This window comes from Lissotriton helveticus, chromosome 3_1 (assembly GCF_964261635.1).
Source record: "Lissotriton helveticus chromosome 3_1, aLisHel1.1, whole genome shotgun sequence".
Taxonomy (NCBI): domain Eukaryota; kingdom Metazoa; phylum Chordata; class Amphibia; order Caudata; family Salamandridae; genus Lissotriton; species Lissotriton helveticus.
Genome location: NC_136061.1, coordinates 1,355,544,461 through 1,355,688,639, shown reverse-complemented (window position 1 = coordinate 1,355,688,639; position 144,179 = coordinate 1,355,544,461).

Below are 144,179 nucleotides of genomic sequence, written 5' to 3'. Positions count from 1 at the left end.
AAATGACTCTAAACACACTTATTTTAGTTCCAAAAGTGATCATTCACATTTAATAATTGTTTACAGTCAAAAGAGAAAACATTAAAAAATGACAATTTCTGACCATCTGGAGAAAGTTCGACGTTCCGGGGTCATCGTTTTTCATCAAAAAAAATATTTTTTCAAATGTTGAAAAAATGATGCAAAATGTCAAAAGGATTGTGCCTGAAGTTGAATAACCACTTTTGAAAGCCCCACAGTGACCAAAATTGCCATTTTTACAGACTTTTCCTCCTACTCAGAAGCTTCTATTTTGACCAATTTTTGCAAGAAAAATGACTCCAAACACACTCATTTTAGATCCAAAAGTGATAATTCACATTTAAGAGACATTTACAGGCAAAAAAGAAATCATTAAAAAATGACCATTTCTGACCATCTGGAGAAAGTTTGACAGTTCCGGGGTCATCGTTTTTCATCAAAAAAATATTTTTTCAAATGTATAAAAAATGATGCAAAATGTCAAAAGTATTGTTCCTGAAGTTGAATAACCACTTTTTAACCCCTTCCACGCTAATGACAAAGCCAGCTCATCACAGGCGTTACCTGCGCTGCGCTCATGACGAGCTGGCTTTGTCATGTAAAGTGTGATTTATGAACATTCAGCGCACAGCAGGAAAACCCGCTAGCGCTGTAGTGGTTAAAGCCCCACAGTGACCAAAATTGCAATTTTTACAGACTTTTCCTCCTACTCAGAAGCTTCTATTTTGACCAATTTCTGGCAGAAAAATGACTCCAAACACACTCATTTTAGATCCAAAAGTGATAATTCACATTTAATAGTCATTTACAGGCAAAAGAGAAAACATAAAAAAATGACCATTTCTGACCATCTGGAGAAAGTTTGACAGTTCCGGGGTCATCGTTTTTCATCAAAAAAAATATTTTTTCAAATGTTGAAAAAATGATTCAAAATGTCAAATGGATAGTGCCTGATGTTGAATAACCACTTTTTAAAGCCCCACAGTGACCAAAATTGTCATTTTTACAGACATTTCCTCCTACTCAGAACCTTCTATTTTGACCAATTTCTGGCAGAAAAATGACTTTAAACACACTTATTTTAGTTCTAAAAGTGAACATTCACATTTAATATTTGTTTACAGTCAAAAGAGAAAACATTAAAAAATGACCATTTCTGACCATCTGGAGAAAGTTCGACGTTCCGGGGTCATCGTTATTCATAAAAAAATATTTTTTCAAATGTTGAAAAAATGATGCAAAATGTCAAAAGGATTGTGCCTGAAGTTGAATAACCACTTTGTAAAGCCCCACAGTGACCAAAATTGCCATTTTTACAGACTTTTCCTCCTACTCAGAAGCTTCTATTTGACCAATTTCTGGCCGAAAAATGGCTCTAAACACACTCATTTTAGATCCAAAAGTGATCATTCACATTTAATAATTGTTTACAGTCAAAAGAGAAAACATTCAAAATGGCCATTTCTGACCATCTGGAGAAAGTTTTACAGGTCCGGGGTCATCGTTTTTCATTAAAAAAAATATTTTTTCAAATGTTGAAAAAATGATTCAAAATGTCAAATGGATTGTGCCTGATGTTGAATAACCACTTTTTAAAGCCCCACAGTGACCAAAATTGCCATTTTTACAGACATTTCCTCCTACTCAGAAGCTTCTATTTGACCAATTTCTGGCAGAAAAATGACTCTAAACACACTTATTTTAGTTCCAAAAATGAACATTCACATTTAATAATTGTTTACAGTCAAAAGAGAAAACATTAAAAAATGACCATTTCTGACCATCTGGAGAAAGTTCGACAGTTCCGGGGTCATCGTTTTTCATCAAAAAAAATATTTTTTCAAATGTTGAAAAAGTGATGCAAAATGTCAAAAGGATTGGGCCTCCTGTTGAATAACCACTTTTGCCCCACAGTGACCAAAATTGCCATTTTTACAGACTTTTCCTCCTACTCAGAAGCTTCTATTTGACCAATTTCTGGCAGAAAAATGACTCTAAACACACTTATTTTAGTTCCAAAAGTGATCATTCACATTTAATAATTGTTTACAGTCAAAAGAGAAAACATTAAAAAATGACAATTTCTGACCATCTGGAGAAAGTTCGACGTTCCGGGGTCATCGTTTTTCTTCAAAAAAAATATTTTTTCAAATGTTGAAAAAAAGATGCAAAATGTCAAAAGGATTGTGCCTGAAGTTGAATAACCACTTTTTAAAGCCCCACAGTGACCAAAATTGCAATTTGTACAGACTTTTCCTCCTACTCAGAAGCTTCTATCTTGACCAATTTCTGGCAGAAAAATGGCTCTAAACACACTTATTTTAGTTCCAAAAGTGATCATTCACATTTAATATTTGTTTACAGTCAAAAGAGATAACATTAAAAAAGGACTATTTCTGACTATCTGGAGAAAGTTCGACAGTTCCGGGGTCATCGTTTTTCATCAAAAAAAATATTTTTTCAAATGTTGAAAAAGTGATGCAAAATGTCAAAAGGATTGGGCCTCCTGTTGAATAACCACTTTTGCCCCACAGTGACCAAAATTGCCATTTTTACAGACTTTTCCTCCTACTCAGAAGCTTCTATTTGACCAATTTCTGGCAGAAAAATGACTCTAAACACACTTATTTTAGTTCCAAAAGTGATCATTCACATTTAATAATTGTTTACAGTCAAAAGAGAAAACATTAAAAAATGACAATTTCTGACCATCTGGAGAAAGTTCGACGTTCCGGGGTCATCGTTTTTCTTCAAAAAAAATATTTTTTCAAATGTTGAAAAAAAGATGCAAAATGTCAAAAGGATTGTGCCTGAAGTTGAATAACCACTTTTGAAAGCCCCACAGTGACCAAAATTGCCATTTTTACAGACTTTTCCTCCTACTCAGAAGCTTCTATTTTGACCAATTTCTGCAAGAAAAATGACTCCAAACACACTCATTTTAGATCCAAAAGTGATCATTCACATTTAGTATTTGTTTACAGTCAAAAGAGATAACATTAAAAAAGGACTATTTCTGACCATCTGGAGAAAGTTCGACAGTTCCGGGGTCATCGTTTTTCATCAAAAAAAATATTTTTTCAAATGTTGAAAAAATTATGCAAAATGTCAAAAGGATTGGGCCTCCTGTTGAATAACTACTTTTTAAGCCCTACAGTGACCAAAATTGCCATTTTTGCAGACATTTCCTCCTACTCAGAAGCATCTATTTGACCAATTTCTGGCAGAAAAATGACTCCAAACACACTTATTTTAGTTCCAAAAGTGATCATTCACATTTAATTATTGTTTACAGTCAAAAGAGAAAAAATTAAAAAAAATGGCCATTTCTGACCATCTGGAGAAAGTTTGACAGGTCCGGGGTCATCGTTTTTCATCAAAAAAAAATATTTTTTCAAATGTTGAAAAAATGATTCAAAATGTCAAATGGATTGTGCCTGATGTTGAATAACAACTTTTTAAAGCCCCACAGTGACCAAAATTGCCATTTTTACAGACATTTCCTCCTACTCAGAAGCTTCTATTTGACCAATTTCTGGCAGAAAAATGACTCTAAACACACTTATTTTAGTTCCAAAAGTGATCATTCACATTTAATAATTGTTTACAGTCAAAAGAGAAAACATTAAAAAATGACCATTTCTGACCATCTGGAGAAAGTTCGACGTTCCGGGGTCATCGTTTTTCATCAAAAAAAATATTTTTTCAAATGTTGAAAAAATGATGCAAAATGTCAAAAGGATTGTGCCTGAAGTTGAATAACCACTTTTGAAAGCCCCACAGTGACCAAAATTGCCATTTTTACAGACTTTTCCTCCTACTCAGAAGATTCTATTTTGACCAATTTCTGCAAGAAAAATGACTCCAAACACACTCATTTTAGATCCAAAAGTGATAATTCACATTTAAGAGTCATTTACAGGCAAAAAAGAAATCATTAAAAAATGACCATTTCTGACCATCTGGAGAAAGTTTGACAGTTCCGGGGTCATCGTTTTTCATCAAAAAAATATTTTTTCAAATGTATAAAAAATGATGCAAAATGTCAAAAGGATTGTGCCTGAAGTTGAATAACCACTTTTTAAAGCCCCACAGTGACCAAAATTGCCATTTTTACAGATATTTCCTCCTACTCAAAAGCTTCTATTTGACCAATTTCTGGCAGAAAAATGGCTCTAAACACACTTATTTTAGTTCCAAAAGTGATCATTCACATTTAATAATTGTTTACAGTCAAAAGAGAAAACATTAAAAAATGACAATTTCTGACCACCTGGAGAAAGTTCGACGTTCCGGGGTCATCGTTTTTCTTCAAAAAAAATATTTTTTCAAATGTTGAAAAAATGATGCAAAATGTCAAAAGGATTGTGCCTGAAGTTGAATAACCACTTTTTAAAGCCCCACAGTGACCAAAATTGCAATTTGTACAGACTTTTCCTCCTACTCAGAAGCTTCTATCTTGACCAATTTCTGGCAGAAAAATGGCTCTAAACACACTTATTTTAGTTCCAAAAGTGATCATTCACATTTAATATTTGTTTACAGTCAAAAGAGATAACATTAAAAAAGGACTATTTCTGACCATCTGGAGAAAGTTCGACAGTTCCGGGGTCATCGTTTTTCATCAAAAAAAATATTTTTTCAAATGTTGAAAAAATGATACAAAATGTCAAAAGGATTGGGCCTCCTGTTGAATAACTACTTTTTAAGCCCTACAGTGACCAAAATTGCCATTTTTGCAGACATTTCCTCCTACTCAGAAGCATCTATTTGACCAATTTCTGGCAGAAAAATGACTCTAAACACACTTATTTTAGTTCCAAAAGTGATCATTCACATTTAATTATTGTTTACAGTCAAAAGAGAAAAAATTTAAAAAATGGCCATTTCTGACCATCTGGAGAAAGTTTGACAGGTCCAGGGTCATCGTTTTTTATCAAAAAAAATATTTTTTCAAATGTTGAAAAAATGATTCAAAATGTCAAATGGATTGTGCCTGATGTTGAATAACAACTTTTTAAAGCCCCACAGTGACCAAAATTGCCATTTTTACAGACATTTCCTCCTACTCAGAAGCTTCTATTTGACCAATTTCTGGCAGAAAAATGACTCTAAACACACTTATTTTAGTTCCAAAAGTGATCATTCACATTTAATAATTGTTTACAGTCAAAATAGAAAACATTAAAAAAATGACCATTTCTGACCATCTGGAGAAAGTTCGACGTTCCGGTGTCATCGTTTTTCATCAAAAAAAATATTTTTTCAAATGTTGAAAAAATGATGCTAAATGTCAAAAGGATTGTGCCTGAAGTTGAATAACCACTTTTGAAAGCCCCACAGTGACCAAAATTGCCATTTTTACAGACTTTTCCTCCTACTCAGAAGCTTCTATTTTGACCAATTTCTGCAAGAAAAATGACTCCAAACACACTCATTTTAGATCCAAAAGTGATAATTCACATTTAAGAGTCATTTACAGGCAAAAAAGAAATCATTAAAAAATGACCATTTCTGACCATCTGGAGAAAGTTTGACAGTTCCGGGGTCATCGTTTTTCATCAAAAAAATATTTTTTCAAATATATAAAAAATGATGCAAAATGTCAAAAGTATTGTTCCTGAAGTTGAATAACCACTTTTTAACCCCTTCCACGCTAATGACAAAGCCAGCTCGTCACAGGCGTTACCTGCGCTGCGCTCATGACGAGCTGGCTTTGTCATGTAAATTGTGATTTATGAACATTCAGCGCACAGCAGGAAAACCCGCTAGCGCTGTAGTGGTTAAAGCCCCACAGTGACCAAAATTGCAATTTTTACAGACTTTTCCTCCTACTCAGAAGCTTCTATTTTGACCAATTTCTGGCAGAAAAATGACTCCAAACACACTCATTTTAGATCCAAAAGTGATAATTCACATTTAATAGTCATTTACAGGCAAAAGAGAAAACATAAAAAAATGACCATTTCTGACCATCTGGAGAAAGTTTGACAGTTCCGGGGTCATCGTTTTTCATCAAAAAAATATTTTTTCAAATGTATAAAAAATGATGCAAAATGTCAAAAGTATTGTTCCTGAAGTTGAATAACCACTTTTTAACCCCTTCCACGCTAATGACAAAGCCAGCTCGTCACAGGCGTTACCTGCGCTGGGCTCATGACGAGCTGGCTTTGTCATGTAAATAATTGTTTACAGTCAAAAGAGAAAACATTAAATGGCCATTTCTGACCATCTGGAGAAAGTTCGACAGTTCCGGGGTCATCGTTTTTCATAAAAAAAAATATTTTTTCAAATGTTAAAAAAATGATTCAAAATGTCAAATGGATAGTGCCTGATGTTGAATAACCACTTTTTAAAGCCCCACAGTGACCAAAATTGTCATTTTTACAGACATTTCCTCCTACTCAGAACCTTCTATTTTGACCAATTTCTGGCAGAAAAATGACTTTAAACACACTTATTTTAGTTCCAAAAGTGAACATTCACATTTAATAATTGCTCCTACTCAGAAGCTTCTATTTGACCAATTTCTGGCAGAACAATGACTCTAAACACACTTATTTTAGTTCCAAAAGTGAACATTCACATTTAATAATTGTTTACAGTCAAAAGAGAAAACATTAAAAAATGACCATTTCTGACCATCTGGAGAAAGTTCGACAGTTCCGGGGTCATCGTTTTTCATTAAAAAAAATATTTTTTCAAATGTTAAAAAAATGATGCAAAATGTCAAATGGATGTGCCTGATGTTGAATAACCACTTTTTAAAGCCCCATAGTGAACAAAATTGCCATTTTTACAGACATTTCCTCCTACTCAGAAGCTTCTATTTGACCAATTTCTGGCAGAAAAATGACTCTAAACACACTTATTTTAGTTCCAAAAGTGATCATTCACATTTAATAATTGTTTACAGTCAAAAGAGAAAACATTAAAAAATGACTATTTCTGACCATCTGGAGAAAGTTCGACGTTCCGGGGTCATCGTTTTTCTTCAAAAAAAATATTTTTTCAAATGTTGAAAAAATGATGCAAAATGTCAAAAGGATTGTGCCTGAAGTTGAATAACCACTTTTTAAAGCCCCACAGTGACCAAAATTGCAATTTGTACAGACTTTTCCTCCTACTCAGAAGCTTCTATCTTGACCAATTTCTGGCAGAAAAATGGCTCTAAACACACTTATTTTAGTTCCAAAAGTGATCATTCACATTTAATATTTGTTTACAGTCAAAAGAGATAACATTAAAAAAGGACTATTTCTGACCATCCGGAGAAAGTTCGACGTTCCGGGGTCATCGTTTTTCATCAAAAAAAATATTTTTTCAAATGTTGAAAAAATGATGCAAAATGTCAAAAGGATTGGGCCTCCTGTTGAATAACTACTTTTTAAGCCCTACAGTGACCAAAATTGCCATTTTTGCAGACATTTCCTCCTACTCAGAAGCATCTATTGACCAATTTCTGGCAGAAAAATGACTCTAAACACACTTATTTTAGTTCCAAAAGTGATCATTCACATTTAATTATTGTTTACAGTCAAAAGAGAATTTTTTTTAAAAATGGCCATTTCTGACCATCTGGAGAAAGTTTGACAGTTCCGGGGTCATCGTTTTTCATCAAAAAAAATATTTTTTCAAATGTTGAAAAAATGATTCAAAATGTCAAATGGATTGTGCCTGATGTTGAATAACAACTTTTTAAAGCCCCACAGTGACCAAAATTGCCATTTTTACAGACATTTCCTCCTACTCAGAAGCTTCTATTTGACCAATTTCTGGCAGAAAAATTACTCTAAACACACTTATTTTAGTTCCAAAAGTGATCATTCACATTTAATAATTGTTTACAGTCAAAAGAGAAAACATTAAAAAATGACCATTTCTGACCATCTGGAGAAAGTTCGACGTTCCGAGGTCATCGTTTTTCATCAAAAAATTTTTTTTTTCAAATGTTGAAAAAATGATGCAAAATGTCAAAAGGATTGTGCCTGAAGTTGAATAACCACTTTTGAAAGCCCCACAGTGACCAAAATTGCCATTTTTACAGACTTTTCCTCCTACTCAGAAGATTCTATTTTAACCAATTTCTGCAAGAAAAATGACTCCAAACACACTCATTTTAGATCCAAAAGTGATAATTCACATTTAAGAGTCATTTACAGGCAAAAAAGAAATCATTAAAAAATGACCATTTCTGACCATCTGGAGAAAGTTTGACAGTTCCGGGGTCATCGTTTTTCATCAAAAAAATATTTTTTCAAATGTATAAAAAATGATGCAAAATGTCAAAAGTATTGTTCCTGAAGTTGAATAACCACTTTTTAACCCCTTCCACGCTAATGACAAAGCCAGCTCGTCACAGGCGTTACCTGCGCAGCGCTCATGACGAGCTGGCTTTGTCATGTAAAGTGTGATTTATGAACATTCAGCGCACAGCAGGAAAACCCGCTAGCGCTGTAGTGGTTAAAGCCCCACAGTGACCAAAATTGCAATTTTTACAGACTTTTCCTCCTACTCAGAAGCTTCTATTTTGACCAATTTCTGGCAGAAAAATGACTCCAAACACACTCATTTTAGATCCAAAAGTGATAATTCACATTTAATAGTCATTTACAGGCAAAAGAGAAAACATAAAAAAATGACCATTTCTGACCATCTGGAGAAAGTTTGACAGTTCCGGGGTCATCGTTATTCATAAAAAAAATATTTTTTCAAATGTTGAAAAAATATGCAAAATGTCAAATGGATTGTGCCTGATGTTGAATAACCACTTTTTAAAGCCCCACAGTGACCAAAATTGCCATTTTAACAGACATTTCCTCCTACTCAGAAGCTTCTATTTGACCAATTTCTGGCAGAAAAATGACTCTAAACACGCTTATTTTAGTTGCAAAAGTGATCATTCACATTTAATAATTGTTTACAGTCAAAAGAGAAAACATTAAAAAATGACCATTTCTGACCATCTGGAGAAAGTTCGACGTTCCGGGGTCATCGTTTTTCATGAAAAAAATTATTTTTTCAAATGTTAAAAAAATGATGCAAAATGTCAAATGGATTGTGCCTGATGTTGAATAACCACTTTTTAAAGCCCCACAGTGACCAAAATTGCCATTTTTACAGACTTTTCCTCCTACTCAGAAGCTTCTTTTTGACCAATTTCTGGCAGAAAAATGGCTTAAACACACTCATTTTAGATCCAAAAGTGATCATTCACATTTAATAATTGTTTACAGTCAAAAGAGAAAACATTCAAAATGACCATTTCTGACCATCTGGAGAAAGTTCGACGTTCCGGGGTCATCGTTTTTCATCAAAAAAAATATTTTTTCAAATGTTGAAAAAATGATTCAAAATGTCAAAAGGATTGTGCCTGAAGTTGAATAACCACTTTGTAAAGCCCCACAGTGACCAAAATTGCCATTTTTACAGACTTTTCCTCCTACTCAGAAGCTTCTATTTGACCAATTTCTGGCCGAAAAATGGCTCTAAACACACTCATTTTAGATCCAAAAGTGATCATTCACATTTAATAATTGTTTACAGTCAAAAGAGAAAACATTAAATGGCCATTTCTGACCATCTGGAGAAAGTTCGACAGTTCCGGGGTCATCGTTTTTCATAAAAAAAAATATTTTTTCAAATGTTAAAAAAATGATGCAAAATGTCAAATGGATTGTGCCTGATGTTGAATAACCACTTTTTAAAGCCCCACATTGACCAAAATTGCCATTTTTACAGACTTTTCCTCCTACTCAGAAGCTTCTTTTTGACCAATTTCTGGCAGAAAAATGGCTCTAAACACACTCATTTTAGATCCAAAAGTGATCATTCACATTTAATAATTGTTTACAGTCAAAAGAGAAAACATTCAAAATGGCCATTTCTGACCATCTGGAGAAAGTTTTACAGGTCCGGGGTCATCGTTTTTCATTAAAAAAATTTTTTTTTCAAATGTTGAAAAAATGATTCAAAATGTCAAATGGATTGTGCCTGATGTTGAATAACCACTTTTTAAAGCCCCACAGTGACCAAAATTGCCATTTTTACAGACATTTCCTCCTACTCAGAAGCTTCTATTTGACCAATTTCTGGCAGAAAAATGACTCTAAACACACTTATTTTAGTTCCAAAAGTGAACATTCACATTTAATAATTGTTTACAGTCAAAAGAGAAAACATTAAAAAATGACCATTTCTGACCATCTGGAGAAAGTTCGACAGTTCCGGGGTCATCGTTTTTCATCAAAAAAATATTTTTTCAAATGTTGAAAAAGTGATGCAAAATGTCAAAAGGATTGGGCCTCCTGTTGAATAACCACTTTTGCCCCACAGTGACCAAAATTGCCATTTTTACAGACTTTTCCTCCTACTCAGAAGCTTCTATTTGACCAATTTCTGGCAGAAAAATGACTCTAAACACACTTATTTTAGTTCCAAAAGTGAACATTCACATTTAATAATTGTTTACAGTCAAAAGAGAAAACATTAAAAAATGACCATTTCTGACCATCTGGAGAAAGTTCGACAGTTCCGGGGTCATCGTTATTCATAAAAAAAATATTTTTTCAAATGTTGAAAAAATATGCAAAATGTCAAATGGATTGTGCCTGATGTTGAATAACCACTTTTTAAAGCCCCACAGTGACCAAAATTGCCATTTTAACAGACATTTCCTCCTACTCAGAAGCTTCTATTTGACCAATTTCTGGCAGAAAAATGACTCTAAACACGCTTACTTTAGTTCCAAAAGTGATCATTCACATTTAATAATTGTTTACAGTCAAAAGAGAAAACATTAAAAAATGACCATTTCTGACCATCTGGAGAAAGTTCGACGTTCCGGGGTCATCGTTTTTCATCAAAAAAATTATTTTTTCAAATGTTAAAAAAATGATGCAAAATGTCAAATGGATTGTGCCTGATGTTGAATAACCACTTTTTAAAGCCCCACAGTGACCAAAATTGCCATTTTTACAGACTTTTCCTCCTACTCAGAAGCTTCTTTTTGACCAATTTCTGGCAGAAAAAGTGGCTCTAAACACACTCATTTTAGATCCAAAAGTGATCATTCACATTTAATAATTGTTTACAGTCAAAAGAGAAAACATTCAAAATGGCCATTTCTGACCATCTGGAGAAAGTTTTACAGGTCCGGGGTCATCGTTTTTCATTAAAAAATATATTTTTTCAAATGTTGAAAAAATGATTCAAAATGTCAAATGGATTGTGCCTGATGTTGAATAACCACTTTTTAAAGCCCCACAGTGACCAAAATTGCCATTTTTACAGACATTTCCTCCTACTCAGAAGCTTCTATTTGACCAATTTCTGGCAGAAAAATGACTCTAAACACACTTATTTTAGTTCCAAAAGTGAACATTCACATTTAATAATTGTTTACAGTCAAAAGAGAAAACATTAAAAAATGACCATTTCTGACCATCTGGAGAAAGTTCGACAGTTCCGGGGTCATCGTTTTTCATCAAAAAAAATATTTTTTCAAACGTTGAAAAAGTGATGCAAAATGTCAAAAGGATTGGGCCTCCTGTTGAATAACCACTTTTGCCCCACAGTGACCAAAATTGCCATTTTTACAGACTTTTCCTCCTACTCAGAAGCTTCTATTTGACCAATTTCTGGCAGAAAAATGACTCTAAACACACTTATTTTAGTTCCAAAAGTGAACATTCACATTTAATAATTGTTTACAGTCAAAAGAGAAAACATAAAAAAATGACCATTTCTGACCATCTGGAGAAAGTTCGACAGTTCCGGGGTCATCGTTTTTCATTAAAAAAAAATATTTTTTCAAATGTTAAAAAAATGATGCAAAATGTCAAATGGATGTGCCTGATGTTGAATAACCACTTTTTAAAGCCCCACAGTGAACAAAATTGCCATTTTTACAGACATTTCCTCCTACTCAGAAGCTTCTATTTGACCAATTTCTGGCAGAAAAATGACTCTAAACACACTTATTTTAGTTCCAAAAGTGATCATTCACATTTAATAATTGTTTACAGTCAAAAGAGAAAACATTAAAAAATGACAATTTCTGACCATCTGGAGAAAGTTCGACGTTCCGGGGTCATCGTTTTTCTTCAAAAAAAATATTTTTTCAAATGTTGAAAAAATGATGCAAAATGTCAAAAGGATTGTGCCTGAAGTTGAATAACCACTTTTTAAAGCCCCACAGTGACCAAAATTGCAATTTGTACAGACTTTTCCTCCTACTCAGAAGCTTCTATCTTGACCAATTTCTGGCAGAAAAATGGCTCTAAACACACTTATTTTAGTTCCAAAAGTGATCATTCACATTTAATATTTGTTTACAGTCAAAAGAGATAACATTAAAAAAGGACTATTTCTGACCATCTGGAGAAAGTTCGACAGTTCCGGGGTCATCGTTTTTCATCAAAAAAATTTTTTTTTCAAATGTTGAAAAAATGATGCAAAATGTCAAAAGGATTGGGCCTCCTGTTGAATAACTACTTTTTAAGCCCTACAGTGACCAAAATTGCCATTTTTGCAGACATTTCCTCCTACTCAGAAGCATCTATTTGACCAATTTCTGGCAGAAAAATGACTCTAAACACACTTATTTTAGTTCCAAAAGTGATCATTCACATTTAATTATTGTTTACAGTCAAAAGAGAAAAAATTTAAAAAATGGCCATTTCTGACCATCTGGAGAAAGTTTGACAGGTCCGGGGTCATCGTTTTTCATCAAAAAAAATGTTTTTTCAAATGTTGAAAAAATGATTCAAAATGTCAAATGGATTGTGCCTGATGTTGAATAACAACTTTTTAAAGCCCCACAGTGACCAAAATTGCCATTTTTACAGACATTTCCTCCTACTCAGAAGCTTCTATTTGACCAATTTCTGGCAGAAAAATGACTCTAAACACACTTATTTTAGTTCCAAAAGTGATCATTCACATTTAATAATTGTTTACAGTCAAAAGAGAAAACATTAAAAAATGACCATTTCTGACCATCTGGAGAAAGTTCGACGTTCCGGGGTCATCGTTTTTCATCAAAAAAAATATTTTTTCAAATTTTGAAAAAATGATGCAAAATGTCAAAAGGATTGTGCCTGAAGTTGAATAACCACTTTTGAAAGCCCCACAGTGACCAAAATTGCCATTTTTACAGACTTTTCCTCCTACTCAGAAGATTCTATTTTGACCAATTTCTGCAAGAAAAATGACTCCAAACACACTCATTTTAGATCCAAAAGTGATAATTCACATTTAAGAGTCATTTACAGGCAAAAAAGAAATCATTAAAAAATGACCATTTCTGACCATCTGGAGAAAGTTTGACAGTTCCGGGGTCATCGTTTTTCATCAAAAAAATATTTTTTCAAATGTATAAAAAATGATGCAAAATGTCAAAAGTATTGTTCCTGAAGTTGAATAACCACTTTTTAACCCCTTCCACGCTAATGACAAAGCCAGCTCGTCACAGGCGTTACCTGCGCTGCGCTCATGACGAGCTGGCTTTGTCATGTAAAGTGTGATTTATGAACATTCAGCGCACAGCAGGAAAACCCGCTAGCGCTGTAGTGGTTAAAGCCCCACAGTGACCAAAATTGCAATTTTTACAGACTTTTCCTCCTACTCAGAAGCTTCTATTTTGACCAATTTCTGGCAGAAAAATGACTCCAAACACACTCATTTTAGATCCAAAAGTGATAATTCACATTTAATAGTCATTTACAGGCAAAAGAGAAAACATAAAAAATGACCATTTCTGACCATCTGGAGAAAGTTTGACAGTTCCGGGGTCATCGTTTTTCATCAAAAAAAATATTTTTTCAAATGTTGAAAAAATGATTCAAAATGTCAAATGGATAGTGCCTGATGTTGAATAACCACTTTTTAAAGCCCCACAGTGACCAAAATTGTCATTTTTACAGACATTTCCTCCTACTCAGAACCTTCTATTTTGACCAATTTCTGGCAGAAAAATGACTTTAAACACACTTATTTTAGTTCCAAAAGTGAACATTCACATTTAATAATTGCTCCTACTCAGAAGCTTCTATTTGACCAATTTCTGGCAGAACAATGACTCTAAACACACTTATTTTAGTTCCAAAAGTGAACATTCACATTTAATAATTGTTTACAGTCAAAAGAGAAAACATTAAAAAATGACCATTTCTGACCATCTGGAGAAAGTTCGACAGTTCCGGGGTCATCGTTTTTCATCAAAAAAAATATTTTTTCAAACGTTGAAAAAGTGATGCAAAATGTCAAAAGGATTGGGCCTCCTGTTGAATAACCACTTTTGCCCCACAGTGACCAAAATTGCCATTTTTACAGACTTTTCCTCCTACTCAGAAGCTTCTATTTGACCAATTTCTGGCAGAAAAATGACTCTAAACACACTTATTTTAGTTCCAAAAGTGAACATTCACATTTAATAATTGTTTACAGTCAAAAGAGAAAACATAAAAAAAGGACCATTTCTGACCATCTGGAGAAAGTTCGACAGTTCCGGGGTCATCGTTTTTCATAAAAAAAAAATATTTTTTCAAATGTTAAAAAAATGATGCAAAATGTCAAATGGATGTGCCTGATGTTGAATAACCACTTTTTAAAGCCCCACAGTGAACAAAATTGCCATTTTTACAGACATTTCCTCCTACTCAGAAGCTTCTATTTGACCAATTTCTGGCAGAAAAATGACTCTAAACACACTTATTTTAGTTCCAAAAGTGATCATTCACATTTAATAATTGTTTACAGTCAAAAGAGAAAACATTAAAAAATGACAATTTCTGACCATCTGGAGAAAGTTCGACGTTCCGGGGTCATCGTTTTTCTTCAAAAAAAATATTTTTTCAAATGTTGAAAAAATGATGCAAAATGTCAAAAGGATTGTGCCTGAAGTTGAATAACCACTTTTTAAAGCCCCACAGTGACCAAAATTGCAATTTGTACAGACTTTTCCTCCTACTCAGAAGCTTCTATCTTGACCAATTTCTGGCAGAAAAATGGCTCTAAACACACTTATTTTAGTTCCAAAAGTGATCATTCACATTTAATATTTGTTTACAGTCAAAAGAGATAACATTAAAAAAGGACTATTTCTGACCATCTGGAGAAAGTTCGACAGTTCCGGGGTCATCGTTTTTCATCAAAAAAAATATTTTTTCAAATGTTGAAAAAATGATGCAAAATGTCAAAAGGATTGGGCCTCCTGTTGAATAACTACTTTTTAAGCCCTACAGTGACCAAAATTGCCATTTTTGCAGACATTTCCTCCTACTCAGAAGCATCTATTTGACCAATTTCTGGCAGAAAAATGACTCTAAACACACTTATTTTAGTTCCAAAAGTGATCATTCACATTTAATTATTGTTTACAGTCAAAAGAGAAAAAATTTAAAAAATGGCCATTTCTGACCATCTGGAGAAAGTTTGACAGGTCCGGGGTCATCGTTTTTCATCAAAAAAAATATTTTTTCAAATGTTGAAAAAATGATTCAAAATGTCAAATGGATTGTGCCTGATGTTGAATAACAACTTTTTAAAGCCCCACAGTGACCAAAATTGCCATTTTTACAGACATTTCCTCCTACTCAGAAGCTTCTATTTGACCAATTTCTGGCAGAAAAATGACTCTAAACACACTTATTTTAGTTCCAAAAGTGATCATTCACATTTAATAATTGTTTACAGTCAAAAGAGAAAACATTAAAAAATGACCATTTCTGACCATCTGGAGAAAGTTCGACGTTCCGGGGTCATCGTTTTTCATCAAAAAAAATATTTTTTCAAATTTTGAAAAAATTATGCAAAATGTCAAAAGGATTGTGCCTGAAGTTGAATAACCACTTTTGAAAGCCCCACAGTGACCAAAATTGCCATTTTTACAGACTTTTCCTCCTACTCAGAAGATTCTATTTTGACCAATTTCTGCAAGAAAAATGACTCCAAACACACTCATTTTAGATCCAAAAGTGATAATTCACATTTAAGAGTCATTTACAGGCAAAAAAGAAATCATTAAAAAATGACCATTTCTGACCATCTGGAGAAAGTTTGACAGTTCCGGGGTCATCGTTTTTCATCAAAAAAATATTTTTTCAAATGTATAAAAAATGATGCAAAATGTCAAAAGTATTGTTCCTGAAGTTGAATAACCACTTTTTAACCCCTTCCACGCTAATGTCAAAGCCAGCTCGTCACAGGCGTTACCTGCGCTGCGCTCATGACGAGCTGGCTTTGTCATGTAAAGTGTGATTTATGAACATTCAGCGCACAGCAGGAAAACCCGCTAGCGCTGTAGTGGTTAAAGCCCCACAGTGACCAAAATTGCAATTTTTACAGACTTTTCCTCCTACTCAGAAGCTTCTATTTTGACCAATTTCTGGCAGAAAAATGACTCCAAACACACTCATTTTAGATCCAAAAGTGATAATTCACATTTAATAGTCATTTACAGGCAAAAGAGAAAACATAAAAAATGACCATTTCTGACCATCTGGAGAAAGTTTGACAGTTCCGGGGTCATCGTTTTTCATCAAAAAAAATATTTTTTCAAATGTTGAAAAAATGATTCAAAATGTCAAATGGATAGTGCCTGATGTTGAATAACCACTTTTTAAAGCCCCACAGTGACCAAAATTGCAATTTTTACAGACTTTTCCTCCTACTCAGAAGCTTCTATTTTGACCAATTTCTGGCAGAAAAATGACTCCAAACACACTCATTTTAGATCCAAAAGTGATAATTCACATTTAATAGTCATTTACAGGCAAAAGAGAAAACATAAAAAATGACCATTTCTGACCATCTGGAGAAAGTTTGACAGTTCCGGGGTCATCGTTTTTCATCAAAAAAAATATTTTTTCAAATGTTGAAAAAATGATTCAAAATGTCAAATGGATAGTGCCTGATGTTGAATAACCACTTTTTAAAGCCCCACAGTGACCAAAATTGTCATTTTTACAGACATTTCCTCCTACTCAGAACCTTCTATTTTGACCAATTTCTGGCAGAAAAATGACTTTAAACACACTTATTTTAGTTCCAAAAGTGAACATTCACATTTAATAATTGCTCCTACTCAGAAGCTTCTATTTGACCAATTTCTGGCAGAACAATGACTCTAAACACACTTATTTTAGTTCCAAAAGTGAACATTCACATTTAATAATTGTTTACAGTCAAAAGAGAAAACATTAAAAAATGACCATTTCTGACCATCTGGAGAAAGTTCGACAGTTCCGGGGTCATCGTTTTTCATTAAAAAAAATATTTTTTCAAATGTTAAAAAAATGATGCAAAATGTCAAATGGATGTGCCTGATGTTGAATAACCACTTTTTAAAGCCCCACAGTGAACAAAATTGCCATTTTTACAGACATTTCCTCCTACTCAGAAGCTTCTATTTGACCAATTTCTGGCAGAAAAATGACTCTAAACACACTTATTTTAGTTCCAAAAGTGATCATTCACATTTAATAATTGTTTGCAGTCAAAAGAGAAAACATTAAAAAATGACTATTTCTGACCATCTGGAGAAAGTTCGACGTTCCGGGGTCATCGTTTTTCTTCAAAAAAAAATTTTTTTCAAATGTTGAAAAAATGATGCAAAATGTCAAAAGGATTGTGCCTGAAGTTGAATAACCACTTTTTAAAGCCCCACAGTGACCAAAATTGCAATTTGTACAGACTTTTCCTCCTACTCAGAAGCTTCTATCTTGACCAATTTCTGGCAGAAAAATGGCTCTAAACACACTTATTTTAGTTCCAAAAGTGATCATTCACATTTAATATTTGTTTACAGTCAAAAGAGATAACATTAAAAAAGGACTATTTCTGACCATCTGGAGAAAGTTCGACAGTTCCGGGGTCATCGTTTTTCATCAAAAAAAATATTTTTTCAAATGTTGAAAAAATGATGCAAAATGTCAAAAGGATTGGGCCTCCTGTTGAATAACTACTTTTTAAGCCCTACAGTGACCAAAATTGCCATTTTTGCAGACATTTCCTCCTACTCAGAAGCATCTATTTGACCAATTTCTGGCAGAAAAATGACTCTAAACACACTTATTTTAGTTCCAAAAGTGATCATTCACATTTAATTATTGTATACAGTCAAAAGAGAATTATTTTTTAAAAATGGCCATTTCTGACCATCTGGAGAAAGTTTGACAGTTCCGGGGTCATCGTTTTTCATCAAAAAAAATATTTTTTCAAATGTTGAAAAAATGATTCAAAATGTCAAATGGATTGTGCCTGATGTTGAATAACAACTTTTTAAAGCCCCACAGTGACCAAAATTGCCATTTTTACAGACATTTCCTCCTCCTCAGAAGCTTCTATTTGACCAATTTCTGGCAGAAAAATTACTCTAAACACACTTATTTTAGTTCCAAAAGTGAACATTCACATTTAATAATTGTTTACAGTCAAAAGAGAAAACATTAAAAAATGACCATTTCTGACCATCTGGAGAAAGTTCGACAGTTCCGGGGTCATCATTTTTCATCAAAAAAAATATTTTTTCAAATGTTGAAAAAGTGATGCAAAATGTCAAAAGGATTGGGCCTCCTGTTGAATAACCACTTTTGCCCCACAGTGACCAAAATTGCCATTTGTACAGACTTTTCCTCCTACTCAGAAGCTTCTATCTTGACCAATTTCTGGCAGAAAAATGGCTCTAAACACACTTATTTTAGTTCCACAAGTGATCATTCACATTTAATATTTGTTTACAGTCAAAAGAGATAACATTAAAAAAGGACTATTTCTGACCATCTGGAGAAAGTTCGACAGTTCCGGGGTCATCGTTTTTCATCAAAAAAATATTTTTTCAAATGTTGAAAAAATGAAACAAAATGTCAAAAGGATTGGGCCTCCTGTTGAATAACTACTTTTTAAGCCCTACAGTGACCAAAATTGCCATTTTTGCAGACATTTCCTTCTACTCAGAAGCATCTATTTGACCAATTTCTGGCAGAAAAATGACTCTAAACACACTTATTTTAGTTCCAAAAGTGATCATTCACATTTAATTATTGTTTACAGTCAAAAGAGAAAAAATTTAAAAAATGGCCATTACTGACCATCTGGAGAAAGTTTGACAGGTCCGGGGTCATCGTTTTTCATCAAAAAAAATATTTTTTCAAATGTTGAAAAAATGATTCAAAATGTCAAATGGATTGTGCCTGATGTTGAATAACAACTTTTTAAAGCCCCACAGTGACCAAAATTGCCATTTTTACAGACATTTCCTCCTACTCAGAAGCTTCTATTTGACCAATTTCTGGCAGAAAAATGACTCTAAACACACTTATTTTAGTTCCAAAAGTGATCATTCACATTTAATAATTGTTTACAGTCAAAAGAGAAAACATTAAAAAATGACCATTTCTGACCATCTGGAGAAAGTTCGACGTTCCGGGGTCATCGTTTTTCATCAAAAAAAATATTTTTTCAAATGTTGAAAAAATGATGCAAAATGTCAAAAGGATTGTGCCTGAAGTTGAATAACCACTTTTGAAAGCCCCACAGTGACCAAAATTGCCATTTTTACAGACTTTTCCTCCTACTCAGAAGCTTCTATTTTGACCAATTTTTGCAAGAAAAATGACTCCAAACACACTCATTTTAGATCCAAAAGTGATAATTCACATTTAAGAGTCATTTACAGGCAAAAAAGAAATCATTACAAAAATGACCATTTCTGACCATCTGGAGAAAGTTTGACAGTTCCGGGGTTATCGTTTTTCATCAAAAAAATATTTTTTCAAATGTATAAAAAATGATGCAAAATGTCAAAAGTATTGTTCCTGAAGTTGAATAACCACTTTTTAACCCCTTCCACGCTAATGACAAAGCCAGCTCGTCACAGGCGTTACCTGCGCTGCGCTCATGACGAGCTGGCTTTGTCATGTAAAGTGTGATTTATGAACATTCAGCGCACAGCAGGAAAACCCGCTAGCGCTGTAGTGGTTAAAGCCCCACAGTGACCAAAATTGCAATTTTTACAGACTTTTCCTCCTACTCAGAAGCTTCTATTTTGACCAATTTCTGGCAGAAAAATGACTCCAAACACACTCATTTTAGATCCAAAAGTGATAATTCACATTTAATAGTCATTTACAGGCAAAAGAGAAAACATAAAAAAATGACCATTTCTGACCATCTGGAGAAAGTTTGACAGTTCCGGGGTCATCGTTTTTCATCAAAAAAAATATTTTTTCAAATGTTGAAAAAATGATTCAAAATGTCAAATGGATAGTGCCTGATGTTGAATAACCACTTTTTAAAGCCCCACAGTGACCAAAATTGTCATTTTTACAGACATTTCCTCCTACTCAGAACCTTCTATTTTGACCAATTTCTGGCAGAAAAATGACTTTAAACACACTTATTTTAGTTCCAAAAGTGAACATTCACATTTAATAATTGTTTACAGTCAAAAGAGAAAACATTAAAAAATGACAATTTCTGACCATCTGGAGAAAGTTCGACAGTTCCGGGGTCATCGTTATTCATAAAAAAAATATTTTTTCAAATGTTGAAAAAATATGCAAAATGTCAAATGGATTGTGCCTGATGTTGAATCACCACTTTTTAAAGCCCCACAGTGACCAAAATTGCCATTTTAACAGACATTTCCTCCTACTCAGAAGCTTCTATTTGACCAATTTCTGGCAGAAAAATGACTCTAAACACGCTTATTTTAGTTCCAAAAGTGATCATTCACATTTAATAATTGTTTACAGTCAAAAGAGAAAACATTAAAAAATGACCATTTCTGACCATCTGGAGAAAGTTCGACGTTCCGGGGTCATCGTTTTTCATCAAAAAATTTTTTTTTTCAAATGTTAAAAAAATGATGCAAAATGTCAAATGGATTGTGCCTGATGTTGAATAACCACTTTTTAAAGCCCCACAGTGACCAAAATTGCCATTTTTACAGACTTTTCCTCCTACTCAGAAGCTTCTTTTTGACCAATTTCTGGCAGAAAAATGGCTCTAAACACACTCATTTTAGATCCAAAAGTGATCATTCACATTTAATAATTGTTTACAGTCAAAAGAGAAAACATTAAATGGCCATTTCTGACCATCTGGAGAAAGTTCGACAGTTCCGGGGTCATCGTTTTTCATAAAAAAAATTATTTTTTCAAATGTTGAAAAAATGATTCAAAATGTCAAATGGATTGTGCCTGATGTTGAATAACCACTTTTTAAAGCCCCACAGTGACCAAAATTGCAATTTTTACAGACATTTCCTCCTACTCAGAAGCTTCTATTTGACCAATTTCTGGCAGAAAAATGACTCTAAACACACTTATTTTAGTTCCAAAAGTGAACATTCACATTTAATAATTGTTTACAGTCAAAAGAGAAAACATTAAAAAATGACCATTTCTGACCATCTGGAGAAAGTTCGACAGTTCCGGGGTCATCATTTTTCATCAAAAAAAATATTTTTTCAAATGTTGAAAAAGTGATGCAAAATGTCAAAAGGATTGGGCCTCCTGTTGAATAACCACTTTTGCCCCACAGTGACCAAAATTGCCATTTGTACAGACTTTTCCTCCTACTCAGAAGCTTCTATCTTGACCAATTTCTGGCAGAAAAATGGCTCTAAACACACTTATTTTAGTTCCAAAAGTGATCATTCACATTTAATATTTGTTTACAGTCAAAAGAGATAACATTAAAAAAGGACTATTTCTGACCATCTGGAGAAAGTTCGACAGTTCCGGGGTCATCGTTTTTCATCAAAAAAATATTTTTTCAAATGTTGAAAAAATGATACAAAATGTCAAAAGGATTGGGCCTCCTGTTGAATAACTACTTTTTAAGCCCTACAGTGACCAAAATTGCCATTTTTGCAGACATTTCCTTCTACTCAGAAGCATCTATTTGACCAATTTCTGGCAGAAAAATGACTCTAAACACACTTATTTTAGTTCCAAAAGTGATCATTCACATTTAATTATTGTTTACAGTCAAAAGAGAAAAAATTTAAAAAATGGCCATTTCTGACCATCTGGAGAAAGTTTGACAGGTCAGGGGTCATCGTTTTTCATCAAAAAAAATATTTTTTCAAATGTTGAAAAAATGATTCAAAATGTCAAATGGATTGTGCCTGATGTTGAATAACAACTTTTTAAAGCCCCACAGTGACCAAAATTGCCATTTTTACAGACATTTCCTCCTACTCAGAAGCTTCTATTTGACCAATTTCTGGCAGAAAAATGACTCTAAACACACTTATTTTAGTTCCAAAAGTGATCATTCACATTTAATAATTGTTTACAGTCAAAAGAGAAAACATTAAAAAATGACAATTTCTGACCATCTGGAGAAAGTTCGACGTTCCGGGGTCATCGTTTTTCATCAAAAAAAATATTTTTTCAAATGTTGAAAAAATGATGCAAAATGTCAAAAGGATTGTGCCTGAAGTTGAATAACCACTTTTGAAAGCCCCACAGTGACCAAAATTGCCATTTTTACAGACTTTTCCTCCTACTCAGAAGCTTCTATTTTGACCAATTTTTGCAAGAAAAATGACTCCAAACACACTCATTTTAGATCCAAAAGTGATAATTCACATTTAAGAGACATTTACAGGCAAAAAAGAAATCATTAAAAAATGACCATTTCTGACCATCTGGAGAAAGTTTGACAGTTCCGGGGTCATCGTTTTTCATCAAAAAAATATTTTTTCAAATGTATAAAAAATGATGCAAAATGTCAAAAGTATTGTTCCTGAAGTTGAATAACCACTTTTTAACCCCTTCCACGCTAATGACAAAGCCAGCTCATCACAGGCGTTACCTGCGCTGCGCTCATGACGAGCTGGCTTTGTCATGTAAAGTGTGATTTATGAACATTCAGCGCACAGCAGGAAAACCCGCTAGCGCTGTAGTGGTTAAAGCCCCACAGTGACCAAAATTGCAATTTTTACAGACTTTTCCTCCTACTCAGAAGCTTCTATTTTGACCAATTTCTGGCAGAAAAATGACTCCAAACACACTCATTTTAGATCCAAAAGTGATAATTCACATTTAATAGTCATTTACAGGCAAAAGAGAAAACATAAAAAAATGACCATTTCTGACCATCTGGAGAAAGTTTGACAGTTCCGGGGTCATCGTTTTTCATCAAAAAAAATATTTTTTCAAATGTTGAAAAAATGATTCAAAATGTCAAATGGATAGTGCCTGATGTTGAATAACCACTTTTTAAAGCCCCACAGTGACCAAAATTGTCATTTTTACAGACATTTCCTCCTACTCAGAACCTTCTATTTTGACCAATTTCTGGCAGAAAAATGACTTTAAACACACTTATTTTAGTTCTAAAAGTGAACATTCACATTTAATATTTGTTTACAGTCAAAAGAGAAAACATTAAAAAATGACCATTTCTGACCATCTGGAGAAAGTTCGACGTTCCGGGGTCATCGTTATTCATAAAAAAATATTTTTTCAAATGTTGAAAAAATGATGCAAAATGTCAAAAGGATTGTGCCTGAAGTTGAATAACCACTTTGTAAAGCCCCACAGTGACCAAAATTGCCATTTTTACAGACTTTTCCTCCTACTCAGAAGCTTCTATTTGACCAATTTCTGGCCGAAAAATGGCTCTAAACACACTCATTTTAGATCCAAAAGTGATCATTCACATTTAATAATTGTTTACAGTCAAAAGAGAAAACATTCAAAATGGCCATTTCTGACCATCTGGAGAAAGTTTTACAGGTCCGGGGTCATCGTTTTTCATTAAAAAAAATATTTTTTCAAATGTTGAAAAAATGATTCAAAATGTCAAATGGATTGTGCCTGATGTTGAATAACCACTTTTTAAAGCCCCACAGTGACCAAAATTGCCATTTTTACAGACATTTCCTCCTACTCAGAAGCTTCTATTTGACCAATTTCTGGCAGAAAAATGACTCTAAACACACTTATTTTAGTTCCAAAAATGAACATTCACATTTAATAATTGTTTACAGTCAAAAGAGAAAACATTAAAAAATGACCATTTCTGACCATCTGGAGAAAGTTCGACAGTTCCGGGGTCATCGTTTTTCATCAAAAAAAATATTTTTTCAAATGTTGAAAAAGTGATGCAAAATGTCAAAAGGATTGGGCCTCCTGTTGAATAACCACTTTTGCCCCACAGTGACCAAAATTGCCATTTTTACAGACTTTTCCTCCTACTCAGAAGCTTCTATTTGACCAATTTCTGGCAGAAAAATGACTCTAAACACACTTATTTTAGTTCCAAAAGTGATCATTCACATTTAATAATTGTTTACAGTCAAAAGAGAAAACATTAAAAAATGACAATTTCTGACCATCTGGAGAAAGTTCGACGTTCCGGGGTCATCGTTTTTCTTCAAAAAAAATATTTTTTCAAATGTTGAAAAAAAGATGCAAAATGTCAAAAGGATTGTGCCTGAAGTTGAATAACCACTTTTTAAAGCCCCACAGTGACCAAAATTGCAATTTGTACAGACTTTTCCTCCTACTCAGAAGCTTCTATCTTGACCAATTTCTGGCAGAAAAATGGCTCTAAACACACTTATTTTAGTTCCAAAAGTGATCATTCACATTTAATATTTGTTTACAGTCAAAAGAGATAACATTAAAAAAGGACTATTTCTGACTATCTGGAGAAAGTTCGACAGTTCCGGGGTCATCGTTTTTCATCAAAAAAAATATTTTTTCAAATGTTGAAAAAGTGATGCAAAATGTCAAAAGGATTGGGCCTCCTGTTGAATAACCACTTTTGCCCCACAGTGACCAAAATTGCCATTTTTACAGACTTTTCCTCCTACTCAGAAGCTTCTATTTGACCAATTTCTGGCAGAAAAATGACTCTAAACACACTTATTTTAGTTCCAAAAGTGATCATTCACATTTAATAATTGTTTACAGTCAAAAGAGAAAACATTAAAAAATGACAATTTCTGACCATCTGGAGAAAGTTCGACGTTCCGGGGTCATCGTTTTTCTTCAAAAAAAATATTTTTTCAAATGTTGAAAAAAAGATGCAAAATGTCAAAAGGATTGTGCCTGAAGTTGAATAACCACTTTTGAAAGCCCCACAGTGACCAAAATTGCCATTTTTACAGACTTTTCCTCCTACTCAGAAGCTTCTATTTTGACCAATTTCTGCAAGAAAAATGACTCCAAACACACTCATTTTAGATCCAAAAGTGATCATTCACATTTAGTATTTGTTTACAGTCAAAAGAGATAACATTAAAAAAGGACTATTTCTGACCATCTGGAGAAAGTTCGACAGTTCCGGGGTCATCGTTTTTCATCAAAAAAAATATTTTTTCAAATGTTGAAAAAATTATGCAAAATGTCAAAAGGATTGGGCCTCCTGTTGAATAACTACTTTTTAAGCCCTACAGTGACCAAAATTGCCATTTTTGCAGACATTTCCTCCTACTCAGAAGCATCTATTTGACCAATTTCTGGCAGAAAAATGACTCCAAACACACTTATTTTAGTTCCAAAAGTGATCATTCACATTTAATTATTGTTTACAGTCAAAAGAGAAAAAATTAAAAAAAATGGCCATTTCTGACCATCTGGAGAAAGTTTGACAGGTCCGGGGTCATCGTTTTTCATCAAAAAAAAATATTTTTTCAAATGTTGAAAAAATGATTCAAAATGTCAAATGGATTGTGCCTGATGTTGAATAACAACTTTTTAAAGCCCCACAGTGACCAAAATTGCCATTTTTACAGACATTTCCTCCTACTCAGAAGCTTCTATTTGACCAATTTCTGGCAGAAAAATGACTCTAAACACACTTATTTTAGTTCCAAAAGTGATCATTCACATTTAATAATTGTTTACAGTCAAAAGAGAAAACATTAAAAAATGACCATTTCTGACCATCTGGAGAAAGTTCGACGTTCCGGGGTCATCGTTTTTCATCAAAAAAAATATTTTTTCAAATGTTGAAAAAATGATGCAAAATGTCAAAAGGATTGTGCCTGAAGTTGAATAACCACTTTTGAAAGCCCCACAGTGACCAAAATTGCCATTTTTACAGACTTTTCCTCCTACTCAGAAGATTCTATTTTGACCAATTTCTGCAAGAAAAATGACTCCAAACACACTCATTTTAGATCCAAAAGTGATAATTCACATTTAAGAGTCATTTACAGGCAAAAAAGAAATCATTAAAAAATGACCATTTCTGACCATCTGGAGAAAGTTTGACAGTTCCGGGGTCATCGTTTTTCATCAAAAAAATATTTTTTCAAATGTATAAAAAATGATGCAAAATGTCAAAAGGATTGTGCCTGAAGTTGAATAACCACTTTTTAAAGCCCCACAGTGACCAAAATTGCCATTTTTACAGATATTTCCTCCTACTCAAAAGCTTCTATTTGACCAATTTCTGGCAGAAAAATGGCTCTAAACACACTTATTTTAGTTCCAAAAGTGATCATTCACATTTAATAATTGTTTACAGTCAAAAGAGAAAACATTAAAAAATGACAATTTCTGACCACCTGGAGAAAGTTCGACGTTCCGGGGTCATCGTTTTTCTTCAAAAAAAATATTTTTTCAAATGTTGAAAAAATGATGCAAAATGTCAAAAGGATTGTGCCTGAAGTTGAATAACCACTTTTTAAAGCCCCACAGTGACCAAAATTGCAATTTGTACAGACTTTTCCTCCTACTCAGAAGCTTCTATCTTGACCAATTTCTGGCAGAAAAATGGCTCTAAACACACTTATTTTAGTTCCAAAAGTGATCATTCACATTTAATATTTGTTTACAGTCAAAAGAGATAACATTAAAAAAGGACTATTTCTGACCATCTGGAGAAAGTTCGACAGTTCCGGGGTCATCGTTTTTCATCAAAAAAAATATTTTTTCAAATGTTGAAAAAATGATACAAAATGTCAAAAGGATTGGGCCTCCTGTTGAATAACTACTTTTTAAGCCCTACAGTGACCAAAATTGCCATTTTTGCAGACATTTCCTCCTACTCAGAAGCATCTATTTGACCAATTCTGGCAGAAAAATGACTCTAAACACACTTATTTTAGTTCCAAAAGTGATCATTCACATTTAATTATTGTTTACAGTCAAAAGAGAAAAAATTTAAAAAATGGCCATTTCTGACCATCTGGAGAAAGTTTGACAGGTCCAGGGTCATCGTTTTTTATCAAAAAAAATATTTTTTCAAATGTTGAAAAAATGATTCAAAATGTCAAATGGATTGTGCCTGATGTTGAATAACAACTTTTTAAAGCCCCACAGTGACCAAAATTGCCATTTTTACAGACATTTCCTCCTACTCAGAAGCTTCTATTTGACCAATTTCTGGCAGAAAAATGACTCTAAACACACTTATTTTAGTTCCAAAAGTGATCATTCACATTTAATAATTGTTTACAGTCAAAATAGAAAACATTAAAAAAATGACCATTTCTGACCATCTGGAGAAAGTTCGACGTTCCGGTGTCATCGTTTTTCATCAAAAAAAATATTTTTTCAAATGTTGAAAAAATGATGCTAAATGTCAAAAGGATTGTGCCTGAAGTTGAATAACCACTTTTGAAAGCCCCACAGTGACCAAAATTGCCATTTTTACAGACTTTTCCTCCTACTCAGAAGCTTCTATTTTGACCAATTTCTGCAAGAAAAATGACTCCAAACACACTCATTTTAGATCCAAAAGTGATAATTCACATTTAAGAGTCATTTACAGGCAAAAAAGAAATCATTAAAAAATGACCATTTCTGACCATCTGGAGAAAGTTTGACAGTTCCGGGGTCATCGTTTTTCATCAAAAAAATATTTTTTCAAATATATAAAAAATGATGCAAAATGTCAAAAGTATTGTTCCTGAAGTTGAATAACCACTTTTTAACCCCTTCCACGCTAATGACAAAGCCAGCTCGTCACAGGCGTTACCTGCGCTGCGCTCATGACGAGCTGGCTTTGTCATGTAAATTGTGATTTATGAACATTCAGCGCACAGCAGGAAAACCCGCTAGCGCTGTAGTGGTTAAAGCCCCACAGTGACCAAAATTGCAATTTTTACAGACTTTTCCTCCTACTCAGAAGCTTCTATTTTGACCAATTTCTGGCAGAAAAATGACTCCAAACACACTCATTTTAGATCCAAAAGTGATAATTCACATTTAATAGTCATTTACAGGCAAAAGAGAAAACATAAAAAAATGACCATTTCTGACCATCTGGAGAAAGTTTGACAGTTCCGGGGTCATCGTTTTTCATCAAAAAAATATTTTTTCAAATGTATAAAAAATGATGCAAAATGTCAAAAGTATTGTTCCTGAAGTTGAATAACCACTTTTTAACCCCTTCCACGCTAATGACAAAGCCAGCTCGTCACAGGCGTTACCTGCGCTGGGCTCATGACGAGCTGGCTTTGTCATGTAAATAATTGTTTACAGTCAAAAGAGAAAACATTAAATGGCCATTTCTGACCATCTGGAGAAAGTTCGACAGTTCCGGGGTCATCGTTTTTCATAAAAAAAAATATTTTTTCAAATGTTAAAAAAATGATTCAAAATGTCAAATGGATAGTGCCTGATGTTGAATAACCACTTTTTAAAGCCCCACAGTGACCAAAATTGTCATTTTTACAGACATTTCCTCCTACTCAGAACCTTCTATTTTGACCAATTTCTGGCAGAAAAATGACTTTAAACACACTTATTTTAGTTCCAAAAGTGAACATTCACATTTAATAATTGCTCCTACTCAGAAGCTTCTATTTGACCAATTTCTGGCAGAACAATGACTCTAAACACACTTATTTTAGTTCCAAAAGTGAACATTCACATTTAATAATTGTTTACAGTCAAAAGAGAAAACATTAAAAAATGACCATTTCTGACCATCTGGAGAAAGTTCGACAGTTCCGGGGTCATCGTTTTTCATTAAAAAAAATATTTTTTCAAATGTTAAAAAAATGATGCAAAATGTCAAATGGATGTGCCTGATGTTGAATAACCACTTTTTAAAGCCCCATAGTGAACAAAATTGCCATTTTTACAGACATTTCCTCCTACTCAGAAGCTTCTATTTGACCAATTTCTGGCAGAAAAATGACTCTAAACACACTTATTTTAGTTCCAAAAGTGATCATTCACATTTAATAATTGTTTACAGTCAAAAGAGAAAACATTAAAAAATGACTATTTCTGACCATCTGGAGAAAGTTCGACGTTCCGGGGTCATCGTTTTTCTTCAAAAAAAATATTTTTTCAAATGTTGAAAAAATGATGCAAAATGTCAAAAGGATTGTGCCTGAAGTTGAATAACCACTTTTTAAAGCCCCACAGTGACCAAAATTGCAATTTGTACAGACTTTTCCTCCTACTCAGAAGCTTCTATCTTGACCAATTTCTGGCAGAAAAATGGCTCTAAACACACTTATTTTAGTTCCAAAAGTGATCATTCACATTTAATATTTGTTTACAGTCAAAAGAGATAACATTAAAAAAGGACTATTTCTGACCATCCGGAGAAAGTTCGACGTTCCGGGGTCATCGTTTTTCATCAAAAAAAATATTTTTTCAAATGTTGAAAAAATGATGCAAAATGTCAAAAGGATTGGGCCTCCTGTTGAATAACTACTTTTTAAGCCCTACAGTGACCAAAATTGCCATTTTTGCAGACATTTCCTCCTACTCAGAAGCATCTATTTGACCAATTTCTGGCAGAAAAATGACTCTAAACACACTTATTTTAGTTCCAAAAGTGATCATTCACATTTAATTATTGTTTACAGTCAAAAGAGAATTTTTTTTAAAAATGGCCATTTCTGACCATCTGGAGAAAGTTTGACAGTTCCGGGGTCATCGTTTTTCATCAAAAAAAATATTTTTTCAAATGTTGAAAAAATGATTCAAAATGTCAAATGGATTGTGCCTGATGTTGAATAACAACTTTTTAAAGCCCCACAGTGACCAAAATTGCCATTTTTACAGACATTTCCTCCTACTCAGAAGCTTCTATTTGACCAATTTCTGGCAGAAAAATTACTCTAAACACACTTATTTTAGTTCCAAAAGTGATCATTCACATTTAATAATTGTTTACAGTCAAAAGAGAAAACATTAAAAAATGACCATTTCTGACCATCTGGAGAAAGTTCGACGTTCCGAGGTCATCGTTTTTCATCAAAAAATTTTTTTTTTCAAATGTTGAAAAAATGATGCAAAATGTCAAAAGGATTGTGCCTGAAGTTGAATAACCACTTTTGAAAGCCCCACAGTGACCAAAATTGCCATTTTTACAGACTTTTCCTCCTACTCAGAAGATTCTATTTTAACCAATTTCTGCAAGAAAAATGACTCCAAACACACTCATTTTAGATCCAAAAGTGATAATTCACATTTAAGAGTCATTTACAGGCAAAAAAGAAATCATTAAAAAATGACCATTTCTGACCATCTGGAGAAAGTTTGACAGTTCCGGGGTCATCGTTTTTCATCAAAAAAATATTTTTTCAAATGTATAAAAAATGATGCAAAATGTCAAAAGTATTGTTCCTGAAGTTGAATAACCACTTTTTAACCCCTTCCACGCTAATGACAAAGCCAGCTCGTCACAGGCGTTACCTGCGCAGCGCTCATGACGAGCTGGCTTTGTCATGTAAAGTGTGATTTATGAACATTCAGCGCACAGCAGGAAAACCCGCTAGCGCTGTAGTGGTTAAAGCCCCACAGTGACCAAAATTGCAATTTTTACAGACTTTTCCTCCTACTCAGAAGCTTCTATTTTGACCAATTTCTGGCAGAAAAATGACTCCAAACACACTCATTTTAGATCCAAAAGTGATAATTCACATTTAATAGTCATTTACAGGCAAAAGAGAAAACATAAAAAAATGACCATTTCTGACCATCTGGAGAAAGTTTGACAGTTCCGGGGTCATCGTTATTCATAAAAAAAATATTTTTTCAAATGTTGAAAAAATATGCAAAATGTCAAATGGATTGTGCCTGATGTTGAATAACCACTTTTTAAAGCCCCACAGTGACCAAAATTGCCATTTTAACAGACATTTCCTCCTACTCAGAAGCTTCTATTTGACCAATTTCTGGCAGAAAAATGACTCTAAACACGCTTATTTTAGTTGCAAAAGTGATCATTCACATTTAATAATTGTTTACAGTCAAAAGAGAAAACATTAAAAAATGACCATTTCTGACCATCTGGAGAAAGTTCGACGTTCCGGGGTCATCGTTTTTCATGAAAAAAATTATTTTTTCAAATGTTAAAAAAATGATGCAAAATGTCAAATGGATTGTGCCTGATGTTGAATAACCACTTTTTAAAACCCCACAGTGACCAAAATTGCCATTTTTACAGACTTTTCCTCCTACTCAGAAGCTTCTTTTTGACCAATTTCTGGCAGAAAAATGGCTTAAACACACTCATTTTAGATCCAAAAGTGATCATTCACATTTAATAATTGTTTACAGTCAAAAGAGAAAACATTCAAAATGACCATTTCTGACCATCTGGAGAAAGTTCGACGTTCCGGGGTCATCGTTTTTCATCAAAAAAAATATTTTTTCAAATGTTGAAAAAATGATTCAAAATGTCAAAAGGATTGTGCCTGAAGTTGAATAACCACTTTGTAAAGCCCCACAGTGACCAAAATTGCCATTTTTACAGACTTTTCCTCCTACTCAGAAGCTTCTATTTGACCAATTTCTGGCCGAAAAATGGCTCTAAACACACTCATTTTAGATCCAAAAGTGATCATTCACATTTAATAATTGTTTACAGTCAAAAGAGAAAACATTAAATGGCCATTTCTGACCATCTGGAGAAAGTTCGACAGTTCCGGGGTCATCGTTTTTCATAAAAAAAAATATTTTTTCAAATGTTAAAAAAATGATGCAAAATGTCAAATGGATTGTGCCTGATGTTGAATAACCACTTTTTAAAGCCCCACATTGACCAAAATTGCCATTTTTACAGACTTTTCCTCCTACTCAGAAGCTTCTATTTGACCAATTTCTGGCAGAAAAATGACTCTAAACACACTTATTTTAGTTCCAAAAGTGATCATTCACATTTAATAATTGTTTACAGTCAAAATAGAAAACATTAAAAAAATGACCATTTCTGACCATCTGGAGAAAGTTCGACGTTCCGGTGTCATCGTTTTTCATCAAAAAAAATATTTTTTCAAATGTTGAAAAAATGATGCTAAATGTCAAAAGGATTGTGCCTGAAGTTGAATAACCACTTTTGAAAGCCCCACAGTGACCAAAATTGCCATTTTTACAGACTTTTCCTCCTACTCAGAAGCTTCTATTTTGACCAATTTCTGCAAGAAAAATGACTCCAAACACACTCATTTTAGATCCAAAAGTGATAATTCACATTTAAGAGTCATTTACAGGCAAAAAAGAAATCATTAAAAAATGACCATTTCTGACCATCTGGAGAAAGTTTGACAGTTCCGGGGTCATCGTTTTTCATCAAAAAAATATTTTTTCAAATATATAAAAAATGATGCAAAATGTCAAAAGTATTGTTCCTGAAGTTGAATAACCACTTTTTAACCCCTTCCACGCTAATGACAAAGCCAGCTCGTCACAGGCGTTACCTGCGCTGCGCTCATGACGAGCTGGCTTTGTCATGTAAATTGTGATTTATGAACATTCAGCGCACAGCAGGAAAACCCGCTAGCGCTGTAGTGGTTAAAGCCCCACAGTGACCAAAATTGCAATTTTTACAGACTTTTCCTCCTACTCAGAAGCTTCTATTTTGACCAATTTCTGGCAGAAAAATGACTCCAAACACACTCATTTTAGATCCAAAAGTGATAATTCACATTTAATAGTCATTTACAGGCAAAAGAGAAAACATAAAAAAATGACCATTTCTGACCATCTGGAGAAAGTTTGACAGTTCCGGGGTCATCGTTTTTCATCAAAAAAATATTTTTTCAAATGTATAAAAAATGATGCAAAATGTCAAAAGTATTGTTCCTGAAGTTGAATAACCACTTTTTAACCCCTTCCACGCTAATGACAAAGCCAGCTCGTCGACGAGCTGGCTTTGTCATGTAAATAATTGTTTACAGTCAAAAGAGAAAACATTAAATGGCCATTTCTGACCATCTGGAGAAAGTTCGACAGTTCCGGGGTCATCGTTTTTCATAAAAAAAAATATTTTTTCAAATGTTAAAAAAATGATTCAAAATGTCAAATGGATAGTGCCTGATGTTGAATAACCACTTTTTAAAGCCCCACAGTGACCAAAATTGTCATTTTTACAGACATTTCCTCCTACTCAGAACCTTCTATTTTGACCAATTTCTGGCAGAAAAATGACTTTAAACACACTTATTTTAGTTCCAAAAGTGAACATTCACATTTAATAATTGCTCCTACTCAGAAGCTTCTATTTGACCAATTTCTGGCAGAACAATGACTCTAAACACACTTATTTTAGTTCCAAAAGTGAACATTCACATTTAATAATTGTTTACAGTCAAAAGAGAAAACATTAAAAAATGACCATTTCTGACCATCTGGAGAAAGTTCGACAGTTCCGGGGTCATCGTTTTTCATTAAAAAAAATATTTTTTCAAATGTTAAAAAAATGATGCAAAATGTCAAATGGATGTGCCTGATGTTGAATAACCACTTTTTAAAGCCCCATAGTGAACAAAATTGCCATTTTTACAGACATTTCCTCCTACTCAGAAGCTTCTATTTGACCAATTTCTGGCAGAAAAATGACTCTAAACACACTTATTTTAGTTCCAAAAGTGATCATTCACATTTAATAATTGTTTACAGTCAAAAGAGAAAACATTAAAAAATGACTATTTCTGACCATCTGGAGAAAGTTCGACGTTCCGGGGTCATCGTTTTTCTTCAAAAAAAATATTTTTTCAAATGTTGAAAAAATGATGCAAAATGTCAAAAGGATTGTGCCTGAAGTTGAATAACCACTTTTTAAAGCCCCACAGTGACCAAAATTGCAATTTGTACAGACTTTTCCTCCTACTCAGAAGCTTCTATCTTGACCAATTTCTGGCAGAAAAATGGCTCTAAACACACTTATTTTAGTTCCAAAAGTGATCATTCACATTTAATATTTGTTTACAGTCAAAAGAGATAACATTAAAAAAGGACTATTTCTGACCATCCGGAGAAAGTTCGACGTTCCGGGGTCATCGTTTTTCATCAAAAAAAATATTTTTTCAAATGTTGAAAAAATGATGCAAAATGTCAAAAGGATTGGGCCTCCTGTTGAATAACTACTTTTTAAGCCCTACAGTGACCAAAATTGCCATTTTTGCAGACATTTCCTCCTACTCAGAAGCATCTATTTGACCAATTTCTGGCAGAAAAATGACTCTAAACACACTTATTTTAGTTCCAAAAGTGATCATTCACATTTAATTATTGTTTACAGTCAAAAGAGAATTTTTTTTAAAAATGGCCATTTCTGACCATCTGGAGAAAGTTTGACAGTTCCGGGGTCATCGTTTTTCATCAAAAAAAATATTTTTTCAAATGTTGAAAAAATGATTCAAAATGTCAAATGGATTGTGCCTGATGTTGAATAACAACTTTTTAAAGCCCCACAGTGACCAAAATTGCCATTTTTACAGACATTTCCTCCTACTCAGAAGCTTCTATTTGACCAATTTCTGGCAGAAAAATTACTCTAAACACACTTATTTTAGTTCCAAAAGTGATCATTCACATTTAATAATTGTTTACAGTCAAAAGAGAAAACATTAAAAAATGACCATTTCTGACCATCTGGAGAAAGTTCGACGTTCCGAGGTCATCGTTTTTCATCAAAAAATTTTTTTTTTCAAATGTTGAAAAAATGATGCAAAATGTCAAAAGGATTGTGCCTGAAGTTGAATAACCACTTTTGAAAGCCCCACAGTGACCAAAATTGCCATTTTTACAGACTTTTCCTCCTACTCAGAAGATTCTATTTTAACCAATTTCTGCAAGAAAAATGACTCCAAACACACTCATTTTAGATCCAAAAGTGATAATTCACATTTAAGAGTCATTTACAGGCAAAAAAGAAATCATTAAAAAATGACCATTTCTGACCATCTGGAGAAAGTTTGACAGTTCCGGGGTCATCGTTTTTCATCAAAAAAATATTTTTTCAAATGTATAAAAAATGATGCAAAATGTCAAAAGTATTGTTCCTGAAGTTGAATAACCACTTTTTAACCCCTTCCACGCTAATGACAAAGCCAGCTCGTCACAGGCGTTACCTGCGCAGCGCTCATGACGAGCTGGCTTTGTCATGTAAAGTGTGATTTATGAACATTCAGCGCACAGCAGGAAAACCCGCTAGCGCTGTAGTGGTTAAAGCCCCACAGTGACCAAAATTGCAATTTTTACAGACTTTTCCTCCTACTCAGAAGCTTCTATTTTGACCAATTTCTGGCAGAAAAATGACTCCAAACACACTCATTTTAGATCCAAAAGTGATAATTCACATTTAATAGTCATTTACAGGCAAAAGAGAAAACATAAAAAAATGACCATTTCTGACCATCTGGAGAAAGTTTGACAGTTCCGGGGTCATCGTTATTCATAAAAAAAATATTTTTTCAAATGTTGAAAAAATATGCAAAATGTCAAATGGATTGTGCCTGATGTTGAATAACCACTTTTTAAAGCCCCACAGTGACCAAAATTGCCATTTTAACAGACATTTCCTCCTACTCAGAAGCTTCTATTTGACCAATTTCTGGCAGAAAAATGACTCTAAACACGCTTATTTTAGTTGCAAAAGTGATCATTCACATTTAATAATTGTTTACAGTCAAAAGAGAAAACATTAAAAAATGACCATTTCTGACCATCTGGAGAAAGTTCGACGTTCCGGGGTCATCGTTTTTCATGAAAAAAATTATTTTTTCAAATGTTAAAAAAATGATGCAAAATGTCAAATGGATTGTGCCTGATGTTGAATAACCACTTTTTAAAACCCCACAGTGACCAAAATTGCCATTTTTACAGACTTTTCCTCCTACTCAGAAGCTTCTTTTTGACCAATTTCTGGCAGAAAAATGGCTTAAACACACTCATTTTAGATCCAAAAGTGATCATTCACATTTAATAATTGTTTACAGTCAAAAGAGAAAACATTCAAAATGACCATTTCTGACCATCTGGAGAAAGTTCGACGTTCCGGGGTCATCGTTTTTCATCAAAAAAAATATTTTTTCAAATGTTGAAAAAATGATTCAAAATGTCAAAAGGATTGTGCCTGAAGTTGAATAACCACTTTGTAAAGCCCCACAGTGACCAAAATTGCCATTTTTACAGACTTTTCCTCCTACTCAGAAGCTTCTATTTGACCAATTTCTGGCCGAAAAATGGCTCTAAACACACTCATTTTAGATCCAAAAGTGATCATTCACATTTAATAATTGTTTACAGTCAAAAGAGAAAACATTAAATGGCCATTTCTGACCATCTGGAGAAAGTTCGACAGTTCCGGGGTCATCGTTTTTCATAAAAAAAAATATTTTTTCAAATGTTAAAAAAATGATGCAAAATGTCAAATGGATTGTGCCTGATGTTGAATAACCACTTTTTAAAGCCCCACATTGACCAAAATTGCCATTTTTACAGACTTTTCCTCCTACTCAGAAGCTTCTTTTTGACCAATTTCTGGCAGAAAAATGGCTCTAAACACACTCATTTTAGATCCAAAAGTGATCATTCACATTTAATAATTGTTTACAGTCAAAAGAGAAAACATTCAAAATGGCCATTTCTGACCATCTGGAGAAAGTTTTACAGGTCCGGGGTCATCGTTTTTCATAAAAAATTTTTTTTTTCAAATGTTGAAAAAATGATTCAAAATGTCAAATGGATTGTGCCTGATGTTGAATAACCACTTTTTAAAGCCCCACAGTGACCAAAATTGCCATTTTTACAGACATTTCCTCCTACTCAGAAGCTTCTATTTGACCAATTTCTGGCAGAAAAATGACTCTAAACACACTTATTTTAGTTCCAAAAGTGAACATTCACATTTAATAATTGTTTACAGTCAAAAGAGAAAACATTAAAAAATGACCATTTCTGACCATCTGGAGAAAGTTCGACAGTTCCGGGGTCATCGTTTTTCATCAAAAAAATATTTTTTCAAATGTTGAAAAAGTGATGCAAAATGTCAAAAGGATTGGGCCTCCTGTTGAATAACCACTTTTGCCCCACAGTGACCAAAATTGCCATTTTTACAGACTTTTCCTCCTACTCAGAAGCTTCTATTTGACCAATTTCTGGCAGAAAAATGACTCTAAACACACTTATTTTAGTTCCAAAAGTGAACATTCACATTTAATAATTGTTTACAGTCAAAAGAGAAAACATTAAAAAATGACCATTTCTGACCATCTGGAGAAAGTTCGACAGTTCCGGGGTCATCGTTATTCATAAAAAAAATATTTTTTCAAATGTTGAAAAAATATGCAAAATGTCAAATGGATTGTGCCTGATGTTGAATAACCACTTTTTAAAGCCCCACAGTGACCAAAATTGCCATTTTAACAGACATTTCCTCCTACTCAGAAGCTTCTATTTGACCAATTTCTGGCAGAAAAATGACTCTAAACACGCTTACTTTAGTTCCAAAAGTGATCATTCACATTTAATAATTGTTTACAGTCAAAAGAGAAAACATTAAAAAATGACCATTTCTGACCATCTGGAGAAAGTTCGACGTTCCGGGGTCATCGTTTTTCATCAAAAAAATTATTTTTTCAAATGTTAAAAAAATGATGCAAAATGTCAAATGGATTGTGCCTGATGTTGAATAACCACTTTTTAAAGCCCCACAGTGACCAAAATTGCCATTTTTACAGACTTTTCCTCCTACTCAGAAGCTTCTTTTTGACCAATTTCTGGCAGAAAAAGTGGCTCTAAACACACTCATTTTAGATCCAAAAGTGATCATTCACATTTAATAATTGTTTACAGTCAAAAGAGAAAACATTCAAAATGGCCATTTCTGACCATCTGGAGAAAGTTTTACAGGTCCGGGGTCATCGTTTTTCATTAAAAAAAATATTTTTTCAAATGTTGAAAAAATGATTCAAAATGTCAAATGGATTGTGCCTGATGTTGAATAACCACTTTTTAAAGCCCCACAGTGACCAAAATTGCCATTTTTACAGACATTTCCTCCTACTCAGAAGCTTCTATTTGACCAATTTCTGGCAGAAAAATGACTCTAAACACACTTATTTTAGTTCCAAAAGTGAACATTCACATTTAATAATTGTTTACAGTCAAAAGAGAAAACATTAAAAAATGACCATTTCTGACCATCTGGAGAAAGTTCGACAGTTCCGGGGTCATCGTTTTTCATCAAAAAAAATATTTTTTCAAACGTTGAAAAAGTGATGCAAAATGTCAAAAGGATTGGGCCTCCTGTTGAATAACCACTTTTGCCCCACAGTGACCAAAATTGCCATTTTTACAGACTTTTCCTCCTACTCAGAAGCTTCTATTTGACCAATTTCTGGCAGAAAAATGACTCTAAACACACTTATTTTAGTTCCAAAAGTGAACATTCACATTTAATAATTGTTTACAGTCAAAAGAGAAAACATAAAAAAATGACCATTTCTGACCATCTGGAGAAAGTTCGACAGTTCCGGGGTCATCGTTTTTCATTAAAAAAAAATATTTTTTCAAATGTTAAAAAAATGATGCAAAATGTCAAATGGATGTGCCTGATGTTGAATAACCACTTTTTAAAGCCCCACAGTGAACAAAATTGCCATTTTTACAGACATTTCCTCCTACTCAGAAGCTTCTATTTGACCAATTTCTGGCAGAAAAATGACTCTAAACACACTTATTTTAGTTCCAAAAGTGATCATTCACATTTAATAATTGTTTACAGTCAAAAGAGAAAACATTAAAAAATGACAATTTCTGACCATCTGGAGAAAGTTCGACGTTCCGGGGTCATCGTTTTTCTTCAAAAAAAATATTTTTTCAAATGTTGAAAAAATGATGCAAAATGTCAAAAGGATTGTGCCTGAAGTTGAATAACCACTTTTTAAAGCCCCACAGTGACCAAAATTGCAATTTGTACAGACTTTTCCTCCTACTCAGAAGCTTCTATCTTGACCAATTTCTGGCAGAAAAATGGCTCTAAACACACTTATTTTAGTTCCAAAAGTGATCATTCACATTTAATATTTGTTTACAGTCAAAAGAGATAACATTAAAAAAGGACTATTTCTGACCATCTGGAGAAAGTTCGACAGTTCCGGGGTCATCGTTTTTCATCAAAAAAATTTTTTTTTCAAATGTTGAAAAAATGATGCAAAATGTCAAAAGGATTGGGCCTCCTGTTGAATAACTACTTTTTAAGCCCTACAGTGACCAAAATTGCCATTTTTGCAGACATTTCCTCCTACTCAGAAGCATCTATTTGACCAATTTCTGGCAGAAAAATGACTCTAAACACACTTATTTTAGTTCCAAAAGTGATCATTCACATTTAATTATTGTTTACAGTCAAAAGAGAAAAAATTTAAAAAATGGCCATTTCTGACCATCTGGAGAAAGTTTGACAGGTCCGGGGTCATCGTTTTTCATCAAAAAAAATGTTTTTTCAAATGTTGAAAAAATGATTCAAAATGTCAAATGGATTGTGCCTGATGTTGAATAACAACTTTTTAAAGCCCCACAGTGACCAAAATTGCCATTTTTACAGACATTTCCTCCTACTCAGAAGCTTCTATTTGACCAATTTCTGGCAGAAAAATGACTCTAAACACACTTATTTTAGTTCCAAAAGTGATCATTCACATTTAATAATTGTTTACAGTCAAAAGAGAAAACATTAAAAAATGACCATTTCTGACCATCTGGAGAAAGTTCGACGTTCCGGGGTCATCGTTTTTCATCAAAAAAAATATTTTTTCAAATTTTGAAAAAATGATGCAAAATGTCAAAAGGATTGTGCCTGAAGTTGAATAACCACTTTTGAAAGCCCCACAGTGACCAAAATTGCCATTTTTACAGACTTTTCCTCCTACTCAGAAGATTCTATTTTGACCAATTTCTGCAAGAAAAATGACTCCAAACACACTCATTTTAGATCCAAAAGTGATAATTCACATTTAAGAGTCATTTACAGGCAAAAAAGAAATCATTAAAAAATGACCATTTCTGACCATCTGGAGAAAGTTTGACAGTTCCGGGGTCATCGTTTTTCATCAAAAAAATATTTTTTCAAATGTATAAAAAATGATGCAAAATGTCAAAAGTATTGTTCCTGAAGTTGAATAACCACTTTTTAACCCCTTCCACGCTAATGACAAAGCCAGCTCGTCACAGGCGTTACCTGCGCTGCGCTCATGACGAGCTGGCTTTGTCATGTAAAGTGTGATTTATGAACATTCAGCGCACAGCAGGAAAACCCGCTAGCGCTGTAGTGGTTAAAGCCCCACAGTGACCAAAATTGCAATTTTTACAGACTTTTCCTCCTACTCAGAAGCTTCTATTTTGACCAATTTCTGGCAGAAAAATGACTCCAAACACACTCATTTTAGATCCAAAAGTGATAATTCACATTTAATAGTCATTTACAGGCAAAAGAGAAAACATAAAAAATGACCATTTCTGACCATCTGGAGAAAGTTTGACAGTTCCGGGGTCATCGTTTTTCATCAAAAAAAATATTTTTTCAAATGTTGAAAAAATGATTCAAAATGTCAAATGGATAGTGCCTGATGTTGAATAACCACTTTTTAAAGCCCCACAGTGACCAAAATTGTCATTTTTACAGACATTTCCTCCTACTCAGAACCTTCTATTTTGACCAATTTCTGGCAGAAAAATGACTTTAAACACACTTATTTTAGTTCCAAAAGTGAACATTCACATTTAATAATTGCTCCTACTCAGAAGCTTCTATTTGACTAATTTCTGGCAGAACAATGACTCTAAACACACTTATTTTAGTTCCAAAAGTGAACATTCACATTTAATAATTGTTTACAGTCAAAAGAGAAAACATTAAAAAATGACCATTTCTGACCATCTGGAGAAAGTTCGACAGTTCCGGGGTCATCGTTTTTCATCAAAAAAAATATTTTTTCAAACGTTGAAAAAGTGATGCAAAATGTCAAAAGGATTGGGCCTCCTGTTGAATAACCACTTTTGCCCCACAGTGACCAAAATTGCCATTTTTACAGACTTTTCCTCCTACTCAGAAGCTTCTATTTGACCAATTTCTGGCAGAAAAATGACTCTAAACACACTTATTTTAGTTCCAAAAGTGAACATTCACATTTAATAATTGTTTACAGTCAAAAGAGAAAACATAAAAAAATGACCATTTCTGACCATCTGGAGAAAGTTCGACAGTTCCGGGGTCATCGTTTTTCATAAAAAAAAAATATTTTTTCAAATGTTAAAAAAATGATGCAAAATGTCAAATGGATGTGCCTGATGTTGAATAACCACTTTTTAAAGCCCCACAGTGAACAAAATTGCCATTTTTACAGACATTTCCTCCTACTCAGAAGCTTCTATTTGACCAATTTCTGGCAGAAAAATGACTCTAAACACACTTATTTTAGTTCCAAAAGTGATCATTCACATTTAATAATTGTTTACAGTCAAAAGAGAAAACATTAAAAAATGACAATTTCTGACCATCTGGAGAAAGTTCGACGTTCCGGGGTCATCGTTTTTCTTCAAAAAAAATATTTTTTCAAATGTTGAAAAAATGATGCAAAATGTCAAAAGGATTGTGCCTGAAGTTGAATAACCACTTTTTAAAGCCCCACAGTGACCAAAATTGCAATTTGTACAGACTTTTCCTCCTACTCAGAAGCTTCTATCTTGACCAATTTCTGGCAGAAAAATGGCTCTAAACACACTTATTTTAGTTCCAAAAGTGATCATTCACATTTAATATTTGTTTACAGTCAAAAGAGATAACATTAAAAAAGGACTATTTCTGACCATCTGGAGAAAGTTCGACAGTTCCGGGGTCATCGTTTTTCATCAAAAAAAATATTTTTTCAAATGTTGAAAAAATGATGCAAAATGTCAAAAGGATTGGGCCTCCTGTTGAATAACTACTTTTTAAGCCCTACAGTGACCAAAATTGCCATTTTTGCAGACATTTCCTCCTACTCAGAAGCATCTATTTGACCAATTTCTGGCAGAAAAATGACTCTAAACACACTTATTTTAGTTCCAAAAGTGATCATTCACATTTAATTATTGTTTACAGTCAAAAGAGAAAAAATTTAAAAAATGGCCATTTCTGACCATCTGGAGAAAGTTTGACAGGTCCGGGGTCATCGTTTTTCATCAAAAAAAATATTTTTTCAAATGTTGAAAAAATGATTCAAAATGTCAAATGGATTGTGCCTGATGTTGAATAACAACTTTTTAAAGCCCCACAGTGACCAAAATTGCCATTTTTACAGACATTTCCTCCTACTCAGAAGCTTCTATTTGACCAATTTCTGGCAGAAAAATGACTCTAAACACACTTATTTTAGTTCCAAAAGTGATCATTCACATTTAATAATTGTTTACAGTCAAAAGAGAAAACATTAAAAAATGACCATTTCTGACCATCTGGAGAAAGTTCGACGTTCCGGGGTCATCGTTTTTCATCAAAAAAAATATTTTTTCAAATTTTGAAAAAATGATGCAAAATGTCAAAAGGATTGTGCCTGAAGTTGAATAACCACTTTTGAAAGCCCCACAGTGACCAAAATTGCCATTTTTACAGACTTTTCCTCCTACTCAGAAGATTCTATTTTGACCAATTTCTGCAAGAAAAATGACTCCAAACACACTCATTTTAGATCCAAAAGTGATAATTCACATTTAAGAGTCATTTACAGGCAAAAAAGAAATCATTAAAAAATGACCATTTCTGACCATCTGGAGAAAGTTTGACAGTTCCGGGGTCATCGTTTTTCATCAAAAAAATATTTTTTCAAATGTATAAAAAATGATGCAAAATGTCAAAAGTATTGTTCCTGAAGTTGAATAACCACTTTTTAACCCCTTCCACGCTAATGACAAAGCCAGCTCGTCACAGGCGTTACCTGCGCTGCGCTCATGACGAGCTGGCTTTGTCATGTAAAGTGTGATTTATGAACATTCAGCGCACAGCAGGAAAACCCGCTAGCGCTGTAGTGGTTAAAGCCCCACAGTGACCAAAATTGCAATTTTTACAGACTTTTCCTCCTACTCAGAAGCTTCTATTTTGACCAATTTCTGGCAGAAAAATGACTCCAAACACACTCATTTTAGATCCAAAAGTGATAATTCACATTTAATAGTCATTTACAGGCAAAAGAGAAAACATAAAAAATTGACCATTTCTGACCATCTGGAGAAAGTTTGACAGTTCCGGGGTCATCGTTTTTCATCAAAAAAAATATTTTTTCAAATGTTGAAAAAATGATTCAAAATGTCAAATGGATAGTGCCTGATGTTGAATAACCACTTTTTAAAGCCCCACAGTGACCAAAATTGTCATTTTTACAGACATTTCCTCCTACTCAGAACCTTCTATTTTGACCAATTTCTGGCAGAAAAATGACTTTAAACACACTTATTTTAGTTCCAAAAGTGAACATTCACATTTAATAATTGCTCCTACTCAGAAGCTTCTATTTGACCAATTTCTGGCAGAACAATGACTCTAAACACACTTATTTTAGTTCCAAAAGTGAACATTCACATTTAATAATTGTTTACAGTCAAAAGAGAAAACATTAAAAAATGACCATTTCTGACCATCTGGAGAAAGTTCGACAGTTCCGGGGTCATCGTTTTTCATTAAAAAAAATATTTTTTCAAATGTTAAAAAAATGATGCAAAATGTCAAATGGATGTGCCTGATGTTGAATAACCACTTTTTAAAGCCCCACAGTGAACAAAATTGCCATTTTTACAGACATTTCCTCCTACTCAGAAGCTTCTATTTGACCAATTTCTGGCAGAAAAATGACTCTAAACACACTTATTTTAGTTCCAAAAGTGATCATTCACATTTAATAATTGTTTGCAGTCAAAAGAGAAAACATTAAAAAATGACTATTTCTGACCATCTGGAGAAAGTTCGACGTTCCGGGGTCATCGTTTTTCTTCAAAAAAAATATTTTTTCAAATGTTGAAAAAATGATGCAAAATGTCAAAAGGATTGTGCCTGAAGTTGAATAACCACTTTTTAAAGCCCCACAGTGACCAAAATTGCAATTTGTACAGACTTTTCCTCCTACTCAGAAGCTTCTATCTTGACCAATTTCTGGCAGAAAAATGGCTCTAAACACACTTATTTTAGTTCCAAAAGTGATCATTCACATTTAATATTTGTTTACAGTCAAAAGAGATAACATTAAAAAAGGACTATTTCTGACCATCTGGAGAAAGTTCGACAGTTCCGGGGTCATCGTTTTTCATCAAAAAAAATATTTTTTCAAATGTTGAAAAAATGATGCAAAATGTCAAAAGGATTGGGCCTCCTGTTGAATAACTACTTTTTAAGCCCTACAGTGACCAAAATTGCCATTTTTGCAGACATTTCCTCCTACTCAGAAGCATCTATTTGACCAATTTCTGGCAGAAAAATGACTCTAAACACACTTATTTTAGTTCCAAAAGTGATCATTCACATTTAATTATTGTCTACAGTCAAAAGAGAATTTTTTTTAAAAATGGCCATTTCTGACCATCTGGAGAAAGTTTGACAGTTCCGGGGTCATCGTTTTTCATCAAAAAAAATATTTTTTCAAATGTTGAAAAAATGATTCAAAATGTCAAATGGATTGTGCCTGATGTTGAATAACAACTTTTTAAAGCCCCACAGTGACCAAAATTGCCATTTTTACAGACATTTCCTCCTACTCAGAAGCTTCTATTTGACCAATTTCTGGCAGAAAAATTACTCTAAACACACTTATTTTAGTTCCAAAAGTGATCATTCACATTTAATAATTGTTTACAGTCAAAAGAGAAAACATTAAAAAATGACCATTTCTGACCATCTGGAGAAAGTTCGACGTTCCAGGGTCATCGTTTTTCATCCCAAAATTTTTTTTTTCAAATGTTGAAAAAATGATGCAAAATGTCAAAAGGATTGTGCCTGAAGTTGAATAACCACTTTTGAAAGCCCCACAGTGACCAAAATTGCCATTTTTACAGACTTTTCCTCCTACTCAGAAGATTCTATTTTAACCAATTTCTGCAAGAAAAATGACTCCAAACACACTCATTTTAGATCCAAAAGTGATAATTCACATTTAAGAGTCATTTACAGGCAAAAAAGAAATCATTAAAAAATGACCATTTCTGACCATCTGGAGAAAGTTTGACAGCTCCGGGGTCATCGTTTTTCATCAAAAAAATATTTTTTCAAATGTATAAAAAATGATGCAAAATGTCAAAAGTATTGTTCCTGAAGTTGAATAACCACTTTTTAACCCCTTCCACGCTAATGACAAAGCCAGCTCGTCACAGGCGTTACCTGCGCAGCGCTCATGACGAGCTGGCTTTGTCATGTAAAGTGTGATTTATGAACATTCAGCGCACAGCAGGAAAACCCGCTAGCGCTGTAGTGGTTAAAGCCCCACAGTGACCAAAATTGCAATTTTTACAGACTTTTCCTCCTACTCAGAAGCTTCTATTTTGACCAATTTCTGGCAGAAAAATGACTCCAAACACACTCATTTTAGATCCAAAAGTGATAATTCACATTTAATAGTCATTTACAGGCAAAAGAGAAAACATAAAAAATGACCATTTCTGACCATCTGGAGAAAGTTTGACAGTTCCGGGGTCATCGTTTTTCATCAAAAAAAATATTTTTTCAAATGTTGAAAAAATGATTTAAAATGTCAAATGGATAGTGCCTGATGTTGAATAACCACTTTTTAAAGCCCCACAGTGACCAAAATTGTCATTTTTACAGACATTTCCTCCTACTCAGAACCTTCTATTTTGACCAATTTCTGGCAGAAAAATGACTTTAAACACACTTATTTTAGTTCCAAAAGTGAACATTCACATTTAATAATTGTTTACAGTCAAAAGAGAAAACATTAAAAAATGACCATTTCTGACCATCTGGAGAAAGTTCGACAGTTCCGGGGTCATCGTTATTCATAAAAAAAATATTTTTTCAAATGTTGAAAAAATATGCAAAATGTCAAATGGATTGTGCCTGATGTTGAATAACCACTTTTTAAAGCCCCACAGTGACCAAAATTGCCATTTTAACAGACATTTCCTCCTACTCAGAAGCTTCTATTTGACCAATTTCTGGCAGAAAAATGACTCTAAACACGCTTATTTTAGTTGCAAAAGTGATCATTCACATTTAATAATTGTTTACAGTCAAAAGAGAAAACATTAAAAAATGACCATTTCTGACCATCTGGAGAAAGTTCGACGTTCCGGGGTCATCGTTTTTCATCAAAAAAATTATTTTTTCAAATGTAAAAAAAATGATGCAAAATGTCAAATGGATTGTGCCTGATGTTGAATAACCACTTTTTAAAGCCCCACAGTGACCAAAATTGCCATTTTTACAGACTTTTCCTCCTACTCAGAAGCTTCTTTTTGACCAATTTCTGGCAGAAAAATGGCTTAAACACACTCATTTTAGATCCAAAAGTGATCATTCACATTTAATAATTGTTTACAGTCAAAAGAGAAAACATTCAAAATGACCATTTCTGACCATCTGGAGAAAGTTCGACGTTCCGGGGTCATCGTTTTTCATCAAAAAAAATATTTTTTCAAATGTTGAAAAAATGATTCAAAATGTCAAAAGGATTGTGCCTGAAGTTGAATAACCACTTTGTAAAGCCCCACAGTGACCAAAATTGCCATTTTTACAGACTTTTCCTCCTACTCAGAAGCTTCTTTTTGACCAATTTCTGGCAGAAAAATGGCTCTAAACACACTCATTTTAGATCCAAAAGTGATCATTCACATTTAATAATTGTTTACAGTCAAAAGAGAAAACATTCAAAATGGCCATTTCTGACCATCTGGAGAAAGTTTTACAGGTCCGGGGTCATCGTTTTTCATAAAAAAATTTTTTTTTTCAAATGTTGAAAAAATGATTCAAAATGTCAAATGGATTGTGCCTGATGTTGAATAACCACTTTTTAAAGCCCCACAGTGACCAAAATTGCCATTTTTACAGACATTTCCTCCTACTCAGAAGCTTCTATTTGACCAATTTCTGGCAGAAAAATGACTCTAAACACACTTATTTTAGTTCCAAAAGTGAACATTCACATTTAATAATTGTTTACAGTCAAAAGAGAAAACATTAAAAAATGACCATTTCTGACCATCTGGAGAAATTTCGACAGTTCCGGGGTCATCGTTTTTCATCAAAAAAATATTTGTTCAAATGTTGAAAAAGTGATGCAAAATGTCAAAAGGATTGGGCCTCCTGTTGAATAACCACTTTTGCCCCACAGTGACCAAAATTGCCATTTTTACAGACTTTTCCTCCTACTCAGAAGCTTCTATTTGACCAATTTCTGGCAGAAAAATGACTCTAAACACACTTATTTTAGTTCCAAAAGTGAACATTCACATTTAATAATTGTTTACAGTCAAAAGAGAAAACATTAAAAAATGACCATTTCTGACCATCTGGAGAAAGTTCGACAGTTCCGGGGTCATCGTTATTCATAAAAAAAATATTTTTTCAAATGTTGAAAAAATATGCAAAATGTCAAATGGATTGTGCCTGATGTTGAATAACCACTTTTTAAAGCCCCACAGTGACCAAAATTGCCATTTTAACAGACATTTCCTCCTACTCAGAAGCTTCTATTTGACCAATTTCTGGCAGAAAAATGACTCTAAACACGCTTATTTTAGTTCCAAAAGTGATCATTCACATTTAATAATTGTTTACAGTCAAAAGAGAAAACATTAAAAAATGACCATTTCTGACCATCTGGAGAAAGTTCGACGTTCCGGGGTCATCGTTTTTCATCAAAAAAATTATTTTTTCAAATGTTAAAAAAATGATGCAAAATGTCAAATGGATTGTGCCTGATGTTGAATAACCACTTTTTAAAGCCCCACAGTGACCAAAATTGCCATTTTTACAGACTTTTCCTCCTACTCAGAAGCTTCTTTTTGACCAATTTCTGGCAGAAAAATGGCTCTAAACACACTCATTTTAGATCCAAAAGTGATCATTCACATTTAATAATTGTTTACAGTCAAAAGAGAAAACATTCAAAATGGCCATTTCTGACCATCTGGAGAAAGTTTTACAGGTCCGGGGTCATCGTTTTTCATAAAAAAAAATATTTTTTCAAATGTTGAAAAAATGATTCAAAATGTCAAATGGATTGTGCCTGATGTTGAATAACCACTTTTTAAAGCCCCACAGTGACCAAAATTGCCATTTTTACAGACATTTCCTCCTACTCAGAAGCTTCTATTTGACCAATTTCTGGCAGAAAAATGACTCTAAACACACTTATTTTAGTTCCAAAAGTGAACATTCACATTTAATAATTGTTTACAGTCAAAAGAGAAAACATTAAAAAATGACCATTTCTGACCATCTGGAGAAAGTTCGACAGTTCCGGGGTCATCGTTTTTCATCAAAAAAAATATTTTTTCAAACGTTGAAAAAGTGATGCAAAATGTCAAAAGGATTGGGCCTCCTGTTGAATAACCACTTTTGCCCCACAGTGACCAAAATTGCCATTTTTACAGACTTTTCCTCCTACTCAGAAGCTTCTATTTGACCAATTTCTGGCAGAAAAATGACTCTAAACACACTTATTTTAGTTCCAAAAGTGAACATTCACATTTAATAATTGTTTACAGTCAAAAGAGAAAACATAAAAAAATGACCATTTCTGACCATCTGGAGAAAGTTCGACAGTTCCGGGGTCATCGTTTTTCATAAAAAAAAATATTTTTTCAAATGTTAAAAAAATGATGCAAAATGTCAAATGGATGTGCCTGATGTTGAATAACCACTTTTTAAAGCCCCACAGTGAACAAAATTGCCATTTTTACAGACATTTCCTCCTACTCAGAAGCTTCTATTTGACCAATTTCTGGCAGAAAAATGACTCTAAACACACTTATTTTAGTTCCAAAAGTGATCATTCACATTTAATAATTGTTTACAGTCAAAAGAGAAAACATTAAAAAATGACAATTTCTGACCATCTGGAGAAAGTTCGACGTTCCGGGGTCATCGTTTTTCTTCAAAAAAAATATTTTTTCAAATGTTGAAAAAATGATGCAAAATGTCAAAAGGATTGTGCCTGAAGTTGAATAACCACTTTTTAAAGCCCCACAGTGACCAAAATTGCAATTTGTACAGACTTTTCCTCCTACTCAGAAGCTTCTATCTTGACCAATTTCTGGCAGAAAAATGGCTCTAAACACACTTATTTTAGTTCCAAAAGTGATCATTCACATTTAATATTTGTTTACAGTCAAAAGAGATAACATTAAAAAAGGACTATTTCTGACCATCTGGAGAAAGTTCGACAGTTCCGGGGTCATCGTTTTTCATCAAAAAAAATATTTTTTCAAATGTTGAAAAAATGATGCAAAATGTCAAAAGGATTGGGCCTCCTGTTGAATAACTACTTTTTAAGCCCTACAGTGACCAAAATTGCCATTTTTGCAGACATTTCCTCCTACTCAGAAGCATCTATTTGACCAATTTCTGGCAGAAAAATGACTCTAAACACACTTATTTTAGTTCCAAAAGTGATCATTCACATTTAATTATTGTTTACAGTCAAAAGAGAAAAAATTTAAGAAATGGCCATTTCTGACCATCTGGAGAAAGTTTGACAGGTCCGGGGTCATCGTTTTTCATCAAAAAAAATATTTTTTCAAATGTTGAAAAAATGATTCAAAATGTCAAATGGATTGTGCCTGATGTTGAATAACAACTTTTTAAAGCCCCACAGTGACCAAAATTGCCATTTTTACAGACATTTCCTCCTACTCAGAAGCTTCTATTTGACCAATTTCTGGCAGAAAAATGACTCTAAACACACTTATTTTAGTTCCAAAAGTGATCATTCACATGTAATAATTGTTTACAGTCAAAAGAGAAAACATTAAAAAATGACCATTTCTGACCATCTGGAGAAAGTTCGACGTTCCGGGGTCATCGTTTTTCATCAAAAAAAATATTTTTTCAAATTTTGAAAAAATGATGCAAAATGTCAAAAGGATTGTGCCTGAAGTTGAATAACCACTTTTGAAAGCCCCACAGTGACCAAAATTGCCATTTTTACAGACTTTTCCTCCTACTCAGAAGATTCTATTTTGACCAATTTCTGCAAGAAAAATGACTCCAAACACACTCATTTTAGATCCAAAAGTGATAATTCACATTTAAGAGTCATTTACAGGCAAAAAAGAAATCATTAAAAAATGACCATTTCTGACCATCTGGAGAAAGTTTGACAGTTCCGGGGTCATCGTTTTTCATCAAAAAAATATTTTTTCAAATGTATAAAAAATGATGCAAAATGTCAAAAGTATTGTTCCTGAAGTTGAATAACCACTTTTTAACCCCTTCCACGCTAATGACAAAGCCAGCTCGTCACAGGCGTTACCTGCGCTGCGCTCATGACGAGCTGGCTTTGTCATGTAAAGTGTGATTTATGAACATTCAGCGCACAGCAGGAAAACCCGCTAGCGCTGTAGTGGTTAAAGCCCCACAGTGACCAAAATTGCAATTTTTACAGACTTTTCCTCCTACTCAGAAGCTTCTATTTTGACCAATTTCTGGCAGAAAAATGACTCCAAACACACTCATTTTAGATCCAAAAGTGATAATTCACATTTAATAGTCATTTACAGGCAAAAGAGAAAACATAAAAAATGGCCATTTCTGACCATCTGGAGAAAGTTTTACAGGTCCGGGGTCATCGATTTTCATTAAAAAAAATTTTTTTCAAATGTTGAAAAAATGATTCAAAATGTCAAATGGATTGTGCCTGATGTTGAATAACCACTTTTTAAAGCCCCACAGTGACCAAAATTGCCATTTTTACAGACATTTCCTCCTACTCAGAAGCTTCTATTTGACCAATTTCTGGCAGAAAAATGACTCTAAACACACTTATTTTAGTTCCAAAAGTGAACATTCACATTTAATAATTGTTTACAGTCAAAAGAGAAAACATAAAAAAATGACCATTTCTGACCATCTGGAGAAAGTTCGACAGTTCCGGGGTCATCGTTTTTCATCAAAAAAAATATTTTTTCAAATGTTGAAAAAGTGATGCAAAATGTCAAAAGGATTGGGCCTCCTGTTGAATAACCACTTTTGCCCCACAGTGACCAAAATTGCCATTTTTACAGACTTTTCCTCCTACTCAGAAGCTTCTATTTGACCAATTTCTGGCAGAAAAATGACTCTAAAGACACTTATTTTAGTTCCAAAAGTGAACATTCACATTTAATAATTGTTTACAGTCAAAAGAGAAAACATTAAAAATGACCATTTCTGACCATCTGGAGAAAGTTCGACAGTTCCGGGGTCATCGTTTTTCATTAAAAAAATTATTTTTTCAAATGTTAAAAAAATGATGCAAAATGTCAAATGGATTGTGCCTGATGTTGAATAACCACTTTTTAAAGCCCCACAGTGACCAAAATTGCCATTTTTACAGACTTTTCCTCCTACTCAGAAGCTTCTTTTTGACCAATTTCTGGCAGAAAAATGGCTCTAAACACACTCATTTTAGATCCAAAAGTGATCATTCACATTTAATAATTGTTTACAGTCAAAAGAGAAAACATTCAAAATGGCCATTTCTGACCATCTGGAGAAAGTTTACAGGTCCGGGGTCATCGTTTTTCATTAAAAAAAATATTTTTTCAAATGTTGAAAAAATGATTCAAAATGTCAAATGGATTGTGCCTGATGTTGAATAACCACTTTTTAAAGCCCCACAGTGACCAAAATTGCCATTTTTACAGACTTTTCCTCCTACTCAGAAGCTTCTTTTTGACCAATTTCTGGCAGAAAAATGGCTCTAAACACAATCATTTTAGATCCAAAAGTGATCATTCACATTTAATAATTGTTTACAGTCAAAAGAGAAAACATTCAAAATGGCCATTTCTGACTATCTGGAGAAAGTTTTACAGGTCCGGGGTCATCGTTTTTCATAAAAAAAAATATTTTTTCAAATGTTGAAAAAATGATTCAAAATGTCAAATGGATTGTGCCTGAAGTTGAATAACCACTTTTTAAAGCCCCACAGTGACCAAAATTGCAATTTGTACAGACTTTTCCTCCTACACAGAACCTTCTATTTTGACCAATTTCTGGCAGAAAAATGGCTCTAAACACACTTATTTTAGTTCCAAAAGTGATCATTCACATTTAATAATTGTTTACAGTCAAAAGAGAAAACATTAAAAAAGGACCATTTCTGACCATCTGGAGAAAGTTCGACAGTTCCGGGGTCATCGTTATTCATAAAAAAAATATTTTTTCAAATGTTGAAAAAATATGCAAAATGTCAAATGGATTGTGCCTGAAGTTGAATAACCACTTTGTAAAGCCCCACAGTGACCAAAATTGCCATTTTTACAGACTTTTCCTCCTACTCAGTAGCTTCTATTTGACCAATTTCTGGCCGAAAAATGGCTCTAAACACACTCATTTTAGATCCAAAAGTGATCATTCACATTTAATAATTGTTTACAGTCAAAAGAGAAAACATTAAATGGCCATTTCTGACCATCTGGAGAAAGTTCGACAGTTCCGGGGTCATCGTTTTTCATTAAAAAAATTATTTTTTCAAATGTTAAAAAAATGATGCAAAATGTCAAATGGATTGTGCCTGATGTTGAATAACCACTTTTTAAAGCCCCACAGTGACCAAAATTGCCATTTTTACAGACTTTTCCTCCTACTCAGAAGCTTCTATTTGACCAATTTCTGGCAGAAAAATGACTCTAAAGACACTTATTTTAGTTCCAAAAGTGAACATTCACATTTAATAATTGTTTACAGTCAAAAGAGAAAACATTAAAAATGACCATTTCTGACCATATGGAGAAAGTTCGACAGTTCCGGGGTCATCGTTTTTCATTAAAAAAATTCTTTTTTCAAATGTTAAAAAAATGATGCAAAATGTCAAATGGATTGTGCCTGATGTTGAATAACCACTTTTTAAAGCCCCACAGTGACCAAAATTGCCATTTTTACAGACTTTTCCTCCTACTCAGAAGCTTCTTTTTGACCAATTTCTGGCAGAAAAATGGCTCTAAACACACTCATTTTAGATCCAAAAGTGATCATTCACATTTAATAATTGTTTACAGTCAAAAGAGAAAACATTCAAAATGGCCATTTCTGACCATCTGGAGAAAGTTTTACAGGTCCGGGGTCATCGTTTTTCATCAAAAAAAATATTTTTTCAAATGTTGAAAAAGTGATGCAAAATGTCAAAAGGATTGGGCCTCCTGTTGAATAACCACTTTTGCCCCACAGTGACCAAAATTGCCATTTTTACAGACTTTTCCTCCTACTCAGAAGCTTCTATTTGACCAATTTCTGGCAGAAAAATTACTCTAAACACACTTATTTTAGTTCCAAAAGTGAACATTCACATTTAATAATTGTTTACAGTCAAAAGAGAAAACATTAAAAAATGACCATTTCTGACCATCTGGAGAAAGTTCGACAGTTCCGGGGTCATCGTTTTTCATAAAAAAAATATTTTTTCAAATGTTAAAAAAATGATGCAAAATGTCAAATGGATGTGCCTGATGTTGAATAACCACTTTTTAAAGCCCCACAGTGACCAAAATTGCAATTTGTACAGACTTTTCCTCCTACTCAGAAGCTTCTATCTTGACCAATTTCTGGCAGAAAAATGGCTCTAAACACACTTATTTTAGTTCCAAAAGTGATCATTCACATTTAATATTTGTTTACAGTCAAAAGAGATAACATTAAAAAAGGACTATTCCTGACCATCTGGAGAAAGTTCGACAGTTCCGGGGTCATCGTTTTTCATCAAAAAAAATATTTTTTCAAATGTTGAAAAAATGATGCAAAATGTCAAAAGGATTGGGCCTCCTGTTGAATAACTACTTTTTAAGCCCTACAGTGACCAAAATTGCCATTTTTGCAGACATTTCCTCCTACTCAGAAGCATCTATTTGACCAATTTCTGGCAGAAAAACGACTCTAAACACACTTATTTTAGTTCCAAAAGTGATCATTCACATTTAATTAGTGTTTACAGTCAAAAGAGAAAAAATTTAAAAAAATGGCCATTTCTGACCATCTGGAGAAAGTTTGACAGGTCCGGGGTCATCGTTTTTCATCAAAAAAAATATTTTTTCAAATGTTGAAAAAATGATTCAAAATGTCAAATGGATTGTGCCTGATGTTGAATAACAACTTTTTAAAGCCCCACAGTGACCAAAATTGCCATTTTTACAGACATTTCCTCCTACTCAGAAGCTTCTATTTGACCAATTTCTGGCAGAAAAATGACTCTAAACACGCTTATTTTAGTTCCAAAAGTGATCATTCACATTTAATAATTGTTTACAGTCAAAAGAGAAAACATTAAAAAATGACCATTTCTGACCATCTGGAGAAAGTTCGACGTTCCGGGGTCATCGTTTTTCATCAAAAAAATTATTTTTTCAAATGTTAAAAAAATGATGCAAAATGTCAAATGGATTGTGCCTGATGTTGAATAACCACTTTTTAAAGCCCCACAGTGACCAAAATTGCCATTTTTACAGACTTTTCCTCCTACTCAGAAGCTTCTTTTTGACCAATTTCTGGCAGAAAAATGGCTCTAAACACACTCATTTTAGATCCAAAAGTGATCATTCACATTTAATAATTGTTTACAGTCAAAAGAGAAAACATTCAAAATGGCCATTTCTGACCATCTGGAGAAAGTTTTACAGGTCCGGGGTCATCGTTTTTCATAAAAAAAAATATTTTTTCAAATGTTGAAAAAATGATTCAAAATGTCAAATGGATTGTGCCTGATGTTGAATAACCACTTTTAAAGCCCCACAGTGACCAAAATTGCCATTTTTACAGACATTTCCTCCTACTCAGAAGCTTCTATTTGACCAATTTCTGGCAGAAAAATGACTCTAAACACACTTATTTTAGTTCCAAAAGTGAACATTCACATTTAATAATTGTTTACAGTCAAAAGAGAAAACATTAAAAATGACCATTTCTGACCATATGGAGAAAGTTCGACAGTTCCGGGGTCATCGTTTTTCATTAAAAAAATTCTTTTTTCAAATGTTAAAAAAATGATGCAAAATGTCAAATGGATTGTGCCTGATGTTGAATAACCACTGTTTAAAGCCCCACAGTGACCAAAATTGCCATTTTTACAGACTTTTCCTCCTACTCAGAAGCTTCTTTTTGACCAATTTCTGGCAGAAAAATGGCTCTAAACACACTCATTTTAGATCCAAAAGTGATCATTCACATTTAATAATTGTTTACAGTCAAAAGAGAAAACATTCAAAATGGCCATTTCTGACCATCTGGAGAAAGTTTTACAGGTCCGGGGTCATCGTTTTTCATCAAAAAAAATATTTTTTCAAATGTTGAAAAAGTGATGCAAAATGTCAAAAGGATTGGGCCTCCTGTTGAATAACCACTTTTGCCCCACAGTGACCAAAATTGCCATTTTTACAGACTTTTCCTCCTACTCAGAAGCTTCTATTTGACCAATTTCTGGCAGAAAAATGACTCTAAACACACTTATTTTAGTTCCAAAAGTGAACATTCACATTTAATAATTGTTTACAGTCAAAAGAGAAAACATTAAAAAATGACCATTTCTGACCATCTGGAGAAAGTTCGACAGTTCCAGGGTCATCGTTTTTCATAAAAAAAATATTTTTTCAAATGTTAAAAAAATGATGCAAAATGTCAAATGGATGTGCCTGATGTTGAATAACCACTTTTTAAAGCCCCACAGTGACCAAAATTGCAATTTGTACAGACTTTTCCTCCTACTCAGAAGCTTCTATCTTGACCAATTTCTGGCAGAAAAATGGCTCTAAACACACTTATTTTAGTTCCAAAAGTGATCATTCACATTTAATATTTGTTTACAGTCAAAAGAGATAACATTAAAAAAGGACTATTCCTGACCATCTGGAGAAAGTTCGACAGTTCCGGGGTCATCGTTTTTCATCAAAAAAAATATTTTTTCAAATGTTGAAAAAATGATGCAAAATGTCAAAAGGATTGGGCCTCCTGTTGAATAACTACTTTTTAAGCCCTACAGTGACCAAAATTGCCATTTTTGCAGACATTTCCTCCTACTCAGAAGCATCTATTTGACCAATTTCTGGCAGAAAAACGACTCTAAACACACTTATTTTAGTTCCAAAAGTGATCATTCACATTTAATTATTGTTTACAGTCAAAAGAGAAAAAATTAAAAAAAATGGCCATTTCTGACCATCTGGAGAAAGTTTGACAGGTCCGGGGTCATCGTTTTTCATCAAAAAAAATATTTTTTCAAATGTTGAAAAAATTATTCAAAATGTCAAATGGATTGTGCCTGATGTTGAATAACAACTTTTTAAAGCCCCACAGTGACCAAAATTGCCATTTTTACAGACATTTCCTCCTACTCAGAAGCTTCTATTTGACCAATTTCTGGCAGAAAAATGACTCTAAACACGCTTATTTTAGTTCCAAAAGTGATCATTCACATTTAATAATTGTTTACAGTCAAAAGAGAAAACATTAAAAAATGACCATTTCTGACCATCTGGAGAAAGTTCGACGTTCCGGGGTCATCGTTTTTCATCAAAAAAATAATTTTTTCAAATGTTAAAAAAATGATGCAAAATGTCAAATGGATTGTGCCTGATGTTGAATAACCACTTTTTAAAGCCCCACAGTGACCACAATTGCCATTTTTACAGACTTTTCCTCCTACTCAGAAGCTTCTTTTTGACCAATTTCTGGCAGAAAAATGGCTCTAAACACACTCATTTTAGATCCAAAAGTGATCATTCACATTTAATAATTGTTTACAGTCAAAAGAGAAAACATTCAAAATGGCCATTTCTGACCATCTGGAGAAAGTTTTACAGGTCCGGGGTCATCGTTTTTCATAAAAAAAAATATTTTTTCAAATGTTGAAAAAATGATTCAAAATGTCAAATGGATTGTGCCTGATGTTGAATAACCACTTTTTAAAGCCCCACAGTGACCAAAATTGCCATTTTTACAGACATTTCCTCCTACTCAGAAGCTTCTATTTGACCAATTTCTGGCAGAAAAATGACTCTAAACACACTTATTTTAGTTCCAAAAGTGAACATTCACATTTAATAATTGTTTACAGTCAAAAGAGAAAACATTAAAAAATGACCATTTCTGACCATCTGGAGAAAGTTCGACAGTTCCGGGGTCATCGTTTTTCATCAAAAAAAATATTTTTTCAAACGTTGAAAAAGTGATGCAAAATGTCAAAAGGATTGGGCCTCCTGTTGAATAACCACTTTTGCCCCACAGTGACCAAAATTGCCATTTTTACAGACTTTTCCTCCTACTCAGAAGCTTCTATTTGACCAATTTCTGGCAGAAAAATGACTCTAAACACACTTATTTTAGTTCCAAAAGTGAACATTCACATTTAATAATTGTTTACAGTCAAAAGAGAAAACATAAAAAAATGACCATTTCTGACCATCTGGAGAAAATTCGACAGTTCCGGGGTCATCGTTTTTCATAAAAAAAAATATTTTTTCAAATGTTAAAAAAATGATGCAAAATGTCAAATGGATGTGCCTGATGTTGAATAACCACTTTTTAAAGCCCCACAGTGAACAAAATTGCCATTTTTACAGACATTTCCTCCTACTCAGAAGCTTCTATTTGACCAATTTCTGGCAGAAAAATGACTCTAAACACACTTATTTTAGTTCCAAAAGTGATCATTCACATTTAATAATTGTTTACAGTCAAAAGAGAAAACATTAAAAAATGAACAATTTCTGACCATCTGGAGAAAGTTCGACGTTCCGGGGTCATCGTTTTTCTTCAAAAAAAATATTTTTTCAAATGTTGAAAAAATGATGCAAAATGTCAAAAGGATTGTGCCTGAAGTTGAATAACCACTTTTTAAAGCCCCACAGTGACCAAAATTGCAATTTGTACAGACTTTTCCTCCTACTCAGAAGCTTCTATCTTGACCAATTTCTGGCAGAAAAATGGCTCTAAACACACTTATTTTAGTTCCAAAAGTGATCATTCACATTTAATATTTGTTTACAGTCAAAAGAGATAACATTAAAAAAGGACTATTTCTGACCATCTGGAGAAAGTTCGACAGTTCCGGGGTCATCGTTTTTCATCAAAAATTTTTTTTTTTCAAATGTTGAAAAAATGATGCAAAATGTCAAAAGGATTGGGCCTCCTGTTGAATAACTACTTTTTAAGCCCTACAGTGACCAAAATTGCCATTTTTGCAGGCATTTCCTCCTACTCAGAAGCATCTATTTGACCAATTTCTGGCAGAAAAATGACTCTAAACACACTTATTTTAGTTCCAAAAGTGATCATTCACATTTAATTATTGTTTACAGTCAAAAGAGAAAAAATTTAAAAAATGGCCATTTCTGACCATCTGGAGAAAGTTTGACAGGTCCGGGGTCATCGTTTTTCATCAAAAAAAATATTTTTTCAAATGTTGAAAAAATTATTCAAAATGTCAAATGGATTGTGCCTGATGTTGAATAACAACTTTTTAAAGCCCCACAGTGACCAAAATTGCCATTTTTACAGACATTTCCTCCTACTCAGAAGCTTCTATTTGACCAATTTCTGGCAGAAAAATGACTCTAAACACACTTATTTTAGTTCCAAAAGTGATCATTCACATTTAATAATTGTTTACAGTCAAAAGAGAAAACATTAAAAAATGACCATTTCTGACCATCTGGAGAAAGTTCGACGTTCCGGGGTCATCGTTTTTCATCAAAAAAAATATTTTTTCAAATGTTGAAAAAATGATGCAAAATGTCAAAAGGATTGTGCCTGAAGTTGAATAACCACTTTTGAAAGCCCCACAGTGACCAAAATTGCCATTTTTACAGACTTTTCCTCCTACTCAGAAGATTCTATTTTGACCAATTTCTGCAAGAAAAATGACTCCAAACACACTCATTTTAGATCCAAAAGTGATAATTCACATTTAAGAGTCATTTACAGGCAAAAAATAAATCATTAAAAAATGACCATTTCTGACCATCTGGAGAAAGTTTGACAGTTCCGGGGTCATCGTTTTTCATCAAAAAAATATTTTTTCAAATGTATAAAAAATGATGCAATATGTCAAAAGTATTGTTCCTGAAGTTGAATAACCACTTTTTAACCCCTTCCACGCTAATGACAAAGCCAGCTCGTCACAGGCGTTACCTGCGCTGCGCTCATGACGAGCTGGCTTTGTCATGTAAAGTGTGATTCATGAACATTCAGCGCACAGCAGGAAAACCCGCTAGCGCTGTAGTGGTTAAAGCCCCACAGTGACCAAAATTGCAATTTTTACAGACTTTTCCTCCTACTCAGAAGCTTCTATTTTGACCAATTTCTGGCAGAAAAATGACTCCAAACACACTCATTTTAGATCCAAAAGTGATAATTCACATTTAATAGTCATTTACAGGCAAAAGAGAAAACATAAAAAATGACCATTTCTGACCATCTGGAGAAAGTTTGACAGTTCCGGGGTCATCGTTTTTCATCAAAAAAAATATTTTTTCAAATGTTGAAAAAATATGCAAAATGTCAAATGGATTGTGCCTGATGTTGAATAACCACTTTTTAAAGCCCCACAGTGACCAAAATTGCCATTTTAACAGACATTTCCTCCTACTCAGAAGCTTCTATTTGACCAATTTCTGGCAGAAAAATGACTCTAAACACGCTTATTTTAGTTCCAAAAGTGATCATTCACATTTAATAATTGTTTACAGTCAAAAGAGAAAACATTAAAAAATGACCATTTCTGACCATCTGGAGAAAGTTCGACGTTCCGGGGTCATCGTTTTTCATCAAAAAAAATATTTTTTCAAATGTTGAAAAAATGATGCAAAATGTCAAAAGGATTGTGCCTGAAGTTGAATAATCACTTTGTAAAGCCCCACAGTGACCAAAATTGCCATTTTTACAGACTTTTCCTCCTACTCAGAAGCTTCTATTTGACCAATTTCTGGCCGAAAAATGGCTCTAAACACACTCATTTTAGATCCAAAAGTGATCATTCACATTTAATAATTGTTTACAGTCAAAAGAGAAAACATTAAATGGCCATTTCTGACCATCTGGAGAAAGTTCGACAGTTCCGGGGTCATCGTTTTTCATAAAAAAAATAATTTTTTCAAATGTTAAAAAAATTATGCAAAATGTCAAATGGATTGTGCCTGATGTTGAATAACCACTTTTTAAAGCCCCACAGTGACCAAAATTGCCATTTTTACAGACTTTTCCTCCTACTCAGAAGCTTCTTTTTGACCAATTTCTGGCAGAAAAATGGCTCTAAACACACTCATTTTAGATCCAAAAGTGATCATTCACATTTAATAATTGTTTACAGTCAAAAGAGAAAACATTCAAAATGGCCATTTCTGACCATCTGGAGAAAATTTTACCGGGCCGGGGTCATCGATTTTCATTAAAAAAAATATTTTTTCAAATGTTGAAAAAATGATTCAAAATGTCAAATGGATTGTGCCTGATGTTGAATAACCACTTTTTAAAGCCCCACAGTGACCAAAATTGCCATTTTTACAGACATTTCCTCCTACTCAGAAGCTTCTATTTGACCAATTTCTGGCAGAAAAATGACTCTAAACACACTTATTTTAGTTCCAAAAGTGAACATTCACATTTAATAATTGTTTACAGTCAAAAGAGAAAACATTAAAAAATGACCATTTCTGACCATCTGGAGAAAGTTCGACAGTTCCGGGGTCATCGTTTGTCATCAAAAAAAATATTTTTTCAAATGTGGAAAAAGTGATGCAAAATGTCAAAAGGATTGGGCCTCCTGTTGAATAACCACTTTTGCCCCACAGTGACCAAAATTGCCATTTTTACAGACTTTTCCTCCTACTCAGAAGCTTCTATTTGACCAATTTCTGGCAGAAAAATGACTCTAAAGACACTTATTTTAGTTCCAAAAGTGAACATTCACATTTAATAATTGTTTACAGTCAAAAGAGAAAACATTAAAAATGACCATTTCTGACCATCTGGAGAAAGTTCGACAGTTCCGGGGTCATCGTTTTTCATTAAAAAAATTATTTTTTCAAATGTTAAAAAAATGATGCAAAATGTCAAATGGATTGTGCCTGATGTTGAATAACCACTTTTTAAAGCCCCACAGTGACCAAAATTGCCATTTTTACAGACTTTTCCTCCTACTCAGAAGCTTCTTTTTGACCAATTTCTGGCAGAAAAATGGCTCTAAACACACTCATTTTAGATCCAAAAGTTATCATTCACATTTAATAATTGTTTACAGTCAAAAGAGAAAACATTCAAAATGGCCATTTCTGACCATCTGGAGAAAGTTTTACAGGTCCGGGGTCATCGTTTTTCATTAAAAAAAATATTTTTTCAAATGTTGAAAAAATGATTCAAAATGTCAAATGGATTGTGCCTGATGTTGAATAACCACTTTTTAAAGCCCCACAGTGACCAAAATTGCCATTTTTACAGACTTTTCCTCCTACTCAGAAGCTTCTTTTTGACCAATTTCTGGCAGAAAAATGGCTCTAAACACAATCATTTTAGATCCAAAAGTGATCATTCACATTTAATAATTGTTTACAGTCAAAAGAGAAAACATTCAAAATGGCCATTTCTGACCATCTGGAGAAAGTTTTACAGGTCCGGGGTCATCGTTTTTCATAAAAAAAAATATTTTTTCAAATGTTGAAAAAATGATTCAAAATGTCAAATGGATTGTGCCTGAAGTTGAATAACCACTTTTTAAAGCCCCACAGTGACCAAAATTGCAATTTGTACAGACTTTTCCTCCTACACAGAACCTTCTATTTTGACCAATTTCTGGCAGAAAAATGGCTCTAAACACACTTATTTTAGTTCCAAAAGTGATCATTCACATTTAATAATTGTTTACAGTCAAAAGAGAAAACATTAAAAAATGACCATTTCTGACCATCTGGAGAAAGTTCGACAGTTCCGGGGTCATCGTTATTCATAAAAAAAATATTTTTTCAAATGTTGAAAAAATATGCAAAATGTCAAATGGATTGTGCCTGAAGTTGAATAACCACTTTGTAAAGCCCCACAGTGACCAAAATTGCCATTTTTACAGACTTTTCCTCCTACTCAGTAGCTTCTATTTGACCAATTTCTGGCAGAAAAATGGCTCTAAACACACTCATTTTAGATCCAAAAGTGATCATTCACATTTAATAATTGTTTACAGTCAAAAGAGAAAACATTAAATGGCCATTTCTGACCATCTGGAGAAAGTTCGACAGTTCCGGGGTCATCGTTTTTCATTAAAAAAATTATTTTTTCAAATGTTAAAAAAATGATGCAAAATGTCAAATGGATTGTGCCTGATGTTGAATAACCACTTTTTAAAGCCCCACAGTGACCAAAATTGCCATTTTTACAGACTTTTCCTCCTACTCAGAAGCTTCTTTTTGACCAATTTCTGGCAGAAAAATGGCTCTAAACACACTCATTTTAGATCCAAAAGTGATCATTCACATTTAATAATTGTTTACAGTCAAAAGAGAAAACATTCAAAATGGCCATTTCTGACCATCTGGAGAAAGTTTTACAGGTCCGGGGTCATCGTTTTTCATAAAAAAAATATTTTTTCAAATGTTGAAAAAATGATTCAAAATGTCAAATGGATTGTGCCTGATGTTGAATAACCACTTTTTAAAGCCCCACAGTGACCAAAATTGCCATTTTTACAGACTTTTCCTCCTACTCAGAAGCTTCTATTTGACCAATTTCTGGCCGAAAAATGGCTCTAAACACACTCATTTTAGATCCAAAAGTGATCATTCACATTTAATAATTGTTTACAGTCAAAAGAGAAAACATTAAATGGCCATTTCTGACCATCTGGAGAAAGTTCGACAGTTCCGGGGTCATCGTTTTTCATAAAAAAAATAATTTTTTCAAATGTTAAAAAAATTATGCAAAATGTCAAATGGATTGTGCCTGATGTTGAATAACCACTTTTTAAAGCCCCACAGTGACCAAAATTGCCATTTTTACAGACTTTTCCTCCTACTCAGAAGCTTCTTTTTGACCAATTTCTGGCAGAAAAATGGCTCTAAACACACTCATTTTAGATCCAAAAGTGATCATTCACATTTAATAATTGTTTACAGTCAAAAGAGAAAACATTCAAAATGGCCATTTCTGACCATCTGGAGAAAATTTTACCGGGCCGGGGTCATCGATTTTCATTAAAAAAAATATTTTTTCAAATGTTGAAAAAATGATTCAAAATGTCAAATGGATTGTGCCTGATGTTGAATAACCACTTTTTAAAGCCCCACAGTGACCAAAATTGCCATTTTTACAGACATTTCCTCCTACTCAGAAGCTTCTATTTGACCAATTTCTGGCAGAAAAATGACTCTAAACACACTTATTTTAGTTCCAAAAGTGAACATTCACATTTAATAATTGTTTACAGTCAAAAGAGAAAACATTAAAAAATGACCATTTCTGACCATCTGGAGAAAGTTCGACAGTTCCGGGGTCATCGTTTGTCATCAAAAAAAATATTTTTTCAAATGTGGAAAAAGTGATGCAAAATGTCAAAAGGATTGGGCCTCCTGTTGAATAACCACTTTTGCCCCACAGTGACCAAAATTGCCATTTTTACAGACTTTTCCTCCTACTCAGAAGCTTCTATTTGACCAATTTCTGGCAGAAAAATGACTCTAAAGACACTTATTTTAGTTCCAAAAGTGAACATTCACATTTAATAATTGTTTACAGTCAAAAGAGAAAACATTAAAAATGACCATTTCTGACCATCTGGAGAAAGTTCGACAGTTCCGGGGTCATCGTTTTTCATTAAAAAAATTATTTTTTCAAATGTTAAAAAAATGATGCAAAATGTCAAATGGATTGTGCCTGATGTTGAATAACCACTTTTTAAAGCCCCACAGTGACCAAAATTGCCATTTTTACAGACTTTTCCTCCTACTCAGAAGCTTCTTTTTGACCAATTTCTGGCAGAAAAATGGCTCTAAACACACTCATTTTAGATCCAAAAGTTATCATTCACATTTAATAATTGTTTACAGTCAAAAGAGAAAACATTCAAAATGGCCATTTCTGACCATCTGGAGAAAGTTTTACAGGTCCGGGGTCATCGTTTTTCATTAAAAAAAATATTTTTTCAAATGTTGAAAAAATGATTCAAAATGTCAAATGGATTGTGCCTGATGTTGAATAACCACTTTTTAAAGCCCCACAGTGACCAAAATTGCCATTTTTACAGACTTTTCCTCCTACTCAGAAGCTTCTTTTTGACCAATTTCTGGCAGAAAAATGGCTCTAAACACAATCATTTTAGATCCAAAAGTGATCATTCACATTTAATAATTGTTTACAGTCAAAAGAGAAAACATTCAAAATGGCCATTTCTGACCATCTGGAGAAAGTTTTACAGGTCCGGGGTCATCGTTTTTCATAAAAAAAAATATTTTTTCAAATGTTGAAAAAATGATTCAAAATGTCAAATGGATTGTGCCTGAAGTTGAATAACCACTTTTTAAAGCCCCACAGTGACCAAAATTGCAATTTGTACAGACTTTTCCTCCTACACAGAACCTTCTATTTTGACCAATTTCTGGCAGAAAAATGGCTCTAAACACACTTATTTTAGTTCCAAAAGTGATCATTCACATTTAATAATTGTTTACAGTCAAAAGAGAAAACATTAAAAAATGACCATTTCTGACCATCTGGAGAAAGTTCGACAGTTCCGGGGTCATCGTTATTCATAAAAAAAATATTTTTTCAAATGTTGAAAAAATATGCAAAATGTCAAATGGATTGTGCCTGAAGTTGAATAACCACTTTGTAAAGCCCCACAGTGACCAAAATTGCCATTTTTACAGACTTTTCCTCCTACTCAGTAGCTTCTATTTGACCAATTTCTGGCAGAAAAATGGCTCTAAACACACTCATTTTAGATCCAAAAGTGATCATTCACATTTAATAATTGTTTACAGTCAAAAGAGAAAACATTAAATGGCCATTTCTGACCATCTGGAGAAAGTTCGACAGTTCCGGGGTCATCGTTTTTCATTAAAAAAATTATTTTTTCAAATGTTAAAAAAATGATGCAAAATGTCAAATGGATTGTGCCTGATGTTGAATAACCACTTTTTAAAGCCCCACAGTGACCAAAATTGCCATTTTTACAGACTTTTCCTCCTACTCAGAAGCTTCTTTTTGACCAATTTCTGGCAGAAAAATGGCTCTAAACACACTCATTTTAGATCCAAAAGTGATCATTCACATTTAATAATTGTTTACAGTCAAAAGAGAAAACATTCAAAATGGCCATTTCTGACCATCTGGAGAAAGTTTTACAGGTCCGGGGTCATCGTTTTTCATAAAAAAAATATTTTTTCAAATGTTGAAAAAATGATTCAAAATGTCAAATGGATTGTGCCTGATGTTGAATAACCACTTTTTAAAGCCCCACAGTGACCAAAATTGCCATTTTTACAGACATTTCCTCCTACTCAGAAGCTTCTTTTTGACCAATTTCTGGCAGAAAAATGGCTCTAAACACACTCATTTTAGATCCAAAAGTGATCATTCACATTTAATAATTGTTTACAGTCAAAAGAGAAAACATTCAAAATGGCCATTTCTGACCATCTGGAGAAAGTTTTACAGGTCCGGGGTCATCGTTTTTCATAAAAAAAAATATTTTTTCAAATGTTGAAAAAATGATTCAAAATGTCAAATGGATTGTGCCTGATGTTGAATAACCACTTTTTAAAGCCCCACAGTGACCAAAATTGCCATTTTTACAGACATTTCCTCCTACTCAGAAGCTTCTATTTGACTAATTTCTGGCAGAAAAATGACTCTAAACACACTTATTTTAGTTCCAAAAGTGAACATTCACATTTAATAATTGTTTACAGTCAAAAGAGAAAACATTAAAAAATGACCATTTCTGACCATCTGGAGAAAGTTCGACAGTTCCGGGGTCATCGTTTTTCATCAAAAAAAATATTTTTTCAAATGTTGAAAAAGTGATGCAAAATGTCAAAAGGATTGGGCCTCCTGTTGAATAACCACTTTTGCCCCACAGTGACCAAAATTGCCATTTTTACAGACTTTTCCTCCTACTCAGAAGCTTCTATTTGACCAATTTCTGGCAGAAAAATGACTCTAAAGACACTTATTTTAGTTCCAAAAGTGAACATTCACATTTAATAATTGTTTACAGTCAAAAGAAAAAACATTAAAAATGACCATTTCTGACCATATGGAGAAAGTTCGACAGTTCCGGGGTCATCGTTTTTCATTAAAAAAATTCTTTTTTCAAATGTTGAAAAAATGATTCAAAATGTCAAATGGATTGTGCCTGATGTTGAATAACCACTTTTTAAAGCCCCACAGTGACCAAAATTGCCATTTTTACAGACTTTTCCTCCTACTCAGAAGCTTCTTTTTGACCAATTTCTGGCAGAAAAATGGCTCTAAACACACTCATTTTAGATCCAAAAGTGATCATTCACATTTAATAATTGTTTACAGTCAAAAGAGAAAACATTAAAAAATGAACAATTTCTGACCATCTGGAGAAAGTTCGACGTTCCGGGGTCATCGTTTTTCTTCAAAAAAAATATTTTTTCAAATGTTGAAAAAATGATGCAAAATGTCAAAAGGATTGTGCCTGAAGTTGAATAACCACTTTTTAAAGCCCCACAGTGACCAAAATTGCAATCTGTACAGACTTTTCCTCCTACTCAGAAGCTTCTATCTTGACCAATTTCTGGCAGAAAAATGTCTCTAAACACACTTATTTTAGTTCCAAAAGTGATCATTCACATTTAATATTTGTTTACAGTCAAAAGAGATAACATTAAAAAAGGACTATTTCTGACCATCTGGAGAAAGTTCGACAGTTCCGGGGTCATCGTTTTTCATCAAAAAAAATATTTTTTCAAATGTTGAAAAAATGATGCAAAATGTCAAAAGGATTGGGCCTCCTGTTGAATAACTACTTTTTAAGCCCTACAGTGACCAAAATTGCCATTTTTGCAGACATTTCCTCCTACTCAGAAGCATCTATTTGACCAATTTCTGGCAGAAAAATGACTCTAAACACACTTATTTTAGTTCCAAAAGTGATCATTCACATTTAATTATTGTTTACAGTCAAAAGAGAAAAAATTTAAAAAATGGCCATTTCTGACCATCTGGAGAAAGTTTGACAGGTCCGGGGTCATCGTTTTTCATCAAAAAAAATATTTTTTCAAATGTTGAAAAAATGATTCAAAATGTCAAATGGATTGTGCCTGATGTTGAATAACAACTTTTTAAAGCCCCACAGTGACCAATATTGCCATTTTTACAGACATTTCCTCCTACTCAGAAGCTTCTATTTGACCAATTTCTGGCAGAAAAATGACTCTAAACACACTTATTTTAGTTCCAAAAGTGATCATTCACATTTAATAATTGTTTACAGTCAAAAGAGAAAACATTAAAAAATGACCATTTCTGACCATCTGGAGAAAGTTCGACGTTCCGGGGTCATCGTTTTTCATCAAAAAAAATATTTTTTCAAATGTTGAAAAAATGATGCAAAATGTCAAAAGGATTGTGCCTGAAGTTGAATAACCACTTTTGAAAGCCCCACAGTGACCAAAATTGCCATTTTTACAGACTTTTCCTCCTACTCAGAAGATTCTATTTTGACCAATTTCTGCAAGAAAAATGACTCCAAACACACTCATTTTAGATCCAAAAGTGATAATTCACATTTAAGAGTCATTTACAGGCAAAAAAGAAATCATTAAAAAATGACCATTTCTGACCATCTGGAGAAAGTTTGACAGTTCCGGGGTCATCGTTTTTCATCAAAAAAATATTTTTTCAAATGTATAAAAAATGATGCAATATGTCAAAAGTATTGTTCCTGAAGTTGAATAACCACTTTTTAACCCCTTCCACGCTAATGACAAAGCCAGCTCGTCACAGGCGTTACCTGCGCTGCGCTCATGACGAGCTGGCTTTGTCATGTAAAGTGTGATTCATGAACATTCAGCGCACAGCAGGAAAACCCGCTAGCGCTGTAGTGGTTAAAGCCCCACAGTGACCAAAATTGCAATTTTTACAGACTTTTCCTCCTACTCAGAAGCTTCTATTTTGACCAATTTCTGGCAGAAAAATGACTCCAAACACACTCATTTTAGATCCAAAAGTGATAATTCACATTTAATAGTCATTTACAGGCAAAAGAGAAAACATAAAAAATGACCATTTCTGACCATCTGGAGAAAGTTTGACAGTTCCGGGGTCATCGTTTTTCATCAAAAAAAATATTTTTTCAAATGTTGAAAAAATGATTCAAAATGTCAAATGGATAGTGCCTGATGTTGAATAACCACTTTTTAAAGCCCCACAGTGACCAAAATTGCCATTTTTACAGACTTTTCCTCCTACTCAGAAGCTTCTTTTTGACCAATTTCTGGCAGAAAAATGGCTCTAAACACACTCATTTTAGATCCAAAAGTGATCATTCACATTTAATAATTGTTTACAGTCAAAAGAGAAAACATTAAAAAATGAACAATTTCTGACCATCTGGAGAAAGTTCGACGTTCCGGGGTCATCGTTTTTCTTCAAAAAAAATATTTTTTCAAATGTTGAAAAAATGATGCAAAATGTCAAAAGGATTGTGCCTGAAGTTGAATAACCACTTTTTAAAGCCCCACAGTGACCAAAATTGCAATCTGTACAGACTTTTCCTCCTACTCAGAAGCTTCTATCTTGACCAATTTCTGGCAGAAAAATGTCTCTAAACACACTTATTTTAGTTCCAAAAGTGATCATTCACATTTAATATTTGTTTACAGTCAAAAGAGATAACATTAAAAAAGGACTATTTCTGACCATCTGGAGAAAGTTCGACAGTTCCGGGGTCATCGTTTTTCATCAAAAAAAATATTTTTTCAAATGTTGAAAAAATGATGCAAAATGTCAAAAGGATTGGGCCTCCTGTTGAATAACTACTTTTTAAGCCCTACAGTGACCAAAATTGCCATTTTTGCAGACATTTCCTCCTACTCAGAAGCATCTATTTGACCAATTTCTGGCAGAAAAATGACTCTAAACACACTTATTTTAGTTCCAAAAGTGATCATTCACATTTAATTATTGTTTACAGTCAAAAGAGAAAAAATTTAAAAAATGGCCATTTCTGACCATCTGGAGAAAGTTTGACAGGTCCGGGGTCATCGTTTTTCATCAAAAAAAATATTTTTTCAAATGTTGAAAAAATGATTCAAAATGTCAAATGGATTGTGCCTGATGTTGAATAACAACTTTTTAAAGCCCCACAGTGACCAATATTGCCATTTTTACAGACATTTCCTCCTACTCAGAAGCTTCTATTTGACCAATTTCTGGCAGAAAAATGACTCTAAACACACTTATTTTAGTTCCAAAAGTGATCATTCACATTTAATAATTGTTTACAGTCAAAAGAGAAAACATTAAAAAATGACCATTTCTGACCATCTGGAGAAAGTTCGACGTTCCGGGGTCATCGTTTTTCATCAAAAAAAATATTTTTTCAAATGTTGAAAAAATGATGCAAAATGTCAAAAGGATTGTGCCTGAAGTTGAATAACCACTTTTGAAAGCCCCACAGTGACCAAAATTGCCATTTTTACAGACTTTTCCTCCTACTCAGAAGATTCTATTTTGACCAATTTCTGCAAGAAAAATGACTCCAAACACACTCATTTTAGATCCAAAAGTGATAATTCACATTTAAGAGTCATTTACAGGCAAAAAAGAAATCATTAAAAAATGACCATTTCTGACCATCTGGAGAAAGTTTGACAGTTCCGGGGTCATCGTTTTTCATCAAAAAAATATTTTTTCAAATGTATAAAAAATGATGCAATATGTCAAAAGTATTGTTCCTGAAGTTGAATAACCACTTTTTAACCCCTTCCACGCTAATGACAAAGCCAGCTCGTCACAGGCGTTACCTGCGCTGCGCTCATGACGAGCTGGCTTTGTCATGTAAAGTGTGATTCATGAACATTCAGCGCACAGCAGGAAAACCCGCTAGCGCTGTAGTGGTTAAAGCCCCACAGTGACCAAAATTGCAATTTTTACAGACTTTTCCTCCTACTCAGAAGCTTCTATTTTGACCAATTTCTGGCAGAAAAATGACTCCAAACACACTCATTTTAGATCCAAAAGTGATAATTCACATTTAATAGTCATTTACAGGCAAAAGAGAAAACATAAAAAATGACCATTTCTGACCATCTGGAGAAAGTTTGACAGTTCCGGGGTCATCGTTTTTCATCAAAAAAAATATTTTTTCAAATGTTGAAAAAATGATTCAAAATGTCAAATGGATAGTGCCTGATGTTGAATAACCACTTTTTAAAGCCCCACAGTGACCAAAATTGTCATTTTTACAGACATTTCCTCCTACTCAGAACCTTCTATTTTGACCAATTTCTGGCAGAAAAATGTCTCTAAACACACTTATTTTAGTTCCAAAAGTGATCATTCACATTTAATATTTGTTTACAGTCAAAAGAGATAACATTAAAAAAGGACTATTTCTGACCATCTGGAGAAAGTTCGACAGTTCCGGGGTCATCGTTTTTCATCAAAAAATTTTTTTTTTCAAATGTTGAAAAAATGATGCAAAATGTCAAAAGGATTGGGCCTCCTGTTGAATAACTACTTTTTAAGCCCTACAGTGACCAAAATTGCCATTTTTGCAGACATTTCCTCCTACTCAGAAGCATCTATTTGACCAATTTCTGGCAGAAAAATGACTCTAAACACACTTATTTTAGTTCCAAAAGTGATCATTCACATTTAATTATTGTTTACAGTCAAAAGAGAAAAATTTTTAAAAATGGCCATTTCTGACCATCTGGAGAAAGTTTGACAGGTCCGGGGTCATCGTTTTTCATCAAAAAAAATATTTTTTCAAATGTTGAAAAAATGATTCAAAATGTCAAATGGATTGTGCCTGATGTTGAATAACAACTTTTTAAAGCCCCACAGTGACCAATATTGCCATTTTTACAGACATTTCCTCCTACTCAGAAGCTTCTATTTGACCAATTTCTGGCAGAAAAATGACTCTAAACACACTTATTTTAGTTCCAAAAGTGATCATTCACATTTAATAATTGTTTACAGTCAAAAGAGAAAACATTAAAAAATGACCATTTCTGACCATCTGGAGAAAGTTCGACGTTCCGGGGTCATCGTTTTTCATCAAAAAAAATATTTTTTCAAATGTTGAAAAAATGATGCAAAATGTCAAAAGGATTGTGCCTGAAGTTGAATAACCACTTTTGAAAGCCCCACAGTGACCAAAATTGCCATTTTTACAGACTTTTCCTCCTACTCAGAAGATTCTATTTTGACCAATTTCTGCAAGAAAAATGACTCCAAACACACTCATTTTAGATCCAAAAGTGATAATTCACATTTAAGAGTCATTTACAGGCAAAAAAGAAATCATTAAAAAATGACCATTTCTGACCATCTGGAGAAAGTTTGACAGTTCCGGGGTCATCGTTTTTCATCCAAAAAATATTTTTTCAAATGTATAAAAAATGATGCAATATGTCAAAAGTATTGTTCCTGAAGTTGAATAACCACTTTTTAACCCCTTCCACGCTAATGACAAAGCCAGCTCGTCACAGGCGTTACCTGCGCTGCGCTCATGACGAGCTGGCTTTGTCATGTAAAGTGTGATTCATGAACATTCAGCGCACAGCAGGAAAACCCGCTAGCGCTGTAGTGGTTAAAGCCCCACAGTGACAAAAATTGCAATTTTTACAGACTTTTCCTCCTACTCAGAAGCTTCTATTTTGACCAATTTCTGGCAGAAAAATGACTCCAAACACACTCATTTTAGATCCAAAAGTGATAATTCACATTTAATAGTCATTTACAGGCAAAAGAGAAAACATAAAAAATGACCATTTCTGACCATCTGGAGAAAGTTTGACAGTTCCGGGGTCATCGTTTTTCATCAAAAAAAATATTTTTTCAAATGTTGAAAAAATGATTCAAAATGTCAAATGGATAGTGCCTGATGTTGAATAACCACTTTTTAAAGCCCCACAGTGACCAAAATTGTCATTTTTACAGACATTTCCTCCTACTCAGAACCTTCTATTTTGACCAATTTCTGGCAGAAAAATGACTTTAAACACACTTATTTTAGTTCCAAAAGTGAACATTCACATTTAATAATTGTTTACAGTCAAAAGAGAAAACATTAAAAAATGACCATTTCTGACCATCTGGAGAAAGTTCGACAGTTCCGGGGTCATCGTTATTAATAAAAAAAATATTTTTTCAAATGTTGAAAAAATATGCAAAATGTCAAATGGATTGTGCCTGATGTTGAATAACCACTTTTTAAAGCCCCACAGTGACCAAAATTGCCATTTTAACAGACATTTCCTCCTACTCAGAAGCTTCTATTTGACCAATTTCTGGCAGAAAAATGACTCTAAACACGCTTATTTTAGTTCCAAAAGTGATCATTCACATTTAATAATTGTTTACAGTCAAAAGAGAAAACATTAAAAAATGACCATTTCTGACCATCTGGAGAAAGTTCGACGTTCCGGGGTCATCGTTTTTCATCAAAAAAAATATTTTTTCAAATGTTGAAAAAATGATGCAAAATGTCAAAAGGATTGTGCCTGAAGTTGAATAACCACTTTGTAAAGCCCCACAGTGACCAAAATTGCCATTTTTACAGACTTTTCCTCCTACTCAGAAGCTTCTATTTGACCAATTTCCGGCCGAAAAATGGCTCTAAACACACTCATTTTAGATCCAAAAGTGATCATTCACATTTAATAATTGTTTACAGTCAAAAGAGAAAACATTAAATGGCCATTTCTGACCATCTGGAGAAAGTTCGACAGTTCCAGGGTCATCGTTTTTCATAAAAAAAATAATTTTTTCAAATGTTAAAAAAATGATGCAAAATGTCAAATGGATTGTGCCTGATGTTGAATAACCACTTTTTAAAGCCCCACAGTGACCAAAATTGCCATTTTTACAGACTTTTCCTCCTACTCAGAAGCTTCTTTTTGACCAATTTCTGGCAGAAAAATGGCTCTAAACACACTCATTTTAGATCCAAAAGTGATCATTCACATTTAATAATTGTTTACAGTCAAAAGAGAAAACATTCAAAATGGCCATTTCTGACCATCTGGAGAAAGTTTTACAGGTCCGGGGTCATCGATTTTCATTAAAAAAAATATTTTTTCAAATGTTGAAAAAATGATTCAAAATGTCAAATGGATTGTGCCTGATGTTGAATAACCACTTTTTAAAGCCCCACAGTGACCAAAATTGCCATTTTTACAGACATTTCCTCCTACTCAGAAGCTTCTATTTGACCAATTTCTGGCAGAAAAATGACTCTAAACACACTTATTTTAGTTCCAAAAGTGAACATTCACATTTAATAATTGTTTACAGTGAAAAGAGAAAACATTAAAAAATGACCATTTCTGACCATCTGGAGAAAGTTCGACAGTTCCGGGGTCATTGTTTTTCATCAAAAAAAATATTTTTTCAAATGTGGAAAAAGTGATGCAAAATGTCAAAAGGATTGGGCCTCCTGTTGAATAACCACTTTTGCCCCACAGTGACCAAAATTGCCATTTTTACAGACTTTTCCTCCTATTCAGAAGCTTCTATTTGACCAATTTCTGGCAGAAAAATGACTCTAAAGACACTTATTTTAGTTCCAAAAGTGAACATTCACATTTAATAATTGTTTACAGTCAAAAGAGAAAACATTAAAAATGACCATTTCTGACCATCTGGAGAAAGTTCGACAGTTCCGGGGTCATCGTTTTTCATTAAAAAAATTATTTTTTCAAATGTTAAAAAAATGATGCAAAATGTCAAATGGATTGTGCCTGATGTTGAATAACCACTTTTTAAAGCCCCACAGTGACCAAAATTGCCATTTTTACAGACTTTTCCTCCTACTCAGAAGCTTCTTTTTGACCAATTTCTGGCAGAAAAATGGCTCTAAACACACTCATTTTAGATCCAAAAGTGATCATTCACATTTAATAATTGTTTACAGTCAAAAGAGAAAACATTCAAAATGGCCATTTCTGACCATCTGGAGAAAGTTTTACAGGTCCGGGGTCATCGTTTTTCATTAAAAAAAATATTTTTTCAAATGTTGAAAAAATGATTCAAAATGTCAAATGGATTGTGCCTGATGTTGAATAACCACTTTTTAAAGCCCCACAGTGACCAAAATTGCCATTTTTACAGACTTTTCCTCCTACTCAGAAGCTTCTTTTTGACCAATTTCTGGCAGAAAAATGGCTCTAAACACAATCATTTTAGATCCAAAAGTGATCATTCACATTTAATAATTGTTTACAGTCAAAAGAGAAAACATTCAAAATGGCCATTTCTGACCATCTGGAGAAAGTTTTACAGGTCCGGGGTCATCGTTTTTCATAAAAAAAAATATTTTTTCAAATGTTGAAAAAATGATTCAAAATGTCAAATGGATTGTGCCTGAAGTTGAATAACCACTTTTTAAAGCCCCACAGTGACCAAAATTGCAATTTGTACAGACTTTTCCTCCTACACAGAACCTTCTATTTTGACCAATTTCTGGCAGAAAAATGGCTCTAAACACACTTATTTTAGTTCCAAAAGTGATCATTCACATTTAATAATTGTTTACAGTCAAAAGAGAAAACATTAAAAAATGACCATTTCTGACCATCTGGAGAAAGTTCGACAGTTCCGGGGTCATCGTTATTCATAAAAAAAATATTTTTTCAAATGTTGAAAAAATATGCAAAATGTCAAATGGATTGTGCCTGAAGTTGAATAACCACTTTGTAAAGCCCCACAGTGACCAAAATTGCCATTTTTACAGACTTTTCCTCCTACTCAGTAGCTTCTATTTGACCAATTTCTGGCTGAAAAATGGCTCTAAACACACTCATTTTAGATTCAAAAGTGATCATTCACATTTAATAATTGTTTACAGTCAAAAGAGAAAACATTAAATGGCCATTTCTGACCATCTGGAGAAAGTTCGACAGTTCCGGGGTCATCGTTTTTCATTAAAAAAATAATTTTTTCAAATGTTAAAAAAATGATGCAAAATGTCAAATGGATTGTGCCTGATGTTGAATAACCACTTTTTAAAGCCCCACAGTGACCAAAATTGCCATTTCTACAGACTTTTCCTCCTACTCAGAAGCTTCTTTTTGACCAATTTCTGGCAGAAAAATGGCTCTAAACACACTCATTTTAGATCCAAAAGTGATCATTCACATTTAATAATTGTTTACAGTCAAAAGAGAAAACATTCAAAATGGGTATTTCTGACCATCTGGAGAAAGTTTTACAGGTCCGGGGTCATCGTTTTTCATAAAAAAAATATTTTTTCAAATGTTGAAAAAATGATTCAAAATGTCAAATGGATTGTGCCTGATGTTGAATAACCACTTTTTAAAGCCCCACAGTGACCAAAATTGCCATTTTTACAGACATTTCCTCCTACTCAGAAGCTTCTTTTTGACCAATTTCTGGCAGAAAAATGGCTCTAAACACACTCATTTTAGATCCAAAAGTGATCATTCACATTTAATAATTGTTTACAGTCAAAAGAGAAAACATTCAAAATGGCCATTTCTGACCATCTGGAGAAAGTTTTACAGGTCCGGGGTCATCGTTTTTCATAAAAAAAAATATTTTTTCAAATGTTGAAAAAATGATTCAAAATGTCAAATGGATTGTGCCTGATGTTGAATAACCACTTTTTAAAGCCCCACAGTGACCAAAATTGCCATTTTTACAGACATTTCCTCCTACTCAGAAGCTTCTATTTGACTAATTTCTGGCAGAAAAATGACTCTAAACACACTTATTTTAGTTCCAAAAGTGAACATTCACATTTAATAATTGTTTACAGTCAAAAGAGAAAACATTAAAAAATGACCATTTCTGACCATCTGGAGAAAGTTCGACAGTTCCGGGGTCATCGTTTTTCATCAAAAAAAATATTTTTTCAAATGTTGAAAAAGTGATGCAAAATGTCAAAAGGATTGGGCCTCCTGTTGAATAACCACTTTTGCCCCACAGTGACCAAAATTGCCATTTTTACAGACTTTTCCTCCTACTCAGAAGCTTCTATTTGACCAATTTCTGGCAGAAAAATGACTCTAAAGACACTTATTTTAGTTCCAAAAGTGAACATTCACATTTAATAATTGTTTACAGTCAAACATTAAAAATGACCATTTCTGACCATATGGAGAAAGTTCGACAGTTCCGGGGTCATCGTTTTTCATTAAAAAAATTCTTTTTTCAAATGTTGAAAAAATGATTCAAAATGTCAAATGGATTGTGCCTGATGTTGAATAACCACTTTTTAAAGCCCCACAGTGACCAAAATTGCCATTTTTACAGACTTTTCCTCCTACTCAGAAGCTTCTTTTTGACCAATTTCTGGCAGAAAAATGGCTCTAAACACACTCATTTTAGATCCAAAAGTGATCATTCACATTTAATAATTGTTTACAGTCAAAAGAGAAAACATTCAAAATGGCCATTTCTGACCATCTGGAGAAAGTTTTACAGGTCCGGGGTCATCGTTTTTCATCAAAAAAAATATTTTTTCAAATGTTGAAAAAGTGATGCAAAATGTCAAAAGGATTGGGCCTCCTGTTGAATAACCACTTTTGCCCCACAGTGACCAAAATTGCCATTTTTACAGACTTTTCCTCCTACTCAGAAGCTTCTTTTTGACCAATTTCTGGCAGAAAAATGGCTCTAAACAAACTCATTTTAGATCCAAAAGTGATCATTCACATTTAATAATTGTTTACAGTCAAAAGAGAACACATTCAAAATGGCCATTTCTGACCATCTGGAGAAAGTTTTACAGGTCCGGGGTCATCGTTTTTCATCAAAAAAAATATTTTTTCAAATGTTGAAAAAGTGATGCAAAATGTCAAAAGGATTGGGCCTCCTGTTGAATAACCACTTTTGCCCCACAGTGACCAAAATTGCCATTTTTACAGACTTTTCCTCCTACTCAGAAGCTTCTATTTGACCAATTTCTGGCAGAAAAATGACTCTAAACACACTTATTTTAGTTCCAAAAGTGAACATTCACATTTAATAATTGTTTACAGTCAAAAGAGAAAACATTAAAAATGACCATTTCTGACCATATGGAGAAAGTTCGACAGTTCCGGGGTCATCGTTTTTCATTAAAAAAATTCTTTTTTCAAATGTTGAAAAAATGATTCAAAATGTCAAATGGATTGTGCCTGATGTTGAATAACCACTTTTTAAAGCCCCACAGTGACCAAAATTGCCATTTTTACAGACTTTTCCTCCTACTCAGAAGCTTCTTTTTGACCAATTTCTGGCAGAAAAATGGCTCTAAACACACTCATTTTAGATCCAAAAGTGATCATTCACATTTAATAATTGTTTACAGTCAAAAGAGAAAACATTAAAAAATGAACAATTTCTGACCATCTGGAGAAAGTTCGACGTTCCGGGGTCATCGTTTTTCTTCAAAAAAAATATTTTTTCAAATGTTGAAAAAATGATGCAAAATGTCAAAAGGATTGTGCCTGAAGTTGAATAACCACTTTTTAAAGCCCCACAGTGACCAAAATTGCAATTTGTACAGACTTTTCCTCCTACTCAGAAGCTTCTATCTTGACCAATTTCTGGCAGAAAAATGTCTCTAAACACACTTATTTTAGTTCCAAAAGTGATCATTCACATTTAATATTTGTTTACAGTCAAAAGAGATAACATTAAAAAAGGACTATTTCTGACCATCTGGAGAAAGTTCGACAGTTCCGGGGTCATCGTTTTTCATCAAAAAAAATATTTTTTCAAATGTTGAAAAAATGATGCAAAATGTCAAAAGGATTGGGCCTCCTGTTGAATAACTACTTTTTAAGCCCTACAGTGACCAAAATTGCCATTTTTGCAGACATTTCCTCCTACTCAGAAGCATCTATTTGACCAATTTCTGGCAGAAAAATGACTCTAAACACACTTATTTTAGTTCCAAAAGTGATCATTCACATTTAATTATTGTTTACAGTCAAAAGAGAAAAAATTTAAAAAATGGCCATTTCTGACCATCTGGAGAAAGTTTGACAGGTCCGGGGTCATCGTTTTTCATCAAAAAAAATATTTTTTCAAATGTTGAAAAAATGATTCAAAATGTCAAATGGATTGTGCCTGATGTTGAATAACAACTTTTTAAAGCCCCACAGTGACCAATATTGCCATTTTTACAGACATTTCCTCCTACTCAGAAGCTTCTATTTGACCAATTTCTGGCAGAAAAATGACTCTAAACACACTTATTTTAGTTCCAAAAGTGATCATTCACATTTAATAATTGTTTACAGTCAAAAGAGAAAACATTAAAAAATGACCATTTCTGACCATCTGGAGAAAGTTCGACGTTCCGGGGTCATCGTTTTTCATCAAAAAAAATATTTTTTCAAATGTTGAAAAAATGATGCAAAATGTCAAAAGGATTGTGCCTGAAGTTGAATAACCACTTTTGAAAGCCCCACAGTGACCAAAATTGCCATTTTTACAGACTTTTCCTCCTACTCAGAAGATTCTATTTTGACCAATTTCTGCAAGAAAAATGACTCCAAACACACTCATTTTAGATCCAAAAGTGATAATTCACATTTAAGAGTCATTTACAGGCAAAAAAGAAATCATTAAAAAATGACCATTTCTGACCATCTGGAGAAAGTTTGACAGTTCCGGGGTCATCGTTTTTCATCAAAAAAATATTTTTTCAAATGTATAAAAAATGATGCAATATGTCAAAAGTATTGTTCCTGAAGTTGAATAACCACTTTTTAACCCCTTCCACGCTAATGACAAAGCCAGCTCGTCACAGGCGTTACCTGCGCTGCGCTCATGACGAGCTGGCTTTGTCATGTAAAGTGTGATTCATGAACATTCAGCGCACAGCAGGAAAACCCGCTAGCGCTGTAGTGGTTAAAGCCCCACAGTGACCAAAATTGCAATTTTTACAGACTTTTCCTCCTACTCAGAAGCTTCTATTTTGACCAATTTCTGGCAGAAAAATGACTCCAAACACACTCATTTTAGATCCAAAAGTGATAATTCACATTTAATAGTCATTTACAGGCAAAAGAGAAAACATAAAAAATGACCATTTCTGACCATCTGGAGAAAGTTTGACAGTTCCGGGGTCATCGTTTTTCATCAAAAAAAATATTTTTTCAAATGTTGAAAAAATGATTCAAAATGTCAAATGGATAGTGCCTGATGTTGAATAACCACTTTTTAAAGCCCCACAGTGACCAAAATTGTCATTTTTACAGACATTTCCTCCTACTCAGAACCTTCTATTTTGACCAATTTCTGGCAGAAAAATGACTTTAAACACACTTATTTTAGTTCCAAAAGTGAACATTCACATTTAATAATTGTTTACAGTCAAAAGAGAAAACATTAAAAAATGACCATTTCTGACCATCTGGAGAAAGTTCGACAGTTCCGGGGTCATCGTTATTAATAAAAAAAATATTTTTTCAAATGTTGAAAAAATATGCAAAATGTCAAATGGATTGTGCCTGATGTTGAATAATCACTTTTTAAAGCCCCACAGTGACCAAAATTGCCATTTTAACAGACATTTCCTCCTACTCAGAAGCTTCTATTTGACCAATTTCTGGCAGAAAAATGACTCTAAACACGCTTATTTTAGTTCCAAAAGTGATCATTCACATTTAATAATTGTTTACAGTCAAAAGAGAAAACATTAAAAAATGACCATTTCTGACCATCTGGAGAAAGTTCGACGTTCCGGGGACATCGTTTTTCATCAAAAAAAATATTTTTTCAAATGTTGAAAAAATGATGCAAAATGTCAAAAGGATTGTGCCTGAAGTTGAATAACCACTTTGTAAAGCCCCACAGTGACCAAAATTGCCATTTTTACAGACTTTTCCTCCTACTCAGAAGCTTCTATTTGACCAATTTCTGGCCGAAAAATGGCTCTAAACACACTCATTTTAGATCCAAAAGTGATCATTCACATTTAATAATTGTTTACAGTCAAAAGAGAAAACATTAAATGGCCATTTCTGACCATCTGGAGAAAGTTCGACAGTTCCAGGGTCATCGTTTTTCATAAAAAAAATAATTTTTTCAAATGTTAAAAAAATGATGCAAAATGTCAAATGGATTGTGCCTGATGTTGAATAACCACTTTTTAAAGCCCCACAGTGACCAAAATTGCCATTTTTACAGACTTTTCCTCCTACTCAGAAGCTTCTTTTTGACCAATTTCTGGCAGAAAAATGGCTCTAAACACACTCATTTTAGATCCAAAAGTGATCATTCACATTTAATAATTGTTTACAGTCAAAAGAGAAAACATTCAAAATGGCCATTTCTGACCATCTGGAGAAAGTTTTACAGGTCCGGGGTCATCGATTTTCATTAAAAAAAATATTTTTTCAAATGTTGAAAAAATGATTCAAAATGTCAAATGGATTGTGCCTGATGTTGAATAACCACTTTTTAAAGCCCCACAGTGACCAAAATTGCCATTTTTACAGACATTTCCTCCTACTCAGAAGCTTCTATTTGACCAATTTCTGGCAGAAAAATGACTCTAAACACACTTATTTTAGTTCCAAAAGTGAACATTCACATTTAATAATTGTTTACAGTCAAAAGAGAAAACATTAAAAAATGACCATTTCTGACCATCTGGAGAAAGTTCGACAGTTCCGGGGTCATCGTTTTTCATCAAAAAAAATATTTTTTCAAATGTGGAAAAAGTGATGCAAAATGTCAAAAGGATTGGGCCTCCTGTTGAATAACCACTTTTGCCCCACAGTGACCAAAATTGCCATTTTTACAGACTTTTCCTCCTACTCAGAAGCTTCTATTTGACCAATTTCTGGCAGAAAAATGACTCTAAAGACACTTATTTTAGTTCCAAAAGTGAACATTCACATTTAATAATTGTTTACAGTCAAAAGAGAAAACATTAAAAATGACCATTTCTGACCATCTGGAGAAAGTTCGACAGTTCCGGGGTCATCGTTTTTCATTAAAAAAATTATTTTTTCAAATGTTAAAAAAATGATGCAAAATGTCAAATGGATTGTGCCTGATGTTGAATAACCACTTTTTAAAGCCCCACAGTGACCAAAATTGCCATTTTTACAGACTTTTCCTCCTACTCAGAAGCTTCTTTTTGACCAATTTCTGGCAGAAAAATGGCTCTAAACACACTCATTTTAGATCCAAAAGTGATCATTCACATTTAATAATTGTTTACAGTCAAAAGAGAAAACATTCAAAATGGCCATTTCTGACCATCTGGAGAAAGTTTTACAGGTCCGGGGTCATCGTTTTTCATTAAAAAAAATATTTTTTCAAATGTTGAAAAAATGATTCAAAATGTCAAATGGATTGTGCCTGATGTTGAATAACCACTTTTTAAAGCCCCACAGTGACCAAAATTGCCATTTTTACAGACTTTTCCTCCTACTCAGAAGCTTCTTTTTGACCAATTTCTGGCAGAAAAATGGCTCTAAACACAATCATTTTAGATCCAAAAGTGATCATTCACATTTAATAATTGTTTACAGTCAAAAGAGAAAACATTCAAAATGGCCATTTCTGACCATCTGGAGAAAGTTTTACAGGTCCGGGGTCATCGTTTTTCATAAAAAAAAATATTTTTTCAAATGTTGAAAAAATGATTCAAAATGTCAAAAGGATTGTGCCTGAAGTTGAATAACCACTTTTTAAAGCCCCACAGTGACCAAAATTGCAATTTGTACAGACTTTTCCTCCTACACAGAACCTTCTATTTTGACCAATTTCTGGCAGAAAAATGGCTCTAAACACACTTATTTTAGTTCCAAAAGTGATCATTCACATTTAATAATTGTTTACAGTCAAAAGAGAAAACATTAAAAAATGACCATTTCTGACCATCTGGAGAAAGTTCGACAGTTCCGGGGTCATCGTTATTCATAAAAAAAATTTTTTTTCAAATGTTGAAAAAATATGCAAAATGTCAAATGGATTGTGCCTGAAGTTGAATAACCACTTTGTAAAGCCCCACAGTGACCAAAATTGCCATTTTTACAGACTTTTCCTCCTACTCAGTAGCTTCTATTTGACCAATTTCTGGCCGAAAAATGGCTCTAAACACACTCATTTTAGATCCAAAAGTGATCATTCACATTTAATAATTGTTTACAGTCAAAAGAGAAAACATTAAATGGCCATTTCTGACCATCTGGAGAAAGTTCGACAGTTCCGGGGTCATCGTTTTTCATTAAAAAAATAATTTTTTCAAATGTTAAAAAAGTGATGCAAAATGTCAAATGGATTGTGCCTGATGTTGAATAACCACTTTTTAAAGCCCCACAGTGACCAAAATTGCCATTTCTACAGACTTTTCCTCCTACTCAGAAGCTTCTTTTTGACCAATTTCTGGCAGAAAAATGGCTCTAAACACACTCATTTTAGATCCAAAAGTGATCATTCACATTTAATAATTGTTTACAGTCAAAAGAGAAAACATTCAAAATGGGTATTTCTGACCATCTGGAGAAAGTTTTACAGGTCCGGGGTCATCGTTTTTCATAAAAAAAATATTTGTTCAAATGTTGAAAAAATTATTCAAAATGTCAAATGGATTGTGCCTGATGTTGAATAACCACTTTTTAAAGCCCCACAGTGACCAAAATTGCCATTTTTACAGACATTTCCTCCTACTCAGAAGCTTCTTTTTGACCAATTTCTGGCAGAAAAATGGCTCTAAACACACTCATTTTAGATCCAAAAGTGATCATTCACATTTAATAATTGTTTACAGTCAAAAGAGAAAACATTCAAAATGGCCATTTCTGACCATCTGGAGAAAGTTTTACAGGTCCGGGGTCATCGTTTTTCATAAAAAAAAATATTTTTTCAAATGTTGAAAAAATGATTCAAAATGTCAAATGGATTGTGCCTGATGTTGAATAACCACTTTTTAAAGCCCCACAGTGACCAAAATTGCCATTTTTACAGACATTTCCTCCTACTCAGAAGCTTCTATTTGACTAATTTCTGGCAGAAAAATGACTCTAAACACACTTATTTTAGTTCCAAAAGTGAACATTCACATTTAATAATTGTTTACAGTCAAAAGAGAAAACATTAAAAAATGACCATTTCTGACCATCTGGAGAAAGTTCGACAGTTCCGGGGTCATCGTTTTTCATCAAAAAAAATATTTTTTCAAATGTTGAAAAAGTGATGCAAAATGTCAAAAGGATTGGGCCTCCTGTTGAATAACCACTTTTGCCCCACAGTGACCAAAATTGCCATTTTTACAGACTTTTCCTCCTACTCAGAAGCTTCTATTTGACCAATTTCTGGCAGAAAAATGACTCTAAAGACACTTATTTTAGTTCCAAAAGTGAACATTCACATTTAATAATTGTTTACAGTCAAAAGAGAAAACATTAAAAATGACCATTTCTGACCATATGGAGAAAGTTCGACAGTTCCGGGGTCATCGTTTTTCATTAAAAAAATTCTTTTTTCAAATGTTGAAAAAATGATTCAAAATGTCAAATGGATTGTGCCTGATGTTGAATAACCACTTTTTAAAGCCCCACAGTGACCAAAATTGCCATTTTTACAGACTTTTCCTCCTACTCAGAAGCTTCTTTTTGACCAATTTCTGGCAGAAAAATGGCTCTAAACACACTCATTTTAGATCCAAAAGTGATCATTCACATTTAATAATTGTTTACAGTCAAAAGAGAAAACATTCAAAATGGCCATTTCTGACCATCTGGAGAAAGTTTTACAGGTCCGGGGTCATCGTTTTTCATCAAAAAAAATATTTTTTCAAATGTTGAAAAAGTGATGCAAAATGTCAAAAGGATTGGGCCTCCTGTTGAATAACCACTTTTGCCCCACAGTGACCAAAATTGCCATTTTTACAGACTTTTCCTCCTACTCAGAAGCTTCTTTTTGACCAATTTCTGGCAGAAAATTGGCTCTAAACAAACTCATTTTAGATCCAAAAGTGATCATTCACATTTAATAATTGTTTACAGTCAAAAGAGAACACATTCAAAATGGCCATTTCTGACCATCTGGAGAAAGTTTTACAGGTCCGGGGTCATCGTTTTTCATCAAAAAAAATATTTTTTCAAATGTTGAAAAAGTGATGCAAAATGTCAAAAGGATTGGGCCTCCTGTTGAATAACCACTTTTGCCCCACAGTGACCAAAATTGCCATTTTTACAGACTTTTCCTCCTACTCAGAAGCTTCTATTTGACCAATTTCTGGCAGAAAAATGACTCTAAACACACTTATTTTAGTTCCAAAAGTGAACATTCACATTTAATAATTGTTTACAGTCAAAAGAGAAAACATTAAAAAATGACCATTTCTGACCATCTGGAGAAAGTTCGACAGTTCCGGGGTCATCGTTTTTCATAAAAAAAATATTTTTTCAAATGTTAAAAAAATGATGCAAAATGTCAAATGGATGTGCCTGATGTTGAATAACCACTTTTTAAAGCCCCACAGTGACCAAAATTGCAATTTGTACAGACTTTTCCTCCTACTCAGAAGCTTCTATCTTGACCAATTTCTGGCAGAAAAATGGCTCTAAACACACTTATTTTAGTTCCAAAAGTGAACATTCACATTTAATAATTGTTTACAGTCAAAAGAGAAAACATTAAAAAATGACCATTTCTGACCATCTGGAGAAAGTTCGACAGTTCCGGGGTCATCGTTTTTCATAAAAAAAATATTTTTTCAAATGTTAAAAAAATGATGCAAAATGTCAAATGGATGTGCCTGATGTTGAATAACCACTTTTTAAAGCCCCACAGTGACCAAAATTGCAATTTGTACAGACTTTTCCTCCTACTCAGAAGCTTCTATCTTGACCAATTTCTGGCAGAAAAATGGCTCTAAACACACTTATTTTAGTTCCAAAAGTGATCATTCACATTTAATATTTGTTTACAGTCAAAAGAGATAACATTAAAAAAGGACTATTCCTGACCATCTGGAGAAAGTTCGACAGTTCCGGGGTCATCGTTTTTCATCAAAAAAAATATTTTTTCAAATGTTGAAAAAATGATTCAAAATGTCAAATGGATTGTGCCTGATGTTGAATAACAACTTTTTAAAGCCCCACAGTGACCAAAATTGCCATTTTTACAGACATTTCCTCCTACTCAGAAGCTTCTATTTGACCAATTTCTGGCAGAAAAATGACTCTAAACACACTTATTTTAGTTCCAAAAGTGATCATTCACATTTAATAATTGTTTACAGTCAAAAGAGAAAACATTAAAAAAGACCATTTCTGACCATCTGGAGAAAGTTCGACGTTCCGGGGTCATCGTTTTTCATCAAAAAAAATATTTTTTCAAATGTTGAAAAAATGATGCAAAATGTCAAAAGGATTGTGCCTGAAGTTGAATAACCACTTTTGAAAGCCCCACAGTGACTAAAATTGCCATTTTTACAGACTTTTCCTCCTACTCAGAAGCATCTATTTTGACCAATTTCTGCAAGAAAAATTACTCCAAACACACTCATTTTAGATCCAAAAGTGATAATTCACATTTAAGAGTCATTTACAGGCAAAAAAGAAATCATTAAAAAATGACCATTTCTGACCATCTGGAGAAAGTTTGACAGTTCCGGGGTCATCGTTTTTCATCAAAAAAATATTTTTTCAAATGTATAAAAAATGATGCAAAATGTCAAAAGTATTGTTCCTGAAGTTGAATAACCACTTTTTAACCCCTTCCACGCTAATGACAAAGCCAGCTCGTCACAGGCGTTACCTGCGCTGCGCTCATGACGAGCTGGCTTTGTCATGTAAAGTGTGATTTATGAACATTCAGCGCACAGCAGGAAAACCCGCTAGCGCTGTAGTGGTTAAAGCCCCACAGTGACCAAAATTGCAATTTTTACAGACTTTTCCTCCTACTCAGAAGCTTCTATTTTGACCAATTTCTGGCAGAAAAATGACTCCAAACACACTCATTTTAGATCCAAAAGTGATAATTCACATTTAATAGTCATTTACAGGCAAAAGAGAAAACATAAAAAAATGACCATTTCTGACCATCTGGAGAAAGTTTGACAGTTCCGGGGTCATCGTTTTTCATCAAAAAAAATATTTTTTCAAATGTTGAAAAAATGATTCAAAATGTCAAATGGATAGTGCCTGATGTTGAATAACCACTTTTTAAAGCCCCACAGTGACCAAAATTGTCATTTTTACAGACATTTCCTCCTACTCAGAAGCTTCTATTTGACCAATTTCTGGCAGAAAAATGGCTCTAAACACACTCATTTTAGATCCAAAAGTGATCATTCACATTTAATAATTATTTACAGTCAAAAGAGAAAACATTCAAAATGGCCATTTCTGACCATCTGGAGAAAGTTTTACAGGTCCGGGGTCATCGTTTTTCATCAAAAAAAATATTTTTTCAAATGTTGAAAAAGTGATGCAAAATGTCAAAAGGATTGGGCCTCCTGTTGAATAACCACTTTTGCCCCACAGTGACCAAAATTGCCATTTTTACAGACTTTTCCTCCTACTCAGAAGCTTCTTTTTGACCAATTTCTGGCAGAAAATTGGCTCTAAACAAACTCATTTTAGATCCAAAAGTGATCATTCACATTTAATAATTGTTTACAGTCAAAAGAGAACACATTCAAAATGGCCATTTCTGACCATCTGGAGAAAGTTTTACAGGTCCGGGGTCATCGTTTTTCATCAAAAAAAATATTTTTTCAAATGTTGAAAAAGTGATGCAAAATGTCAAAAGGATTGGGCCTCCTGTTGAATAACCACTTTTGCCCCACAGTGACCAAAATTGCCATTTTTACAGACTTTTCCTCCTACTCAGAAGCTTCTATTTGACCAATTTCTGGCAGAAAAATGACTCTAAACACACTTATTTTAGTTCCAAAAGTGAACATTCACATTTAATAATTGTTTACAGTCAAAAGAGAAAACATTAAAAAATGACCATTTCTGACCATCTGGAGAAAGTTCGACAGTTCCGGGGTCATCGTTTTTCATAAAAAAAATATTTTTTCAAATGTTAAAAAAATGATGCAAAATGTCAAATGGATGTGCCTGATGTTGAATAACCACTTTTTAAAGCCCCACAGTGACCAACATTGCAATTTGTACAGACTTTTCCTCCTACTCAGAAGCTTCTATCTTGACCAATTTCTGGCAGAAAAATGGCTCTAAACACACTTATTTTAGTTCCAAAAGTGAACATTCACATTTAATAATTGTTTACAGTCAAAAGAGAAAACATTAAAAAATGACCATTTCTGACCATCTGGAGAAAGTTCGACAGTTCCGGGGTCATCGTTTTTCATAAAAAAAATATTTTTTCAAATGTTAAAAAAATGATGCAAAATGTCAAATGGATGTGCCTGATGTTGAATAACCACTTTTTAAAGCCCCACAGTGACCAAAATTGCAATTTGTACAGACTTTTCCTCCTACTCAGAAGCTTCTATCTTGACCAATTTCTGGCAGAAAAATGGCTCTAAACACACTTATTTTAGTTCCAAAAGTGATCATTCACATTTAATATTTGTTTACAGTCAAAAGAGATAACATTAAAAAAGGACTATTCCTGACCATCTGGAGAAAGTTCGACAGTTCCGGGGTCATCGTTTTTCATCAAAAAAAATATTTTTTCAAATGTTGAAAAAATGATTCAAAATGTCAAATGGATTGTGCCTGATGTTGAATAACAACTTTTTAAAGCCCCACAGTGACCAAAATTGCCATTTTTACAGACATTTCCTCCTACTCAGAAGCTTCTATTTGACCAATTTCTGGCAGAAAAATGACTCTAAACACACTTATTTTAGTTCCAAAAGTGATCATTCACATTTAATAATTGTTTACAGTCAAAAGAGAAAACATTAAAAAAGACCATTTCTGACCATCTGGAGAAAGTTCGACGTTCCGGGGTCATCGTTTTTCATCAAAAAAAATATTTTTTCAAATGTTGAAAAAATGATGCAAAATGTCAAAAGGATTGTGCCTGAAGTTGAATAACCACTTTTGAAAGCCCCACAGTGACTAAAATTGCCATTTTTACAGACTTTTCCTCCTACTCAGAAGCATCTATTTTGACCAATTTCTGCAAGAAAAATTACTCCAAACACACTCATTTTAGATCCAAAAGTGATAATTCACATTTAAGAGTCATTTACAGGCAAAAAAGAAATCATTAAAAAATGACCATTTCTGACCATCTGGAGAAAGTTTGACAGTTCCGGGGTCATCGTTTTTCATCAAAAAAATATTTTTTCAAATGTATAAAAAATGATGCAAAATGTCAAAAGTATTGTTCCTGAAGTTGAATAACCACTTTTTAACCCCTTCCACGCTAATGACAAAGCCAGCTCGTCACAGGCGTTACCTGCGCTGCGCTCATGACGAGCTGGCTTTGTCATGTAAAGTGTGATTTATGAACATTCAGCGCACAGCAGGAAAACCCGCTAGCGCTGTAGTGGTTAAAGCCCCACAGTGACCAAAATTGCAATTTTTACAGACTTTTCCTCCTACTCAGAAGCTTCTATTTTGACCAATTTCTGGCAGAAAAATGACTCCAAACACACTCATTTTAGATCCAAAAGTGATAATTCACATTTAATAGTCATTTACAGGCAAAAGAGAAAACATAAAAAAATGACCATTTCTGACCATCTGGAGAAAGTTTGACAGTTCCGGGGTCATCGTTTTTCATCAAAAAAAATATTTTTTCAAATGTTGAAAAAATGATTCAAAATGTCAAATGGATAGTGCCTGATGTTGAATAACCACTTTTTAAAGCCCCACAGTGACCAAAATTGTCATTTTTACAGACATTTCCTCCTACTCAGAAGCTTCTATTTGACCAATTTCTGGCAGAAAAATGACTCTAAACACGCTTATTTTAGTTCCAAAAGTGATCATTCACATTTAATAATTGTTTACAGTCAAAAGAGAAAACATTAAAAAATTACCATTTCTGACCATCTGGAGAAAGTTCGACGTTCCGGGGTCATCGTTTTTCATAAAAAAAAATATTTTTTCAAATGTTGAAAAAATGATGCAAAATGTCAAAAGGATTGTGCCTGAAGTTGAATAACCACTTTTGAAAGCCCCACAGTGACCAAAATTGCCATTTTTACAGACTTTTCCTCCTACTCAGAAGCATCTATTTTGACCAATTTCTGCAAGAAAAATGACTCCAAACACACTCATTTTAGATCCAAAAGTGATAATTCACATTTAAGAGTCATTTACAGGCAAAAAAGAAATCATTAAAAAATGACCATTTCTGACCATCTGGAGAAAGTTTGACAGTTCCGGGGTCATCGTTTTTCATCAAAAACATATTTTTTCAAATGTATGAAAAATGATGCAAAATGTCAAAAGTATTGTTCCTGAAGTTGAATAACCACTTTTTAACCCCTTCCACGCTAATGACAAAGCCAGCTCGTCACAGGCGTTACCTGCGCTGCGCTCATGACGAGCTGGCTTTGTCATGTAAAGTGTGATTTATGAACATTCAGCGCACAGCAGGAAAACCCGCTAGCGCTGTAGTGGTTAAAGCCCCACAGTGACCAAAATTGCAATTTTTACAGACTTTTCCTCCTACTCAGAAGCTTCTATTTTGACCAATTTCTGGCAGAAAAATCACTCCAAACACACTCATTTTAGATCCAAAAGTGATAATTCACATTTAATAGTCATTTACAGGCAAAAGAGAAAACATAAAAAAATGACCATTTCTGACCATCTGGAGAAAGTTCGACAGTTCCGGGGTCATCGTTATTCATAAAAAAAATATTTTTTCAAATGTTGAAAAAATATGCAAAATGTCAAATGGATTGTGCCTGATGTTGAATAACCACTTTTTAAAGCCCCACAGTGACCAAAATTGCCATTTTAACAGACATTTCCTCCTACTCAGAAGCTTCTATTTGACCAATTTCTGGCAGAAAAATGACTCTAAACACGCTTATTTTAGTTCCAAAAGTGATCATTCACATTTAATAATTGTTTACAGTCAAAAGAGAAAACATTAAAAAATGACCATTTCTGACCATCTGGAGAAAGTTCGACGTTCCGGGGTCATCGTTTTTCATCAAAAAAAATATTTTTTCAAATGTTGAAAAAATGATGCAAAATGTCAAAAGGATTGTGCCTGAAGTTGAATAACCACTTTGTAAAGCCCCACAGTGACCAAAATTGCCATTTTTACAGACTTTTCCTCCTACTCAGAAGCTTCTATTTCGACCAATTTCTGGCAGAAAAATGACTCTAAACACACTCATTTTAGTTCCAACAGTGATAATTCACATTTAATAATTGTTTACAGTCAAAAGAGAAAACATTAAATGGCCATTTCTGACCATCTGGAGAAAGTTCGACAGTTCCGGGATCATCGTTATTCATAAAAAAAATATTTTTTCAAATGTTGAAAAAATATGCAAAATGTCAAATGGATTGTGCCTGATGTTGAATAACCACTTTTTAAAGCCCCACAGTGACCAAAATTGCCATTTTAACAGACATTTCCTCCTACTCAGAAGCTTCTATTTGACCAATTTCTGGCAGAAAAATTACTCTAAACACGCTTATTTTAGTTCCAAAAGTGATCATTCACATTTAATAATTGTTTACAGTCAAAAGAGAAAACATTAAAAAATGACCATTTCTGACCTTCTGGAGAAAGTTCGACGTTCCGGGGTCATCGTTTTTCATCAAAAAAAATATTTTTTCAAATGTTGAAAAAATGATGCAAAATGTCAAAAGGATTGTGCCTGAAGTTGAATAACCACTTTGTAAAGCCCCACAGTGACCAAAATTGCCATTTTTACAGACATTTCCTCCTACTCAGAAGCTTCTATTTGACCAATTTCTGGCAGAAAAATGGCTCTAAACACACTCATTTTAGATCCAAAAGTGATCATTCACATTTAATAATTGTTTACAGTCAAAAGAGAAAACATTAAATGGCCATTTCTGACCATCTGGAGAAAGTTCGACAGTTCCGGGGTCATCGTTTTTCATAAAAAAAATAATTTTTTCAAATGTTAAAAAAATGATGCAAAATGTCAAATGGATTGTGCCTGATGTTGAATAACCACTTTTTAAAGCCCCACAGTGACCAAAATTGCCATTTTTACAGACTTTTCCTCCTACTCAGAAGCTTCTTTTTGACCAATTTCTGGCAGAAAAATGGCTCTAAACACACTCATTTTAGATCCAAAAGTGATCATTCACATTTAATAATTGTTTACAGTCAAAAGAGAAAACATTCAAAATGGCCATTTCTGACCATCTGGAGAAAGTTTTACAGGTCCGGGGTCATCGATTTTCATTAAAAAAAATATTTTTTCAAATGTTGAAAAAATGATTCAAAATGTCAAATGGATTGTGCCTGATGTTGAATAACCACTTTTTAAAGCCCCACAGTGACCAAAATTGCCATTTTTACAGACATTTCCTCCTACTCAGAAGCTTCTATTTGACCAATTTCTGGCAGAAAAATGACTCTAAACACACTTATTTTAGTTCCAAAAGTGAACATTCACATTTAATAATTGTTTACAGTCAAAAGAGAAAACATTAAAAAATGACCATTTCTGACCATCTGGAGAAAGTTCGACAGTTCCGGGGTCATCGTTTTTCATCAAAAAAAATATTTTTTCAAATGTTGAAAAAGTGATGCAAAATGTCAAAAGGATTGGGCCTCCTGTTGAATAACCACTTTTGCCCCACAGTGACCAAAATTGCCATTTTTACAGACTTTTCCTCCTACTCAGAAGCTTCTATTTGACCAATTTCTGGCAGAAAAATGACTCTAAAGACACTTATTTTAGTTCCAAAAGTGAACATTCACATTTAATAATTGTTTACAGTCAAAAGAGAAAACATTCAAAATGGCCATTTCTGACCATCTGGAGAAAGTTTTACAGGTCCGGGGTCATCGTTTTTCATTAAAAAAAATATTTTTTCAAATGTTGAAAAAATGATTCAAAATGTCAAATGGATTGTGCCTGATGTTGAATAACCACTTTTTAAAGCCCCACAGTGACCAAAATTGCCATTTTTACAGACTTTTCCTCCTACTCAGAAGCTTCTTTTTGACCAATTTCTGGCAGAAAAATGGCTCTAAACACAATCATTTTAGATCCAAAAGTGATCATTCACATTTAATAATTGTTTACAGTCAAAAGAGAAAACATTCAAAATGGCCATTTCTGACCATCTGGAGAAAGTTTTACAGGTCCGGGGTCATCGTTTTTCATAAAAAAAAATATTTTTTCAAATGTTGAAAAAATGATTCAAAATGTCAAATGGATTGTGCCTGAAGTTGAATAACCACTTTTTAAAGCCCCACAGTGACCAAAATTGCAATTTGTACAGACTTTTCCTCCTACACAGAACCTTCTATTTTGACCAATTTCTGGCAGAAAAATGGCTCTAAACACACTTATTTTAGTTCCAAACGTGATCATTCACATTTAATAATTGTTTACAGTCAAAAGAGAAAACATTAAAAAATGACCATTTCTGACCATCTGGAGAAAGTTCGACAGTTCCGGGGTCATCGTTATTCATAAAAAAAATATTTTTTCAAATGTTGAAAAAATATGCAAAATGTCAAATGGATTGTGCCTGAAGTTGAATAACCACTTTGTAAAGCCCCACAGTGACCAAAATTGCCATTTTTACAGACTTTTCCTCCTACTCAGTAGCTTCTATTTGACCAATTTCTGGCCGAAAAATGGCTCTAAACACACTCATTTTAGATCCAAAAGTGATCATTCACATTTAATAATTGTTTACAGTCAAAAGAGAAAACATTAAATGGCCATTTCTGACCATCTGGAGAAAGTTCGACAGTTCCGGGGTCATCGTTATTCATCAAAAAAAATATTTTTTCAAATGTTGAAAAAATGATGCAAAATGTCAAAAGGATTGTGCCTGAAGTTGAATAACCACTTTGTAAAGCCCCACAGTGACCAAAATTGCCATTTTTACAGACTTTTCCTCCTACTCAGAAGCTTCTATTTCGACCAATTTCTGGCAGAAAAATGACTCTAAACACACTCATTTTAGTTCCAACAGTGATAATTCACATTTAATAATTGTTTACAGTCAAAAGAGAAAACATTAAATGGCCATTTCTGACCATCTGGAGAAAGTTCGACAGTTCCGGGATCATCGTTATTCATAAAAAAAATATTTTTTCAAATGTTGAAAAAATATGCAAAATGTCAAATGGATTGTGCCTGATGTTGAATAACCACTTTTTAAAGCCCCACAGTGACCAAAATTGCCATTTTAACAGACATTTCCTCCTACTCAGAAGCTTCTATTTGACCAATTTCTGGCAGAAAAATTACTCTAAACACGCTTATTTTAGTTCCAAAAGTGATCATTCACATTTAATAATTGTTTACAGTCAAAAGAGAAAACATTAAAAAATGACCATTTCTGACCTTCTGGAGAAAGTTCGACGTTCCGGGGTCATCGTTTTTCATCAAAAAAAATATTTTTTCAAATGTTGAAAAAATGATGCAAAATGTCAAAAGGATTGTGCCTGAAGTTGAATAACCACTTTGTAAAGCCCCACAGTGACCAAAATTGCCATTTTTACAGACATTTCCTCCTACTCAGAAGCTTCTATTTGACCAATTTCTGGCAGAAAAATGGCTCTAAACACACTCATTTTAGATCCAAAAGTGATCATTCACATTTAATAATTGTTTACAGTCAAAAGAGAAAACATTAAATGGCCATTTCTGACCATCTGGAGAAAGTTCGACAGTTCCGGGGTCATCGTTTTTCATAAAAAAAATAATTTTTTCAAATGTTAAAAAAATGATGCAAAATGTCAAATGGATTGTGCCTGATGTTGAATAACCACTTTTTAAAGCCCCACAGTGACCAAAATTGCCATTTTTACAGACTTTTCCTCCTACTCAGAAGCTTCTTTTTGACCAATTTCTGGCAGAAAAATGGCTCTAAACACACTCATTTTAGATCCAAAAGTGATCATTCACATTTAATAATTGTTTACAGTCAAAAGAGAAAACATTCAAAATGGCCATTTCTGACCATCTGGAGAAAGTTTTACAGGTCCGGGGTCATCGATTTTCATTAAAAAAAATATTTTTTCAAATGTTGAAAAAATGATTCAAAATGTCAAATGGATTGTGCCTGATGTTGAATAACCACTTTTTAAAGCCCCACAGTGACCAAAATTGCCATTTTTACAGACATTTCCTCCTACTCAGAAGCTTCTATTTGACCAATTTCTGGCAGAAAAATGACTCTAAACACACTTATTTTAGTTCCAAAAGTGAACATTCACATTTAATAATTGTTTACAGTCAAAAGAGAAAACATTAAAAAATGACCATTTCTGACCATCTGGAGAAAGTTCGACAGTTCCGGGGTCATCGTTTTTCATCAAAAAAAATATTTTTTCAAATGTTGAAAAAGTGATGCAAAATGTCAAAAGGATTGGGCCTCCTGTTGAATAACCACTTTTGCCCCACAGTGACCAAAATTGCCATTTTTACAGACTTTTCCTCCTACTCAGAAGCTTCTATTTGACCAATTTCTGGCAGAAAAATGACTCTAAAGACACTTATTTTAGTTCCAAAAGTGAACATTCACATTTAATAATTGTTTACAGTCAAAAGAGAAAACATTCAAAATGGCCATTTCTGACCATCTGGAGAAAGTTTTACAGGTCCGGGGTCATCGTTTTTCATTAAAAAAAATATTTTTTCAAATGTTGAAAAAATGATTCAAAATGTCAAATGGATTGTGCCTGATGTTGAATAACCACTTTTTAAAGCCCCACAGTGACCAAAATTGCCATTTTTACAGACTTTTCCTCCTACTCAGAAGCTTCTTTTTGACCAATTTCTGGCAGAAAAATGGCTCTAAACACAATCATTTTAGATCCAAAAGTGATCATTCACATTTAATAATTGTTTACAGTCAAAAGAGAAAACATTCAAAATGGCCATTTCTGACCATCTGGAGAAAGTTTTACAGGTCCGGGGTCATCGTTTTTCATAAAAAAAAATATTTTTTCAAATGTTGAAAAAATGATTCAAAATGTCAAATGGATTGTGCCTGAAGTTGAATAACCACTTTTTAAAGCCCCACAGTGACCAAAATTGCAATTTGTACAGACTTTTCCTCCTACACAGAACCTTCTATTTTGACCAATTTCTGGCAGAAAAATGGCTCTAAACACACTTATTTTAGTTCCAAACGTGATCATTCACATTTAATAATTGTTTACAGTCAAAAGAGAAAACATTAAAAAATGACCATTTCTGACCATCTGGAGAAAGTTCGACAGTTCCGGGGTCATCGTTATTCATAAAAAAAATATTTTTTCAAATGTTGAAAAAATATGCAAAATGTCAAATGGATTGTGCCTGAAGTTGAATAACCACTTTGTAAAGCCCCACAGTGACCAAAATTGCCATTTTTACAGACTTTTCCTCCTACTCAGTAGCTTCTATTTGACCAATTTCTGGCCGAAAAATGGCTCTAAACACACTCATTTTAGATCCAAAAGTGATCATTCACATTTAATAATTGTTTACAGTCAAAAGAGAAAACATTAAATGGCCATTTCTGACCATCTGGAGAAAGTTCGACAGTTCCGGGGTCATCGTTTTTCATTAAAAAAATTATTTTTTCAAATGTTAAAAAAATGATGCAAAATGTCAAATGGATTGTGCCTGATGTTGAATAACCACTTTTTAAAGCCCCACAGTGACCAAAATTGCCATTTTTACAGACTTTTCCTCCTACTCAGAAGCTTCTTTTTGACCAATTTCTGGCAGAAAAATGGCTCTAAACACACTCATTTTAGATCCAAAAGTGATCATTCACATTTAATAATTGTTTACAGTCAAAAGAGAAAACATTCAAAATGGCCATTTCTGACCATCTGGAGAAAGTTTTACAGGTCCGGGGTCATCGTTTTTCATAAAAAAAAATATTTTTTCAAATGTTGAAAAAATGATTCAAAATGTCAAATGGATTGTGCCTGATGTTGAATAACCACTTTTTAAAGCCCCACAGTGACCAAAATTGCCATTTTTACAGACATTTCCTCCTACTCAGAAGCTTCTTTTTGACCAATTTCTGGCAGAAAAATGGCTCTAAACACCCTCATTTTAGATCCAAAAGTGATCATTCACATTTAATAATTGTTTACAGTCAAAAGAGAAAACATTCAAAATGGCCATTTCTGACCATCTGGAGAAAGTTTTACAGGTCCGGGGTCATCGTTTTTCATCAAAAAAAATATTTTTTCAAATGTTGAAAAAGTGATGCAAAATGTCAAAAGGATTGGGCCTCCTGTTGAATAACCACTTTTGCCCCACAGTGACAAAAATTGCCATTTTTACAGACTTTTCCTCCTACTCAGAAGCTTCTATTTGACCAATTTCTGGCAGAAAAATGACTCTAAAGACACTTATTTTAGTTCCAAAAGTGAACATTCACATTTAATAATTGTTTACAGTCAAAAGAGAAAACATTAAAAATGACCATTTCTGACCATATGGAGAAAGTTCGACAGTTCCGGGGTCATCGTTTTTCATTAAAAAAATTCTTTTCTCAAATGTTAAAAAAATGATGCAAAATGTCAAATGGATTGTGCCTGATGTTGAATAACCACTTTTTAAAGCCCCACAGTGACCAAAATTGCCATTTTTACAGACTTTTCCTCCTACTCAGAAGCTTCTTTTTGACCAATTTCTGGCAGAAAAATGGCTCTAAACACACTCATTTTAGATCCAAAAGTGATCATTCACATTTAATAATTGTTTACAGTCAAAAGAGAAAACATTCAAAATGGCCATTTCTGACCATCTGGAGAAAGTTTTACAGGTCCGGGGTCATCGTTTTTCATCAAAAAAAATATTTTTTCAAATGTTGAAAAAGTGATGCAAAATGTCAAAAGGATTGGGCCTCCTGTTGAATAACCACTTTTGCCCCACAGTGACCAAAATTGCCATTTTTACAGACTTTTCCTCCTACTCAGAAGCTTCTATTTGACCAATTTCTGGCAGAAAAATGACTCTAAACACACTTATTTTAGTTCCAAAAGTGATCATTCACATTTAATAATTGTTTACAGTCAAAAGAGAAAACATTCAAAATGGCCATTTCTGACCATCTGGAGAAAGTTTTACAGGTCCGGGGTCATCGTTTTTCATACAAAAAAATATTTTTTCAAATGTTGAAAAAATGATTCAAAATGTCAAATGGATTGTGCCTGATGTTGAATAACCACTTTTTAAAGCCCCACAGTGACCAAAATTGCCATTTTTACAGACATTTCCTCCTACTCAGAAGCTTCTATTTGACTAATTTCTGGCAGAAAAATGACTCTAAAGACACTTATTTTAGTTCCAAAAGTGAACATTCACATTTAATAATTGTTTACAGTCAAAAGAGAAAACATTAAAAAATGACCATTTCTGACCATCTGGAGAAAGTTCGACAGTTCCGGGGTCATCGTTTTTCATAAAAAAAATATTTTTTCAAATGTTAAAAAAATGATGCAAAATGTCAAATGGATGTGCCTGATGTTGAATAACCACTTTTTAAAGCCCCACAGTGACCAAAATTGCAATTTGTACAGACTTTTCCTCCTACTCAGAAGCTTCTATCTTGACCAATTTCTGGCAGAAAAATGGCTCTAAACACACTTATTTTAGTTCCAAAAGTGATCATTCACATTTAATATTTGTTTACAGTCAAAAGAGATAACATTAAAAAAGGACTATTCCTGACCATCTGGAGAAAGTTCGACAGTTCCGGGGTCATCGTTTTTCATCAAAAAAAATATTTTTTCAAATGTTGAAAAAATGATGCAAAATGTCAAAAGGATCGGGCCTCCTGTTGAATAACTACTTTTTAAGCCCTACAGTGACCAAAATTGCCATTTTTGCAGACATTTCCTCCTACTCAGAAGCATCTATTTGACCAATTTCTGGCAGAAAAACGACTCTAAACACACTTATTTTAGTTCTAAAAGTGATCATTCACATTTAATTATTGTTTACAGTCAAAAGAGAAAAAATTAAAAAAATGGCCATTTCTGACCATCTGGAGAAAGTTTGACAGGTCCGGGGTCATCGTTTTTCATCAAAAAAAATATTTTTTCAAATGTTGAAAAAATGATTCAAAATGTCAAATGGATTGTGCCTGATGTTGAATAACAACTTTTGAAAGCCCCACAGTGACTAAAATTGCCATTTTTACAGACATTTCCTCCTACTCAGAAGCATCTATTTTGACCAATTTCTGCAAGAAAAATTACTCCAAACACACTCATTTTAGTTCCAAAAGTGATAATTCACATTTAAGAGTCATTTACAGGCAAAAAAGAAATCATTAAAAAATGACCATTTCTGACCATCTGGAGAAAGTTCGACGTTCCGGGGTCATCGTTTTTCATCAAAAAAAATATTTTTTCAAATGTATAAAAAATGATGCAAAATGTCAAAAGGATTGTGCCTGAAGTTGAATAACCACTTTTTAACCCCTTCCACGCTAATGACAAAGCCAGCTCGTCACAGGCGTTACCTGCGCATCGCTCATGACGAGCTGGCTTTGTCATGTAAAGTGTGATTTATGAACATTCAGCGCACAGCAGGAAAACCCGCTAGCGCTGTAGTGGTTAAAGCCCCACAGTGACCAAAATTGCAATTTTTACAGACTTTTCCTCCTACTCAGAAGCTTCTATTTTGACCAATTTCTGGCAGAAAAATGACTCCAAACACACTCATTTTAGATCCAAAAGTGATAATTCACATTTAATAGTCATTTACAGGCAAAAGAGAAAACATAAAAAAATGACCATTTCTGACCATCTGGAGAAAGTTTGACAGTTCCGGGGTCATCGTTTTTCATCAAAAAAAATATTTTTTCAAATGTTGAAAAAATGATTCAAAATGTCAAATGGATAGTGCCTGATGTTGAATAACCACTTTTTAAAGCCCCACAGTGACCAAAATTGTCATTTTTACAGACATTTCCTCCTACTCAGAAGCTTCTATTTGACCAATTTCTGGCAGAAAAATGACTCTAAACACGCTTATTTTAGTTCCAAAAGTGATCATTCACATTTAATAATTGTTTACAGTCAAAAGAGAAAACATTAAAAAATGACCATTTCTGACCATCTGGAGAAAGTTCGACGTTCCGGGGTCATCGTTTTTCATAAAAAAAAATATTTTTTCAAATGTTGAAAAAATGATGCAAAATGTCAAAAGGATTGTGCCTGAAGTTGAATAACCACTTTTGAAAGCCCCACAGTGACCAAAATTGCCATTTTTACAGACTTTTCCTCCTACTCAGAAGCATCTATTTTGACCAATTTCTGCAAGAAAAATTACTCCAAACACACTCATTTTAGATCCAAAAGTGATAATTCACATTTAAGAGTCATTTACAGGCAAAAAAGAAATCATTAAAAAATGACCATTTCTGACCATCTGGAGAAAGTTTGACAGTTCCGGGGTCATCGTTTTTCATCAATAACATATTTTTTCAAATGTATGAAAAATGATGCAAAATGTCAAAAGTATTGTTCCTGAAGTTGAATAACCACTTATTAACCCCTTCCACGCTAATGACAAAGCCAACTCGTCACAGGCGTTACCTGCGCTGCGCTCATGACGAGCTGGCTTTGTCATGTAAAGTGTGATTTATGAACATTCAGCGCACAGCAGGAAAACCCGCTAGCGCTGTAGTGGTTAAAGCCCCACAGTGACCAAAATTGCAATTTTTACAGACTTTTCCTCCTACTCAGAAGCTTCTATTTTGACCAATTTCTGGCAGAAAAATCACTCCAAACACACTCATTTTAGATCCAAAAGTGATAATTCACATTTAATAGTCATTTACAGGCAAAAGAGAAAACATAAAAAAATGACCATTTCTGACCATCTGGAGAAAGTTTGACAGTTCCGGGGTCATCGTTTTTCATCAAAAAAAATATTTTTTCAAATGTTGAAAAAATGATTCAAAATGTCAAATGGATAGTGCCTGATGTTGAATAACCACTTTTTAAAGCCCCACAGTGACCAAAATTGTCATTTTTACAGACATTTCCTCCTACACAGAACCTTCTATTTTGACCAATTTCTGGCAGAAAAATCACTTTAAACACACTTATTTTAGTTCCAAAAGTGAACATTCACATTTAATAATTGTTTACAGTCAAAAGAGAAAACATTAAAAAATGACCATTTCTGACCATCTGGAGAAAGTTCGACAGTTCCGGGGTCATCGTTATTCATAAAAAAAATATTTTTTCAAATGTTGAAAAAATATGCAAAATGTCAAATGGATTGTGCCTGATGTTGAATAACCACTTTTTAAAGCCCCACAGTGACCAAAATTGCCATTTTAACAGACATTTCCTCCTACTCAGAAGCTTCTATTTGACCAATTTCTGGCAGAAAAATGACTCTAAACACGCTTATTTTAGTTCCAAAAGTGATCATTCACATTTAATAATTGTTTACAGTCAAAAGAGAAAACATTAAAAAATGACCATTTCTGACCATCTGGAGAAAGTTCGACGTTCCGGGGTCATCGTTTTTCATCAAAAAAAATATTTTTTCAAATGTTGAAAAAATGATGCAAAATGTCAAAAGGATTGTGCCTGAAGTTGAATAACCACTTTGTAAAGCCCCACAGTGACCAAAATTGCCATTTTTACAGACTTTTCCTCCTACTCAGAAGCTTCTATTTCGACCAATTTCTGGCAGAAAAATGACTCTAAACACACTCATTTTAGTTCCAACAGTGATAATTCACATTTAATAATTGTTTACAGTCAAAAGAGAAAACATTAAATGGCCATTTCTGACCATCTGGAGAAAGTTCGACAGTTCCGGGATCATCGTTATTCATAAAAAAAATATTTTTTCAAATGTTGAAAAAATATGCAAAATGTCAAATGGATTGTGCCTGATGTTGAATAACCACTTTTTAAAGCCCCACAGTGACCAAAATTGCCATTTTAACAGACATTTCCTCCTACTCAGAAGCTTCTATTTGACCAATTTCTGGCAGAAAAATTACTCTAAACACGCTTATTTTAGTTCCAAAAGTGATCATTCACATTTAATAATTGTTTACAGTCAAAAGAGAAAACATTAAAAAATGACCATTTCTGACCATCTGGAGAAAGTTCGACGTTCCGGGGTCATCGTTTTTCATCAAAAAAAATATTTTTTCAAATGTTGAAAAAATGATGCAAAATGTCAAAAGGATTGTGCCTGAAGTTGAATAACCACTTTGTAAAGCCCCACAGTGACCAAAATTGCCATTTTTACAGACTTTTCCTCCTACTCAGAAGCTTCTTTTTGACCAATTTCTGGCAGAAAAATGGCTCTAAACACACTCATTTTAGATCCAAAAGTGATCATTCACATTAAATAATTGTTTACAGTCAAAAGAGAAAACATTCTAAATGGCCATTTCTGACCATCTGGAGAAAGTTTTACAGGTCCGGGGTCATCGTTTTTCATTAAAAAAAATATTTTTTCAAATGTTGAAAAAATGATTCAAAATGTCAAATGGATTGTGCCTGATGTTGAATAACCACTTTTTAAAGCCCCACAGTGACCAAAATTGCCATTTTTACAGACATTTCCTCCTACTCAGAAGCTTCTATTTGACCAATTTCTGGCAGAAAAATGACTCTAAACACACTTATTTTAGTTCCAAAAGTGAACATTCACATTTAATAATTGTTTACAGTCAAAAGAGAAAACATTAAAAAATGACCATTTCTGTAAGCATGGGCGTAAAATCCGTTACGCTCGCGGATTTTTCGTATTTTCGGAGAATCCGCAATCCGCGAACTCTCGCGGATGCGGCGAGAATACGCAAAATCCGCGCGAAGCGGATTTTTTGTTTGTGTTCGCACTGCTCGCGCTGCTCGCGGTCCGCGGCGCGGGCAGGAACAATCTCGCACTAGCGAAAGTACAAAAATTACTTAGTAAAGGAAGTGGCCCAGTCTCCAACTTCCTGTTCCTGTCCAGCAAGCTCCTCCCATAGGGGTGGGGTGAAGGAAGTGCCCCAGTCTCCAACTTCCTGTTCCTGTCCAGCAAGCTCCTCCATTTCCTGGCCACTTTGATTTCGATCTTGACTGGGAAGGATTACTTTTTGTGGTTGCTGCTGGATATTTGGATTTGAGGCCTTTTGGATTACTTTTGGATTCGAATTTTGATTTCACAAAGAAGTAAGTCGATGTTGTTTGTTTGTGGTGATTTTCGTGTGTGTTGTTTTTTTTCGACTTTTTTGGGGGGAAAATCTGCAAGTTCGCGAGCTGAGGATGTGTTTTTGCTTGTGTTCGCACTGCTCGTGTCCCGCGCAGCAACAATCTCGCACTCGCGAAATTGTAAAAATTACAATTCTGCTGCACATGAATTGAAAACCACCAGGCTTATTTATGGGTGCATGGATGATACAACTGTTTTGTTGAAATTATTTTTGTTAACATGATTCTGGCCAGGGCATGGATGACATTGGATTGTGCAGATTTTTGTGTGTTTTAGGACTTTTTGGGGTGGTGTTGGGGGCTTGCTATGGGGGTGGGGGCCATTTTATTGTCTGGTCCCGTGTGGGTGGGGGTCTAGGGGCCATTTGTAAGTTGTGTGCTTTGTGCCATAGGCCTGCACCCACTGTGCTCTGATGTCATCCATTATGCCCAGGGGGGCCCAGAATCGGTCTGTTCGCGGATTTTGTGGGTTTTTGCCACGTTCGCGCCGTGAAGCAACAATCTCGCACTCGCGAAATTGTAAAAAATGCAATTTTGCACCGGAAAACCACCAGCAGGCAGCATAAGCCTTCTGAAAATGGATGGATGGCATTGGATTGTGGTGATTTGATTTGTGTTGTGTGTTTTCACTTTTTGGAGTAGGGGTTGGGTGCTGGCTATGTTGGTGGTGGCCATTTTGAGGCATGGTCCTGGCCATGTGGATGGGGGGGTCAAGCGGCCATTTTGAAGGCAGGCAGTGAGCTTTGAGACATAGGTGTGCCTTGCTTTCACCCATTGTGCCCAGGCGGAGTCAGGGGTACATGAAAGCACAACCCTCTGTGTGTGTGCTCTCTTGGATCAATGTTAAATTCCTGTTTCCCAAAAATTTAGCAAATCCTAATTTTGAAAATTCCATATTGTGTGGTGTGCACGTGTGTATTCATAAATGCCTACTTGCTAACTGTTTATTCAAGCGCTACATATGCAACATTTATATTTACTGATGTTCCTCTGTCTTCGTTTGCGTTTAGGTGCACAAAACTACGCATCATCATCGTTGAGCATCAGTGCCAGGAAGAAGTGCTGCTGCGGCCTGTTGTTCCGACATCTGAAGAAGATGGCTCCAAAAAGAGGTGCCCGTAGGTCCTCTTCCAAGAAAGATGTCTCTACTAAGGAGAAGAAGAAGCAAGTGGCACCACTTACCAAGGCGACTGGTTGCTCAACCAAGACATTTTTTGGGCAACAACAACCAAAAAAACAAAGGCCCACCATGAGTGCTGCACAGGTAGCCTGTTTAGTTGTTGAATCACCAACGACCAGTGATGTTGGATCATCGCAAGAAAGTAGCAGCACGCCATCAACACAGGTTTTAACTCATCTCACAAGTACTATTCAACAACCAAAGCCGCAACAACAACTGCATGGGCTACTAGTACAAGCAGAAGTACATGCGCAAGGAGCTGTCCGAGAAGGAGCTGTCCGAGAAGGAGCTGTCCGAGAAGGAGCTGTCCGAGAAGGAGCTGTCCGAGAAGGAGAAGGCCGAGAAGGAGCTGTCCGAGAAGGAGCTGTCCGAGAAGGAGCTGTCCGAGAAGGAGAAGGCCGAGAAGGAGAAGGCCGAGAAGGAGAAGGCCGAGAAGGAGAAGGCCGAGAAGGAGCTGTCCGAGAAGGAGAAGGCCGAGAAGGAGAAGGCCGAGAAGGAGAAGGCCGAGAAAGAGAAGGCCGAGAAGGAGAAGGCCGAGAAGGAGCTGTCCGAGAAGGAGAAGGCCGAGAAGGAGCTGTCCGAGAAGGAGAAGGCCGAGAAGGAGAAGGCCGAGAAGGAGAGGTCCATAGAGACTTGCAAGTAGAGGTCAGTGAAGATGGCCATGGAGCGGTGCAAGTGCCCACAATGGTTGTTCTTCCAGAAGTAGGGGCACAGGAGGAAATTGACTTTGGAGCCGGGGTATCATGTCAGGAAGACGAAGCCACTCCTCCTGATGATTCATTTTCTCCCAGCTCCCCAGCAAGGAAAAGATCAAGGAGGGTGTGTAGAAGTTCCTCTTCAAGCCCCGCTCCATCAGATGATGATCTGGATCTGGATTGGCAACCATCTCCGACGTCTGAGAGGGAGGCACACCATGAGCTGCGAATGGTATCAAATCTTAAAAGGAAGGGCCCCGGAAAGCTCATACTTATGGATCCGAACGTCGGACTTGATGAAGTGGTGCATTCTGATGTTGTTGAAGAGGATGACAGCAATGACCTAGTCATCACACATGTCAGTCCAGCCACACCGGCCATGCAGCAGACAGACATTTACACCCTATCCCGACGTCATGCTGAGCGTGACCCTGGCGACGTGCCACTGGTAGCACCACCAACGCAGTCAAGTAGTACCACAAGTTCAACAAAACCTACAGCTCCCATATTTTCTCCCCGGAGGGGGACTCCATCCAGCTCGACTCCCTCAAGTAAGGTTGCTGCAATAATTGCACAACCCAGTAGATGTCTGCAAGGCTCATCCACCACTGCTTCATCTGGCATTGGCAGCAGTATCACCTCGTGCGGCAAAACCAGAAGTTTCCAGTCCCCAGTTTGGAACTTTTTTAGTGTCCATGAAAAATATGATAACATAGCCGTTTGTTGCATTTGTAAGACTAGCGTTAGCCGTGGTAAGACTGGTACCAACTATGGAACCGGAGGCCAGATAGGTCATCTTGAAAGAAAGCACGCTGTCGAATGGTTTCCGCACCTAGCAAACATCAAGGGAAAGCGATCCCAAAGGGCAAGTGGCCAAAATATACCCATAGTAGGTGTTTCATCTGAAGATGATGGGGAGGTAGAAGAAGCGTCAGACATGTGTCCGGTTGCACCCAGTACCCCTTGCAGCACCACACCCTCCGTAACACATAGCAGGCACACTGAGAGTCTGGGAGACACACCAATGCGGAAAATGTCAACACTGATCAGAAGTGGGTCGAAGAAGGCATCAGCATCATCCCGTAAATTTGTCCAGCGCACCATTTCAGCCATGTTCTCCTCAGATGCGCAATTTCAACGCAACCACCCAACTGTACGCCTCTATAACACTAAGCTGGCAAAAATGCTAGCGGTGGACCTTCTCCCTTTTTCGTTTGTCGAAGGTGTGGGTTTCCTTGAACTCGTGGCAACATTGGCCCCTAAATGGAAGGTTCCTAGCCGGTACTATTTTGCCAGGGTTGCTGTTCCAGCACTACACAAAGAGGTGCTTGAGTTGGTGGGGGCAGCTTTGCAGAAGAGTGCTGTTCACACTATACACCTGACAACAGACATGTGGACCAGTTGCGCAGCCACTGATTACATGTGCATCACTGCACACTGGGTCTCTTTTTCAGGGGTTATTAAACAGATAAATGCAGGTGGTGACTTGGTCGAGATTTTTAAGGGTGCTCGTAAACATGCAACATTAGCCATGTTTGGCATGGAGAAAAGTCATACTGCAGTCAACATTTTGGCTGACTTTAACAAAAAGGTCTTGCAATGGCTGCGCCCAAGACATTGCAAGGTTGGTTATGTTTCTACAGATAATGGCAGCAATGTAGTTAGGGCCATGGCGGACGGTTTCTATTTCAGAGTGCCGTGTTTGGCGCACTGTATCAACCTTGTTGTGCAAAATTTTTTGAAAAAAGAACTTGCAGTCGACAAAACACTGACCATCTGCAGAAGAATATGCACACATTTCAACCATTCTTTTAAGGCCCGGAAGGAGCTGAGGCGCAAGCAAAATGAACGTAGAATGCCAGTGAAAGCACTTATCCAGGAGGTGGCAACACGTTGGAACTCAACCTTCTACATGCTTGAGCGTCTGCATGAGCTGTTTCCAGTAGTCAATGAGTATTTCTACAACCTGGGTGGTGATACGACAGGAATGATACTAGCGGTGGAGCAATGGCAGCTAGTTAAAAGCCTGACAGACATGCTTCGGCCTTTTGAGGTCTTCACGCGTGACGTGAGCAGGGAGGACTGTTCTTTGAGCAAAGCTATCCCACTGTTGCTGAAGCTCGAGCACCAAGTCAAGGTGGTGTCTTCACAATTAAAGGACGTTGGAAAGAACGAAGCACATGAGTTGGCGCAGAGATTATTACAACGCCTAGTTAGCAATGAACGGCTTGTAAATATCAAGAAACAACAGCACTACATTTGTGCTACTATTCTGGATCCACGTTACAAAAAGCCATTGTTTGGCAAAGTAATAATTCCTTTTGAAACATCGGATGTTACAGAGTACAAAGGTTGGCTAGCTCAGTCAGCCATTCGTTTTGAAATAGAACGGAAGGAAACTGTAGGAGAAGACAGTACTACTAGTGAATCAGCAGGCGATCAGGCGTCCCAAAAAAGCACTTCACCATCTGTGCCTGTGGCAGAAGTGAGTGATTTTTCCTCTGAGCCGTTAACCACACCAGCAACCGTATCATCTCCACCAGGCGCATGCGATATGTCTGAAGCGAGTTGGCTAACTCAGCTAGGGTTTCCTGGTCCTAGAAAGGACACAGAAGTGCAAAGTACAGGAATCCGGGAGGACATTCTTTCAATGGTGCAGGCCTATCTGGATGACTCAACAGAGGTCAATATTACTGAGGACCCATTGGCGTATTGGCATGGGAAAAGAAAAATATGGCGAGAGCTCACCAACCTGGCTATCAATTACTTGTCTTGCCCACTCGCAAGCGTGTCTTCAGAACGTGTTTTTAGTTCTGCTGGTGGCATTGTGACTTCCAAAAGGTCCCGCCTCTTGCCCGCAAATGTGGAGCGGCTCACCTTGATAAAGATGAACCAGCACTTCATACCACCAGATTACAGAGTACGAGAATGCACGCAGGAAGAAGAGGACACCGCCCTACCCGAGGAAAGTTCTCCTCAGTTACCAGAAGTAACCCCGACTGATGAGTTAGCAGAGTATGAGGACGAGTTCTGCTTCCCTGACAGCGAGTTCTGAAAATGACTCAATCATTCATTAATTGTAAATAGTCCTCCTTATTCACTTTTATTCCTGTGTGTCTGCCTTTCTTTAGCAAGTGCTTCATCACATTCCCAACAAAACTGTAATCAACCAATAAAACAACAAGCCCATCAACAGAACTATCTTGATTTTGATGCCGCAGCATTCCTCAGGTTCACAACAGTTAGTTGACAAGAACTCAGGGGCATATTACCAACAATTAGCGATAATTTTTGTCTCTAACTTGTTTAGAGACAAAAATTATCGCCGCACATCGGCGATTTTTATCGCAGATAAACCTTGCTATTAGCAAGGTTTATCGCAAATGCGATAAAAAACGGCCGCAATGCATGAATATCGCTGAAAAGTCAGCGATATTCATGCATTATCGAGCAAATGCTCTTAGCCATGTTATCCACCTCCCATTGGATAACATGGTGAAGAACTGCTCAGGGCAGGTGTTAGCTTTTGGAGATATTCGCGCTTAGTGCGAATATCTCCAAAAGTTGGTAATAGGAGATAGCGATGTTAGCGACTGTTTCCAGTCGCTAACATCTTGGCACGCCCACTTTGCATGTCATTAGTGATAAATATCACTGACATGCAAAGCGGGGCCCAAGATGGTCGCTATCTCCTATTAGCTGTCACTAACTGGTGTTAGCGACAGCTTGGTAATAGGGAGATAATTTTATCTCCGCTTTCTTGGCTTTTAAAGCCAAAAAAGCGGAGATAAACCCCTTGATAATATACCCCTCAGTCCTGGTCGTCTATCCTGAGTCCTCCTCCTCCAGACTCACCCTATCCATTACCCATAATGCTGATGCCTGGATTCTGCACAATGAAGAAATGAAGGAGCCAGCCCTCAAACACAAATTACAGGTAAGATAAGCTTTTGGATGGGAGGTAGTATAATGGAGTATTCGGAGAGGCGAGAGAGTGACAGTGGTACTAGCAGCAAAGTCCTAGGGCTCTTGAATTAACAAAGTCTGTGACAGGCATTTACTTAGGAAAACATTTGGCCTATTGCACGTGAACGTGTAGGCGTTATATTGCTCGCTTGCCTGTCTCAGGGGTGCTGTCTCTGGGGCTTCTAGGTTTTAGGGTTGTGTCAGCACCGCTACCACATTTCTAATGTTGATTGCTTTTGTTTTGCAGAAAATCCACGCCGGGAAACTCCAGTTGTGGCCCTGCTGCAGAACGCGTTAGGACTCTGTGAATTCCAGGTGGAGCCAGCCCTCAAACACAAATTACAGGTAAGATAAGCTTTTGGATGGGAGGTAGTATAATGGAGTATTCGGAGAGGCGAGAGAGTGACAGTGGTACTAGCAGCAAAGTCCTAGGGCTCTTGAATTAACAAAGTCTGTGACAGGCATTTACTTAGGAAAACATTTGGCCTATTGCACGTGAACGTGTAGGCGTTATATTGCTCGCTTGCCTGTCTCAGGGGTGCTGTCTCTGGGGCTTCTAGGTTTTAGGGTTGTGTCAGCACCGCTACCACATTTCTAATGTTGATTGCTTTTGTTTTGCAGAAAATCCACGCCGGGAAACTCCAGTTGTGGCCCTGCTGCAGAACGCGTTAGGACTCTGTGAATTCCAGGTGGAGCCAGCCCTCAAACACAAATTACAGGTAAGATAAGCTTTTGGATGGGAGGTAGTATAATGGAGTATTCGGAGAGGCGAGAGAGTGACAGTGGTACTAGCAGCAAAGTCCTAGGGCTCTTGAATTAACAAACTCTGTGACAGGCATTTACTTAGGAAAACATTTGGCCTATTGCACGTGAACGTGTAGGCGTTATATTGCTCGCTTGCCTGTCTCAGGGGTGCTGTCTCTGGGGCTTCTAGGTTTTAGGGTTGTGTCAGCACCGCTACCACATTTCTAATGTTGATTGTTTTTGTTTTGCAGAAAATCCACGCCGGGAAACTCCAGTTGTGGCCCTGCTGCAGAACGCGTTAGGACTCTGTGAATTCCAGGTGGAGCCAGCCCTCAAACACAAATTACAGGTAAGATAAGCTTTTGGATGGGAGGTAGTATAATGGAGTATTCGGAGAGGCGAGAGAGTGACAGTGGTACTAGCAGCAAAGTCCTAGGGCTCTTGAATTAACAAACTCTGTGACAGGCATTTACTTAGGAAAACATTTGGCCTATTGCACGTGAACCAACACGATGACAGTGTTCAGTTAAATGAAATTACTGCAAAACCACCACCCACCCAGCTCAAAAGTAGTAAAAAAACAGGTATGCTCAGATAAAGTTTGAAAAAGTATATTTATATCCCTAACAAAATAATCTCCCGCAAGACCCTCCCTAACCCCAACAAATAGTCCTCAAAAGTCCCCAAAAAACCCAACTCCCAATTCCCACCCCCCAAAAGTCTCAAAAAAAGGGGCAAGGGACACTCTAGGGATGCAAGCTGGTAAGTTTGGCCTCCAGGGCATCATGCTTTAGGGCCAGGGCATCATATTTTTCTTGGAGGATGGCTTGCTCTAGGCGGAGGCCCTCCACCACATTTTGAAATTTGTGCCATTTCTGGACCTCCGCCTCTAGGTCTGACACTCTGCGGAGTGCACGGCGCAAGCGACCTTTAACAGTGCTGCGAGGTGCAGCTTTTGCTGCTTGGCGGTGGCGTCTTCCGGCACGGCTCCGGTTCGCTGGAGCACTGTGCTTACCGGCAGAACGTGGGGTAACAGAGGAGGATGTAGACGATGTTAAGTTGGATGCACTGGAGTGCGTGTCATCCCCCTCGAGTTCCACCAGTCGCCGATATTCCGCAACAGTTGCTTCCAGCCTCCGTTGCCGGGCCAGTACAGCCAGCATACTCCTCGTTGGTTTGGAGGTTTTAGTATTGCCAACTATATGAAGAAAGAAAGACATAATCTGTAAGCAATGCTCTTTAGGAATATGATTAACACAAAATGATTCAGCAGGAAGTTGTGTCACAGTACAACTAGCAACTAGCCAGGGCAGTACAAAACTATTCAGGCCAGTATCATGGGCGTCCGCAGGGAGGGGCGCTTGAATCACCATTTCCCTTCCCACAACTCTCTTGTATCCTTGGTTTGGTGCTCTTTCATATGAAAGAGATGTGGCAGAAGTGAGTGATTTTTCCTCTGAGCCGTTAACCACACCAGCAACCGTATCATCTGCACCAGGCCCAGGCGATATGTCTGTTTCCCTCCCTCTCTCTCTCTCTCTCTCTCTCTCTCTCTCTCTCTCTCTGTCTCCCTCTTTCTGTCTCCCTTTGTCTCCCTCTACCTCGCTGTCTCTCTCTCTCTGTCTCCCTCCCTCACCCTCCCTCTGGCTCCCTCCCTCTCTCTCTCTCTCTCCTTCTGTCTTCCTCTCTCTCTGTCTCTGCCTCTATCTGTCTTTCGGTCCCAGCCTGCTGTAATTACCATATTGTAATTTGTCACTGGGCCACCACTGGATACACATCATATCCTATCTAAGAGTCAGATAGTACCATGATCCAGCTTACCTGTACTCGCCACCGCCACTGTCTCCTTCCTCACAGTCTGTACTTCTTCTTGGTCCGACTCCTCTAGCGCCGCCTCCTCCCCAGATTGACCCTCGGACTCCGAGTCAATGATGACCACATCCGAGCTGGCCCCGCCACCAGATGTTCCACCTACAAAGTAGATTTAAGAATGTTAGATTACACCACTCCACTAGTATTTGGTCTATGAATGAAAAAATGTGAAAACAACTGAAAAAGTAATTGACTGTCTACTCTAGTCTAAAGTAAATGTCCCTCCTTCCAGGGAAAGCTGTTGTCTTGCTTAATTTTTTTGTCACAATTGTTGAATGCTTGCTTAATTTTAACACACATTATTTTTCTCTGAACAGACAGAAACTGGACTTCTAAGGACAAGAGGAACATCAACTTGAAACCAGGTGAAAGCTCGGCTCGACCACAAGAAATTTCTACCAATCCAGTACTCATCAACTCTGCACCAAGCACTTTTCCATTTCCAACTAACTTTATTTTAATATATGTGTTTACTTAAACTTTTAATAAAGCTTTTAAACTTGAATTGACTCTGTAGTTTTTCCTCCAGAGAGTCCAGACTAGAGTGACTGAGCGAAAAGTTTTGCAATTTTTGGAAGGAGGAATCTGTGCTGCTGACACTACCAGGTTTATTTATACAGTGTGCCAAACACGCCACTCTGAAATATTATTACTCTGGTCTTTGGTGTCCATAGTTCGGTTTGTGGAGAAGTGTCCCTGCAACAGTAGTATTATGGATTTTGCTCCTATCTAAACACTATTTCGAAACAATTAAATTAGGAATGCTTGGACAACAATAGGTCCTCTATATTTAAATGAAAACTTACTGGGGCCAGCAAAGGAGCACTCGCCGCCCTGGCCTGCATCCTCCTCCTTTGGAGCCACTGCTGCATCCTCCTTTTCCGCCCGCTTGCCCCTGGGCGGACCTGACGTACAACATGAAAGAAATAACAGAAAACATTGATGATTGCTGCTTGCCGATGTCCTTGTCAACCAAATCAAACATTTAGAAAGAACAAGAACCTACTATTTCAGCCAAAAAGAGGGCTACAATGGAAGGACTGCACCTGAGCCTCTACTCTAGGGGCAGATTTACAAGCCCCTTGCAGCTCTTCTGCTCCATTCTTGCGTCAATTTTGTGATGCAGCGCCACAAGAGAGGCGCCATGGTCTGGCGTATATTAACAACGTGACGCATATGGGAGATGCATCCCATTCTAAAACCCTGCGCCATTAGGGAGCATTCCATCGCAAGGGATGGCGTTCCTGCGCAGGAACGCATGCTAAAAGTGGCTATGGGGAATATATAAAATTTCAATCAGTCATTTAGGACAATGATGCGTCACTGAAACCCTGCGCCTGCATGAAGCAGACTTACGGCTTGACGCAGCATTGCTGGAGCTGCGCCATCGTTGCAAAGCAACTCCATCAAAGAGCCGCCTTTACGGCACCGATGCGTAACGCTTCGGTGACGTTGTGGGACCATGGTGTGCCGCATTGTAAATACGGCGCACCATGGGTGGTGCTGCCGTGCCACACACTTTGCAGGGATGCGCAGGTAATTGCTAATCTGACACTTACGGGCATACTTACGAGTTCTGAGCTGGACACCTCCAGATGTGCACCAGAACAAATACGTAACGCAAAACTAACCTTGCGTCACGGCAGATGCGCCGCTATTACAATGCGGCAAACCCTGGCGCAAGGGTAGGCAGATGCGTAACGCATCTCGTGACGAAATAGGGGCGCATCTCTAGAGTCGCTTCGTGGGCGCAATGCAACTATAGCAGTGCTCAGGGCTGCCCAATACTCTACATACCGCATCAGTCCTTACGCCTGCTTCAAGCAAGCAGGCATAAAGAATTGACATAGCAGCGTCGCGGAAGTGCCTGCGCTAAATCTTGTAGATTTTACGCAGGCACTTTTGCGAGGCACACATCTGCCTGACCGGCACCACCCACCCCCCACTCCCCCCCTGCGTGGGAACGCACCCATTGAGGCGCAGGCCCAGGCATTCACGTGGCGCATCTCCTTAGATGCATCACGTTGTACATGACTCGCAGGGATGCGCCACGTTTACGTCGCTGTGCGTCAGGTAAGGCAGTGTAAACGTGGAACAAGGGGCTTGTAAATCTGCCCCTTTGTGTCTAGCATTACGCAGTTCTGTAAAATACACTCATACTCAGCCCAATTAAATGAACACAAAATAGATAACAAATAAGCAGTGGCACCGGCACAGAGAAGGAGAACAGTGCACCTGAAATGCACAGAAGATTTTGAAATATTAATGAAAAAATTGCTACTACTACTCACCAAGACCGGGGACCTCCACTCCCAGCACGTCTAGCAGGTCACGCTCTCGGTCAAGGATGTCGGTCCAGCGGTGGGTGACCTGATTGTAGGTGCGCTGGACCCCCGTGATCTTAAAAAGGGCCCGGCACACCTGCCCCCACCGCTTCCGTCGCTCCTGGCTGTTGGTGTAACCAGCAGCAATCCTGCCGCCTGCCGCGATGGTCCTGGGGAGACGGCGCTGCACGTAAAAAACAAGTGCGCCCACCTCCTCAGGGCTGAAAATCTCCCGGGGCACCACCATTTCCGCCCTCAATCGACCACACGGGAGCCGGGCACGGGCTGCGGTGCCCGTCTTGGGCAGCTTGACTGCTGTCTTCACCATGTTCTGGGCAGGTAAGGAGATAAAATGAAAAAGAATAAGAGTAGAGAAGAAGGAAAGTAAAAGTTTAAAAAAGTAGTTCAAAAGTAAACAAAAATAGCCTAAAACACAAAAATATAGATCTAGAAAAATACAGGGATAGAAAATAAGTTAAATAGATCAAAAAAATAGTAAAACAAGCAAAGGATGGCAGAGATATAGAGAGGATAGAAACACCATACCCAGACACATAGGAATGAATGAAAAACAAGATGGCGGCCCGATCACGTGCGCGTAAGTAAGTTCGCACACGATTTTTCTCGCGAACTCGTGCGAACTTGTATTCGCAAGGCGCGAGTCGGGCGAGATTACACTTAGCGGGCGGAAACGGAAATACGTCACGCAAACAAAATGGCGGCGCCCATACTCAACCTTGAGGTAACTCGCACGAGTTCGCGGCCTCCACGGGCCAGTTCGCACTACGACGCGCCCCGCGAATAGGGCGAAATTACCGAAAAACGAGTTTTGCAAAAGCAAAACGAACGAGCAGGTGCAAAAGTTCGAGCTCATCATTTGTAACCATTTACCTGTAGTGCTTCCTGAAGGGGCCCTCCAGAATCCGGTTGCCTACTTGCAACTATTGTGTGACCCTGCTCTGACAGTCACAGAATAGTTACAAGTATGCCATTGCATCCTGTTAAAAAAAATTATTTACTTTGCATTTGCAACAAAAAGGAAAGGGAGCAGACAAGCAGGTGCCAGCCTTCATTAATGTCAGTTGGGGCAGGGCAGGTGTTGTTGTTTGCAAAACTTAAGGCACTTAGCAGGTGTTTGTTCACTCAGTGGTCAATCAGAGGGTGTTGTGATGACACTGAGGGTGGCATGGGTGTGCCAGCCAGAGGGTGGCATGGGTGAACCAGAGTGCCAGTGTTGACAGAGGATGGCAGTGCTTTGCTTTGCCCCAATAATGTACACTGGTGAACTAGAGGGTGATGTGATGACACAGAGGGTGACATGGGTGAGCCAGAGGGTGGCATGGGTGACCAAAGAGAGTGCCAGTGGTGACAGAGGGTGGCAGTGATGAAGAAAGCTTAGCAAACAGGCTGGGCACGTAGAAACAACAAGTTCGCTAAACTGGCGACCCGACAAGTAAGTTCGCAATTTGCGAAATAGTACAAAACCCTCGCGAACTTGCAGAAACCCGTGCGAACATACACACCCCCAAAAAATCCGCTAATCCGCGAGAATTCGCGGATTTCGCGTATTTTCGCAATCCGCGAATACGCAAATCCGCAAATTCGCGGATTGCGAATCCGCAAAATCCGCCCATGCTTACATTTCTGACCATCTGGAGAAAGTTCGACAGTTCCGGGGTCATCGTTTTTCATCAAAAAATATATTTTTTCAAATGTTGAAAAAGTGATGCAAAATGTCAAAAGGATTGGGCCTCCTGTTGAATAACCATTTTTGCCCCACAGTGACCAAAATTGCCATTTTTACAGACTTTTCCTCCTACTCAGAAGCTTCTATTTGACCAATTTCTGGCAGAAAAATGACTCTAAACACACTTATTTTAGTTCCAAAAGTGAACATTCACATTTAATAATTGTTTACAGTCAAAAGAGAAAACATTAAAAATGACCATTTCTGACCATCTGGAGAAAGTTCGACAGTTCCGGGGTCATCGTTTTTCATTAAAAAAAATATTTTTTCAAATGTTAAAAAAATGATGCAAAATGTCAAATGGATGTGCCTGATGTTGAATAACCACTTTTTAAAGCCCCACAGTGAACAAAATTGCCATTTTTACAGACATTTCCTCCTACTCAGAAGCTTCTATCTTGACCAATTTCTGGCAGAAAAATGGCTCTAAACACACTTATTTTAGTTCCAAAAGTGATCATTCACATTTAATATTTGTTTACAGTCAAAAGAGATAACATTAAAAAATGACCATTTCTGACCATCTGGAGAAAGTTTTACAGGTCCGGGGTCATCGTTTTTCATAAAAAAAAATATTTTTTCAAATGTTGAAAAAGTGATGCAAAATGTCAAAAGGATTGGGCCTCCTGTTGAATAACCACTTTTTAAAGCCCCACAGTGAACAAAATTGCCATTTTTACAGACATTTCCTCCTACTCAGAAGCTTCTATTTGACCAATTTCTGGCAGAAAAATGACTCTAAACACACTTATTTTAGTTCCAAAAGTGATCATTCACATTTAATATTTGTTTACAGTCAAAAGAGATAACATTAAAAAAGGACTATTTCTGACCATCTGGAGAAAGTTCGACAGTTCCGGGGTCATCGTTTTTCATCAAAAAAAATATTTTTTCAAATGTTGAAAAAATGATGCAAAATGTCAAAAGGATTGGGCCTCCTGTTGAATAACTACTTTTTAAGCCCTAGAGTGACCAAAATTGCCATTGTTGCAGACATTTCCTCCTACTCAGAAGCATCTATTTGACCAATTTCTGGCAGAAAAATGACTCTAAACACACTTATTTTAGTTCCAAAAGTGATCATTCACATTTAATTATTGTTTACAGTCAAAAGAGAAAAAATTAAAAAAATGGCCATTTCTGACCATCTGGAGAAAGTTCGACGTTCCGGGGTCATCGTTTTTCATCAAAAAAAATATTTTTTCAAATGTTGAAAAAATGATGCAAAATGTCAAAAGGATTGTGCCTGAAGTTGAATAACCACTTTTGAAAGCCCCACAGTGACCAAAATTGCCATTTTTACAGACATTTCCTCCTACTCAGAAGCTTCTATTTGACCAATTTCTGGCAGAAAAATGACTCTAAACACACTTATTTTAGTTCCAAAAGTGATCATTCACATTTAATAATTGTTTACAGTCAAAAGAGAAAACATTAAAAAATGACCATTTCTGACCATCTGGAGAAAGTTCGACATTCCGGGGTCATCGTTTTTCATCAAAAAAAATATTTTTTCAAATGTTGAAAAAATGATGCAAAATGTCAAAAGGATTGTGCCTGAAGTTGAATAACCACTTTTTAAAGCCCCACAGTGACCAAAATTGTCATTTTTACAGACATTTCCTCCTACTCAGAACCTTCTATTTTGACCAATTTCTGGCAGAAAAATGACTTTAAACACACTTATTTTAGTTCCAAAAGTGAACATTCACATTTAATAATTGTTTACAGTCAAAAGAGAAAACATTAAAAAATGACCATTTCTGACCATCTGGAGAAAGTTTTACAGGTCCGGGGTCATCGTTTTTCATAAAAAAAAATATTTTTTCAAATGTTGAAAAAGTGATGCAAAATGTCAAAAGGATTGGGCCTCCTGTTGAATAACCACTTTTTAAAGCCCCACAGTGAACAAAATTGCCATTTTTACAGACATTTCCTCCTACTCAGAAGCTTCTATTTGACCAATTTCTGGCAGAAAAATGACTCTAAACACACTTATTTTAGTTCCAAAAGTGATCATTCACATTTAATATTTGTTTACAGTCAAAAGAGATAACATTAAAAAAGGACTATTTCTGACCATCTGGAGAAAGTTCGACAGTTCCGGGGTCATCGTTTTTCATCAAAAAAAATATTTTTTCAAATGTTGAAAAAATGATGCAAAATGTCAAAAGGATTGGGCCTCCTGTTGAATAACTACTTTTTAAGCCCTAGAGTGACCAAAATTGCCATTGTTGCAGACATTTCCTCCTACTCAGAAGCATCTATTTGACCAATTTCTGGCAGAAAAATGACTCTAAACACACTTATTTTAGTTCCAAAAGTGATCATTCACATTTAATTATTGTTTACAGTCAAAAGAGAAAAAATTAAAAAAATGGCCATTTCTGACCATCTGGAGAAAGTTCGACGTTCCGGGGTCATCGTTTTTCATCAAAAAAAATATTTTTTCAAATGTTGAAAAAATGATGCAAAATGTCAAAAGGATTGTGCCTGAAGTTGAATAACCACTTTTGAAAGCCCCACAGTGACCAAAATTGCCATTTTTACAGACATTTCCTCCTACTCAGAAGCTTCTATTTGACCAATTTCTGGCAGAAAAATGACTCTAAACACACTTATTTTAGTTCCAAAAGTGATCATTCACATTTAATAATTGTTTACAGTCAAAAGAGAAAACATTAAAAAATGACCATTTCTGACCATCTGGAGAAAGTTCGACATTCCGGGGTCATCGTTTTTCATCAAAAAAAATATTTTTTCAAATGTTGAAAAAATGATGCAAAATGTCAAAAGGATTGTGCCTGAAGTTGAATAACCACTTTTGAAAGCCCCACAGTGACCAAAATTGCCATTTTTACAGACTTTTCCTCCTACTCAGAAGCATCTATTTTGACCAATTTCTGCAAGAAAAATGACTCCAAACACACTCATTTTAGATCCAAAAGTGATAATTCACATTTAAGAGTCATTTACAGGCAAAAAAGAAATCATTAAAAAATGACCATTTCTGACCATCTGGAGAAAGTTTGACAGTTCCGGGGTCATCGTTTTTCATCCAAAAAATATTTTTTCAAATGTATAAAAAATGATGCAAAATGTCAAAAGTATTGTTCCTGAAGTTGAATAACCACTTTTTAACCCCTTCCACGCTAATGACAAAGCCAGCTCGTCACAGGCGTTACCTGCGCTGCGCTCATGACGAGCTGGCTTTGTCATGTAAAGTGTGATTTATGAACATTCAGCGCACAGCAGGAAAACCCGCTAGCGCTGTAGTGGTTAAAGCCCCACAGTGACCAAAATTGCAATTTTTACAGACTTTTCCTCCTACTCAGAAGCTTCTATTTTGACCAATTTCTGGCAGAAAAATGACTCCAAACACACTCATTTTAGATCCAAAAGTGATAATTCACATTTAATAGTCATTTACAGGCAAAAGAGAAAACATAAAAAAATGACCATTTCTGACCATCTGGAGAAAGTTTGACAGTTCCGGGGTCATCGTTTTTCATCAAAAAAAATATTTTTTCAAATGTTGAAAAAATGATTCAAAATGTCAAATGGATAGTGCCTGATGTTGAATAACCACTTTTTAAAGCCCCACAGTGACCAAAATTGTCATTTTTACAGACATTTCCTCCTACTCAGAACCTTCTATTTTGACCAATTTCTGGCAGAAAAATGACTTTAAACACACTTATTTTAGTTCCAAAAGTGAACATTCACATTTAATAATTGTTTACAGTCAAAAGAGAAAACATTAAAAAATGACCATTTCTGACCATCTGGAGAAAGTTTTACAGGTCCGGGGTCATCGTTTTTCATAAAAAAAAATATTTTTTCAAATGTTGAAAAAGTGATGCAAAATGTCAAAAGGATTGGGCCTCCTGTTGAATAACCACTTTTTAAAGCCCCACAGTGAACAAAATTGCCATTTTTACAGACATTTCCTCCTACTCAGAAGCTTCTATTTGACCAATTTCTGGCAGAAAAATGACTCTAAACACACTTATTTTAGTTCCAAAAGTGATCATTCACATTTAATATTTGTTTACAGTCAAAAGAGATAACATTAAAAAAGGACTATTTCTGACCATCTGGAGAAAGTTCGACAGTTCCGGGGTCATCGTTTTTCATCAAAAAAAATATTTTTTCAAATGTTGAAAAAATGATGCAAAATGTCAAAAGGATTGGGCCTCCTGTTGAATAACTACTTTTTAAGCCCTACAGTGACCAAAATTGCCATTTTTGCAGACATTTCCTCCTACTCAGAAGCATCTATTTGACCAATTTCTGGCAGAAAAATGACTCTAAACACACTTATTTTAGTTCCAAAAGTGATCATTCACATTTAATTATTGTTTATAGTCAAAAGAGAAAAAATTAAAAAAATGGCCATTTCTGACCATCTGGAGAAAGTTTGACAGGTCCGGGGTCATCGTTTTTCATCAAAAAAAATATTTTTTCAAATGTTGAAAAAATGATTCAAAATGTCAAATGGATTGTGCCTGATGTTGAATAACAACTTTTTAAAGCCCCACAGTGACCAAAATTGCCATTTTTACAAACATTTCCTCCTACTCAGAAGCTTCTATTTGCCCAATTTCTGGCAGAAAAATGACTCTAAACACACTTATTTTAGTTCCAAAAGTGATCATTCACATTTAATAATTGTTTACAGTCAAAAGAGAAAACATTAAAAAATGACCATTTCTGACCATCTGGAGAAAGTTCGACGTTCCGGGGTCATCGTTTTTCATCAAAAAAAATATTTTTTCAAATGTTGAAAAAATGATGCAAAATGTCAAAAGGATTGTGCCCGAAGTTGAATAACCACTTTTGAAAGCCCCACAGTGACCAAAATTGCCATTTTTACAGACTTTTCCTCCTACTCAGAAGCATCTATTTTGTCCAATTTCTGCAAGAAAAATGACTCCAAACACACTCATTTTAGATCCAAAAGTGATAATTCACATTTAAGAGTCATTTACAGGCAAAAAAGAAATCATAAAAAAATGACCATTTCTGACCATCTGGAGAAAGTTTGACAGTTCCGGGGTCATCGTTTTTCATCCCAAAAATATTTTTTCAAATGTATAAAAAATGATGCAAAATGTCAAAAGTATTGTTCCTGAAGTTGAATAACCACTTTTTAACCCCTTCCACGCTAATGACAAAGCCAGCTCGTCACAGGCGTTACCTGCGCTGCGCTCATGACGAGCTGGCTTTGTCATGTAAAGTGTGATTTATGAACATTCAGCGCACAGCAGGAAAACCCGCTAGCGCTGTAGTGGTTAAAGCCCCACAGTGACCAAAATTGCAATTTTTACAGACTTTTCCTCCTACTCAGAAGCTTCTATTTTGACCAATTTCTGGCAGAAAAATGACTCCAAACACACTCATTTTAGATCCAAAAGTGATAATTCACATTTAATAGTCATTTACAGGCAAAAGAGAAAACATAAAAAAATGACCATTTCTGACCATCTGGAGAAAGTTTGACAGTTCCGGGGTCATCGTTTTTCATCAAAAAAAATATTTTTTCAAATGTTGAAAAAATGATTCAAAATGTCAAATGGATAGTGCCTGATGTTGAATAACCACTTTTTAAAGCCCCACAGTGACCAAAATTGTCATTTTTACAGACATTTCCTCCTACTCAGAACCTTCTATTTTGACCAATTTCTGGCAGAAAAATGACTTTAAACACACTTATTTTAGTTCCAAAAGTGAACATTCACATTTAATAATTGTTTACAGTCAAAAGAGAAAACATTAAAAAATGACCATTTCTGACCATCTGGAGAAAGTTTTACAGGTCCGGGGTCATCGTTTTTCATAAAAAAAAATATTTTTTCAAATGTTGAAAAAGTGATGCAAAATGTCAAAAGGATTGGGCCTCCTGTTGAATAACCACTTTTTAAAGCCCCACAGTGAACAAAATTGCCATTTTTACAGACATTTCCTCCTACTCAGAAGCTTCTATTTGACCAATTTCTGGTAGAAAAATGACTCTAAACACACTTATTTTAGTTCCAAAAGTGATCATTCACATTTAATATTTGTTTACAGTCAAAAGAGATAACATTAAAAAAGGACTATTTCTGACCATCTGGAGAAAGTTCGACAGTTCCGGGGTCATCGTTTTTCATCAAAAAAAATATTTTTTCAAATGTTGAAAAAATGATGCAAAATGTCAAAAGGATTGGGCCTCCTGTTGAATAACTACTTTTTAAGCCCTACAGTGACCAAAATTGCCATTTTTGCAGACATTTCCTCCTACTCAGAAGCATCTATTTGACCAATTTCTGGCAGAAAAATGACTCTAAACACACTTATTTTAGTTCCAAAAGTGATCATTCACATTTAATTATTGTTTACAGTCAAAAGAGAAAAAATAAAAAAAATGGCCATTTATGACCATCTGGAGAAAGTTTGACAGGTCCGGGGTCATCGTTTTTCATCAAAAAAAATATTTTTTCAAATGTTGAAAAAATGATTCAAAATGTCAAATGGATTGTGCCTGATGTTGAATAACAACTTTTTAAAGCCCCACAGTGACCAAAATTGCCATTTTTACAAACATTTCCTCCTACTCAGAAGCTTCTATTTGCCCAATTTCTGGCAGAAAAATGACTCTAAACACACTTATTTTAGTTCCAAAAGTGATCATTCACATTTAATAATTGTTTACAGTCAAAAGAGAAAACATTAAAAAATGACCATTTCTGACCATCTGGAGAAAGTTCGACGTTCCGGGGTCATCGTTTTTCATCAAAAAAAATATTTTTTCAAATGTTGAAAAAATGATGCAAAATGTCAAAAGGATTGTGCCCGAAGTTGAATAACCACTTTTGAAAGCCCCACAGTGACCAAAATTGCCATTTTTACAGACTTTTCCTCCTACTCAGAAGCATCTATTTTGTCCAATTTCTGCAAGAAAAATGACTCCAAACACACTCATTTTAGATCCAAAAGTGATAATTCACATTTAAGAGTCATTTACAGGCAAAAAAGAAATCATAAAAAAATGACCATTTCTGACCATCTGGAGAAAGTTTGACAGTTCCGGGGTCATCGTTTTTCATCCCAAAAATATTTTTTCAAATGTATAAAAAATGATGCAAAATGTCAAAAGTATTGTTCCTGAAGTTGAATAACCACTTTTTAACCCCTTCCACGCTAATGACAAAGCCAGCTCGTCACAGGCGTTACCTGCGCTGCGCTCATGACGAGCTGGCTTTGTCATGTAAAGTGTGATTTATGAACATTCAGCGCACAGCAGGAAAACCCGCTAGCGCTGTAGTGGTTAAAGCCCCACAGTGACCAAAATTGCAATTTTTACAGACTTTTCCTCCTACTCAGAAGCTTCTATTTTGACCAATTTCTGGCAGAAAAATGACTCCAAACACACTCATTTTAGATCCAAAAGTGATAATTCACATTTAATAGTCATTTACAGGCAAAAGAGAAAACATAAAAAAATGACCATTTCTGACCATCTGGAGAAAGTTTGACAGTTCCGGGGTCATCGTTTTTCATCAAAAAAAATATTTTTTCAAATGTTGAAAAAATGATTCAAAATGTCAAATGGATAGTGCCTGATGTTGAATAACCACTTTTTAAAGCCCCACAGTGACCAAAATTGTCATTTTTACAGACATTTCCTCCTACTCAGAACCTTCTATTTTGACCAATTTCTGGCAGAAAAATGACTTTAAACACACTTATTTTAGTTCCAAAAGTGAACATTCACATTTAATAATTGTTTACAGTCAAAAGAGAAAACATTAAAAAATGACCATTTCTGACCATCTGGAGAAAGTTTTACAGGTCCGGGGTCATCGTTTTTCATAAAAAAAAATATTTTTTCAAATGTTGAAAAAGTGATGCAAAATGTCAAAAGGATTGGGCCTCCTGTTGAATAACCACTTTTTAAAGCCCCACAGTGAACAAAATTGCCATTTTTACAGACATTTCCTCCTACTCAGAAGCTTCTATTTGACCAATTTCTGGTAGAAAAATGACTCTAAACACACTTATTTTAGTTCCAAAAGTGATCATTCACATTTAATATTTGTTTACAGTCAAAAGAGATAACATTAAAAAAGGACTATTTCTGACCATCTGGAGAAAGTTCGACAGTTCCGGGGTCATCGTTTTTCATCAAAAAAAATATTTTTTCAAATGTTGAAAAAATGATGCAAAATGTCAAAAGGATTGGGCCTCCTGTTGAATAACTACTTTTTAAGCCCTACAGTGACCAAAATTGCCATTTTTGCAGACATTTCCTCCTACTCAGAAGCATCTATTTGACCAATTTCTGGCAGAAAAATGACTCTAAACACACTTATTTTAGTTCCAAAAGTGATCATTCACATTTAATTATTGTTTACAGTCAAAAGAGAAAAAATAAAAAAAATGGCCATTTATGACCATCTGGAGAAAGTTTGACAGGTCCGGGGTCATCGTTTTTCATCAAAAAAAATATTTTTTCAAATGTTGAAAAAATGATTCAAAATGTCAAATGGATTGTGCCTGATGTTGAATAACAACTTTTTAAAGCCCCACAGTGACCAAAATTGCCATTTTTACAGACATTTCCTCCTACTCAGAAGCTTCTATTTGACCAATTTCTGGCAGAAAAATGACTCTAAACACACTTATTTTAGTTCCAAAAGTGATCATTCACATTTAATAATTGTTTACAGTCAAAAGAGAAAACATTAAAAAATGACCATTTCTGACCATCTGGAGAAAGTTCGACGTTCCGGGGTCATCGTTTTTCATCAAAAAAAATATTTTTTCAAATGTTGAAAAAATGATGCAAAATGTCAAAAGGATTGTGCCTGAAGTTGAATAACCACTTTTGAAAGCCCCACAGTGACCAAAATTGCCATTTTTACAGACTTTTCCTCCTACTCAGAAGCATCTATTTTGTCCAATTTCTGCAAGAAAAATGACTCCAAACACACTCATTTTAGATCCAAAAGTGATAATTCACATTTAAGAGTCATTTACAGGCAAAAAAGAAATCATAAAAAAATGACCATTTCCGACCATCTGGAGAAAGTTTGACAGTTCCGGGGTCATCGTTTTTCATCAAAAAAATATTTTTTCAAATGTATAAAAAATGATGCAAAATGTCAAAAGTATTGTTCCTGAAGTTGAATAACCACTTTTTAACCCCTTCCACGCTAATGACAAAGCCAGCTCGTCACAGGCGTTACCTGCGCTGCGCTCATGACGAGCTGGCTTTGTCATGTAAAGTGTGATTTATGAACATTCAGCGCACAGCAGGAAAACCCGCTAGCGCTGTAGTGGTTAAAGCCCCACAGTGACCAAAATTGCAATTTTTACAGACTTTTCCTCCTACTCAGAAGCTTCTATTTTGACCAATTTCTGGCAGAAAAATGACTCCAAACACACTCATTTTAGATCCAAAAGTGATAATTCACATTTAATAGTCATTTACAGGCAAAAGAGAAAACATAAAAAAATGACCATTTCTGACCATCTGGAGAAAGTTTGACAGTTCCGGGGTCATCGTTTTTCATCAAAAAAAATATTTTTTCAAATGTTGAAAAAATGATTCAAAATGTCAAATGGATAGTGCCTGATGTTGAATAGCCACTTTTTAAAGCCCCACAGTGACCAAAATTGTCATTTTTACAGACATTTCCTCCTACTCAGAAGCTTCTATTTGACCAATTTCTGGCAGAAAAATGACTCTAAACACGCTTATTTTAGTTCCAAAAGTGATCATTCACATTTAATAATTGTTTACAGTCAAAAGAGAAAACATTAAAAAATGACCATTTCTGACCATCTGGAGAAAGTTCGAAGTTCCGGGGTCATCGTTTTTCATCAAAAAAAATATTTTTTCAAATGTTGAAAAAATGATGCAAAATGTCAGATGGATAGTGCCTGATGTTGAATAACCACTTTTTAATGCCCCACAGTGACCAAAATTGTCATTTTTACAGACATTTCCTCCTACACAGAACCTTCTATTTTGACCAATTTCTGGCAGAAAAATGACTTTAAACACACTTATTTTAGTTCCAAAAGTGAACATTCACATTTAATAATTGTTTACAGTCAAAAGAGAAAACATTAAAAAATGACCATTTCTGACCATCTGGAGAAAGTTCGACAGTTCCGGGGTCATCGTTATTCATAAAAAAAATATTTTTTCAAATGTTGAAAAAATATGCAAAATGTCAAATGGATTGTGCCTGATGTTGAATAACCACTTTTTAAAGCCCCACAGTGACCAAAATTGCCATTTTAACAGACATTTCCTCCTACTCAGAAGCTTCTATTTGACCAATTTCTGGCAGAAAAATGACTCTAAACACACTCATTTTAGTTCCAACAGTGATAATTCACATTTAATAATTGTTTACAGTCAAAAGAGAAAACATTAAATGGCCATTTCTGACCATCTGGAGAAAGTTCGACAGTTCCGGGGTCATCGTTTTTCATAAAAAAAATTATTTTTTCAAATGTTAAAAAAATGATGCAAAATGTCAAATGGATTGTGCCTGATGTTGAATAACCACTTTTTAAAGCCCCACAGTGGCCAAAATTGCCATTTTTACAGACTTTTCCTCCTACTCAGAAGCTTCTTTTTGACCAATTTCTGGCAGAAAAATGGCTCTAAACACACTCATTTTAGATCCAAAAGTGATCATTCACATTTAATAATTGTTTACAGTCAAAAGAGAAAACATTCAAATTGGCCATTTCTGACCATCTGGAGAAAGTTTTACAGGTCCGGGGTCATCGTTTTTCATAAAAAAAAATATTTTTTCAAATGTTGAAAAAATGATTCAAAATGTCAAATGGATTGTGCCTGATGTTGAATAACCACTTTTTAAAGCCCCACAGTGACCAAAATTGCCATTTTTACAGACATTTCCTCCTACTCAGAAGCTTCTATTTGACCAATTTCTGGCAGAAAAATGACTCTAAACACACTTATTTTAGTTCCAAAAGTGAACATTCACATTTAATAATTGTTTACAGTCAAAAGAGAAAACATTAAAAAATGACCATTTCTGACCATCTGGAGAAAGTTCGACAGTTCCGGGGTCATCGTTTTTCATCAAAAAAAATATTTTTTCAAATGTTGAAAAAGTGATGCAAAATGTCAAAAGGATTGGGCCTCCTGTTGAATAACCACTTTTGCCCCACAGTGACCAAAATTGCCATTTTTACAGACTTTTCCTCCTACTCAGAAGCTTCTATTTGACCAATTTCTGGCAGAAAAATGACTCTAAACACACTTATTTTAGTTCCAAAAGTGAACATTCACATTTAATAATTGTTTACAGTCAAAAGAGAAAACATTAAAAATGACCATTTCTGACCATCTGGAGAAAGTTCGACAGTTCCGGGGTCATCGTTTTTCATAAAAAAAAATATTTTTTCAAATGTTAAAAAAATGATGCAAAATGTCAAATGGATGTGCCTGATGTTGAATAACCACTTTTTAAAGCCCCACAGTGAACACAATTGCCATTTTTACAGACATTTCCTCCTACTCAGAAGCTTCTATTTGACCAATTTCTGGCAGAAAAATGACTCTAAACACACTTATTTTAGTTCCAAAAGTGATCATTCACATTTAATAATTGTTTACAGTCAAAAGAGAAAACATTAAAAAATGACAATTTCTGACCATCTGGAGAAAGTTCGACGTTCCGGGGTCATCGTTTTTCTTCAAAAAAAATATTTTTTCAAATGTTGAAAAAATGATGCAAAATGTCAAAAGGATTATGCCTGAAGTTGAATAACCACTTTTTAAAGCCCCACAGTGACCAAAATTGCAATTTGTACAGACTTTTCCTCCTACTCAGAAGCTTCTATCTTGACCAATTTCTGGCAGAAAAATTGCTCTAAACACACTTATTTTAGTTCCAAAAGTGATCATTCACATTTAATATTTGTTTACAGTCAAAAGAGATAACATTAAAAAAGGACTATTTCTGACCATCTGGAGAAAGTTCGACAGTTCCGGGGTCATCGTTTTTCATCAAAAAAAATATTTTTTCAAATGTTGAAAAAATGATGCAAAATGTCAAAAGGATTGGGCCTCCTGTTGAATAACTACTTTTTAAGCCCTACAGTGACCAAAATTGCCATTTTTGCAGACATTTCCTCCTACTCAGAAGCATCTATTTGACCAATTTCTGGCAGAAAAATGACTCTAAACACACTTATTTTAGTTCCAAAAGTGATCATTCACATTTAATTATTGTTTACAGTCAAAAGAGAAAAAATTTAAAAAATGTCCATTTCTGACCATCTGGAGAAAGTTTGACAGGTCCGGGGTCATCGTTTTTCATCAAAAAAAATATTTTTTCAAATGTTGAAAAAATGATTCAAAATGTCAAATGGATTGTGCCTGATGTTGAATAACAACTTTTTAAAGCCCCACAGTGACCAAAATTGCCATTTTTACAGACATTTCCTCCTACTCAGAAGCTTCTATTTGACCAATTTCTGGCAGAAAAATGACTCTAAACACACTTATTTTAGTTCCAAAAGTGATCATTCACATTTAATAATTGTTTACAGTCAAAAGAGAAAACATTAAAAAATGACCATTTCTGACCATCTGGAGAAAGTTTGACGTTCCGGGGTCATCGTTTTTCATAAAAAAAAATATTTTTTCAAATGTTGAAAAAATGATGCAAAATGTCAAAAGGATTGTGCCTGAAGTTGAATAACCACTTTTGAAAGCCCCACAGTGACCAAAATTGCAATTTTTACAGACTTTTCCTCCTACTCAGAAGCATCTATTTTGACCAATTTCTGCAAGAAAAATGACTCCAAACACACTCATTTTAGATCCAAAAGTGATAATTCACATTTAAGAGTCATTTACAGGCAAAAAAGAAATCATTAAAAAATGACCATTTCTGACCATCTGGAGAAAGTTTGACAGTTCCGGGGTCATCGTTTTTCATCCAAAAAATATTTTTTCAAATGTATAAAAAATGATGCAAAATGTCAAAAGTATTGTTCCTGAAGTTGAATAACCACTTTTTAACCCCTTCCACGCTAATGACAAAGCCAGCTCGTCACAGGCGTTACCTGCGCTGCGCTCATGACGAGCTGGCTTTGTCATGTAAAGTGTGATTTATGAACATTCAGCGCACAGCAGGAAAACCCGCTAGCGCTGTAGTGGTTAAAGCCCCACAGTGACCAAAATTGCAATTTTTACAGACTTTTCCTCCTACTCAGAAGCTTCTATTTTGACCAATTTCTGGCAGAAAAATGACTCCAAACACACTCATTTTAGATCCAAAAGTGATAATTCACATTTAATAGTCATTTACAGGCAAAAGAGAAAACATAAAAAAATGACCATTTCTGACCATCTGGAGAAAGTTTGACAGTTCCGGGGTCATCGTTTTTCATCAAAAAAAATATTTTTTCAAATGTTGAAAAAATGATTCAAAATGTCAAATGGATAGTGCCTGATGTTGAATAACCACTTTTTAAAGCCCCACAGTGACCAAAATTGTCATTTTTACAGACATTTCCTCCTACTCAGAACCTTCTATTTTGACCAATTTCTGGCAGAAAAATGACTTTAAACACACTTATTTTAGTTCCAAAAGTGAACATTCACATTTAATAATTGTTTACAGTCAAAAGAGAAAACATTAAAAAATGACCATTTCTGACCATCTGGAGAAAGTTTTACAGGTCCGGGGTCATCGTTTTTCATAAAAAAAAATATTTTTTCAAATGTTGAAAAAGTGATGCAAAATGTCAAAAGGATTGGGCCTCCTGTTGAATAACCACTTTTTAAAGCCCCACAGTGAACAAAATTGCCATTTTTACAGACATTTCCTCCTACTCAGAAGCTTCTATTTGACCAATTTCTGGCAGAAAAATGACTCTAAACACACTTATTTTAGTTCCAAAAGTGATCATTCACATTTAATATTTGTTTACAGTCAAAAGAGATAACATTAAAAAAGGACTATTTCTGACCATCTGGAGAAAGTTCGACAGTTCCGGGGTCATCGTTTTTCATCAAAAAAAATATTTTTTCAAATGTTGAAAAAATGATGCAAAATGTCAAAAGGATTGGGCCTCCTGTTGAATAACTACTTTTTAAGCCCTACAGTGACCAAAATTGCCATTTTTGCAGACATTTCCTCCTACTCAGAAGCATCTATTTGACCAATTTCTGGCAGAAAAATGACTCTAAACACACTTATTTTAGTTCCAAAAGTGATCATTCACATTTAATTATTGTTTACAGTCAAAAGAGAAAAAATTAAAAAAATGGCCATTTCTGACCATCTGGAGAAAGTTTGACAGGTCCGGGGTCATCGTTTTTCATCAAAAAAAATATTTTTTCAAATGTTGAAAAAATGATTCAAAATGTCAAATGGATTGTGCCTGATGTTGAATAACAACTTTTTAAAGCCCCACAGTGACCAAAATTGCCATTTTTACAGACATTTCCTCCTACTCAGAAGCTTCTATTTGCCCAATTTCTGGCAGAAAAATGACTCTAAACACACTTATTTTAGTTCCAAAAGTGATCATTCACATTTAATAATTGTTTACAGTCAAAAGAGAAAACATTAAAAAATGACCATTTCTGACCATCTGGAGAAAGTTCGACGTTCCGGGGTCATCGTTTTTCATCAAAAAAAATATTTTTTCAAATGTTGAAAAAATGATGCAAAATGTCAAAAGGATTGTGCCTGAAGTTGAATAACCACTTTTGAAAGCCCCACAGTGACCAAAATTGCCATTTTTACAGACTTTTCCTCCTACTCAGAAGCATCTATTTTGTCCAATTTCTGCAAGAAAAATGACTCCAAACACACTCATTTTAGATCCAAAAGTGATAATTCACATTTAAGAGTCATTTACAGGCAAAAAAGAAATCATAAAAAAATGACCATTTCTGACCATCTGGAGAAAGTTTGACAGTTCCGGGGTCATCGTTTTTCATCCCAAAAATATTTTTTCAAATGTATAAAAAATGATGCAAAATGTCAAAAGTATTGTTCCTGAAGTTGAATAACCACTTTTTAACCCCTTCCACGCTAATGACAAAGCCAGCTCGTCACAGGCGTTACCTGCGCTGCGCTCATGACGAGCTGGCTTTGTCATGTAAAGTGTGATTTATGAACATTCAGCGCACAGCAGGAAAACCCGCTAGCGCTGTAGTGGTTAAAGCCCCACAGTGACCAAAATTGCAATTTTTACAGACTTTTCCTCCTACTCAGAAGCTTCTATTTTGACCAATTTCTGGCAGAAAAATGACTCCAAACACACTCATTTTAGATCCAAAAGTGATAATTCACATTTAATAGTCATTTACAGGCAAAAGAGAAAACATAAAAAAATGACCATTTCTGACCATCTGGAGAAAGTTTGACAGTTCCGGGGTCATCGTTTTTCATCAAAAAAAATATTTTTTCAAATGTTGAAAAAATGATTCAAAATGTCAAATGGATAGTGCCTGATGTTGAATAACCACTTTTTAAAGCCCCACAGTGACCAAAATTGTCATTTTTACAGACATTTCCTCCTACTCAGAACCTTCTATTTTGACCAATTTCTGGCAGAAAAATGACTTTAAACACACTTATTTTAGTTCCAAAAGTGAACATTCACATTTAATAATTGTTTACAGTCAAAAGAGAAAACATTAAAAAATGACCATTTCTGACCATCTGGAGAAAGTTTTACAGGTCCGGGGTCATCGTTTTTCATAAAAAAAAATATTTTTTCAAATGTTGAAAAAGTGATGCAAAATGTCAAAAGGATTGCGCCTCCTGTTGAATAACCACTTTTTAAAGCCCCACAGTGAACAAAATTGCCATTTTTACAGACATTTCCTCCTACTCAGAAGCTTCTATTTGACCAATTTCTGGTAGAAAAATGACTCTAAACACACTTATTTTAGTTCCAAAAGTGATCATTCACATTTAATATTTGTTTACAGTCAAAAGAGATAACATTAAAAAAGGACTATTTCTGACCATCTGGAGAAAGTTCGACAGTTCCGGGGTCATCGTTTTTCATCAAAAAAAATATTTTTTCAAATGTTGAAAAAATGATGCAAAATGTCAAAAGGATTGGGCCTCCTGTTGAATAACTACTTTTTAAGCCCTACAGTGACCAAAATTGCCATTTTTGCAGACATTTCCTCCTACTCAGAAGCATCTATTTGACCAATTTCTGGCAGAAAAATGACTCTAAACACACTTATTTTAGTTCCAAAAGTGATCATTCACATTTAATTATTGTTTACAGTCAAAAGAGAAAAAATAAAAAAAATGGCCATTTATGACCATCTGGAGAAAGTTTGACAGGTCCGGGGTCATCGTTTTTCATCAAAAAAAATATTTTTTCAAATGTTGAAAAAATGATTCAAAATGTCAAATGGATTGTGCCTGATGTTGAATAACAACTTTTTAAAGCCCCACAGTGACCAAAATTGCCATTTTTACAGACATTTCCTCCTACTCAGAAGCTTCTATTTGCCCAATTTCTGGCAGAAAAATGACTCTAAACACACTTATTTTAGTTCCAAAAGTGATCATTCACATTTAATAATTGTTTACAGTCAAAAGAGAAAACATTAAAAAATGACCATTTCTGACCATCTGGAGAAAGTTTGACGTTCCGGGGTCATCGTTTTTCATAAAAAAAAATATTTTTTCAAATGTTGAAAAAATGATGCAAAATGTCAAAAGGATTGTGCCTGAAGTTGAATAACCACTTTTGAAAGCCCCACAGTGACCAAAATTGCAATTTTTACAGACTTTTCCTCCTACTCAGAAGCATCTATTTTGACCAATTTCTGCAAGAAAAATGACTCCAAACACACTCATTTTAGATCCAAAAGTGATAATTCACATTTAAGAGTCATTTACAGGCAAAAAAGAAATCATTAAAAAATGACCATTTCTGACCATCTGGAGAAAGTTTGACAGTTCCGGGGTCATCGTTTTTCATCCAAAAAATATTTTTTCAAATGTATAAAAAATGATGCAAAATGTCAAAAGTATTGTTCCTGAAGTTGAATAACCACTTTTTAACCCCTTCCACGCTAATGACAAAGCCAGCTCGTCACAGGCGTTACCTGCGCTGCGCTCATGACGAGCTGGCTTTGTCATGTAAAGTGTGATTTATGAACATTCAGCGCACAGCAGGAAAACCCGCTAGCGCTGTAGTGGTTAAAGCCCCACAGTGACCAAAATTGCAATTTTTACAGACTTTTCCTCCTACTCAGAAGCTTCTATTTTGACCAATTTCTGGCAGAAAAATGACTCCAAACACACTCATTTTAGATCCAAAAGTGATAATTCACATTTAATAGTCATTTACAGGCAAAAGAGAAAACATAAAAAAATGACCATTTCTGACCATCTGGAGAAAGTTTGACAGTTCCGGGGTCATCGTTTTTCATCAAAAAAAATATTTTTTCAAATGTTGAAAAAATGATTCAAAATGTCAAATGGATAGTGCCTGATGTTGAATAACCACTTTTTAAAGCCCCACAGTGACCAAAATTGTCATTTTTACAGACATTTCCTCCTACTCAGAACCTTCTATTTTGACCAATTTCTGGCAGAAAAATGACTTTAAACACACTTATTTTAGTTCCAAAAGTGAACATTCACATTTAATAATTGTTTACAGTCAAAAGAGAAAACATTAAAAAATGACCATTTCTGACCATCTGGAGAAAGTTTTACAGGTCCGGGGTCATCGTTTTTCATAAAAAAAAATATTTTTTCAAATGTTGAAAAAGTGATGCAAAATGTCAAAAGGATTGGGCCTCCTGTTGAATAACCACTTTTTAAAGCCCCACAGTGAACAAAATTGCCATTTTTACAGACATTTCCTCCTACTCAGAAGCTTCTATTTGACCAATTTCTGGCAGAAAAATGACTCTAAACACACTTATTTTAGTTCCAAAAGTGATCATTCACATTTAATATTTGTTTACAGTCAAAAGAGATAACATTAAAAAAGGACTATTTCTGACCATCTGGAGAAAGTTCGACAGTTCCGGGGTCATCGTTTTTCATCAAAAAAAATATTTTTTCAAATGTTGAAAAAATGATGCAAAATGTCAAAAGGATTGGGCCTCCTGTTGAATAACTACTTTTTAAGCCCTACAGTGACCAAAATTGCCATTTTTGCAGACATTTCCTCCTACTCAGAAGCATCTATTTGACCAATTTCTGGCAGAAAAATGACTCTAAACACACTTATTTTAGTTCCAAAAGTGATCATTCACATTTAATTATTGTTTACAGTCAAAAGAGAAAAAATTAAAAAAATGGCCATTTCTGACCATCTGGAGAAAGTTTGACAGGTCCGGGGTCATCGTTTTTCATCAAAAAAAATATTTTTTCAAATGTTGAAAAAATGATTCAAAATGTCAAATGGATTGTGCCTGATGTTGAATAACAACTTTTTAAAGCCCCACAGTGACCAAAATTGCCATTTTTACAGACATTTCCTCCTACTCAGAAGCTTCTATTTGCCCAATTTCTGGCAGAAAAATGACTCTAAACACACTTATTTTAGTTCCAAAAGTGATCATTCACATTTAATAATTGTTTACAGTCAAAAGAGAAAACATTAAAAAATGACCATTTCTGACCATCTGGAGAAAGTTCGACGTTCCGGGGTCATCGTTTTTCATCAAAAAAAATATTTTTTCAAATGTTGAAAAAATGATGCAAAATGTCAAAAGGATTGTGCCTGAAGTTGAATAACCACTTTTGAAAGCCCCACAGTGACCAAAATTGCCATTTTTACAGACTTTTCCTCCTACTCAGAAGCATCTATTTTGTCCAATTTCTGCAAGAAAAATGACTCCAAACACACTCATTTTAGATCCAAAAGTGATAATTCACATTTAAGAGTCATTTACAGGCAAAAAAGAAATCATAAAAAAATGACCATTTCTGACCATCTGGAGAAAGTTTGACAGTTCCGGGGTCATCGTTTTTCATCCCAAAAATATTTTTTCAAATGTATAAAAAATGATGCAAAATGTCAAAAGTATTGTTCCTGAAGTTGAATAACCACTTTTTAACCCCTTCCACGCTAATGACAAAGCCAGCTCGTCACAGGCGTTACCTGCGCTGCGCTCATGACGAGCTGGCTTTGTCATGTAAAGTGTGATTTATGAACATTCAGCGCACAGCAGGAAAACCCGCTAGCGCTGTAGTGGTTAAAGCCCCACAGTGACCAAAATTGCAATTTTTACAGACTTTTCCTCCTACTCAGAAGCTTCTATTTTGACCAATTTCTGGCAGAAAAATGACTCCAAACACACTCATTTTAGATCCAAAAGTGATAATTCACATTTAATAGTCATTTACAGGCAAAAGAGAAAACATAAAAAAATGACCATTTCTGACCATCTGGAGAAAGTTTGACAGTTCCGGGGTCATCGTTTTTCATCAAAAAAAATATTTTTTCAAATGTTGAAAAAATGATTCAAAATGTCAAATGGATAGTGCCTGATGTTGAATAACCACTTTTTAAAGCCCCACAGTGACCAAAATTGTCATTTTTACAGACATTTCCTCCTACTCAGAACCTTCTATTTTGACCAATTTCTGGCAGAAAAATGACTTTAAACACACTTATTTTAGTTCCAAAAGTGAACATTCACATTTAATAATTGTTTACAGTCAAAAGAGAAAACATTAAAAAATGACCATTTCTGACCATCTGGAGAAAGTTTTACAGGTCCGGGGTCATCGTTTTTCATAAAAAAAAATATTTTTTCAAATGTTGAAAAAGTGATGCAAAATGTCAAAAGGATTGCGCCTCCTGTTGAATAACCACTTTTTAAAGCCCCACAGTGAACAAAATTGCCATTTTTACAGACATTTCCTCCTACTCAGAAGCTTCTATTTGACCAATTTCTGGTAGAAAAATGACTCTAAACACACTTATTTTAGTTCCAAAAGTGATCATTCACATTTAATATTTGTTTACAGTCAAAAGAGATAACATTAAAAAAGGACTATTTCTGACCATCTGGAGAAAGTTCGACAGTTCCGGGGTCATCGTTTTTCATCAAAAAAAATATTTTTTCAAATGTTGAAAAAATGATGCAAAATGTCAAAAGGATTGGGCCTCCTGTTGAATAACTACTTTTTAAGCCCTACAGTGACCAAAATTGCCATTTTTGCAGACATTTCCTCCTACTCAGAAGCATCTATTTGACCAATTTCTGGCAGAAAAATGACTCTAAACACACTTATTTTAGTTCCAAAAGTGATCATTCACATTTAATTATTGTTTACAGTCAAAAGAGAAAAAATAAAAAAAATGGCCATTTATGACCATCTGGAGAAAGTTTGACAGGTCCGGGGTCATCGTTTTTCATCAAAAAAAATATTTTTTCAAATGTTGAAAAAATGATTCAAAATGTCAAATGGATTGTGCCTGATGTTGAATAACAACTTTTTAAAGCCCCACAGTGACCAAAATTGCCATTTTTACAGACATTTCCTCCTACTCAGAAGCTTCTATTTGCCCAATTTCTGGCAGAAAAATGACTCTAAACACACTTATTTTAGTTCCAAAAGTGATCATTCACATTTAATAATTGTTTACAGTCAAAAGAGAAAACATTAAAAAATGACCATTTCTGACCATCTGGAGAAAGTTCGACGTTCCGGGGTCATCGTTTTTCATCAAAAAAAATATTTTTTCAAATGTTGAAAAAATGATGCAAAATGTCAAAAGGATTGTGCCTGAAGTTGAATAACCACTTTTGAAAGCCCCACAGTGACCAAAATTGCCATTTTTACAGACTTTTCCTCCTACTCAGAAGCATCTATTTTGTCCAATTTCTGCAAGAAAAATGACTCCAAACACACTCATTTTAGATCCAAAAGTGATAATTCACATTTAAGAGTCATTTACAGGCAAAAAAGAAATCATAAAAAAATGACCATTTCCGACCATCTGGAGAAAGTTTGACAGTTCCGGGGTCATCGTTTTTCATCAAAAAAATATTTTTTCAAATGTATAAAAAATGATGCAAAATGTCAAAAGTATTGTTCCTGAAGTTGAATAACCACTTTTTAACCCCTTCCACGCTAATGACAAAGCCAGCTCGTCACAGGCGTTACCTGCGCTGCGCTCATGACGAGCTGGCTTTGTCATGTAAAGTGTGATTTATGAACATTCAGCGCACAGCAGGAAAACCCGCTAGCGCTGTAGTGGTTAAAGCCCCACAGTGACCAAAATTGCAATTTTTACAGACTTTTCCTCCTACTCAGAAGCTTCTATTTTGACCAATTTCTGGCAGAAAAATGACTCCAAACACACTCATTTTAGATCCAAAAGTGATAATTCACATTTAATAGTCATTTACAGGCAAAAGAGAAAACATAAAAAAATGACCATTTCTGACCATCTGGAGAAAGTTTGACAGTTCCGGGGTCATCGTTTTTCATCAAAAAAAATATTTTTTCAAATGTTGAAAAAATGATTCAAAATGTCAAATGGATAGTGCCTGATGTTGAATAGCCACTTTTTAAAGCCCCACAGTGACCAAAATTGTCATTTTTACAGACATTTCCTCCTACTCAGAAGCTTCTATTTGACCAATTTCTGGCAGAAAAATGACTCTAAACACGCTTATTTTAGTTCCAAAAGTGATCATTCACATTTAATAATTGTTTACAGTCAAAAGAGAAAACATTAAAAAATGACCATTTCTGACCATCTGGAGAAAGTTCGAAGTTCCGGGGTCATCGTTTTTCATCAAAAAAAATATTTTTTCAAATGTTGAAAAAATGATGCAAAATGTCAAATGGATAGTGCCTGATGTTGAATAACCACTTTTTAATGCCCCACAGTGACCAAAATTGTCATTTTTACAGACATTTCCTCCTACACAGAACCTTCTATTTTGACCAATTTCTGGCAGAAAAATGACTTTAAACACACTTATTTTAGTTCCAAAAGTGAACATTCACATTTAATAATTGTTTACAGTCAAAAGAGAAAACATTAAAAAATGACCATTTCTGACCATCTGGAGAAAGTTCGACAGTTCCGGGGTCATCGTTATTCATAAAAAAAATATTTTTTCAAATGTTGAAAAAATATGCAAAATGTCAAATGGATTGTGCCTGATGTTGAATAACCACTTTTTAAAGCCCCACAGTGACCAAAATTGCCATTTTAACAGACATTTCCTCCTACTCAGAAGCTTCTATTTGACCAATTTCTGGCAGAAAAATGACTCTAAACACACTCATTTTAGTTCCAACAGTGATAATTCACATTTAATAATTGTTTACAGTCAAAAGAGAAAACATTAAATGGCCATTTCTGACCATCTGGAGAAAGTTCGACAGTTCCGGGGTCATCGTTTTTCATAAAAAAAATTATTTTTTCAAATGTTAAAAAAATGATGCAAAATGTCAAATGGATTGTGCCTGATGTTGAATAACCACTTTTTAAAGCCCCACAGTGGCCAAAATTGCCATTTTTACAGACTTTTCCTCCTACTCAGAAGCTTCTTTTTGACCAATTTCTGGCAGAAAAATGGCTCTAAACACACTCATTTTAGATCCAAAAGTGATCATTCACATTTAATAATTGTTTACAGTCAAAAGAGAAAACATTCAAATTGGCCATTTCTGACCATCTGGAGAAAGTTTTACAGGTCCGGGGTCATCGTTTTTCATAAAAAAAAATATTTTTTCAAATGTTGAAAAAATGATTCAAAATGTCAAATGGATTGTGCCTGATGTTGAATAACCACTTTTTAAAGCCCCACAGTGACCAAAATTGCCATTTTTACAGACATTTCCTCCTACTCAGAAGCTTCTATTTGACCAATTTCTGGCAGAAAAATGACTCTAAACACACTTATTTTAGTTCCAAAAGTGAACATTCACATTTAATAATTGTTTACAGTCAAAAGAGAAAACATTAAAAAATGACCATTTCTGACCATCTGGAGAAAGTTCGACAGTTCCGGGGTCATCGTTTTTCATCAAAAAAAATATTTTTTCAAATGTTGAAAAAGTGATGCAAAATGTCAAAAGGATTGGGCCTCCTGTTGAATAACCACTTTTGCCCCACAGTGACCAAAATTGCCATTTTTACAGACTTTTCCTCCTACTCAGAAGCTTCTATTTGACCAATTTCTGGCAGAAAAATGACTCTAAACACACTTATTTTAGTTCCAAAAGTGAACATTCACATTTAATAATTGTTTACAGTCAAAAGAGAAAACATTAAAAATGACCATTTCTGACCATCTGGAGAAAGTTCGACAGTTCCGGGGTCATCGTTTTTCATAAAAAAAAATATTTTTTCAAATGTTAAAAAAATGATGCAAAATGTCAAATGGATGTGCCTGATGTTGAATAACCACTTTTTAAAGCCCCACAGTGAACACAATTGCCATTTTTACAGACATTTCCTCCTACTCAGAAGCTTCTATTTGACCAATTTCTGGCAGAAAAATGACTCTAAACACACTTATTTTAGTTCCAAAAGTGATCATTCACATTTAATAATTGTTTACAGTCAAAAGAGAAAACATTAAAAAATGACAATTTCTGACCATCTGGAGAAAGTTCGACGTTCCGGGGTCATCGTTTTTCTTCAAAAAAAATATTTTTTCAAATGTTGAAAAAATGATGCAAAATGTCAAAAGGATTATGCCTGAAGTTGAATAACCACTTTTTAAAGCCCCACAGTGACCAAAATTGCAATTTGTACAGACTTTTCCTCCTACTCAGAAGCTTCTATCTTGACCAATTTCTGGCAGAAAAATTGCTCTAAACACACTTATTTTAGTTCCAAAAGTGATCATTCACATTTAATATTTGTTTACAGTCAAAAGAGATAACATTAAAAAAGGACTATTTCTGACCATCTGGAGAAAGTTCGACAGTTCCGGGGTCATCGTTTTTCATCAAAAAAAATATTTTTTCAAATGTTGAAAAAATGATGCAAAATGTCAAAAGGATTGGGCCTCCTGTTGAATAACTACTTTTTAAGCCCTACAGTGACCAAAATTGCCATTTTTGCAGACATTTCCTCCTACTCAGAAGCATCTATTTGACCAATTTCTGGCAGAAAAATGACTCTAAACACACTTATTTTAGTTCCAAAAGTGATCATTCACATTTAATTATTGTTTACAGTCAAAAGAGAAAAAATTTAAAAAATGTCCATTTCTGACCATCTGGAGAAAGTTTGACAGGTCCGGGGTCATCGTTTTTCATCAAAAAAAATATTTTTTCAAATGTTGAAAAAATGATTCAAAATGTCAAATGGATTGTGCCTGATGTTGAATAACAACTTTTTAAAGCCCCACAGTGACCAAAATTGCCATTTTTACAGACATTTCCTCCTACTCAGAAGCTTCTATTTGACCAATTTCTGGCAGAAAAATGACTCTAAACACACTTATTTTAGTTCCAAAAGTGATCATTCACATTTAATAATTGTTTACAGTCAAAAGAGAAAACATTAAAAAATGACCATTTCTGACCATCTGGAGAAAGTTTGACGTTCCGGGGTCATCGTTTTTCATAAAAAAAAATATTTTTTCAAATGTTGAAAAAATGATGCAAAATGTCAAAAGGATTGTGCCTGAAGTTGAATAACCACTTTTGAAAGCCCCACAGTGACCAAAATTGCAATTTTTACAGACTTTTCCTCCTACTCAGAAGCATCTATTTTGACCAATTTCTGCAAGAAAAATGACTCCAAACACACTCATTTTAGATCCAAAAGTGATAATTCACATTTAAGAGTCATTTACAGGCAAAAAAGAAATCATTAAAAAATGACCATTTCTGACCAAATGTTGAAAAAATAATGCAAAATGTCAAAAGGATTGTGCCTGAAGTTGAATAACCACTTTTTAACCCCTTCCACGCTAATGACAAAGCCAGCTCGTCACAGGCGTTACCTGCGCTGCGCTCATGACGAGCTGGCTTTGTCATGTAAAGTGTGATTTATGAACATTCAGCGCACAGCAGGAAAACCCGCTAGCGCTGTAGTGGTTAAAGCCCCACAGTGACCAAAATTGCCATTTTTACAGACTTTTCCTCCTACTCAGAAGCTTCTATTTGACCAATTTCTGGCAGAAAAATTACTCTAAACACACTTATTTTAGTTCCAAAAGTGATAATTCACATTTAATAGTCATTTACAGGCAAAAGAGAAAACATTAAAAAATGACCATTTCTGACCATCTGGAGAAAGTTCGACAGGTCCGGGGTCATCATTTTTCATAAAAAAATATATTTTTTCAAATGTTGAAAAAATGGTGCAACATGTCAAATGGATTGTGCCTGATGTTGAATAACCACTTTTTAAGCCCCACAGTGACCAAAATTGCCATTTTTACAGACATTTCCTCCTACTCAGAAGCTTCTATTTGACCAATTTCTGGCAGAAAAATGACTCTAAACACACTCATTTTAGTTCAAAAAGTGATAATTCACATTTAATAGTCATTTACAGGCAAAAGAGATAACATTAAAAAAGGACCATTTCTGACCATCTGGAGAAAGTTCGACAGTTCCGGGGTCATCGTTTTTCATAAAAAAAAATATTTTTTCAAATGTTGAAAAAATGATGCAACATGTCAAAAGGATTGGGCCTCCTGTTGAATAACCATTTTTGCCCCACAGTGACCAAAATTGCCATTTTTGCAGACATTTCACCTACTCAGAAGCTTCTATTTGACCAATTTCTGGCAGAAAAATGACTCTAAACACACTTATTTTAGTTCCAAAAGTGAACATTCACATTTAATAATTGTTTACAGTCAAAAGAGATAACATTAAAAAGGACCATTTCTGACCATCTGGAGAAAGTTCGACAGTTCCGGGGTCATCGTTTTTCATCAAAAAAAATATTTTTTCAAATGTTGAAAAAATGATGCAAAATGTCAAAAGGATTGTGCCTGAAGTTGAATAACCACTTTTTAAAGCCCCACAGTGACCAAAATTGCCATTTTTACAGACTTTTCCTCCTACTCAGAAGCTTCTATTTGACCAATTTCTGGCAGAAAAATGGCTCTAAACACAATCATTTTAGATCCAAAGGTGATCATTCACATTTAATATTTGTTGACAGTCAAAAGAGAAAACATTAAAAAATGGCCATTTCTGACCATCTGGAGAAAGTTTGACAGGTCCGGGGTCATCGTTTTTCATCAAAAAAAATATTTTTTCAAATGTTGAAAAAATTATTCAAAATGTCAAATGGATTGTGCCTGATGTTGAATAACAACTTTTTAAAGCCCCACTGTGACCAAAATTGCCATTTTTACAGACATTTCCTCCTACTCAGAAGCTTCTATTTGACCAATATCTGGCAGAAAAATGACTCTAAACACACTCATTTTAGTGCCAAAAGTGATAATTCACATTTAATAGTCATTTACAGGCAAAAGAGATAACATAAAAAAAGGACCATTTCTGACCATCTGGAGAAAGTTCGACCGTTCCGGGGTCATCGTTTTTCATCAAAATCTTTTTTTTTCAAATGTTGAAACAATGATGCAAAATGTCAAAAGGATTGGGCCTCCTGTTGAATAACCACTTTTGCCCCACAGTGACCAAAATTGCCATTTTTACAGACTTTTCCTCCTACTCAGAAGCTTCTATTTGACCAATTTCTGGCAGAAAAATGACTCTAAACACACTTATTTTAGTTCCAAAAGTGAACATTCACATTTAATAATTGTTTACAGTCAAAAGAGAAAACATTAAAAAAGGACCATTTCTGACCATCTGAAGAAAGTTCGACAGGTCCGGGGTCATCGTTTTTTATCAAAAAAAATATTTTTTCAAATGTTGAAAACATGATGCAAAATGTCAAATGGATTGTGCCTCATGTTGAATAACCACTTTTTAAAGCCCCACAGTGACCAAAATTGCCATTTTTACAGACTTTTCCTCCTACTTAGAAGCTTCTATTTCGACCAATTTCTGGCAGAAAAATGACTCCAAACACACTCATTTTAGTTCCAAAAGTGATAATTCACATTTAATAGTCATTTACAGGCAAAAGAGAAAACATTAAAAAATGACCATTTCTGACCATCTGGAGAAAGTTCAACAGTTCCGGTGTCATCGTTTTTCATCAAAAAAAATATTGTTTCAAATGTTGAAAAAATAATGCAAAATGTCAAAAGGATTGTGCCTGAAGTTGAATAACCACTTTTTAACCCCTTCCACGCTAATGACAAAGCCAGCTCGTCACAGGCGTTACCTGCGCTGCGCTCATGACGAGCTGGCTTTGTCATGTAAAGTGTGATTTATGAACATTCAGCGCACAGCAGGAAAACCCGCTAGCGCTGTAGTGGTTAAAGCCCCACAGTGACCAAAATTGCCATTTTTACAGACTTTTCCTCCTACTCAGAAGCTTCTATTTGACCAATTTCTGGCAGAAAAATTACTCTAAACACACTTATTTTAGTTCCAAAAGTGATAATTCACATTTAATAGTCATTTACAGGCAAAAGAGATAACATTAAAAAAGGACCATTTCTGACCATCTGGAGAAAGTTCGACAGTTCCGGGGTCATCGTTTTTCATCAAAAAAAATATTTTTTCAAATGTTGAAAAAATGATGCAAAATGTCAAAAGGATTGGGCCTCCTGTTGAATAACCATTTTTGCCCCACAGTGACCAAAATTGCCATTTTTGCAGACATTTCACCTACTCAGAAGCTTCTATTTGACCAATTTCTGGCAGAAAAATGACTCTAAACACACTTATTTTAGTTCCAAAAGTGAACATTCACATTTAATAATTGTTTACAGTCAAAAGAGATAACATTAAAAAAGGACCATTTCTGACCATCTGGAGAAAGTTCGACAGTTCCGGGGTCATGGTTTTTCATCAAAAAAAATATTTTTTCAAATGTTGAAAAAATGATGCAAAATGTCAAAAGGATTGGGCCTCCTGTTGAATAACCACTTTTTAAAGCCCCACAGTGACCAAAATTGCCATTTTTACAGACATTTCCTCCTACTCAGAAGCTTCTATTTGACCAATTTCTGGCAGAAAAATGACTCTAAACACACTTATTTTAGTTCCAAAAGTGAACATTCACATTTAATAATTGTTTACAGTCAAAAGAGAAAACATTAAAAAATGACCATTTCTGACCATCTGGAGAAAGTTCGACAGGTCCGGGGTCATCGTTTTTCATCAAAAAAAATATTTTTTCAAATGTTGAAAAAATGATGCAAAATGTCAAAAGGATTGTGCCTGAAGTTGAATAACCACTTTTTAAAGCCCCACAGTGACCAAAATTGCCATTTTTACAGACTTTTCCTCCTACTCAGAAGCTTCTATTTGACCAATTTCTGGCAGAAAAATGGCTCTAAACACAATCATTTTAGATCCAAAGGTGATCATTCACATTTAATATTTGTTTACAGTCAAAAGAGAAAACATTAAAAAATGGCCATTTCTGACCATCTGGAGAAAGTTTGACAGGTCCGGGGTCATCGTTTTTCATCAAAAAAAATATTTTTTCAAATGTTGAAAAAATTATTCAAAATGTCAAATGGATTGTGCCTGATGTTGAATAACAACTTTTTAAAGCCCCACTGTGACCAAAATTGCCATTTTTACAGACATTTCCTCCTACTCAGAAGCTTCTATTTGACCAATATCTGGCAGAAAAATGACTCTAAACACACTCATTTTAGTGCCAAAAGTGATAATTCACAT